This window comes from Rana temporaria, chromosome 11 (assembly GCF_905171775.1).
Source record: "Rana temporaria chromosome 11, aRanTem1.1, whole genome shotgun sequence".
Classification (NCBI taxonomy): Eukaryota; Metazoa; Chordata; class Amphibia; order Anura; family Ranidae; genus Rana; species Rana temporaria.
The window spans coordinates 143,196,008-143,340,186 of NC_053499.1; the positions used below are offsets into that span (position 1 = coordinate 143,196,008).

The 144,179-nt window shown below is 46.7% G+C and overlaps 3 protein-coding genes across 15 annotated transcripts; 2 read left to right on the top strand and 1 right to left on the bottom strand.

Moving 5' to 3' along the window:
* The first annotated feature begins 896 nt into the window (after positions 1-896).
* On the top strand, positions 897-72,025 carry MTSS2 (MTSS I-BAR domain containing 2). 5 transcript variants are annotated; one of them, XM_040329302.1, is made up of 15 exons: positions 897-1,108; positions 43,784-43,845; positions 44,596-44,669; positions 44,834-44,918; positions 45,606-45,697; positions 46,645-46,719; positions 54,636-54,647; positions 58,723-58,880; positions 60,927-61,034; positions 62,574-62,671; positions 63,160-63,358; positions 63,457-63,531; positions 65,532-65,693; positions 67,262-67,427; positions 70,831-72,025. In XM_040329302.1, exons 1-15 carry the CDS (start codon positions 1,037-1,039, stop codon positions 71,613-71,615), a joined length of 2,223 nt encoding a protein of 740 aa, XP_040185236.1. In that variant the 5' UTR covers positions 897-1,036; the 3' UTR covers positions 71,616-72,025. The 5 variants fall into 5 exon arrangements, with proteins under 5 accessions (XP_040185236.1, XP_040185239.1, XP_040185237.1 ...); XM_040329305.1 differs by having other exon boundaries at positions 63,232-63,358; XM_040329303.1 differs by having other exon boundaries at positions 54,639-54,647.
* Positions 72,026-81,935: 9,910 nt separating this feature from the next.
* LOC120917778 lies at positions 81,936-85,704 on the top strand. 6 transcript variants are annotated; one of them, XM_040329311.1, is made up of 4 exons: positions 81,936-82,008; positions 82,145-82,328; positions 82,511-82,901; positions 83,107-85,704. In XM_040329311.1, the coding sequence occupies exon 4, from the start codon at positions 84,735-84,737 to the stop codon at positions 85,626-85,628; it is 894 nt and encodes a 297-aa protein (XP_040185245.1). In that variant the 5' UTR covers positions 81,936-82,008; positions 82,145-82,328; positions 82,511-82,901; positions 83,107-84,734; the 3' UTR covers positions 85,629-85,704. The 6 variants fall into 6 exon arrangements, with proteins under 6 accessions (XP_040185245.1, XP_040185242.1, XP_040185246.1 ...); XM_040329308.1 differs by having other exon boundaries at positions 81,941-82,008; positions 82,053-82,328; XM_040329312.1 differs by having other exon boundaries at positions 81,971-81,985.
* A 15,431-nt stretch (positions 85,705-101,135) lies between these two features.
* IL34 (interleukin 34) lies at positions 101,136-137,664 on the bottom strand. Of its 4 annotated transcripts, none has more exons than XM_040329315.1 (7): positions 137,210-137,651; positions 122,644-122,750; positions 116,970-117,070; positions 116,315-116,392; positions 112,468-112,638; positions 105,701-105,923; positions 101,136-101,899 (listed from the first exon to the last, which is right to left on the bottom strand). In XM_040329315.1, exons 2-7 carry the CDS (start codon positions 122,669-122,671, stop codon positions 101,892-101,894), a joined length of 609 nt encoding a protein of 202 aa, XP_040185249.1. In that variant the 5' UTR covers positions 122,672-122,750; positions 137,210-137,651; the 3' UTR covers positions 101,136-101,891. The 4 variants fall into 4 exon arrangements, with proteins under 4 accessions (XP_040185249.1, XP_040185250.1, XP_040185248.1 ...); XM_040329316.1 differs by having other exon boundaries at positions 105,772-105,923; positions 137,210-137,639; XM_040329314.1 differs by lacking the exon at positions 101,136-101,899 and having other exon boundaries at positions 105,156-105,923; positions 137,210-137,648.
* Positions 137,665-144,179: the final 6,515 nt, after the last annotated feature.

The window sequence follows — 144,179 nt, forward strand, 5'->3', positions numbered from 1 at the left end:
GTCTACGCCGAAAACAACGGAAGCGCCCCTAGCGGCCAGCGTAAAATTGCACACGATTATACGCCGCCATATTCAAGTTACGTCGGCGGAGGAAGCCTATTTTTTCCAACGTATCTGCCTTTGAGAATTGGCGTAAAGATACGACGGCGCAGATTTGAAATTGCAGTTCAGTGCGTTTTTTTTTCTGCATCAAAAACGCATGAAAAGTAGGATATATGGGGCTAGATTCAGCAACAACATACGGTGGCGTATGCATGTGGTGTAAACTGGCAATTAAGGTTAAAAAAAAAAAAGGGGGGGGAGGATGCACTGGATTGTATCAAAAATGCATCAAAAACGCACTGGGACGCGTCAAAAACGTGCATGCAGAAAAGCATCTGGAACGCATCCGGACTGCGTTTTGATGCCGTGAACTGGCCCTAAATGACTATTCTCAGCACCCAGTAAATGACCCCCCCCCCCCCCCCCCCCCCCCCCCCCCCGGGCCTCTCAGGTGCTACATTGTCTGACAGCCGTCTGCAGGTTGGAGATGCAGCGAGACCCAGTCCTCCTGTCCCCCCCCCCCCATCACATCTCAGTCCCCCCCCCTCCCTTCTGGTCCATGTGACAGATCTGTACCTCCCCTCTCCTGTAGCCCTGTGTGCTGCACTGCAGCCTCTCCTCCTGCACAAGGCTGCTGCATCCTCCTCAGTGGGCAGCCTGCGCTCTTCTTTTTTTTCCCTCCCCATCCCTGCCTGGTCCATGCCTATCCCAGGAGCCCCCGGCCACCTGTGCGGGGATGATTGTGGGAGGCTCCCGCTGGACATGGGGCATCTGAATGCTGCAAGTGACATCCACTAGAAAAGGACTGGTTGGGGGGGGGGACAGAAGGGGTGGGGGGAGGTGGGTGACATCGATTGGCGGCGGGGGGGAGGAGGTCCCAGCAGTTGTGGATTCTCTGGAATTTGCTGTCTATTTCACGCTCTGATTTCCCATCTGGATTTGGCCCAGAGGGGCGCATGTTGGATTTCCCCCCCTTGGCTGCGGCTGGATTGTCATGATGGAGGCGGTTGACAAGGAGTGCGGCGCTCTGGGGGGTCTCTTCCAGGCCATCATCAATGATATGAAGGTAAGAGGATGGTGAAAAAGGGGGTGGAGGGTGGCAAAGACGCCTCCTTCGATCGATAAATCCAATCTGCATAGCGATGAGGAATACGCTGGGGACACGGCGCCAGCACCAGCAGGGGGGCCGATGCCCACCTCTGCCAGGAGACGCCGGTGCCATTTTCTGGGGCTTTGTCACCCAGCGCCTCGGTGATGTGTCATTTCTTTTCATTTAAAGTCCTGGGAGATTGGGGGAGGGGGCTGCCATCTTTGTGCAAGTTCTGGAGGAGGCTGGGCTCCCTACCACAGCTGTAACCCCTTCCATGCCAGGGGGGGGGGGGGTGCTGAGATCTGGGCAGATGCTCTGCAGAGCCTGGCAACACCAGAGCATCAGCCTGTAATCCTCCGCCAGTGGCCCCTAAGCACAGGGAGCTTAACCCTTTTCTTCCCCAGACAATGCTGGAAAAAAAAGGGGGGGGGAGTGTAACCCTATCATTCCCAGACAATACGGGAGAGGATATGGTAACCCTTCCATTCCCAGACAATACTGGCGAGGATATGGTAACCCTTCCATTCCCAGACAATACTGGAGAGGATATGGTAACCCTTCCATTCCCAGACAATACGGGAGAGGATATGGTAACCCTTCCATTCCCAGACAATACTGGAGAGGATATGGTAACCCTTCCATTCCCAGACAATACGGGAGAGGATATGGTAACCCTTCCATTCCCAGACAATACTGGAGAGGATATGGTAACCCTTCCATTCCCAGACAATACTGGAGAGGATATGGTAACCCTTCCATTCCCAAAGAAATGTCACCATGTAGGATGGAAAGAAAACTCCGACACGCAGCAACAAGACCCGATTAAAGATCCTTCATTAACCTCCTGATCCTTTCTACTGACCCCCCCCCCCCCGTACACTGCACTACATAATATACGTAACGTGGCAACAAAGTAACAAACAGCAATGGCCCTGCGCCAAGTGTCCTGCACGCCGGATGTACACGCCAATAGAAAATAAATAAGTGATAGAACTGAAGGGTTGGTGGGCAAGAATGGCACAAAAGGTGTGCAAAAAAAAAAAAGGCTGATTTTCCCGGAGGTGTCTGTATCATGGGACGTGATTGGTCAAAGAAGTGTAAGGTGCAGTTCAATGTTTCTAAATGTGAAAATAATGCTGTAAAAGAATGGCACTCTGGGTCAATATTGGGGTACAGTGCTGGCCAGAACTGCAGAGGAAAAAAGATTCGGGGTATTTATTTCAGGTGATTGCAAAATGGGCACACTGTGTGCCCAGGCAATGGGGAAAGTGAATATACATTTGGGGGTTCATCAATAGAGGGGTCACCAGCAGCAGCAAGGAGGTCCTGATTCTCCTATATAGATCTTTACATCACTATAGGGATCACCAGCGGGAGAAAAAGGGTCACGATTCCTCTATATAGGTCTTTATATTACTTGAGGGATCCCATAGCCTGAGGAAGGAGGTCCTGATTCTCCTATATAGATCTTTATATCACTATAGGGATCACCAGCGGGAGGAAAAGGGTCCTGATTCCTCTATATAGGTCTTTATATCACTTGAGGGATCCCATAGCCTGAGGAAGGAGGTCCTGATTCTTCTATATAGAGCTTTAACTATCAGGAGGCAGAATACCAATAGGGTAAGGCAGTCCTTATTTCTCTATATAGATCTTTATATTACTAGAGGGATCACCAGCAGGAGGAAGGAGGTCCTGATTCCTCTATATAGATCTTTATATTACTAGAGGGATCACCACCTTGAGGAAGAAGGTCCAGATTCCTCTATATAGATCTTTATATCACTTGAGGGATCACTAGCCTGAGGAAGGAGGTCCTGATTCCTCTATATAGATCTTTATATCACGTGAGGGATCATTAGCCTGAGGAAGGAGGTCCTGATTCCTCTATATAGATCTTTATATTACTTGAGGGATCACTAGCCTGAGGAAGGAGGTCCTGATTCCTCTATATAGATCTTTATATCACTTGAGAGATCACTAGCCTGAGGAAGGAGGTCCTGATTCCTCTATATAGATCGTTATATCACTTGAGGGATCCCCAGCCTGAGGAAGGAGGTCCTGATTCTCCTATATAGAGCTTTAACTATCAGGAGGCGGATTACCAGTAAGGAAAGGAGGTCCTGATTCCTCTATATAGATCTTTATATCACTAGAAGGATCACCAGCTGGAGGAAGAAGGTTCTGATTCCTCTACATAGATCTTTATATCACTAGAAGGATCACCAACAGGAGGAAGGAGCTCCTGATTCCTCTATTTAGATCTTATATCACTTGATGAATCCACAGCCTGAGGAAGTAGGTCCCGATTCCTCTGTATAAATCTTTTTTTAATTATTTTATTTTCCAAGGAGGGTACAGTTTACAACCCAAGTAGATGACATAAAACATAGGATACACAGGAACAAACTTACATATCAGCCGACCCAGGAATACACAGTACAGATGAGCATGTGAAATATAACGGTTTCAAAATTTGTTGACATCGGGTAGAACTGGTGGAACTTACAAGTAACTATAAGGGGGATCCCAGCATAAAAACATAAATGTCAAACTGTGCTTTATAATAAGATTCCTACATTATCAGGGTTGCCAGTTGGATCAGAAATGCGATATTGAGTTGGGATAAAAGTGGACGAGGATATAAACAACATTCAAAAAGTATTACCCACAATTAGACTAAATATTTAAGTAAAAAAAAAAAGGGGGGGTAGGGGGTTGGAGAAGCAGGTGTCCCTAGTGTAGGAAGGGAACAAAGTCGAGAAAAGCAAAGATATGGTAGACCGATAGGAGGCAGGTAGTACCTCTCGCCCAGGTTTGTAGGACTAAATCCAGGAGGTCAGACAGATTGCGAGACCTCCCGGAGATATGCATCAGTATAAATAAAGTGGTGCCAGGGTCTCACGAAAGATCTCCTCCCAGTTGTGTAAGGTGGCGGTGAGATCTTCCATATCTCTCAGTTCATTTATTTTAGAAAACCACAGGGCCTTGGATGGCCTGGTCTCCGATCTCCAACAGAGGGGGATGCACGCCTTAGCGGCATTCAATAACTGAATTGTAAGGGTGGGGGGGGGGGGGCCTGGTATTTCCTAAGAGGTCACAGTGAAAGATGGAGCAGACAACCTGTGGGGTTCCCTTCCAGATCAACATTTGTCAGGTGCTTGATCTTGCAGGTCACCTCCCACCAGAATGATCCGAGTCTAGAACAGTCCCAGAAGATATGCAACATCGTTCCCTCTGCATTGCCACACCGCCAACACAGACTAGGAACTTGAGGGAAGAAAAGGTGCAGAGTGGTGGGCACTCTGTACCATCGAGCCAGAATTATGTAACAGGTCTCTTGGACTCTGGTAGCTATGGAGGACTTCTGGGAAAAAATGAAGGATCTTCTCCTCCTGAGAGTCGGGGAATTGGGTATCCAGATGCTGGATCTACTGGAATTTTCACACACAGTGAACATGAGATGTTTATTGTAGTGGGTGAGGAGGATAGATGCACATAGTTGTGAGTGAGGAGCCCCAGAGGTGAGCTGTACATAGTAGTGAGTAAGGAGTCTAGAGGTGAGCTGTACATAGTAGTGAGTAAGGAGTGTAGAGGTGAGCTGTACATAGTAGTGAGTGAGGAGTGTAGAGGTGAGCTGTACATAGTAGTGAGTGAGGAGTGTAGAGGTGAGCTGTACATAGTAGTGAGTGAGTGTAGAGGTGAGCTGTACATAGTAGTGAGTGAGGAGCCCCAGAGGTGAGCTGTACATAGTAGTGAGTAAGGAGTCTAGAGGTGAGCTGTACATAGCAGTGAGTGAGGAGTGTAGAGGTGAGCTGTACATAGTAGTAAGGAGTCTAGAGGTGAGCTGTACATAGTAGTGAGTGAGGAGTGTAGAGTTGAGCTGTACATAGTAGTGAGTGAGGAGCCCCAGAGGTGACCTGTACATAGTAGTGAGTAAGGAGTGTAGAGGTGAGCTGTACATAGTAGTGAGTGAGGAGTGTAGAGGTGAGCTGTACATAGTAGTGAGTGAGGAGCCCCAGAGGTGAGCTGTACATAGTAGTGAGTAAGGAGTGTAGAGGTGAGCTGTACATAGTAGTGAGTGAGGAGCCCCAGAGGTGAGCTGTACATAGTAGTAAGAAGTGTAGAGGAAAAATGTACATAGTGGTGTGGGAGGAGTGATGTACAAAGCAATGAGTGTAAAGGAGAGATTAACATAGCAGTGATGAAAAATTTCAGAGGGGGTCGTCCCCCTCCGATGTTATTTTTACACACCCTGTAAAAAGAGCGAGTACTGTCACTGCACACTATCCTCTTTCTCTTTGCACAATGCGGTGTCTGTATAATGTCTTCATTGTGACTTCCTCAATGGAGGAACTGCATAGTGTAAATAGTTTGGGGCGCGTGTTGTGCCGTTTCACACTGGAAAATTACATTCTGAGATAAATGTGATAATGAGGGACAGGACGTTGGAGGACGATGATTGCACTACAATGAGCTCCTATCTAGAGAACAGTCCCCGTAGATGCTCTTTGGAGAGGTTTATGTAAGGACAAATTCTAAGGCCGCACTGACACAATGTTGAGCAGATGGGTCAAGTGAACCAAGAAATTTGGATCTATTCTGACAGCCAACCATACGCGAGCCAATTCTACTCTCTAACATCACTGACATCTCACTTAATGAAGCAATTTGTAAAGTGCGAAAACCAATAGCAACAGGATCTCATCTCTGCCCGAAGAAGGCTGGAATGGCACTGTTGGCAGAAGTGACCCTGTGTAGTCTGTCCACATATTCTCCATTGACCTCAACCTTGGACTCGCTTCTAGTTCTCCTTTCAGTAATGTGACAAGTGAGGCTCCCAAATGCTGCAAGGACTTTTTACTCTAAGAATAGCCAACACAAACATGTGTACCTTTAGCTGTAGAGAAGACTTGTTGTACTGGAGGCATAAAGTCAGTAATCTGGGATTTCCCCTTCTTTAGACCCATTGGTATGGTACCATTTCAATGGAGTCACTCTTCCAGCATCAAATAAGCTCCACTTCCTGGGAAGGCTGTCCCTTTAAATATGGCTACCGTGGTATGGTTGGGTTTTGGAAGAGTCTGGTGAAGAGAAGGTTTGTGCTTCATTGTAAAGCGATTACGGAAGCTAGATAACTAGACATGGTATGGAAGGTGAGGTCTGTCCATCACTGGAGATAAAGGAAACTGAAGGACTGGACATGGTATGGAAGGTGAGAAGGTCTGTCCTTCATTGGAGAGTGATGAAGCAAAGGTGGAGGACTGGACATGGTAGGAAATTAGAGAACATCTATCCTTCATTGGAGATAGAGGAAAGCTGGAGGACTGGACATGGTATGGAAGGTGAGAAGGTCCATCCTTCATTGGAGATAGTGGAAAGCTGGAGGACTGGACATGGTATGGAAGGCGAGAAGGTCCATCCTTCATTGGAAAGATAAGGAAAGCTGGGTGACTGGACATGGTATGGAAGGTGAGAAGGTCCATCCTTCAGTGGAGAGTGATGAAGCAAAGGTGGAGGACTGGACATGGTAGGAAACTAGAGAAAATCCATCGCTCATTGGAGATAGAGAAAAGGTGAAGGACTTGACATGGTAGGAGAGTAGAGAAAATCTGTCTATCATTGGAAATGGAGGAAAGCTGGACATGGTGTGGTAAATAGAGAAGGTCTGTCCTTCATTGGAAAGATAAGGAAAGCTGGAGGACTGGACATGGTATGGAAGGTGAGAAGGTCTGTCCTTCATTGGAGATAGAGGAACGCTGGATGACTGGACATGGTAAGGAAGGTATTTCCTTTATTGGAAAGATAAGGAAAGCTGAAGAACTGGACATGGTATGGAAGGTGAGAAGGTCTGTCCTTCATTGGAGATAGAGGAAGCTGGATGACTGGACATGGTAAGGAAGATGAGAAGGTATTTCCTTTATTGGAAAGATAAGGAAAGCTGAAGGACTGGACATGGTATGGAAGGTGAGAAGGTCCATCCTTCATTGGAGAGTGATGAAGCAAAGGTGGAGGACTGGACATGGTATGGAAGGTGAGAAGGTCCATCCTTCAGTGGAGAGGGATGAAGCAAAGGTGGAGGACTGGACATGGTAGGAAACTTGAGAACATCTATCCTTCAATGGAGATAGAGGAAAGGTGGAGGACTGGACATGGTAGGAGAGTAGAGAAAATCTGTCCATCATTGGAAATAGAGGAAAGCTGGCGGGCTGAACATGGTGTGGTAAATATAGAAGGTCTGTCCTTCATTGGAAAGATAAGGAAAGCTGGAGGACTGGACATGGTAGAGAAAGGAGAAAAAGTTTAGCCGGCACTTGAGGAAGTTGAGGAAGGATGGATGGTGGAGTATGGCAGTGTAGTAGAAAAGATCTGTCCTTCAGTGGGAAGAAATTAAGGAGTGGAGAGAGATTAGGGACTGGACTTGCTCGTGGAGCAAGAGAGAGACTGACCGTCCTGCACTAAAGTGAGTTGAGGACAGCAGGAAGACTGGACACAGTGGTCAAGGCAGGGGTGTATTTAGGTTTTGTGCTGCCCTAGGCCTGGTGAAACTCGCGCACCCCCTACTTTATATATGACGCACCCCTTCCTTTTTAAGACCTGTCCTGTCATTTTCATGGGATGAGGACAGAGGGACAGGGTGGGATGAGGACAGGGTGGGATGAGGACTGGGGGACAGGGTGGGATGAGCACAGGGGGACAGAGTGGGATGAGCACAGAGGGACAGGGTGGGATGAGCAAAGGGGGACAGGGTGGGATGAGCACAGGGGGACAGGGTGGGATGAGCACAGGGGGACAGGGTGGGATGAGCACAGGGGGACAGGGTGGGATGAGCACAGGGGGACAGGGTGGGATGAGCACAGGGGGACAGGGTGGGATGAGCACAGAGGGACAGGGTGGGATGAGCACAGAGGGACAGGGTGGGATGAGGACAGGGGGACAGGGTGGTCATGAGGACAGGGGGACAGGGTGGGATGAGCACAGGGGGACAGGGCTTTTTCTCTGCCCCCCGCAAAGTGCCGCCCTAGGCCTGGGCCTTGTCGGCCTAGGCCATAATACATCTCTGGGTCAAGGTGAGGGGTCAATCCTGTAGGGTTATACAGTTGAGGGAAGGATGAGCATTGGAGGCAATAAGGAAGAAAAGGGGTCTACCCTGCAAAGGTAATGGGAAACTGAGCAAAGGAAAGAAGGTCCAATAACTGCAATGGAATATATGAATTCTGGGTTATGTCTGAAAATTACTGGTGTTCTCATCAGCTGTAAATGTAAATGTCCATAGACATTCTAAACTAAAGTATTCATGGATCGTCTCCCTTATAAAGTTTAGGATTTGAATTAGTTCCAGACTGGACAAATTCCATAAGTCAGGACATTATCACACCTGAAAAGTAAAGCTGAACTCTCCTTACAGGTACCCATGTAACAGTGATAATGTACTCCATTGCCACAAGGAGCTGGTCACCTTCCAAGTCCACTACTGGCCACCTCTCTAGTACACCATTAAAACCCCTAAAAAATCAAATGCAAATTCTGAAATTTTGAACCCCTCCAGCGCACAGGTATTAAGGATTGAATTTTTGGGAGGTGAAGTCCACTGTGTATGTGCATACCATATCTGATGTGTTATTACCTGGGGGGCAGTGTCGGGTAAGAGGCAAGTGGCACTGCCTTGGTAAGAGCAGACACGGTATATTGCCTTCTGAATAACATCTATTACTTTGATGCCTATAAGAAACTTGACTGTATAAAGCAGGGGTGCCCAACCAGTGGCCCGCGGAGCCCTCTGATGTGGCCCACAACCTTCTGCTCTGGGATGGGTGGTTGGCAAGCCCAGATCATGAACAGATGGTCACAAATTACCAAAGGAACCCTCCAAAATCTTGTGAAAAGCCTTCCAAGAAGGGTGGAGGATGTTATAGCCATAAAGGGGCAACTCCATAATAAAGGCCATGGAGGGAGGGGGGGCAACTCCATATTTATGGCCATGGGATGGGGGACCAACGCCTATAATGGTTAAGGGATGGGAGGTAACTCCATGGTAATGGTCATGGAGTGTGCAGCAACTCAGTATTAATGGCCATGGTTTTGTTATGGAATGTCCAACAAGCTCATATACAGTGCCTTGAAAAAGTTTTCATACCTCTTGAAATTTTCCACATTTTGTCATGTTACAACCAAAAACATAAATGTATTTTATGTGATAGACCAACACAAAGTGTCACATCATTGTGAACTGGAATGTGAAAAGTGTGGTGTGTAGCTGAATTCAGCCCCCTTTACTCCGATGCCCCTAACTAAAATCTAGTGGAACCAATTGCCTTCAGAAGTCATCTAATTAGTAAATAGAGTCCACCTGTGTGTAATTTAATCTCAGTATAAAATACAGTTGTTCTGTGAAGCCCTCAGAGGTTTGTTAGAGAACCTTAATGAACAAACAGCATCATGAAGGCCAAGGAACACACCAGACAGGTCAGGGATAAAGTTGTCGAGAAGTTTAAAGCAGGGTTAGGTTATAAAAAAATATCCACAGCTTTGAACATCTCACAGAGCTCTGTTCAATCCATCATGCAAACATGGAAAGAGTATGGCAATAACTGCAAACCTACCAAGACATGGCCATCCACCTAAATTGACAGGCTGTATAAGAAGGTTAATCAGAGAAGCAGCCAAGAGGCCCATGGTAACTCTGGAGGAGCTGCAGAGATCCACATCTCAGGTGGGAGAATCTGTCCACAGGACAACTATTAGTCGTGATCTCTACAAATCTGCCCTTTATGGAAGAGCGGCAAGAAGAAAGCCATTGTTAAAAGAAAGCAAGAAGTCCCGTTGCAATTTACGAGAAGCCGTGTGGGGGAATAGCAAACATGTGGAAGAAGTTGCTCTGATCAGATGAGACCAAAATGTTATTTTTTTGTCCTAAAAGCAAAACACTATGTGTGACAGAAAACTAACACTGCACATCACCCTGAACACACCATCCCCACCGTGAAACATGGTGGTGGCAGCATCATGTTGTGGGGATGCTTTTCTTCAGCAGGGACAGGGAAGCCGGTCAGAGTTGATAGGAAGTTGGATGAAGCCAAATACAGGACAATCTTAGAAGATAACCTGTTAGAGTCTGCAAAAGACTTGAGACTGGGGCGAAGGTTTACCTTCCAGCAGGAAAACGACTCTAAACATACAGCCAGAGCTACAATGGAATGGTTTAGATCAAAACATATTCATGTGTTAGAATGGCCCAGACACAGTCCAGACCTAAATCACATTGAGACTCTGTGGCGAGTAGGGTTGTCCCGATACCGATACCAGTATCGGTACCGATACCGAGTATTTGCGGGAGTACTTGTACTCGAGCAAATACCCCCGATACCTAAATAGAATACTTCCCCCCCCCCCCGCCGCTGCCGCCGCATCGCATCGAAAGGCGCCACATGGGTTAAACGGCGTACGGGAACATCACAGCTTTCATTTGAATAGCTGTAGTGTTCCCACGCGTATAGACACTCCCCCTTGCTCGGGATTGGATGGGTGATCGTGATCTGTCCAATCCCGAGCAAGGGGGAGTGTCTATACGCGCGGGCAAAACAGCTATTCAAATGAATGCTGTGATTTTCTCCATGCGGCGGCGGCATTCGGCGGCAAAGGTATGGGGGAAATGGCTGGAGGGACATGGCTGCATATGTGAGGGACATGGCTAGAGGGACATGGCTGCATATGTGAGGGACATGGCTATAGGGACATGGCTGCATATGTGAGGGACATGGCTAGAGGGACATGGCTGCATATGTGAGGGACATGGCTAGAGGGACATGGCTGCATATGTGAGGGACATGGCTAGAGGGACATGGCTGCATATGTGAGGGACATGGCTAGAGGGACATGGCTGCATATGTGAGGGACATGGCTAGAGGGACATGGCTGCATATGTGGGGGACATGGCTAGAGGGACATGGCTGCATATGTGAGGGACATGGCTAGAGGGACATGGCTGCATATGTGAGGGACATGGCTAGAGGGACATGGCTGCATATGTGAGGGACATGGCTAGAGGGACATGGCTGCATATGTGGGGGACATGGCTAGAGGGACATGGCTGCATATGTGGGGGACATGGCTGGGGGGACATGGCTGCATATGTGGGGGACATGGCTGCATTTGGGGACACATTTAAAAAAAGTATCGTATTCGGTATCGGCGACTACTTGAAAAAAAGTATCGGTACTTGTACTCGGTCCTAAAAAAGGAATCGGGACAACCCTAGTGGCGAGACTTGAAAATTGCCGTTCACAGACGCTCTCCATCCAATCTGACAGAGCTTGAGATATTTTGCAAAGAAGAATGGGCAAAAATGTACCGCTCTAGATGGGCAAAGCTGGTAGAGACACCCCCAAAAAGACTTGCAGCTGGAATTGCAGAGAAAGGCGGTTCTACAAAGTATTGACTCCGGGGGGCGCCATACAAATGTACCCCCCCACACTTTTTACATAATTATTTGTAAAAACAATTAAAACCATTTATAATTTTCCTTCCACTTCACAATTATGAGCCACTTTGTGTTGCTCTATCACATAAAATCCCAATAAAATACATTTACATTTTTGGTTGTAACATGACAAAATGTGGAAAATTTCAAGGGGTATGAATACTTTTTCAAGGCACTGTAGATATAATGATCAGAGGTCCGCAGGCTTTTGGCCATATAGTGTAGTCTATAGATTGTACAATAGAATATATGTTTTTTTTTAGTTTACCACGTGCAGAGTCCACACACGATGTGGCTGGGGTGGGTGTACAGCTCAGCCACACAGACGCAGAAAGGGTTAACATGTATTGCATCAGATTAGCTGCGGCAGCGCCGGCTCAGCCACGTTCATTGACTGCTTTTCACACAAATTCTGTTTTGACAAATATCAGGATCGCTCGGTGGCAGATGGAGACTGAAAACACATTCACAGCCATGTCTGGCACATTTGGCAGCAGACATCCAAGTTGTGATACGTGGGCTCAGACATTCCTTCTCTCCAGTAAAAATATATATATAAAAAAATAAAGAAATCGATGTGTAATCCAGGAAATATGAGCAATAGGTTATGTCTGAGCTCAAAGATACAGAGATAATACACTGAGAATATTAGGCCGGTAGTGGGCGTCACCAGTCCAGTCTCTGGTACCAGTCCCATTGACCCAAATATGGTGCCTGACTAAATCTAGTTCTCACCAACTTGGTGTCCCATAGTGTTCATCAGCCTGGCGTCTCATAGTGTTCACCAACCTGGCGTCCTATATTGTTCACCAACCTTGTGTCCTGCATTGCATTCATCAACTTGGCATCCCATAGTGTTCACCAACCTTGCATCCCATAGTGTTCACCAACCTTGCATCCCATAGTGTTCACCAACCTTGCATCCCATAGTGTTCACCAACCCTGCATCCCATAGTGTTCACCAACTTGGCGTTGCATAGTGTTCACCAACCTTGCATCCCATAGTGTTCACCAACCTTGCATCCCATAGTGTTCACCAACCTTGCATCCCATAGTGTTCACCAACCTTGCATCCCATAGTGTTCACCAACCCTGCATCCCATAGTGTTCACCAACTTGGCGTTGCATAGTGTTCACCAACCTTGCATCCCATAGTGTTCACCAACCTTGCATCCCATAGTGTTCACCAACCTTGCATCCCATAGTGTTCACCAACCTTGCATCCCATAGTGTTCACCAACCTTGCATCCCATAGTGTTCACCAACCGTGCATCCCATAGTGTTCACCAACCTTGCATCCCATAGTGTTCACCAACCTTGCATCCCATAGTGTTCACCAACCTTGCATCCCATAGTGTTCACCAACCTTGCCTCCCATAGTGTTCACCAACCTTGCCTCCCATAGTGTTCACCAAACCTTGCCTCCCATAGTGTTCACCAACCTTGCATCCCATAGTGTTCACCAACTTGCATCCCATAGTGTTCACCAACCTTGCATCCCATAGTGTTCACCAACCTTGCATCCCATAGTGTTCACCAACCTTGCATCCCATAGTGTTCACCAATCTTGCATCCCATAGTGTTCACCAACCTTGCATCCCATAGTGTTCACCAAACCTTGCCTCCCATAGTGTTCACCAAACCTTGCCTCCCATAGTGTTCACCAACCTTGCATCCCATAGTGTTCACCAACTTGCATCCCATAGTGTTCACCAACCTTGCATCCCATAGTGTTCACCAACCTTGCATCCCATAGTGTTCACCAACCTTGCATCCCATCGTGTTCACCAACCTTGCCTCCCATAGTGTTCACCAACCTTGCATCCCATAGTGTTCACCAACCTTGCATCCCATAGTGTTCACCATCACCAACCTTGCCTCCCATAGTGTTCACCAACCTTGCCTCCCATAGTGTTCACCAACCTTGCATCCCATAGTGTTCACCATCCTTGCATCCCATAGTGTTCACCAACCTTGCATCCCATAGTGTTCACCAACCTTGCCTCCCATAGTGTTCACCAACCTTGCATCCCATAGTGTTCACCAACCTTGCATCCCATAGTGTTCACCAACCTTGCATCCCATAGTGTTCACCAACCTTGCCTCCCATAGTGTTCACCAACCTTGCCTCCCATAGTGTTCACCAACCTTGCATCCCATAGTGTTCACCAACCTTGCCTCCCATAGTGTTCACCAACCTTGCCTCCCATAGTGTTCACCAACCTTGCCTCCCATAGTGTTCACCAACCTTGCATCCCATAGTGTTCACCATCCTTGCATCCCATAGTGTTCACCAACCTTGCATCCCATAGTGTTCACCAACCTTGCCTCCCATAGTGTTCACCAACCTTGCATCCCATAGTGTTCCCCAACCTTGCCTCCCATAGTGTTCACCAACCTTGCCTCCCATAGTGTTCACCAACCTTGCCTCCCATAGTGTTCACCAACCTTGCATCCCATAGTGTTCACCAACCTTGCATCCCATAGTGTTCACCAACCTTGCATCCCATAGTGTTCACCAACCTTGCATCCCATAGTGTTCACCAACCTTGCATCCCATAGTGTTCACCAACCTTGCCTCCCATAGTGTTCACCAACCTTGCCTCCCATAGTGTTCACCAACCTTGCATCCCATAGTGTTCACCAACCTTGCATCCCATAGTGTTCACCAACCTTGCATCCCATAGTGTTCACCAACCTTGCCTCCCATAGTGTTCACCAACCTTGCATCCCATAGTGTTCACCAACCTTGCATCCCATAGTGTTCCACTACCTTGCATCCCATATAGTGTTCCACTACCTTGCATCCCATAGTGTTCCACTACCTTGCATCCTATAGTGTTCACAAACTTGGCGTTGTGTAGTGTTCACCAATCTGGCATCCCAAAGTGTTTACCACCCAGGCGCAATATTAAAAGAAGAGGACTTCCCACATGCTATGTTACAAGCCTGGGGCAAGACCAAAGAGCCCCGACTAAGGAGCAGGGCCGCCAGCGTCCCTACCAACCAGTGAATATCGTGACACCACCCCTTGTGACATCAATGACCCAGCATGCCCTCAGTCAATGACGTCACAAGGGGGCGGGTTCACCAGGTGACATCACTGGGTGGCCCCCGCCACTTAGTTATTAAAGAGCAGGATCTGGGGGCCGTCTGATCTGTCAGGGTTCCCCTCTCTGGTATCACGCTTTCTCTGAGTAGGATTCCAGTGTGGATCACAGTCAGTATTTATTTCTGCCTGATCTCCCAATGCCGTGACAGGCAGAGTAGGACTTTGACAGCTAAAGCCTTTGCATGCTCTCCAGATGAAACGTTCATAGATTATTCATCAAGCGGCCTGATATCAGGCAGGAATCCCAGGAGAGCTCTGCTGCCTCCAACTGCATCTCACCACATGAATAGATTTATTATCAACAGAGCCGCCACTTATCCCCAGCTTCATCTCCCGAAACGCATCGGAAAACCGGGGACAGCCTCCCGGGGACAGCATACCGGGGACAGCATACCGGGGACAGTAGTATGAAATTGGTAGGGTAGGGGGCGCTACGTGCAAATATTAAATAGTTATACCCCAATAACAAATTAATATAAATACAAAAAAGTCCATGCGTAATAAAGTGCAAATGTGCAAATAAAGTCCCAGGATATTCCAAATATAAACACTTAATATGTATAATAAACACTCCAATAAGCCAGGGTTCCAGTATTGCAGTCAAATTTGGAGGTATATAAATCGGAATGAGAGATCATAATAGTGTGATACCGTTTATTAAAAACGTTAAAAACATATAAAGCTAGCCAAATGGCTCCTTACTAGATCAGGTGCCCCGATCCCGGCACTGAGGCTGATAGCGTGGGTCAGTAATGCGAGAGGGTCTCCGTTGGAGTATGCTGCAGCGAAGCAGCGTGCGTGTCACCGCCGAAAAAAACAGCAGACCCGGAAGTTACGTTGCTGTACGTGAATGGTATACGCCTCGACGTACATTTCGTTTGGATTACGTCATCAGGAAGCCTTCCTGATGACGTAATCCAAACGAAACGTACGTCGAGGCGTATATCACTATACGCCTCGTAGATCACTATTATGATCTCTCATTCCGGTTTATATACCTCCAAATTTGACTGCAATACTGGAACCCTGGCTTATTGGATAGCGTTTCCTACACAAGCGCATTTGACTTATTTTTAATTAAAGAGTCAACTCGAGCTGATAAGGAGCCATCTTATATCTGATCACGTCGGGTGCAATGTTTACTATATGGTGAAGGTTTTTCACAAGCACAGATTTTCCTCACATCAAGCAACGTTCATTGCACATAGTCAGTGTTTATATTTGGAATTTATTGAATACAATATCCTGGGACTTTATTTGCACATTTGCACTTTATTACGCATGGACTTTTTTGTATTTATATTAATTTGTTATTAGGGTATAACTTATTTAATATTTTCACGTAGCGCCCCCTACCCTACCAATTTCATACTACTGTTCAGATACTGATTCTAGGGAGGCTGCTTCCAATTTATGACATTAATTTGTTTTTTCACATAATTGTAAACTAATTATTCACTTATTTTGATTTTGTGGTAACTTATATTATTTTCGTGGCGCGAAACTCATACCATTACCAGGGACAGCCTACCGGGGACAGCCTCCCGGGGACAGCCTACGGGGGACAGCCTCCCGGGGACAGCCTACCGGGGACAGCCTACCGGAGACAGCCTACCGGGGACAGCCTACCGGGGACAGCCTACCGGGGACAGCCTCCGGGGGACAGCCTACCGGGGACAGCCTCCCGGGGACAGCCTACCGGAGACAGCCTACCGGGGACAGCCTCCCGGGGACAGCCTCCCGGGGACAGCCTACCGGGGACAGCCTACCGGGGACAGCCTACCGGAGACAGCCTACCGGGGACAGCCTCCGGGGGACAGCCTACCGGGGACAGCCTCCCGGGGACAGCCTACCGGAGACAGCCTACCGGAGACAGCCTACCGGGGACAGCCTCCCGGGGACAGCCTCCCGGGGACAGCCTACCGGGGACAGCCTCCCGGGGACAGCCTACCGGGGACAGCCTACCGGGGACAGCCTACCGGGGACAGCCTCCCGGGGACAGCCTAGAGCACCGGACACTGAATTCACACACTCACCGCGCCAGAGTGTAAGCTCCTCCATTACAGAGACGGACGTGATTGGCTCAGTGTTCTTTGTACAGCACCACAGTATATGTCAGAGCTATATAATGTCAAATAATAGTGTGTGACTGCGGGGGGGGGGGGGGAATTAGAGTGTAAGCTCCTCTGGTGCAGAGACTGGCGTGACTGGCTCAGTGTTCTCTGTACAGCACCACAGTATATGTCAGAGCTATATAAATGTAAAATAATAGTGCACGACTGTGGCGGGGACATTAGAGTGTAAGCTCCTCTGGTTGAGAGAAGGATATGAATGGCTCAGTGTTCTCTGTACAGCACTGCAGTATATGTCAGAGCTTTATAAATGTATAATAATAATAGTGTGACGCTGTTGTGGGGGGGGGGGGCATTAGAGTGTAAGCTCCTCTGGTGCAGAGACTGATGCGAGTGGCTCAGTGTTCTCTGTACAGCACTGTGGTATAGGTCAGCGCTATATATATAGATACAAATAATAATGGATGAGTCTGTGGTGGGACATTAGAGTGTAAGCTCCTCTGGGGAGTGAATATTAATCGTTTTACTGGGCGGCTCCTTCCAATCAATACACATTAACCCTTCCCTGTCCTGTGATCATCATTATCTCTCTGTGACCTCCGCAGATCACTGACCCTTCACCCTGCTCCCTCCATGCATCGTACAGTAACCCTTTCATGTCCGCCTCACATTCACTTCACATTCACCTCTTTCCATAAACTTCCCATGCCACCTTCATTGTGCAATTCACATTCCCTCCATTCAGGATTTATTTTATATGCCCTAAAATTTCTTTATGCAGAAAACTGCACATGTCACACACTGATCTGCTGCATGTTATATACTTCACACTGCAATAACTGTGCTGTATGTTACATACTCCCATGTTGTTGTCTTCACATACTGTGCTGTGTGTTATTTACTCCACACTACTTAGCTGTATATATTGTGCTGTAAAAGAAATACACAAAAACTGCTTAACTATATATATTGTGCTGTACATGATACACTCCAGTGTGCTCAACTGTGTATATTGTGCTGTATATGATATACTTTACTCTGCTCCAATTTATGCACTATATCAGGGTTTGACAAATTTGCTTGGAATCTAGGAGCCAGCTAAAAAAGTTAGGAGCCAGAAAACGCGCCCCGTCCCGACGAGCTTGCGCGCAGAAGCGAACACATACGTGAGCAGCGCTCGCATATGTAAACGGTGTTCAAACCACACATGTGAGGTATCGCCGCGATTGGTAGAGCGAGAGCAATAATTCTAGCCCTAGACCTCCTCTGTAACTCAAAACATGCAACCTGTAGATTTTTTTAAACGTCGCCTATGGAGATTTAAAAGGGTAAAAGTTTGTCGGCATTCCACGAGCGGACGCAATTTTGAAGCGTGACATGTTGGGTATCAATTTACTCGGCGTAACATTATCTTTCATAATATTAAAAAAAAATGGGGATGTTGTCTTATTTTTTAATTTAAAAAAGTGTAATTTTTTCCCAAAAAAGTGCGCTTGTAAGACCGCTGCGCAAATACGGCGTAACAGAAAGTATTGCAACGATCGCTATTTTATTCTCTAGGGTGTTAGGATAAAAAATATATATAATGTTTGGGGGTTCTAATTAGAGGGAAGAAGATGGCAGTGAAAATAGTGAAAAATTACATTAGAGTTGCTGTTTAACTTGTAATACCAACGGCCACCACCAGATGGCGCCAGCTCACAAAAAAAAGCCAAGTTGCCAGGACCCTATTTCTAGTCGCCATGGCGACCTGGCGACCGGGATTTGTCGAGCCCTGCACTAAATATTATATACCCCCCACCGTTTAGCTGTATATATTGTGCTATATGTTGTATACCCCCCACCGCTCAGCTGTATTCACTTTACTGCACATTATATTAAATACAAACCTCACTGTGCTCAACCCAGGTACTCCCAATTGCGGCTGTGAGAGTAGTCGGCGCGGCGCTTATAGCTACTGGGTCTAACGCGTTTCACCCAAAAAGAGACTTTAATCCTTTGCTAGGATCAAGGCCTCTTTTTGGGTGAAACGCGTTAGTGCTGTTGTACCGCGTCGATTTTATACCCTAAAGTGAAGTTGAGTGCCGACTTTTATTATACTGTATATTCCACATTTCTCTGCTATATACACTGTGGTATGATAATGTCCAAATGATAAGCATTTATACTATATAATACTAATAGTACTGTGCTGTACATGATATATTCCACTCGGTTACCCTGCAGAAATGATGCTGTATGTCACATTCAGAAATCACCCACACAATATTATCCTGCAGTAATTCCCCCTATGATATGGCCTGGGGCTACAATGCAGGGCGAGGGGATATCTTTTCCAGCATGATTTGGGCCTATACTGCATGTTTGTCCAATAGGACGATAGGACAGCACAGTATGTAGAGGTACACTGAGGTGTCACTGGAGAAATGGTCACCATTTGTAGGTGTTGTCACCTGGCTCGATGATTGGGAATCCCCACATCACTAATAAGGGGCTCCTGGAAATAATGACATTATCTTTACAATCAGTACCTGGAGGGTCAAGGACTGGATGGGCATCAGACTAGAGTAGAATTCCAGGCCCTGTGTGGGGACCGGGGGGTCCGATTCATCCAACATACCAGCTGTGTGCCCAGAATACATTCTGTACAGAACAGAGCTGTGTCTGTCTTCTTCCCTTCCCTTGTCTCTTCATCTGCTGGCTGAGACACACTGCACTCCCCTTTATACACTGTGCTGTATATGATATACTCCCCTTTATACACTGTGCTGTATATTATATACTCCCCTTTATACACTGTGCTGTATATTATATACTCCCCTTTATACACTGTGCTGTATATTATATACTCCCCTTTATACACTGTGCTGTATATTATATACTCCCCTTTATACACTGTGCTGTATATTATATACTCCCCTTTATACACTGTGCTGTATATTATATACTCCCCTTTATACACTGTGCTGTATATTATATACTCCCCTTTATACACTGTGCTGTATATTATAGACTCCACTTTATACACTGTGCTGTATATTATAGACTCCCCTTTATACACTGTGCTGTATATTATATACTCCCCTTTATACACTGTGCTGTATATTATATACTCCCCTTTATACACTGTGCTGTATATTATAGACTCCCCTTTATACACTGTGCTGTATATTATAGACTCCCCTTTATACACTGTGCTGTATATTATAGACTCCCCTTTATACACTGTGCTGTATATTATATACTCCCCTTTATACACTGTGCTGTATATTATATACTCCCCTTTATACACTGTGCTGTATATTATATACTCCCCTTTATACACTGTGCTGTATATTATATACTCCCCTTTATACACTGTGCTGTATATTATATACTCCCCTTTATACACTGTGCTGTATATTATATACTCCCCTTTATACACTGTGCTGTATATTATATACTCCCCTTTATACACTGTGCTGTATATTATATACTCCCCTTTATACACTGTGCTGTATATTATATACTCCCCTTTATACACTGTGCTGTATATTATATACTCCCCTTTATACACTGTGCTGTATATTATATACTCCCCTTTATACACTGTGCTGTATATTATATACTCCCCTTTATACACTGTGCTGTATATTATATACTCCCCTTTATACACTGTGCTGTTTATTATATACTCCCAAGTGCTCCCCTTTATACACTGTGCTGTATATTATATACTTCTCACTGCTTAGCTTCATATCCTGTGACAGGCCTCGACAAATCCCGGTCGCCAGGTCGCCATGGCGACTAGAAATGGTGTCCTGGCGACTTGGTTTTTATGTGAGCTGGCGCCATCTGGTGGTGGCCGTTGGTATTACAAGTTAAACAGCAATTCTAATGTCATTTTTCACTATTTTCACTGCCATCTTCTTCCCTCTAATTAGAACCCCCAAACATTATATATATTTTTTATCCTAACACCTTAGAGAATAAAATGGTGATCGTTGCAATACTTTCTGTTACGCCGTATTTGCGCAGCGGTCTTACAAGCGCACTTTTTTTGGGAAAAAAATTACACTTTTTTTAATTAAAAAATAAGACAACAGTAAAGTTCTCCCCATTTTTTTTAATATTATGAAAGATAATGTTACGCCGAGTAAATTCATCCCCAACATGTCACGCTTCAAAATTGCGTCCGCTCGTGGAATGCCGACAAACTTTTTTACCCTTTAAAATCTCCATAGGCGACGTTTAAAAAAATCTATAGGTTGCATGTTTTGAGTTACAGAGGAGGTCTAGGGCTAGAATTATTGCTCTCGCTCTACCAATCGCGGCGATACCTCACATGTGTGGTTTGAACACCGTTTACATATGCGGGCGCTGCTCACGTATGTGTTCGCTTCTGCGCGCAAGCTCGTCGGGACGGGGCGCGTTTTCTGGCTCCTAACTTTTTTCGCTGGCTCCTAGATTCCAAGCAAATTTGTCAAACCCTGCTATAGTGTGACTGTTGAGGGAGATTAGAGTGTAAGCTCCTCTGGTGCAGAGACTGATGTGCCTGGCTCGGTGTTCTCTGTACAGCACTGTGGTATAGGTCAGAGCTATATAATGTGATTTATACACTGATGTACATAGATGAGATTACAGAGGCGGCACACAGCACTGTTATGGTGCGGTGTTGTGTTTGTGTGAAGTGCATTGTGCAGCACACAGTCACCCTGGAGATAATTAGAGATGGCTGGTATGGGTACCTGGAGATCTCTATAGAAGGTTATGGAGAAACGCCCAGCCTGGGGCCCCTGGGAACCTCAGAAAAGCCCAAGAGTATTCATCTACACAAGTCAGGAACCCTACCTGATCATACACGGGGTGATATTCATACTCCCTATTGGTAGCACATTATCATGTGACCCCGACGTCATGTGATGAGACCTGAGCACAATGTCCAAATCTGAAGGACCTGAGATCCATGGAGCCCACCTCAATTCTTATATATACTAAATCATATATTATAATAATATATTGTAGGCCTGATATTAAATTTTGATATTGCCAGGGCTTTTGTTCTCAGAGAATAGGTGCAGGAACTCCCCGCCTTCTGAGTCACCCATTGTCTCCGCCCCCAACCCACCCATGAGCACCACCCCCTACCCACCTATGAGCACCACCCCTTGGTTCCACCCCCTACCCACCTATGAGCACCACCCCTTGGTTCCACCCTCTACCCACCTATGAGCACTACCTCTTGGTTCCACCCCCTACCCACCTATGAGCACCACCCCTTGGTTCCACCCCCTAACCACCTATGAGCACCACCCCTTGGTTCCACCCCCTAACCACCTATGAGCACTACCCCTTGGTTCCACCCCCTAACCACCTATGAGCACCACCCCTTGGTTCCACCCCCTAACCACCTATGAGCACTACCTCTTGGTTCCACCCCCTAACCACCTATGAGCACCACCCCTTGGTTCCACCCCCTAACCACCTATGAGCACTACCTCTTGGTTCCACCCCCTAACCACCTATGAGCACCACCTCTTGGTTCCACCCCCTAACCACCTATGAGCACCACCCCTTGGTTCCACCCCCTACCCACCTATAAGCACCACCCCTTGGTTCCACCCCCTACCCACCTATGAGCACCACCCCTTGGTTCCACCCCCTACCCACCTATTAGCACCACCCCTTGGTTCCACCCCCTACCCACCTATTAGCACCACCCCTTGGTTCCACCCCCTACCCACCTATGAGCACCACCCCTTGGTTCCACCCCCTACCCACCTAAGAGCACCACCCCTTGGTTCCACCCCTACCCACCTATGAGCACCAAATCTTTGTTCCACCCCCTACCCACCTATGAGCACCACCCCTTGGTTCCACCCCCTACCCACCCATGAGCACCACCCCTTGGTTCCACCCCCTACCCACCTATGAGCACCACCTCTTGGTTCCACCCCCTACCAACCTCCCAGTACCACCCCTTTTACAAAATGTAAAACCAAGTATCATTTTATGGTGCTAAATGATTTGTATGGAATTTATTAATGGTAACAAGAAAAGCAGTAAAATAGATCCCATGCAGCCAGCAACAATAGATCCCCCACACAGCAATAGACGCCCTCAGCAACAATGGACGCCACCTGAGCAACAATAGATCCCCCACACAGCAATAGACGCCCCCAGCAACAATGCATGCCACCTGAGCAACAATAAATCCCCTGCAGCCAGCAACAATAGATCCCCCACACAGCAATAGACTCCCCCAGCAACAATGAACGCCACCTGAGCAACAATAAATCCCCTGCAGCCAGCAACAATAGATCCCCCACACAGCAATAGACTCCCCCAGCAACAATGAACGCCACCTGAGCAACAATAAATCCCCTGCAGCCAGCAACAATAGATCCCCCACACAGCAATAGATGACCCCAGCAACAATGGACTCCACCTGAGCAACAATAGATCCCCCACACAGCAATAGACACCCCCAGCAACAATGAATGCCACCTGAGCAACAATAGACTCCCCCCACACTTCAAAAATGAACCACCCACAACAAAATACCACACCCAGCAACATTTGTCTCCCCTCAGCAGCAGCAACAACAGATCTCCCAGCAGCCAGTATCTATAGACCCTCCAGCAACAGTTGACCTCTCCCTCAATAGTAGACCCCTACCAGCAACATAAGAACCCCCAGCAACAATAGATCCCCTGCAGCAACAATAGATTACACCCCAGCAACAATGGATCACCCACAACAAAATACTCCCCCCCCCCCAGCTGCAACAACAGTTCTCCCAGCAGCCAGTCTCCGTAGACCCTCCAGCAGCCAGCAACAATAGATCCCCCACATAGCAATAGATGACCCCAGCAAAATGGACTCCACCTGAGCAACAATAGATTACACCCCAGCAACAATAGACCCCCCACTTTTCAAAAATGAACCACCCACAACAAAATACCACACCCAGCAACATAATAACCCCCAGCAACAATAGATCCCCTGCAGCAACAATAGATTACACTCCAGCAAGAATGGATCACCCACAACAAAATACTCCCCCCAGCAGCAACAACAGTTCTCCCAGCAGCCAGTATAGACCCTCCAGCAACAGTTGACCTCTCCCTCAATAGTAGATCCCTACAAGCAACATAAGAACCCCCAGCAACAATAGATCCCCCTGCAGCAACAATAGATTACACCCAGCGACAATAGATCACCCACAACAAAATACTCCCCCCCAGCGGCAACAACAGGTCTCCCTCCAGCCAGTATCTATGGACCCTCCAGCAGCCAGTAACAATAGACCTCTTCATCAACAGTAGATCCCTACCAGAAACATAACACCCCCCAGCAACAATAGATCCCCCACTAGCAACAATAAACTCTCACACAAAAACAGATTACCATCCTCACCAGTGACAACAGATCCCACAGCAGTCAGCAACAATAGACCTCTCCATCAACAGTAGATCCCCTACCAGAAACATAAGACCCCCCAGTAACAATAGATCCTCCATCAGCAACAACACCAAAATCAGATTTCCGTCACCACCAGTGACAATAGATCCCACAGCATCCAGCATCCATAGACCCTCCAGCACACCCCTTGCTATTACATACATTCAGTGCTGGAGGTCGTTCCCCCTGGATGGTGGGGACTGACTGACGTCTGTGCCGGTTTTGGCCGGACAAATTTATAACTGTCCAAATTTCAGATCAGCTCTACTGATGACCCACCAAACCCCAAATTCAGATCTATAGTCTATGACGGGGGTTACTTCTCCGGCAGACATTTCCTCCATTAGGAGAGATTTATCAATAATAGACGAAGGTAATTAGAGAAACTTTTCTAAAAATATTCCGCGGAGGAAACGACTAAACCCCAAACCTTTATTATGTTAGAGACCAGAATTCAGGGTTACGGGGGATTTACATAGAATTATTGTTTTAATTGGAATATTTAAAGTTAGTAAAAAGGTTTAACCATTTAATAGTAAATAAAAACCTGCCAGAGGTGACAGACAGATAAATCCTGATCCCATTATGGGATTTCTTATCCGGATTTCTGGAATTCAGAAAAACAAATCATTATTACAGCCCTGTGCTTCAGTAATCTTCTATATATACTAGGGTTGTCCCGATACCACTTTTTTAGGACTGAGTACCGATACTTTTTTTCAAGTACTCGCCGATACCGAATACCGATACTTTTTTTTAAATGTGTCCCCAAATGCAGCCATGTCCCCCCCATATATGCAGCCATGTCCCCCCCATATATGCAGCCATGTCCCCCCCCCCATATCCAGCCATGTCCCCCCCATATCCAGCCATGCCCCCCCCATATCCAGCCATGCCCCCCCATATGCAGCCATGTCCCCCCCATATCCAGCCATGTCCCCCCCCCATATCCAGCCATGTCCCCCCATATGCAGCCATGTCCCCCCCCATATCCAGCCATGTCCCCCCCCCATATCCAGCCATGTCCCCCCCCATATCCAGCCATGTCCCCCCCCCATATCCAGCCATGTCCCCCCCCCATATCCAGCCATGTCCCCCCATATGCAGCCATGTCCCCCCCATATGCAGCCATGTCCCCCCCATATGCAGCCATGTCCCCCTCATATGCAGCCATGTCCCCCCCATATGCAGCCATGTCCTCCCCATATCCAGCCATGTCCTCCCCATATCCAGCCATGTCCTCCCCATATCCAGCCATGTCCCCCCCATATATGCAGCCATGTCCCCCTTACCTTACATGCTGCCGCGCGGCATCCCTGCTTGGGGGGGGGGGGGAGTATTCTATTTCGGTATCGGGGGTATTTGCGGGAGTACGAGTACTCCCGCAAATACTGGGAATCGGTCCCGATACCGATACTAGTATCGGTATCGGGACAACCCTAATATATACTATGCTGACAAAAGTATGTGAACCCCCTCCAAATGACCGAGTTCAGGTATCTCCAGTGAAGGATACTTGTAGGCAGGTGCAGTCTGCTATCTCCACTGCAGGAGGCGCTCAACTGCAACAGCACTGCTGAGGGAGAGGAAGTCAAGGAGAACTTAGTTCCTCTATGGTTTCCTGGGTCACTGGGGGCAGTTAGCCGATTGGAGGCTGGTGCCCCATGTGACTCTGGCAGCCATCTTGGGTCAGGCAGAGTCTATTTAAGTCCCTGGCTCACGGTCTTGGCATGCATTTCACTTGTGGCTAGAGTAGACAATTGTGGTCTTCCAACCTTGTTTGGGGAAAAATAGTATCTGTTCCAGCATGACTGTGCCCCTGTATACAAATCCACCTCCATAAAGACATGATGTGACCAGTGTGGTGTAGAGGAACTGGAGTGTCCTGGACAAAGCCCTGACCTCAACCTTACTGAACACCTTTAGGATGAATCTGTGAGCCAGGTCTTCTCATCCAACATCAGTACCTGACCTCACAAACTCCCACAGACACCATCCAAAATCACGTGAAAAGTCTTCCAAGAGAAGAAAGGATGTTACAGCCTCAAAGGGGTACCAGCCTTGGCCTTGGGGGAGACAATATGGTCACATTCATGGTCAATGAGTGGTGGGCAACTCTATATTAAGGGCCATAGCTTTGGGGTGGACCATCCCTATGGCAGTGCCCAGCTCCCCATAAGTATTCCCAATGACAGTACTCCGCTCCCCATAAATGTCCCCAATGACAGTGCTCAGCTCCCCATAAATGTCCCCGATGACAGTACTCAGCTCCCCATAAATGTCCCCAATGACAGTACTCAGCTCCCCATAAATGTCCCCATGACAGTACTCAGCTCCCCATAAATGTCCCCAATGACAGTACTCAGCTCCCCATAAATGTCCCCAATGACAGTACTCAGCTCCCCATAAATGTCCCTGATGACAGTACTCAGCTCCCCATAAATGTCCCCAATGACAGTACTCAGCTCCCCATAAATGTCCCCAATGACAGTACTCAGCTCCCCATAAATGTCCCCATGACAGTACTCAGCTCCCCATAAATGTCCCTGATGACAGTACTCAGCTCCCCATAAATGTTCCCAATGACAGTACTCAGCTCCCCATAAATGTCCCCTATAGCAGTACTCAGCTCCCCATAAATGTCCCCAATGACAGTACTCAGCTCCCCATAAATGTCCCCGATGACAGTACTCAGCTCCCCATAAATGTCCCCGATGAAAGTACTCAGCTCCCCATAAATGTCCCCCATGACCGTAGTCAGCCCCCCTATAAATGTCCCCCATGACAGTACTCAGCTCCCCATAAATGTCCCCCATGGCAGTGCTCAGCTCCCCATAAATATCCCTCACGACAGTACTCAGCTCCCCATAAATGTCCCCCATGGCAGTACTCAGCTCCCCATAAATGTCCCCAATGACAGTACTCAGCTCCCCATAAATGTCCCCAATGACAGTACTCAGCTCCCCATAAATGTCCCCGATGACAGTACTCAGCTCCCCATAAATGTCCCCAATGACAGTACTCAGCTCCCCATAAATGTCCCCAATGAAAGTACTCAGCTCCCCATAAATGTCCCCTATAGCAGTACTCAGCTCCCCATAAATGTCCCCAATGACAGTACTCAGCTCCCCATAAATGTCCCCAATGACAGTACTCAGCTCACCATAAATGTCCCCTATAGCAGTACTCAGCTCCCCATAAATGTCCCCAATGACAGTACTCAGCTCCCCATAAATGTCCCCGATGACAGTACTCAGCTCCCCATAAATGTCCCCAATGACAGTACTCAGCTCCCCATAAATGTCCCCAATGACAGTACTCAGCTCCCCATAAATGTCCCCAATGACAGTACTCAGCTCCCCATAAATGTCCCCCATGGCAGTACTCAGCTCCCCATAAATGTCCCCGATGACAGTACTCAGCTCCCCATAAATGTCCCCAATGACAGTACTCAGCTCCCCATAAATGTCCCCAATGACAGTACTCAGCTCCCCATAAATGTCCCCAATGACAGTACTCAGCTCCCCATAAATGTCCCCAATGACAGTACTCAGCTCCCCATAAATGTCCCCAATGACAGTACTCAGCTCCCCATAAATGTCCCCAATGACAGTACTCAGCTCCCCATAAATGTCCCCAATGACAGTACTCAGCTCCCCATAAATGTCCCCGATGACAGTACTCAGCTCCCCATAAATGTCCCCAATGACAGTACTCAGCTCCCCATAAATGTCCCCAATGAAAGTACTCAGCTCACCATAAATGTCCCCTATAGCAGTACTCAGCTCCCCATAAATGTCCCCAATGACAGTACTCAGCTCCCCATAAATGTCCCCGATGAAAGTCCTCAGCTCCCCATAAATGTCCCCGATGACAGTACTCAGCTCCCCATAAATGTCCCTAATGACAGTACTCAGCTCCCCATAAATGTCCCCAATGACAGTACTCAGCTCCCCATAAATGTCCCCAATGAAAGTACTCAGCTCCCCATAAATGTCCCCAATGACAGTACTCAGCTCCCCATAAATGTCCCCAATGAAAGTACTCAGCTCCCCATAAATGTCCCCTATAGCAGTACTCAGCTCCCCATAAATGTCCCCAATGACAGTACTCAGCTCCCCATAAATGTCCCCAATGACAGTACTCAGCTCCCCATAAATGTCCCCAATGACAGTACTCAGCTCTCCATAAATGTCCCCCATGGCAGTACTCAGCTCTCCATAAATGTCCCCAATGAAAGTACTCAGCTCCCCATAAATGTCCCCAATGACAGTACTCAGCTCCCCATAAGTATTCCCAATGACAGTACTCCGCTCCCCATAAATGTCCCCAATGACAGTGCTCAGCTCCCCATAAATGTCCCCGATGACAGTACTCAGCTCCCCATAAATGTCCCCAATGACAGTACTCAGCTCCCCATAAATGTCCCCATGACAGTACTCAGCTCCCCATAAATGTCCCCAATGACAGTACTCAGCTCCCCATAAATGTCCCCAATGACAGTACTCAGCTCCCCATAAATGTCCCTGATGACAGTACTCAGCTCCCCATAAATGTCCCCAATGACAGTACTCAGCTCCCCATAAATGTCCCCAATGACAGTACTCAGCTCCCCATAAATGTCCCCATGACAGTACTCAGCTCCCCATAAATGTCCCTGATGACAGTACTCAGCTCCCCATAAATGTTCCCAATGACAGTACTCAGCTCCCCATAAATGTCCCCTATAGCAGTACTCAGCTCCCCATAAATGTCCCCAATGACAGTACTCAGCTCCCCATAAATGTCCCCGATGACAGTACTCAGCTCCCCATAAATGTCCCCGATGAAAGTACTCAGCTCCCCATAAATGTCCCCCATGACCGTAGTCAGCCCCCCTATAAATGTCCCCCATGACAGTACTCAGCTCCCCATAAATGTCCCCCATGGCAGTGCTCAGCTCCCCATAAATATCCCTCACGACAGTACTCAGCTCCCCATAAATGTCCCCCATGGCAGTACTCAGCTCCCCATAAATGTCCCCAATGACAGTACTCAGCTCCCCATAAATGTCCCCAATGACAGTACTCAGCTCCCCATAAATGTCCCCGATGACAGTACTCAGCTCCCCATAAATGTCCCCAATGACAGTACTCAGCTCCCCATAAATGTCCCCAATGAAAGTACTCAGCTCCCCATAAATGTCCCCTATAGCAGTACTCAGCTCCCCATAAATGTCCCCAATGACAGTACTCAGCTCCCCATAAATGTCCCCAATGACAGTACTCAGCTCCCCATAAATGTCCCCTATAGCAGTACTCAGCTCCCCATAAATGTCCCCAATGACAGTACTCAGCTCCCCATAAATGTCCCCGATGACAGTACTCAGCTCCCCATAAATGTCCCCAATGACAGTACTCAGCTCCCCATAAATGTCCCCAATGACAGTACTCAGCTCCCCATAAATGTCCCCAATGACAGTACTCAGCTCCCCATAAATGTCCCCCATGGCAGTACTCAGCTCCCCATAAATGTCCCCGATGACAGTACTCAGCTCCCCATAAATGTCCCCAATGACAGTACTCAGCTCCCCATAAATGTCCCCAATGACAGTACTCAGCTCCCCATAAATGTCCCCAATGACAGTACTCAGCTCCCCATAAATGTCCCCAATGACAGTACTCAGCTCCCCATAAATGTCCCCAATGACAGTACTCAGCTCCCCATAAATGTCCCCAATGACAGTACTCAGCTCCCCATAAATGTCCCCAATGACAGTACTCAGCTCCCCATAAATGTCCCCAATGACAGTACTCAGCTCCCCATAAATGTCCCCGATGACAGTACTCAGCTCCCCATAAATGTCCCCAATGACAGTACTCAGCTCCCCATAAATGTCCCCAATGAAAGTACTCAGCTCACCATAAATGTCCCCTATAGCAGTACTCAGCTCCCCATAAATGTCCCCAATGACAGTACTCAGCTCCCCATAAATGTCCCCGATGAAAGTCCTCAGCTCCCCATAAATGTCCCCGATGACAGTACTCAGCTCCCCATAAATGTCCCTGATGACAGTACTCAGCTCCCCATAAATGTCCCCAATGACAGTACTCAGCTCCCCATAAATGTCCCCAATGAAAGTACTCAGCTCCCCATAAATGTCCCCAATGACAGTACTCAGCTCCCCATAAATGTCCCCAATGAAAGTACTCAGCTCCCCATAAATGTCCCCTATAGCAGTACTCAGCTCCCCATAAATGTCCCCAATGACAGTACTCAGCTCCCCATAAATGTCCCCAATGACAGTACTCAGCTCCCCATAAATGTCCCCAATGACAGTACTCAGCTCTCCATAAATGTCCCCCATGGCAGTACTCAGCTCTCCATAAATGTCCCCAATGAAAGTACTCAGCTCCCCATAAATGTCCCCAATGACAGTACTCAGCTCCCCATAAATGTCCCCAATGACAGTACTCAGCTCCCCATAAATGTCCCCAATGACAGTACTCAGCTCCCCATAAATGTCCCCAATGAAAGTACTCAGCTCCCCATAAATGTCCCCAATGAAAGTACTCAGCTCTCCATAAATGTCCCCAATGACAGTACTCAGCTCCCCATAAATGTCCCCAATGACAGTACTCAGCTCCCCATAAATGTCCCCAATGACAGTACTCAGCTCCCCATAAATGTCCCCAATGACAGTGCTCAGCTCCCCATAAATGTCCCCAATGACAGTACTCAGCTCACCATAAATGTCCCCTATAGCAGTACTCAGCTCCCCATAAATGTCCCCAATGACAGTACTCAGCTCCCCATAAATGTCCCCAATGACAGTACTCAGCTCCCCATAAATGTCCCCAATGACAGTACTCATCTCCCCATAAATTTCCCCAATGACAGTACTCAGCTCCCCATAAATGTCCCCAATGACCGTACTCAGCTCCCCATAAATGTCCCCTATAGCAGTACTCAGCTCCCCATAAATGTCCCCAATGACAGTACTCAGCTCCCCATAAATGTCCCCGATGAAAGTACTCAGCTTCCCATAAATGTCCCTGATGACAGTACTCAGCTCCCCATAAATGTCCCCAATGACAGTACTCAGCTCCCCATAAATGTCCCCAATGACAGTACTCAGCTCCCCATAAATGTCCCCAATGACAGTACTCAGCTCTCCATAAATGTCCCCCATGGCAGTACTCAGCTCTCCATAAATGTCCCCAATGAAAGTACTCAGCTCCCCATAAATGTCCAAAATGACAGTACTCAGCCCCCCTATAAATGTCCCCCATGACAGTACTCAGCCCCCCATAAATGTCCCCAATGACAGTGCTCAGCTCCCCATAAATGTCCCCGATGACAGTACTCAGCTCTCCATAAATGTCCCCAATGAAAGTACTCAGCTCCCCATAAATGTCCCCAATGAAAGTACTCAGCTCCCCATAAATGTCCCCCATGGCAGTACTCAGCTCCCCATAAATGTCCCCAATGACAGTACTCAGCTCCCCATAAATGTCCCCAATGACAGTACTCAGCTCCCCATAAATGTCCCCAATGACAGTACTCAGCTCCCCATAAATGTCCCCAATGACAGTACTCAGCTCCCCATAAATGTCCCCAATGACAGTACTCAGCTCCCCATAAATGTCCCCAATGACAGTACTCAGCTCCCCATAAATGTCCCCAATGACAGTACTCAGCCCCCCATAAATGTCATGAATGTTAAACAGGAGTTGGTGACCCCCCCGCACATGTAGATCCCGGGCAGCTTCCCCCATCCCCAGTCTGTAGCGGAGATGTGATGTCAGATTTATGTCCGGCGCCCTCATTATATACTCTGTGTATGATCGAAGATGATGCGTATGTATGGGGGGCGGGGGGGATAAATATTTTCTGATTAAATTAGCAGACGTGGGAGATTTACACTCACAGCTGAGCGCCATTATACAGTATTAGTGACCTTGGCCCTCTTTACATCACCATAAATGGGACGTGTGACAGCGCCACCCGTAAATCTTCATGTTACTACAGACATACAACGAAGGAGATGACTAGAAAGTAAACTGAAAGGATCCATCATGTTAATGGCCTTCCGATGACAAATATGCAGAGAATCAGATCCCATCATTGGCTCTGATGTGACAGCCAAAAACAAGACGACAAAACCAACGCCAAAGGGAATGGTTGGAGCTATGCCAGCAGTGCGTGGTACACGGCAGTCTATGCAATATATAAAAACTTGGAGCATTCATGTAGTATGGCACCAGTGCACAAAGCAAGGTCCATAAAGACATGGATGAGCGAATTTGGGGTGGAGGAACCTGACTGGCCTGCACAGAGTCCTGACCTCAACCCGATAGAACACATTTGGGATGAATTAGAGATGAGCCAGGCCTTCTCGTGCAACATCAGCGCCTGACCTCACAAATACACTTCTGGAAGAATGGTCAAACATTCCCATAGACACACTCCTAAACCTTGTGGACAGCCTTCCCAGAAGAGTAGAAGCTGTTATAGCTGCAAAGGGCGGGGCCAACTCAATATTGAACGCTACGGACTAAGACCGGGATGCCATTAAAGTTCATGTGCGTGTAAAGGCAGGCGTCCCAATACTTTTGGTAAAATACTGTAGACACACACACATTTTTTGAGCTTCAGGATACACACCCTAATGCAATAGGCTGTGCACACCTATGGCTAGAAAGCCAATCAGAGATAAGGGAGGGGGGTGGGGGTGGTGCTAGGAGCCAATCAGATGGGAAAGAGGTTTGCTAGTGCTAGAAACCAATCAGATGGAGTAGAGAGCAGAGTGAGCAAAGGGATGATATCGTTCTTCTGCTGCTTCTTCATTGTCCAGTCAGAGGCTGAGGGGAGCAGGGAGGTGACCAGGCTGTACCCAGTGGCGACTCTAGGAACAAAATATAGGGGGGTACATAAGATACCACAGTTAAAACTGGGGGGGCAATAATCATTTTCCATGGTATAACTACTTGAAGTCTATTGATGAACAGGAAAATATAGTGTATATCGTGCAGGAGTGTGTAATGGACAATATAGTAGTGCAGGGGTGTGTAATGGACAATATAGTAGTGCAGGAGTGTGTAATGGACAATATAGTAGTGCAGGAGTGTGTAATGGACAATACAGTAGTGCAGGAGTGTGTACTGGACAGTATAGTAGTGCAGGAGTGTGTAATGGACAATATAGTAGTGCAGGAGTGTGTAATGGACAATACAGTAGTGCAGGAGTGTGTAATGAACAATACAGTAGTGCAGGAGTGTGTAATGGACAATACAGTAGTGCAGGAGTGTGTAATGGACAATACAGTAGTGCAGGAGTGTGTAATGAACAATACAGTAGTGCAGGAGTGTGTAATGGACAATATAGTAGTGCGTAATGGACAATATAGTAGTGCAGGAGTGTGTAATGGACAATATAGTAGTGCGTAATGGACAATATAGTAGTGCAGGAGTGTGTAATGGACAATGTAGTAGTGCAGGAGTGTGTAATGGACAATATAGTAGTGCAGGAGTGTGTAATGGACAATATAGTAGTGCAGGAGTGTGTAATGGACAATATAGTAGTGCGTAATGGACAATATAGTAGTGCAGGAGTGTGTAATGGACAATGTAGTAGTGCAGGAGTGTGTAATGGACAATATAGTAGTGCAGGAGTGTGTAATGGACAATACAGTAGTGCAGGAGTGTGTAATGGACAATACAGTAGTGCAGGAGTGTGTAATGGACAATATAGTAGTGCAGGAGTGTGTAATGGACAATATAGTAATGCAGGAGTGTGTAATGGACATAATAGTAGTGCAGGAGTGTGTAATGGACAATATAGTAATGCAGGAGTGTGTAATGGACAATATAGTAGTACAGGAGTGTGTAATGGACATAATAGTAGTACAGGAGTGTGTAATGGACAATATAGTAGTGCAGGAGTGTGTAATGGACATAATAGTAGTACAGGAGTGTGTAATGGACAATATAGTAGTACAGGAGTGTGTAATGGACAAAATGGCGTATATAGTGCAGAAGCGAGTAATGGATAATATATAGCCAGATTCAGATAGACTGGCTTAATTTTGAGGCGGCGTAGCGTATCGCATATACGCTACACCGCCGTAAGTCAGAGAGGCAAGTGCTGTATTCACAAAGCACTTGCCTCCTAAGTTACGGCGGCGTAGCATAAATGGGCCGGCGTAAGCGCGCCTAATTCAAATGAGGAACAGGGGGGCATGTTTTATGTTAATGACTCGTGACCCGACGTGATTGACGTTTTTAACGCATACGCCGTCTGTGGACATCCCAGTGTGCATTGCTCCAAAGTACGCCGCAAGCACGTATTGGTTTCGACGTGAACGTAAATTACGTCCAGCCCTATTCGCGTACAACTTGCGCAAACGACGTAAAAAGATAGGCTTGTTCCGACGTCCATACCTTGCATGGGCTGCGCCACCTAGGGAGCAGCTTTATCTTTACGCCGGCGTATCTCTTACGTAAACGGCGTAACTAATTGCGACGGGCGCACGTACGTTCGTGAATCGGGGTATCTTGCTCATTTGCATATTCGACGCGGAAAACAACGGAAGCGCCACCTAGCGGCCAGCGTAAATATGCATACGAGGCGTAGGAGACTTACGCCGCTCGTATCTTAGCCTAATTTAAGCGTATCTGGTTTCCAGAATACGCTTAAATTTACGACGGCGTAGATTCAGAGTTACGACGGCGTATCTACTGATACGCCGCCGTAACTCTCTCTGAATCTAGCTAATAGTGTATATAGTGCAGAAGCGAGTAATGGATAATATAGTGTATATAGTTAGCAATGTGTAATGGACAATATAATGTATATAGTGCAGGAGTGTGGGAAAGAAAAATCCTTGGATATAAATGTGTGGCTGCGGGCACTCGCATGTTGGTGGGGCCATGGCTCCCTCTGGCCCCACCCTAGTGACGCCACTGACTGTACCACTTAACTGCAGCAGAGAAAAGTCAGGTTACCAGTCTGGCTGTTCCATGTGGCAGGCCTGTGTAAATCTCAGAACTGGATGAACAAAATTACAAATCTGTTTAAAGGAAATTAAACCGATACAATTTTCAAAAACGGAAAAAAACTGGCACTGGATCTCACCGGCTTATTGTCAAAATGACTGGGAGAAACTCCACAATCCCCGTACTGACAATATAATAAAAGTGATCTGCGGACACTCAGGGGGAGGGGCGCTCCACCCTCAGGGGGAAATGGAAATCGATGGGGGATGTGGCAGTATTTGGGTCAGCTCGCTGCGCGGCGGGGCCGGAGTGAAAGATGAACGCCAATCCATGCACTTAGTCTACAGAAGCATTGTACATTCTCCGTCTGATGGCACATGTGGATCACATGCGGGAATACATGTTAATTCATCATTTCATCTACTTCTTTGTAGTGCGCTAACACGCGTGTAATGTTGCAGGTCAATGTCCATTGCATTAGGCCAGCCTATTCAAAATTAATGTTAGTGCAGTATTCACAAAGCACTTGCTCCGTAAGTTGCGGCGGCGTAGCGTACATGGGGCCGGCGTAAGGGCGCATAATTCAAATGTGGAAGGGGGGGGGGGTGTTTTATGTTAATGTGTGATGACCTGACGTGATTGACGTTTTTTACGAACGGCGCATGCGCCGTCCGTGTACATATCCCAGTGTGCATTGCTTCCAAGTACGCCGCAACGACGTATTGGTTTCGACGTGAACGTAAATTACGTCCAGCCCTATTCGCGAACGGCTTACGCAAACAACGTAAAAAATTTAAAAATTGAAGCGGGAACGACGTCCATACTTAAAGCGGTAGTTCACCCCCCCCGACACGATTTTACCATCGAGACAGGCATTGTAGCGCGAGCTACAGTATGCCTGTCCCGATTTTTTTAACCCCGGACTCACCTTGTAATCGGAGATCGTATTTTTCGGCTCCCGCGGGGAATGGGCGTGCCTATGGAGAGGGAGGATGATTGACGGCCGGCCCTGGCACGTCACTCTTCCCGAAGACAGCCGGAGTAGGTCTCGGCTCTTCACGGCGCCTGCGCACAGGCTATGCGCACGCGTCGTGAAGACCAAGCCTATTTCGGCTATTTCCGGAGAAGCGTGACGCGCCAGAGCCGGCCGTCAATCATCCTCCGTCTCCATAGGCACGCCCATTCCCCGGTATCTTCGATCTACGCCTTTCCAGGATGAGTACGGGGGTAAAAAATTCGGGACAGGCATACTGTAGCTCGCGCTACAATGCCTGATTTTATGGTAAAAGAAAAAAAAATTTTTTTTTTTCGTCGATAGGGTGAACCCCCGCTTTAACATTGCGTGCGCCTCAAAGAAGCAGGAGCAACGTTACGCCGAAAAAGCCTTACGCAAACGACGTAAAAAACTACCGCCGGGCGCACGTACGTTTGTGAATCGGCGTAACTAGGTAATTTGCATACTCTACGCCAAAAACAACGGAAGCGCCCCTAGCGGCCAGCGTAAAAATGCACACAATTATACGCCGCCGCATTCAAGTTACGTCGGCGGAGGAAGCCTATTTTTTCCGACGTATCTGCCTTGGAGAATCGGCGGAAAGATACGCCGGCGCAGATTTTCTTACACGGTGTGATACATTGTTGCAGGTTTACCACAAGGTAGAAGAGTCCTTAAAAAAAATAAAAACCAGCGACGAGCAGAACCTCTGGTGGAGAAGCCACCTTTCGATCGCACAGACAGTCTTTTAAAGCGCACAGATTAGCGCTGATCCTCTCTGACAAGCAGTGGAATTAAACTGGTCATTAGTCAATTTCCCCTTTAGCTAGTTACTGGTGCGCATTAAGACAAGATGGCAGAGTAGAGAAGATGGGAGGCCGTGTGTATTGAGGCGACGCTGCTGCAGATCCGTATCCAGGACATTCTGCTTTGCACATGATAGATGACAATGGGATCTCAGGGGAAAAATTCCTTTTAGTGACACCTAACCTGCTGACCTTCACCCCACCCATACACACAAATGATAATCTCCTTCTTCTTCTTTCCAGTCACATTAATCCGAAATCTGACCCCACAAATGCAGAATGAGAAGTAATTGACACACTGGACCGGAAAATTGGGAATCTATTATAGGGGAAGAACAGATTTTTTTAACCACTTGCTTGCTGGGCACTTAACCACTTAACCCCCGAGCCTGTTTTTCAGATTCGGCATTTACAAGACTAAAACATTTTTTTTTTGCTAGAAAATTACTTAAAACCCCCAAACATTATATATATTTTTTTCTAACATCCTAGAGAATAAAATGGCGGTCATTGCAATACTTTTTGTCACACCATATTTGCACAGCGGTCTTACAAGCGCACTTTTTTTGGAAAAAAAAAATCACTTTTTTTAATTAAAAAAATAAGACAACAATAAATTTGGCCCAATTTTTTTATATATTGTGAAAGATAATGTTACGCCGAGTAAAATGATACCCAACATATCACGCTTAAAAATTGCGCCCGCTCGTGGCATGGCGTCAAACTTTTACCCTTAAAAATCTCGATAGGCGACGTTTAAAAAAATTCTATAGGTTGAATTTTTTGAGCTACAGAGTAGATCTAGGGCTAGAATTATTGCTCTCGCTCTAACGATCGCGGCGATACCTCACTTGTGTGGTTTGAACACCGTTTTCATATGCGGGCGCTACTCGCGTATGCGTTCGCTTCTGCGCGCAAGCTCGTCGGGACGGGGCGCTTTAAAAAAAAATGTTTGTTATAAAATGTTGCAAACAGGTAATTTTTGTCCTTCATTGATGTAAGCTGATGGGGCTGCACTGATGGGCACTGATAAGGCGGCACTGGGAGGTGACACTGAGACGTGCCACTGAAGGGCAATGATAGGTAGGCACTGAGAAGTGTCACTAATAGTTGGCACTAATGGGTGGCAGTGATGGGCACTGATGGGTGACACTGATAGGCAGCTCTCCTAGATGGCACTGATTGGCATTGATAGGTGGCACTCGTGGGCATTGATAGGTGGCACTCGTGGGCATTGATAGGTGGCACTGATTGGCACTGGTGGGCACTGGCAGGCAGTACCTGTGAGCACAGATGAGGCTGATTTGCCTCCTTCCTCTTCAGGACCGATGTCCCTTGCACAAAAGCCGCTGATCTACTTTTTTTTTCTCTTCACGCTGTGAGCGTAAGGAGAAAAAAAAACGATTACCGAGCTTTTGTTTACATCACGTGATCAGCTGTCATTGGCTGACAGCTGATCACGTGGTAAGGGGCCGAGTCTTAGTGACTGTGATCACAGCGTGCGCCCTGCAAAGGGACGCACGGGGAGCGTGTGAAAGGGAAGGACGTCTATTGACGGCCTCCCAGCAAAGCAGGTCCGCGCTGAGGCCGTCATTCGACTATAGCGCGGATCTGAAGGGGGTTAAAGACGAGAGGGGGAGACTGGAAGCAAATATGAATGCGCAAACAGGGAAATTCCAAGGTTGCAGATAACAATAAATAACACATTTCTGGTCTGAAATTTTTAGACTGAACTTATCAAATGAACTGTCCACATGTGTGAAAGGGGCCTTTGAGATGTAAGGCCCCCATACACACTATTAGATTTTCTGCAGATTTTTTGTCTTCAAATTTATCAAAACCATATAATAGGAGGTCAAACCTTAAGAGTTTCCATTTGTATGCAGACAGGCCCTTGCACCACGTTGTTTTGGTAAATCTGAAGACAAAAATCTGCAGAAAATCTAATAGTGTGTGTGGCGCTTTACTCCACTGATAGGAAATAATGCTGGCAATCTTCTCTGGCTTATTTATGTACATTGCAGATTCTTACCTTTTTCCTGATCTGATCGCCGTTTCATCATGTCCTGTTCTCTGCCATTCCACTTCATTAACCACCTGGTGAAATCTCCGGACCTTGCTGTGGGATCCCTTTAGCTGTGGTTAACCCTTCATGGGGATTCTTACCAAATAAACTAATAGGTAGATTCAGGTAGATAGGACTAAAGTTACGGCGGCGTAGCTTAGCGTGTTTAGGCTACGCCGCCGTAAGTTAGCTCGGCAAGTACATGATTCTCAATGTACTTGCCTGCTAATATACGGCCGCGTAGCCTAAAGCGGGCGGGCGTAAGGGCGCCAAATTCAAATGTCTTGGAGGGGGGCGTGTTGTATGGTAATGAGGCTTGACCTCACGTTTTTTACGTTTTTTTTGTAACTGCGAATGCGCCAGGCGCCTACATTTCTCAGGGTGCATTGCGGCTAAGTACGCCGCACGGGCCTATTGATTTCGACGTGGACGTAAACGACGTAAATCCCGATTCGCGGACGACTTACGCAAACAATGTAAAAAATTTGAATCTCGCGGCGGGAACGGCGGCCATACTTTAACATTGTTATTCCACCTAATAGGTGGAATAACTTTAGGCCTGCTAATGCCTTACGGAAACGGCGTAAAACTACTGCGGCGGCCGGGCGTACGTTCGTGAATCGGCGTATCTACTCATTTACATATTCTACGCCGACCGCAATGGAAGCGCCACCTAGCGGCCATCCGAAAAATTGCAACCTAAGATAGGACGGCGCAAGCTTCTGAGTTAGGTCGACTTATTTACTGATAAGTCGGCCTAACTCTTACTGAATCTACCTAAAAAATTCTTTAGCCCGGGTTCACACTGGGCTGCGGGAATGAAGCCGTGTGAGTTCAGTTTCTGCACAGATGTCAATGTAAATCGCGTGCCGAAATCGCAAAAAGTAGTATAGAAGTAGTACAGAAACTACTTTTTGAAATCGGTGCAGCACCGCAGATTCGGCGTTGCACCAATTAGGACGTCAAATCGCACCAGTGTGAACCAGGGCTCACATTGAGAAGAAAAAAATGATATATATATATATATATATATATATATATATATATATATATACAGTGGCAGCTGGTGCTCAATATTTTAGGGGGGGGGGCGGCAATCCAAACACCCCGCGGGAGACGGAAGGGAAGGCGGCGGTCTGAAGCCGCCTTACCTTAGGAGGCAGGTGACAAGTCCTGGCTTTTGACCTTTTCCTTCGATTTCCCTTCTAAATGTTTTTTTTTTCTTTGTCTGAATTTCTCACTTCCTGTTCCTCCTCAGTAAGCTGGCAGACTATCCATGGCTCGGATGATGGGGGCAAGCTTACTGAGGAGAAACAGGAAGTGAGAAATTCAGACAAAGAAAAAAAACATTTAGAAGGGAAATGGAAGGAAAAGGTAAGTGAACCAACAATGCACTAGCTTAAAGGAACCTATTTAGAAAATAAAAAAACAAACATTTCCAACCCCTTTAACGTTGTCCCTCTTAATAATCTCAAACAGTTAAGAGATATAGTGTTGTCACCCTAAACAGGAAGGACCTGAACTAGGACCTCCATGACAAGATCACCAGGGATTAGTTTAATGAAAGCCACCAATACAAATGCTCAAAATAAATGTAAAAGTATAGGAACGGGAAGTGTATTATGAGTATAAGATATATAGTATATAAAGTAGAAGAACGGGAAGTGTATTATGAGTATAAGATATAAAGAATACAAAGTAGAAGAATGGGAAGTGTATTATGAATATAAGATATAAAGGATACAAAGTAGAAGAACGGGAAGTGTATTATGAGTATAAGATATAAAGGATACAAAGTAGAAGAACGGGAGTGTATTATGAGTATAAGATATAAAGGATACAAAGTAGAAGAACGGGGAGTGTATTATGAGTATAAGATATAAAGGATACAAAGTAGAAGAATGGGAAGTGTATTATGAGTATAAGATATAAAGGATACAAAGTAGAAGAACGGGAAGTGTATTATGAGTATAAGATATAAAGGATACAAAGTAGAAGAACGGGAGTGTATTATGAGTATAAGATATAAAGGATACAAAGTAGAAGAACGGGAAGTGTATTATGAGTATAAGATATAAAGGATACAAAGTAGAAGAACGGGAAGTGTATTATGAGTATAAGATATAAAGGATACAAAGTAGAAGAATGGGAAGTGTATTATGAGTATAAGATATAAAGGATACAAAGTAGAAGAATGGGAAGTGTATTATGAGTATAAGATATAAAGGATACAAAGTAGAAGAACGGGAAGTGTATTATGAGTATAAGATATATATAGCTAGATTCAGGTAGCTTTACGCCAGCGTATCAGTAGATACGCCGACGTAACTCTGAATCTACGCCGTCCTAAATTTAAGCGTATTCTGGAAACCAGATACGCTTAAATTTGGCTAAGATACGAGCAGCGTAAGTGTCCTACGCCGTCGTATCTTAGGGTGCAATATTTACGCTGGCCGCTAGGTGGCGCTTCCGTTGAGTTCAGCGTAGAATATGCAAATGACTAGATACGCCGATTCAGAAACGTACGTACGCCCGGCGCATTTTTTTTACGTCGTTTATGTACGGCAAATAGCTGGCCTAGTCAATGTTAAGTATGGCCGTCGTTCCCGCGTCAAAATTTGAAATTTTTACGTTGTTTGCGTAAGTCGTCCATGAATGGGGCTGGACGTAATTTACCTTCACGTCAAAACCAATACGTCCTTGCGCCGTACTTTGGAGCGATGCACACTGGGATATGTACACGGACGGCGCATGCGCCGTTCGTAAAAAACTTCAATCACGTCGGGTCACCAATAATTTACATTAAACACGCCCCCCTCATCCTCTAGGGGTGTAACGGATCGTCACCGATCCGTGATCCGAACGGGCCACCCCGTTCGGATCGGCACACCCCGCGATCCGCGGAGCGCTCCGGAGCCTAGGCCTAGGAAAGTCCCCGGCTTCGGCCTAGCTCCGGAGCGATCTTGCTCCACCCAGTCTGCTTGCCAGAGCCCAGCGTGACACGCCTCCCCGCCTCCCCGGGGAGGCGTGTCACGCTGTGCACTGGGCTCTGGCAAGCCGACATGGAGAGGGAATAGTAGCAGAGAAGCACTAGTGTGAGAGGAGGAGGGGGGGGGGGGTGGATTAAAGAGGAAGCAGGTGAGGCTGTTTGGGATTTGTTAAAAGTACAATCTTGATGTTTTTACAGCTATATATAATTATATATATATATATATATATATATATATATATATATATTTATATATAGCTGTAAAAACATCAAGATTGTACTTTTAACAAGTCCCAAACAGCCTCACCTGCTTCCTCTTTAATCCACCCGTGAAATGTATGTGTGTGTGTATGTGTGTGTGTATGTGTGTGTGTATGTGTGTGTGTATGTGTGTGTGTGTGTATGTGTGTGTGTATATATATATATATATATATATATATATATATATATATATATATATATATATATTACACACACACACATTTTTTTTTTTTTGCGCTGATCCGAAAATGATCCGATCCGTGACTCCTGATCCGAGGATCGATCCGATCCGTGAGTTTTTTGATCCGTTACACCCCTATCATCTTCATTTGAATTAGGCGCGCTTACGCCGGCCCCATTTACGCTACGCCGCCATAACTTAGGAGGCAAGTGCTTTGTGAATACAGCACTTGCCTCTCTGATTTACGGCGGCGTAGCGTAAATACAATACGCTACGCCGCCTCAAAGAATGCGCCCGGCTACCTGAATCTAGCTAATAGTATATAAAGTAGAAGAACGGGAGTGTATTATGAGTATAAGATATAAAGGATACAAAGTAGAAGAACGGGAGTGTATTATGAGTATAAGATATATAGTATATAAAGTAGAAGAACGGGAAGTGTATTATGAGTATAAGATATATAGTATATAAAGTAGAAGAACGGGAAGTGTATTATGAGTATAAGATATAAGAGATACAAAGTAGAAGAACGGGAGTGTATTATGAGTATAAGATATAAAGGATACAAAGTAGAAGAACGGGAGTGTATTATGAGTATAAGATATAAAGGCTACAAAGTAGAAGAACGGGAGTGTATTATGAGTATAAGATATAAAGGATACAAAGTAGAAGAACGGGAAGTGTATTATGAGTATAAGATATAAAGGATACAAAGTAGAAGAACGGAAGTGTATTATGAGTATAAGATATAAAGGATACAAAGTAGAAGAACGGAAGTGTATTATGAGTATAAGATATAAAGGATACAAAGTAGAAGAACGGGAGTGTATTATGAGTATAAGATATATAGTATACAAAGTAGAAGAACGGGGAGTGTATTATGAGTATAAGATATATAGTATATAAAGTAGAAGAACGGGGAGTGTATTATGAGTATAAGATATAAAGGATACAAAGTAGAAGAACGGGAAGTGTATTATGAGTATAAGATATAAAAGATACAAAGTAGAAGAACGGGAAGTGTATTATGAGTATAAGATAAAAAAGATACAAAGTAGAAGAACGGGAAGTGTATTATGAGTATAAGATATAAAGGATACAAAGTAGAAGAACGGGGAGTGTATTATGAGTATAAGATAAAAAAGATACAAAGTAGAGGAATGAGAGGTGTGATGTGTCAATATGGTACAACGCTTCTTTGCTCTGTATATGGAGGATATTTATCATTGTGTTATATTAACCCCTTATCTCTGTGTTTCTGTCTCTTTGCAGACCTCCTACCCCATCTGGGAGGATTTCAGCTCCAAAGCCACCAAACTGCACTCCCAGCTCAGGTGAGTCCCTTATCTCATTATACTGTCCCACCCTTCCCAGAAGAGTTGAAGCTGTTATAGCTGCAAGGGGTGGGCCAAATCAATATTGAACCCTACAGACTAAGACTGGGATGCCTTAATGTTCATGTGCGTCAAAAGGCAGGCGTCCCAATACTTTTGTCAATAGTGTGTGTATATATATATATATATATATTAGTACTGTGCAGTTTTAAAAAATGTGAGAATGCTTTCAAAAATAGAAGTGTTAAAGCAGATGTCCGCTGAAAAAAAGAAAATTAAAAGTCAGCAGCTACAAATACTGCAGCTGCTGACTTTTAATATCGGCCCTCTGACCCTCTGTGTATTATTGGGGTATACTCCAAACTCTAGCCATATGTGTGTTACAGGGGTATGTCCCATACTCCAACCATCTGTGTGTTTTTGGGATAGGCCTCATACTTTGACCCTGTGTGTTTTTGGAGTACGCCCCCTACTCCAACCCTCTGTGTGATTTTTGGGGTACCCCACATGCTTTGGCCCTCTGTATGTTTTTGTGGTATGCCCCTTACTCCAATCATCTGTGTGATTTTTGGGGTACCCCACATGCTTTGGCCCTCTGTATGTTTTTGGGGTATGCCCCAAACTATGACCCTCTGTGTGTTTTTGGGATACGCCCCATACTCTGATCCTTTGTAGGTTTTTGGGGACTCTCTGCATGCTTCCCCTTTATATCTTGCAGTTCTATTACTAACACATTCTCTACCCCCACAGGACCACAGTGCTGGCTGCTGTTGCCTTCCTCGATGCCTTTCAGAAAGTGGCAGACATGGCGACCAATACTCGCGGTAAGGAAATATCTCCTTTGAATCGGTGACACAGAGAGTGGTCTCTTTTATCGAAGTCCATCGTATGCAGATATGGATAGATGCAGACAGAATAACCAGGCTAAATTAGATTAGGAGTTCAGTACCCATTTAGACTTCAAACCAATTTTCTGATTCTTTCACAGGGGCGACACGTGACATCGGATCCGCACTGACCCGAATGTGTATGAGACATCGAAGCATCGAGAGCAAACTTAGACATTTCACCAAGTGAGGATCTTAGATATATTCTGTGAACCACATCTGCCCTGCCTGACAGGAGACCCCCATATTCGGGTCAGAGACTTCCCTCATAACTGGGCCAGAGCCCCCCTTAACCTAACCAGAGTCCCCCCATAAGTGGGCTGGAGGTCCTCCATATCCTGACCAAAGATCCCCCCCCATGACCTGACCAGACTCCCCCCATAAGCGGGCTGGAGGTCCTCCATATCCTGAACAAAGACCCCCCCTCCCCCAAAAAAAACCTGTACCTGGAGTTCCCCCTGTAAACCTGGCCAACCACAATGGCAGCTCAAGAGCCACAGGGTCCCGTGATGGCTAGATTGCTGCTCTGTGACCAATTCTAATGTCCTATTATTCTAAAACTGACCCCATCCAACATCTAACCCTGGGGTATTACCTGAATTTCTATAACTGACTGCACCCCCCTCCTGGGTATTCTATGACCACATCCTAATCTTGAGTATTCTAAAACTGACCACACCCCACATCTTGAGTATTTTACAATTGATGGCTACCCCATCCTGGGAATTGTATAACTGACCACACCCCCTTTCTGGGAATTCTATACCTGACCACAACCCCCCCCCCACCTGGGTATTATATAACTGACCACACCCCCATCATGGATATTATAGAGCTGACCACACCTCTCCCTCTGTTTGATCTCTCTTGTAGCGCTCTCATGGAGAGTCTAATAACTCCTCTCCAGGAAAGGATCGAGGACTGGAAGAAAACCGCAAACACACTGGACAAGGAGCACGCCAGAGGTGAGCCAACTGCACAATTACCACTCCGTCAGGGACCACATTACTCTATTTGGCATGGGGCTCCCATGGTCAGAGACCACATTTTTATATTGAGGACAGAGATCCTAGGGTGAAGGACTACATTGTGGTGTTCAGGACAAAGCTCCAAAGGTCAGGGACCACATTACTCTATTCAGGGCAGTTTGAAGGAATTTGGGGGCCCCAAGCATAGAAAAAGATTTGTGACATTTTCAAGTTGAGAAGCGGGGTTGACGAAAACGTTACTTCATTTGTTAGGATATGTTGTTGCAATCTCTAGCCTGGGCAGCTCTCCTCTCGGATACCGCTATACCCCTGCACAAGACACTCTACCTCTATCCTCCACAGAGCCTCAGTCCGGCCGGGAACAGGAAACTGAATCTCCTGCCACGCGGTTATGGTACCCGGCCGACCGGACTGCAGGAGGAAGCAGCGGTGCGGCAAGAGCCCGCCCTGCTGGGGCCCCAGGCCAGCTTGGGGGCCCCAAGCAGTTGTTTGGTTTGCCTGTCGTGTTCCGACGGGCCTGACTCTATTTGGCATGGGGCTTCAATGGTCAGAAACCACATTTCTGTATTGGGGACGGAGCTCCCAAGGTCAGGGACTGCATTGTGGTTTTCAGGACTGAGCTCCAAAGTTCAGGGACCACATTACTCTATTTGGCATGAAGCTCCCATGGTCAGAGACCACATTTCTTTATTCAGGACAGAGCTCCCATGGTCAGTGACCAAATTTCTTTATTCAGGACTGAGCTCCCATAGTCAAGGACCAAATTGCTGTATTCAGCATGGAGCTCCCATAGTCAAGGACCACACTATCTGGAAACCCCAATCACATCTACACTGTCATACACGGCACAATCCACATCACCAGTGTCTCCCCTTCTCGCCCCATTTATGCCTCTTCTTCTCACCCCGTTCATGTCTCTGCAGAATACAAGCGAGCTCGTCATGAGATCAAAAAGAAATCTTCTGATACACTGAAGCTGCAGAAAAAGGCACGAAAAGGTAATAAATCTAAAAGACCCCCCCCCCCCTTCTTTCTATGTATCCCCCCCTTCTCCATGTATTCTGTATAAACAGGCTAATATCTGTTGAGAATTTCAGAACACCACAATGTAAATGTGAGCTATTGAAGCCGCTACATGTCCAGAGACAGACAGTGCTATAAAGAGAGTGTTAGATATTACAAGAAAATGCTATATACACAATACACTGGAGCCAGTACTGGAATGGAGGACAATGGAGGACAATGCAATACACAGAGTGCAAGGTATTACTGTTAGTTATGTGATAAGATGAGGCACTGAGGTCTTGAGGAATGTAGAATTCAGCTTTACTTGCATAGAAGAACAGCATACATGTGTGAGAACAGCATTACAGGAGAGAGCAGAGATAGAAAGAAATCCTACCAGTGCAGAATATACACGCATATAGGCCCGGATTCACAAAGCACTTGCGCCGACGTATCTCCAGATACGCCGCGTAAGTGCAAATATGCGCCGTCGTATCTGTGCGCCGGACCCACAAACTAAGATATGCTTAAAAAAACTCCTACCAGTGCAGAATATACAAGCATATAGGCCCGGATTCACAAAGCACTTGCGCCGACGTATCTCCAGATACGCCGCGTAAGTGCAAATTTGCGCCGTCGTATCTGTGCGCCGGACCTACAAACTAAGATACGCCTAAAAACAGGCTTCATCCCGCCGACGTAACTTGCCTACGCCGTCGTAGAGTGGGCGCATATCTACGCTGGACGCATGTTGCGCTCCCATTGATTTTCTATTCAAATATGCAAATGAGGGAAATACAGCGATTCACGAACGTACATGCGTCCGACGCAGGCTACGCAAAATGCACGTAAGTTGTACATCTGGCGTAAAGTTATGCCCCATAAAGGAGGTGTAACTCAACAGCATCCATGCAAAGGGCTGCACCAGGGAACCCAAGCCTGCGTAATTTACATTGGACATGTGTGACTGGGCGTAGATTACGTTCAGGGCCTACGCAGTGATCCGGCGTATCTTAGGCAGTTGTTTTGCGACGTGGTTGTGAGCATGCGTACGGGGATGCGTCCACGTCCCGGCACATGCGCAGTTCGTTATACGTATCAGTCTGGCCCATCATTTGCATGGGGTAACGGCTCATTTGCATGACTCACGCCCACTTCCACCTACACCGGCTTACGCCTTAGAAACCCAGCGCAGTTTTGGGAGCACTGGCTTTGTGAATTCCATGCTTGCCTCTCTGTGCTGCGTCAGCGTAGCGTATATTATTTGCGTTACGGCGGCATAAATGTGCGCCGCTGTCTGTGAATCTGGGCCATACTGTATAAACTCACGGATGCTAATATATTACTACGGTGATATCTATAGTTTGGAGTGCATAGTACATGCTTTTGCAATTCCAACACCCCTCTCAACAGCATGTGCTTCGCTATATGAGGCTCTTCTGTAGAAGACTCCGATGTTCCTTTAACAATGGTTTGTTGAGTACATCCGCAGTCATCTCTTCTGACGCTCTTGAGTGTCCCTAAACAGATGATATTTCACGTTAATGTGATTCCTTCTAGGATTAACCCTTTTTGACTGTGTCAGCTTTATACATCCCTTGTTGTGTTTGAGAATGGAAATGGGTTTTGACATGTCTACACTCATGTCCATTAAAAGTTGGCGAATCCATATTGCTTCCTGACATGAGCATACACATGGTCGGAATTTCCGTTCAAAAGCTCACATCGGACTTTTGCTGTCGGAATTTCCGATCGTGTGTACGGGGCAAGTAGAGATCTTTCCTAATGTCTCCGTATGGGAAAGTGGTTTTGAAGTCTAGTTCCTTCACTCTCAATGTTAAGAAGGGTTCTGATGGTGAAGCGTTTTACGTCAGGAACGAATGTTTCATCGTAATCTGATTCAAATTTATGAGTATCCCTTGGCAATTAATCTGCCCATATATGTGTGGATATTCCCTTCAGCTTTGAGCTTCACTTTAAAAATTCACTTGCTTCCTATAGTTTTAGAGGAAGTTTCTTGAGTGTCCAGGTTTTGTTTTCCCGATGCAATCTTATTTCTTCTTATACTGCCTTTCTTTATTTATTGGCTTCACTTTTTGGCATTTTTTTTTCTATGTCTTCTCAGGATGTTGATTCAAGCATGTTTAGTGTCTTAGCAGCATATGACAGCATGCAGGGTGGTATCCCCTTTGTCGCCCAAGTGGATCTTCTAATTTCAGGCTTTTTAGTAGAATATAATGGGGAACTTAACTTATCTTTTAAAAGTTCCACCTCTTGTTCTGACTCCTGCATGACACAGCCTCCCCATACCCTCCTAGGCCACGACAGACACCTCAGAACTCCATATTCGACCCAACTGCCCTGCTGGCCTGGCTCCTCCAGATTTAAGGGCTGGCTTAGCCACCCTGCCAGAACATTCTGCCTTGGGATTGGCCAAGTTTTCATAAGTATGCAGATCATTCCTCTTCGCCTCCACCCACTAGCTTCTCAAAGTTTCTCCAAACTTCCAGATCCAGGGGGAGGTACCTTAGGCCTGAATCTGTTCGTCATCCAGCCTGACCTGCAGTAAACCCTGATCTAATCTGATCCAAATTTATGAGTATACCTTGGCAATTAATCTGCCCATATATTTGTGGATATTCCCTTCAGCTTTGAGCTTCACTTTAAAAATTCACTTGCTTTCTTTAGTTTTAGAGGAAGTTTCTTGAGTGTCCAGGTTTTTTTTCCCCGATGCAATCTTATTTCTTCTTATACTGCCTTTCTTTATTTATTGGCTTTACTTTTTGGCATTTTTTTTTCTATGCCTTCTCAGGATATTGATTCAAGCATGTTATGTGTCTTAGCAGCATATGACAGCTTGCGGGGTGGTATCCCCTTTGTCGCCCAAGTGGATCTTCTAATTTCAGGCTGTTCAGTAGAATATAATGGGGAACTTAACTTATCTAATAAAAGTTCCACCTCTTGTTCTGACTCCTGCGTGACAGAGCCTCCCCATACCCTCCTAGGCCACCGACAGACTCCTCAGCACTGCACATTCCACCCAACTGCCCTGCTGGCCTGGCTCCTTCAGATTTAAGGGCTGACTTAGCCAACCTGCCAGAGCATTCTGCCTTGGGATTGGCCAAGTTTTTGTAAGTATGCAGATCATTCCTCTTCACCTCGCCCACTAACTTCTAGAAGTTTTTTCAAACTTCCAGATCCAGGGGGAGGTACCATAGGCCTGCATCTGTGAGTCATCCTGCCTGACCTGCAGTAAACCCTGACCCAATTTCAGACTCACAAACTAACCATGAGTCTTACATAAATTTGCCTGTAGTAATCCAGTAGCACACTAAAGGGTGCTACATGAGTGACCCGTTCATAGCCAAAGGAACCCACGCATACTTGGCACCCAACAAGTTAATGGGGGACATATGGAGGGGGTGTTATCCACCTATTGTAACACACACCCTACCCTTACAGGTCTTTGGAGGTAGAGTACGTGTGGCTTTTGCTTCCATACATACTTGCATTTCATGAGCATTTTGCAGGGCAGCATTGTCATATCTTCTGATAAACCTCTCTTTGTTAATTCCTTTTATGGCTTCTCTGTTTCAGTGCTTCAATCTCCTGTGCCATAGGTGAATGCATTTATTGTGGGAATTCTGAGTGGCAGTCTTGGCTAGCTCATCTGCGGTGATGAGTCTGTACAGGTGTTCATCCAATTTTCCTTTTCTGAGGATTCGCTTGTTATTTGGACATGTGCATTCATCACCTTGGAAGTGAGACCATTGTTAGCATGGCTTCATTCTAGGTCTGGGACATACAGTACATTTTTCACAAGGATACTTTGCTTGTCCCCTGATGGTGTGATGCAGTTCAAGAAACTTTGATCATTACCTTCTGCAGTAATACTTTTCCCATTTGCTAGGAAGACTTTGTCTTTTGCACTAAAATCTATTTCTGTAAAGAAGGTCTCATCGCTGGCCATGTGAATTATTACATCTGAGTCTATACTCTAACTGCATGATATAATACTCTGAGTCGTAAAAGTGTCACTCCAGTAGCAGTAAAGGTGCCACTCCATGATGTGCCTGCAGTTTCGTGACTGCTTTTGCTCTTTTTCTTTTGGATGACTCTCACTGGTCCACTTTCCAGACTGAACGGTCCTTTTTCAGGTGACCAGTCTTTTTACAGCAAAACAAGCTCAGCTTTCTTTGCTTTGTCCTCTTGTGTACCTTAAGGCCTCGTACACACGATATGTTAACCAGAGGACAACAGTCTGATGGACCGTTTTCATCGGTCAAAACCGATCGTGTGTGGGCCCCATAGGTTATTTAACCATCGGTTAAAAAAAAGCCAACTTGCTTTAAATTTAACCCATGGATTCCTAACCGATAGGTCAAAACCGATCGTTAGTAGGCACGTCCATCGGTTAAAAATCCACGCATGCTCAGAATCAAGTCGACGCATGCTTGGAAGCATTGAACTTTGAACGTTTTTTTCAGCACGTCGTTGTGGTTTATGTCACCGCATTCTGACACGATCGTTTTTTTAACCGATGGTGTGTAGGCGCGACAGACCATCAGTCAGCTTCATCGGTTAACTGATCGTGTGTACGAGGCTTAATAGGTTTCTCTGTCTCTTCATTGTGCATATTTTCCTTCTGTTATATTCATGAATTCATTTTCCTTTGGTGTATTCTATTGTTTATTCTTGATCCGTTCTGGCCTCTAAAGCATTAAGGCATTATGTCCCTCTGGGAGGCTGCATAGCAGTAGCGCCACCACATGGCTATCTTTAATTTGCTCTCTAATTGCACATATACTATATTACTAATATTATTGGGATGTCTGTTTACACGCACATGAACTTTAATGGCATCCTTAGTCCGAAGGGTTTAATATTGAGTTGGCCCACCCTTTGCAGCTATAACAGTATCAACCCTTCTGGGAAGGCCGTCCACAAGGTTTAGGAGTGTCTATGGGAATGTTTGAAAAGTAGCGAATTTGTGAGATCAGGCACTGATGTTGGGCGAGAAGGCCTGGCTCACAGTCTGCACTCTAATTCACCCCAAAGGTGTTCTATCAAAACTCTGTGAAGGCCAGTCAAGTTCCTCCACCCCAAACTCACTCATCCATGTCTTTACGGACCTTGCTCTGTGCAATTGTTTAAATCATTTGGTGCAGAGGGGATTATGGTTTGGGGTTGTTTTTCAGGGGTTGGGCTTAGCCCCTTAGTTCCAATGAAGGGAACTCCTAAGGCGTCAGCATACTAATACATTTTGGACAATTTCATGCTCCCAACTTTGTAGGAACAGTTTGGGGATGACCCCTTCCTGTTCCAACATGACTGCACACCAGGGCACAAAGCAAGGTCCACAAAGACATGGATGAGTGAGCTTGGGGTAGAGGAACTTGACTGGCCTGCACAGAGTCCTGACCTCAACCCGATAGAACACCTTTGGGATGAATTAGAACGGAGACTGTGAGCCAGGTCTTCTCATCCAACATCAGTGCCTGACCTCACAAATGCGCTTCTGGAAGAATGGTCAAACGTTCCCATAGACACGCTGCTAAACCTTGTGTTATAGCTGCAAAGGGTGGGGCCAACTCAATATCGAACCCTACGGACTAAGACTGGGATGTCATTAAAGTTCATGTGCATGTAAAGACAATATAGTGTAGCTGTTGTACAAAAGTTTCTAGCATGGTATTCACTTGTTCACACATTTTTCTAGCCTTACTTACTGTATATAGCTTGTGTAGCAGATATAGTTTACTGTTTAGGTTTGAACATTAGTGCAGTTTTTGTAATGCTGTCTACATACCTTTTGGCTTTATTTTCTTTTGTGTATATGAGCTGAACATCTTCCACTATCAGGCTTATAATTGCTTTTGTTTGTATGTTCTTCCTGTCCCATTCCTCCATTGATCCATTATTGGGTCTGTCTGTATTCAGTACTTGCCACAGCTTGTCTTTGTTTAGCAGCATCTTCGGCTTGAATTTCCACAGCCGGTGGCTGGTATTGTTGAGCTTTGCCATTTTTTCAGCAGCTTGTAGTGTTCTGTTTAGTGCCTGGGACCATAACCCGTTGGTTATGTGATAAGATGAGGTACTGAGATCCAGGGGAATGTAGAGTTGTAGAGTGTAGAGTTCAGAATTACTTGTGTTAGGAGAACAGCATATGTGAGAACAGCATTACAGAAGAGAGCAGAAAAAATAACTTCCTTCCTGTGCAGAATATACAAGCAATATACAGTATAAACACCCAGTATATCACTACAGCGCCATCTACAGTTTAGAGTGCATAGTGCATTCTATTGCACCTCCAACAATTACAACAATACTATGGAAGGAGACAGTACCGGAGGATCTCTCCATACATTGTTATAATGTATAATATGAATCTAATGAAAGATCCCTCCATACATTGTTATAATAAAGGATCCCTCCTTACATTGTTATAATAAAGGATCCCTCCCTATATTGTTATAATGTATAAACTAAATCTAATGAAGGATCCCTCCATACATTGTTCTAATGACAGATCCCTGTACACACATTGGGGTAGATTCAGAGAGCAATTACGCCTGCGTATCCATAAATACGCCGTGTAATTGCTAAGTAGCGCCGGCGTATCTACTTTCTGTATTCAAAAAGCTAGATACGCCGACTTTAGCCTAAGATACGACTGGCATAAGTCTCTTACGCTGTCGTATCTTAGGGTGCATTCTGACGCTGGCTGCTAGGTGGCGCTCCCATAGATGTCAGCGTAGAGTATGCAAATTACATACTTACGCCGATTTACGAACGAACGTGCGCCCGGCGGTAGTTTTTTACGTCGTTTGCGTACGTCGTTTTCGTCGTAAGGCTGCTCCTGCTATTAGGAGGCGCAGCCAATGTTAAGTATGGACGTCGTTCCCGCGTCGCGATTTGAAAATTTTACGTTGTTTGCGTAAGTCGTCCGTGAATGGCGCTGGACGCCATTTACATTATTCACATCACTCACATATACATTATTCACGTCGATACCAATGACGTCCTTTTTTTTTTCCGACGTCAATTACCGCAATGCACGTCGGGAAATTTTAGGGACGGCGCATGCGCAGTACGTTCGGTGCGGGAACGCGCCTAATTTAAATGATCCACGCCCCCTACGGGATCATTTGAATTACGCGCGCTTACGCCGGCCCCTTTTACGCTACGCCGCCGCAACTTTACAGGCAAGTGCTTTGTGAATCAAGCACTTGCCCGTAAAACTTGCGGAAGTGTAACGTAAATGTCATTCTTACCCCACCGCAGTTTTGCGCGCCACTACCTGAATCCACCCCATTGTGACCTGTTTTGCATTAAAGAATACATTACTCCAACATTCCACATTCCTGATATGTTCCTGCTGTACTATGTACTTGTATGGAAAATTATCCTGTCCTCTTTGTATTGCTTATTTGTTTGAAATATCTGATGCTCCTGCCATTACCTCTGCTTTCGTATATGTTTAAAAAAACTGACCACAATAGGCATGAGAGCACAGTTTTGGTCAGTTTTCTGGCTGTATTGAGAACGCAGCCTGCTCCCCTCCAATGATCAGACTTGTGCTGACACCCCCCCCCAACAACCATTCTTTGGGAAGACCAGTGTTCTGCTGTTTCTTCTCCCTTAGCTCTCTGAGCTCCTTATGCAGCTGAGTACAGAGGGTAAGTGATCACTTAGGTAAAAGGGTATTTATAATGTTTTTTTTTATATGTATACACAAATATTTTGTCTTTCATTTCTATTTTAAACTGTGTTCACAGATACTTTAGCTGTTTCCTGCTATGACCAGCTTTGGGAGGTCTGGGAATAATGTCGCTCTCCTCTTTGATATTTCTCTCCTTTTTCTTGCATGGCTTCTCCTTCTCCTCCTACGACTTCTTCAATCTACTAGTAGAAGTTCTCGGTAAGTGGTGGGGGAGGGGGTTGCTCTGTCTGTCCTAATATACACTTATTATTTGTATTCTCTGATATTAATTCAGCATGTTAAATGATCTCTAAAGACAAAAACACAATTTTTCTATATTGCAGCCAATGCCAATCAATAGATGCGGTGTCTGCATTTGTTTTCTATTTTCGGGCTGAGAACATTTTCAGCAAGTACAGTGGAACCTTGGATTACGAGAATAATCCGTTCCGGGAGAATGCTCGCAATCCAAAGCACTCGCATATCAAAGCGAGTTTCCCCATAGAAGTCAATGGAAACGAAAATAATTTGTTCTGCGTTGACTTCTATGGCATGCAATACCGTGGCCAGAGGTGGGGGCGTCGGAAATACTCAGTGGGCCAGATTCTCGTATCCTGGCGTAAAACTATGCAGGCGTAACGTATCTCGTTTATGCTACGCGGCCGCAAGTTTTACGGGCAAGTGCTTGATTCACAAAGCACTTGCCTGTAAAGTTGCGGCGGCGTAGCGTAAATCCCCCGGCACAAGCCCGCCTAATTCAAATGATCCAGGTAGGGGGCGTGGATCATTTAAATTGGGCGCGTTCCCGCCCCGATCGTACTGCGCATGCGCCGTCCCTAAAATTTCCCGATGTGCATTGCGCTAAATGACGTCGCAAGGACGTCATTGGTTTCGACGTTAACGTAAATGGCGTCCAGCGCCATTCACGGACGACTTACGCAAACGACGTACATTTTTTAATTTCGACGCGGGAACGACGGCCATACTTAACATTGGTTGCCCCTCATATAGCAGGGGCAACTTTACGCGTCGCAAATCTAACGTAAACGTTGTATCTTCACTGCGTCGACCGCGCGTACATTCGGGAATTCGCGTATTTTGCTAATTTGCATACTCGACGGGGAAAACGACGGAGGCGACACCTAGCGGCGAAAAAAAAAATTGCATTTAAGATCCGACAGCGTAAGAGACTTACGCCTGTCGGATCTAATGGTTATCTATGCATAGATACGACGGCCCAGATTAGGACTTACGACGGCGCACATGGCACTGCGCCGTCGTAAGCCCTTTGAGGCCCCGTACACACGATAGAATCCATCCGCAGATAAATCCCAGCAAATGGGTTTCAGCGGATAGATCCTATGGTGTGTACACGCCAGCGGATCTTTTTCTGCGGATAAATCTCCCCTGGAATGGATTCCAGCAGATCGAATATTTGCTGACATGCAGAACAAATCCATCTGCTGGAGTCCATCCCAACGGATTGATCCGCTGGTCTGTACAGACTCACCGGATCCATCCGTCCGAAGGGATCCCCCGCATGCGTCGTAATGATTCGACGCATGCGTGGAATTCCTTATATGACAGCGTCGCCGCGTCATAATCGCGGCGACGGCGCGACACGTCATCGCCAGAGGATTTCGGCGCGGATTTCAATGCGATGGTGAGTACACTCCATCGCATTAAAATCTGCTGAAATCCTCGAGAGGATTTATCCGCGGAAACGGTCCGCTGGACCGTATCCGCGGATAAATCCTCCCGTGTGTATGGGGCCTGAGAATCTGGGCCACAATTTTTCTATATTGCAGCCAATGCCAATCAATAGATGTGGTGTCTGCATTTTTTTTCTTTTTTTGGGCTGAGAACATTTTCAGCAAGTACAGTGAAACCTTGGATTACAAGCATATTCCGTTCCAGGAGAATGCTCGCAATCCAAAGCACTCGCATATCAAAGCGAGTTTCTCTATAGAAGTCAATGGAAACAAAAATAATTTGTTCCACGTTGACTTCTATGGCATGCAATACCGCATGTGGCCAGAGGTGGGGGCGTCGGGAATACTCAGAAAGGTTCGGGGACAGCTCGACTGAACTCGGAAAACCTTGTAAAGGCTCGGGAAAAGAGTATTTCCAAAGGGCTCCGAACGGCTCCGATTGGCTCCGTTCGGCTCTGCTTGGCTCCGGCGCCCCCCCGCACCTCTGGCCAAATGTGGTATTGCACACCGCTGTGGCTTGAATCCTGCTCGTTTTACGAGACAACACACGCAAACCGAGTCAGGATTTAAAAAAAAAAAATCTTGTATTGCGAAACGCTTCCTCGCAATCCCAGGTTTCATTATACAAAAAATTCACCTATTGATCTCGCCAGAACTTCGGTGTGTTCATGTCACTTCCTTTTAAGCTGACCTGAAATCTCACATAATGTTATCAGCTTTCCCAGCTATTCTCTGTAAACTACAAAATAACATGGATGAAGAGGGGGGGATGGGGTTTGTAGTCCAAACCTGGAGAGCAGCTTTGGATGACAACACGGCTCCTCAGAGAGCGCTGTCACCTAAGGACAGGGAGTGTGTTACTGGCAGGATCACCTGGTGAAAATAAAGGAAAAATAAAAATGAATGCAGCGGTCACATCTAAGGACAGGGATGCTGTGATACATTTTTGTTTTTGGGTTTAGATACACTTTAACGTTCTTTTTTCCTTCTATTACCTAATATTGCCGTCTTCTGGCACACACTGAGAAATCCTCTGCTCCTCCTTCTAGAGGCATTTCAATCAGACAAAGATCAATGTGTGGTAACTAGATGTGCGCTTTGTTTTGTTGCGAATTGAAATTCAGACAAATTAACAAATTTAAACTAATCTGAAATAAAACAGCATTTCATAGGGCACAGTAGTGGCAATTGATGGGCACACTGGCAACATTTGATGGGGCACAGTAGTGGCAATTGATGGGCACACTGGCATAATTTGATGGGGCACAGTAGCGGCAATTGATAAGCACACTGGCAACATTTGATGGGGCACAGTAGCGGCAATTGATGGGCACACTGGCAACATTTGATGGGGCACAATAGCGGCAATTGATAGGCACACTGGCAACATTTGATGGGCACAGTAGTGGCAATTGATGGGCACACTGGCAACATTTGATGGGGCACAGTAGCAGCAATTGATGGGCACACTGGTAACATTTGATGGGGCACAGTAGGGGCAATTGATGGGCACACTGGCAACATTTGATGGGGCACAGTAGCGGCAATTGATGGGCACACTGGCAACATTTGATGGGGCACAATGGCAACATTTGATGGGCACAGTGTCAGCAATTGATAGGCACACTGGCAGCAATTGATGGGCACACTGGCAGAAATTGATGGGCACACTGGTAGCAATTGATGGGTACAGTAGCTGCATTTGATGGCACAGTGGTGGCAATTTATGGGTACAGTGGCAGCATTTTATGGGAACAGTAGTTGCGTTTGATGGGGCATAGTAGCGAAAATTGATGGGCACACTGGCAACATTTGATCGAGCACAGTAGCAGCAATTGATGGGGCACACTGGCAACATTTGATGGGGCACACTGGCAACATTTGATAGTCACACTGACAGCAATTTATGGGCACAGTAGCCGCAATTGATGGGCACACTGGTAGCAATTGATGGGCATACTGGCAGCAATTGATGGGTACAATAGCTGCGTTTGATGGCACAGTGGTGGCAATTTATGGGTACAGTGGTTGCGTTTGATGGGCACAGTAGCTGTATTTGATGGGCACAGTGGCTGCAATTTTTTTTTTGTTTGTTTGCGCCCCCCACCCCCAAAAAAAAAATTGAGCACCAGCCGCCACTGCATCGGAGACAGAAAAAACAGTCCACAGTCTACTTCATGGTCCAGCTCAGCCTTCATTTTCCTCAAATGAATTCACATCTATGACTCCGTACCGTCCACTGCCGATGGAATGATGATTTCCTTTCTCTTCCATTAAGGGAAACAGGATGTCATTACCTGTCAGGTTATACTGCCGCCTAAAGGAAGATTGGTAGATGGCACTCTAACCCAACAGTTATTGGCTTCCAGTGTCCCTCAATGGACGCTAAGGAAAATATTTTTACAGTGAGAACAAAAATCCTATTTTATTGACTATACCCACCCCTGAGGAATTAAATCTGGCCTCTGATTGGTTGTCCTTGGCCTGGGTATAATTCAGTGCCATAGATCGGCACACATAACTCAGACCCCCCACTGTGGCCCTTGATGTGACAACAATTGTTTTTTTTTTTTGGCACACAGGGAAGGGTGATTTACAGCCCCAGCTGGACCACGCTCTACAGGACGTGAACGACATGTACCTGCTGCTGGAGGAGACGGAGAAGCAGGCCGTGCGCAGGGCGCTTATCGAGGAGCGCGGGCGCTTCTGTACGTTCGTCGCGCTCTTACAGCCTGTGGTGGTGAGTACCTAACATCACACATGACTGAAATCAACATCTGTCCAAGGCCTGTCAACAAAGCCATGTGCACTTGGTGTTACTTTATTAGGTATGCCTACTGGTAAAACAGCCAATGGGACAGGTGCAACTCAATGCATTAAACATGGAAACATAATCAAGGGGTTCAGTTACTGTTCAACCAAATGGTACAATGTGGGAGATGCATGTATCAAATGGGGTCTAAGCCAATAACATTCGAGAAGGATCATTTCACAAACTGAAAAATCATTTCACCCGTTTTATTGGTCCATAAAGACATGGTCAACCCAGAGGTGTAACTAGAACCTTCAGGGCCCCAATGCAAAAATCCATGACCCCCCCTCCTCCCTCCCATTGATCCTGGGGTTCTTTCCTCCTATTCTGGGGCCCGCCTCTTTATTACGGTCCCGCAGTGGACCCCCTTTCTACCATCTTGGGTAGAGTTGCCACCTTTTCTTTAAGCCAAAACCAAACACTTTAGCGGCGCCTTCCTATTATAGGCCATGGGGAAGAGAAGCAACTGTATATTAATGACCATGGGAGAGGGGCAACTCTATATTAATAGCCATGGTGAAGGGGGAGAGGGGCAACTCCATATTTATGGCCGTGGTGAAGGGGGAGAGAAGCAACTCCATATTTATGGCCGTGGTGAAGGGGGAGAGAAGCAACTCCATATTTATGGCCATGGTGAAGGGGGAGAGAAGCAACTCCATATTTATGGCCGTGGTGAAGGGGGAGAGGGGCAACTCCATATTTATGGCCGTGGTGAAAGGGAGAGAGAGGCAACTCCATATTAATGGCCATGGTGAAGGGGGAGAGAGGCAACTCCATATTAATGGCCATGGTGAAGGGAGAGAGAGGCAACTCCATATTTATGGCCGTGGTGAAAGGGGAGAGGGGCAACTCCATATTAATGGACATGGTGAAGGGAGAGAGAGGCAACTCCATATTTATGGCCATGGTGAAGAAGAAGAGAGGCAACTCCATATTTATGGTCGTGGTGAAGGGGGAGAGAGGCAACTCCATATTAATGGCCGTGGTGAAGGGGGAGAGAGGCAACTCCATATTTATGGCCGTGGTGAAGGGGGAGAGAGGCAACTCCATATTTATGGCCATGGTGAAGGGAGAGAGAGGCAACTCCATATTTATGGCTGTGGTGAAGGGAGAGAGAGGCAACTCCATATTTATGGCTGTGGTGAAGGGAGAGCGAGGCAACTCCATATTTATGGCTGTGGTGAAGGGAGAGCGAGGCAACTCCATATTTATGGCCGTGGTGAAGGGGGAGAGAGGCAACTCCATATTTATAGCCATGGTGAAGGGGGATAGAGGCAACTCCATATTTATGGCCATGGTGGAGGGAGAGAGAGGCAACTCCATATTTATGGCCATGGTGAAGGGAGAGAGAGGCAACTCCATATTTATGGCCGTGGTGAAGGGAGAGAGAGGCAACTCCATATTTATGGCCATGGTGAAGGGAGAGAGAGGCAACTCCATATTTATGGCCATGGTAAAGGGGGAGAGAGGCAACTCCATATTAATGGCCATGGTGAAGGGAGAGCGAGGCAACTCCATATTAATGGCCATGGTGAAAAGGGAGAGAGACACATGCATGTGTGTGTGTGTCTACATATATATGACCCCGGCACATTGATTTCCCTGCCGATACAGTGAAAGAGAAGAGCATAAACACTTCTCTTATGGCAGAGCCAGTAAAAAGGAGATCTTTCCCATGTTCCTGCTGCTACACAGAGCGATAATACTAATGTGCATGGGGTGATTAGGGTGTGCCTGGGCACACCCGGCACACCCTGTGCGCACATCTATGGTATATATTGAACGATCCCTGTTCAGCTCTGTAGTTATTGCAATCATGTAACACAGAGAGTACTTTGAGCACCAAATGAGACTCAAGCAACATTACAGGCAGCTGAGAGCCACATGGACATTGTGAGCCCCCTGATGGGGACAATATGTCCTGTTCCTCCACCCAGCTGTGCTCACATCAAACACAATGTTCTCTTGTTTCAGACAGGGGAAATCCATCTTCTGGGAGAGGTGACTCACCTGCAGGCAATCATTGATGATCTGATGGTGCTGAGCGATGAGCCACATAAACTTCCTGCTGCCAGTGAACAGGTGAGATGAGAACAGTATGACATCATCGAGAGTACACATTAGATTGTAAGCTCCTTTGGTGCCGAGATTGATTTGACTGGCTCAGTGTTTTCAGTACAGCACTGCTGTATATGTCAGAGCTATTTAAATGTATAATAATAATAGTGTGTGACTGTGCAATGATATTGGTATGTAAGCTCCACTGAGGCTCATATTACTGGCCCAGTATTCTCTGTGCAGCGCTACAGAATGTGTTAGAGCTATATTAATGTATAATAGCACAAGACCATGACAGTAAGATCCTGTGGAGAGAGCAATACAATGATAACAACTAATAAGGTTCCTTTCCTTTGAAAGGTTCCTTTCATATATGACCCCAGCCCATTGATCTCCCTGCTGGTGTCCTGTCAATATGGGTCCCCTGTCGGATAATGCCTAGGCTGGACTGCGCATGGAGCCGCTGAAAATCTCAGAGGATGAACAGCTGTTCTGTTCCTGTACACGGCGCATGCGCAATCAACACGCCGCTCGCGCCCGATGCTCGGGGGAGGGTTATTCATTGCATACAAGGGGCGGATGCTTTTCTCAAAGGGGCGGATGTATTCTTGAGCAGTGTTCTTTTGGCGATTGGTTTTCTCAATAAACTACACGTCTTTGCGCCCTTCAGTTGTGTAAACATGCCAGGGCCGGCCCTACCATGGGACCCGATGGTACCATTGTACCAGGCAGCACTTTCAGGGGGGCAGCAAATTTCCTGCTTGCACGCCATCCCATTCCACCAGCTCCACTCTCCACTCCACTGTGGGGCTAATTGCCGCCCGACCGCTCCTCCCGTTCCGCTCTCCGCTCCACTGTGGGGTTAATTGCATGAATAGAGCCATAACAGGTCCTTTTTATACTCCTATATACATGTATAGACCCATGATAGGTCCACTTTAGTTATCATGATATAAAATAATGGATGTGGGGGCATTTTGGTGGGCGCAAATTTTTTTTCGGGGTGGCAGCATTTCATTCTTGGTACCAGGCAGCACAATGTCTTGGGCCAGCACTGAAACACGCCCCTCAAAGAAACGTAGTTTATTGAGAAAACCAATCCCCAAAAGAACACTGCTCAAGAATACATCCGCCCCTTTGAGAAAAGCATCCGCCCCTTGTTCTATTCCGTCCCTTGTTGTATGCAATGAATAACCAGCCCCAAGCATCGAGATCGAGCGGCGCGTTGATTGCGCATGCGCCGTGTACAGATACAGAACAGCTGTTCATCCTCTGAGATTTTCGGCGGCTCCGTTTGTGCAGTCCAGCCCTGGCATTATCCGACGGGGGACCCATACCGACAGAACACCGGCACAGTGAAAGAGAAGAGCATAAACACTTCTCTTATGGCAGAGGGAGATATTTCCCATGTTCCTGCTGCTACACAGATCGATATCACTAATGTGCATGGGGTGATTAGGGTGTGCCTGGGCACATCCGGCACACCCTGTGCGCACACCTATTGTTCCTTTATTCTTCCTGATTTAATAATGAGATATAATGTTAATGTTTGTTGTCTTGTAGGTCATTAAAGATCTGAAGGGATCAGACTACTCTTGGTCCTATCAGACACCTCCGTCTTCTCCCAGCAGCTCGGGATCTCGCAAGTCTAGCATGTGCAGGTAAGTGTACCTGAGCACCTGTAGTATGCTCCCCTCCCCCACCATCCAACCATATATTGAAGCCAGAACCAGGCTAATCCACCAGTTGCCTGCAGGCACTACCAGGGATGCCGGGGGTTTGCAATGGCTTTGATATCGCCACCATAGCTGGAGAGCAGCAAATTCTCCTGCCTGCCCCTCCTCATTAAGACGCACTGTTAACTAGGGCAGCGCCTCTCAACCGTGCTATGGCAGGGCCCCTGATAAACATTCCTACGGTCAATTGATTCTGCGTGGGTGGGTTTGTAAAACAGTTCCTTCGTTTTAAATTTTGGTATGACTGAGAAATGCCCATGGAAAAGGTTCAGACAGGGAGCTTATATTATAAAGGATTTGGAGTTTGGCGCAGACCCGTTGGGTTGGTACACGGTTGAAAAGCACTGACTTAGACCCCCTGTATCCAGTACTCACCTCTCTTACCTCACCAATGCTCTGACCATTTATCACAGTACAAAAACTACCCCCTCCTGGCAAGCTGCCTCGCACCCCCACTCACCGGGTTCCACGTGTCGATATCGCAGCCTCCCACAGACCGTCGGAGGTGGCCAGCGCTTGGTCAGTGCGACCTCCCAGGATTCGGGATGTAGTTTCCATGAGACCGCTTACTCCAAGCCACCATCGCCTATGCCATCGGATATTACGAGTCAGGTAGGTACCTGGGAGTGCTGTGTGTGTGTCTTGTGCTATTCTGTAAATACTAAGCGGCCACTAAAATCTCTCTTTAACGTGTCTCTTGCGCTCATCAGAAGTCATCAAGCTCGGCGTCTTCAGAGGCCTCAGAGACTTGTCAGTCTGTCAGTGAGTGCAGCTCACCTACTTCGGTAAGTGTCTCTTTGTTATTGTTCTGAAGGGGGTTTTGGGGGGCAAATCCTATATACACAATCCTATACTCACAGTCAGAGGTGTATTTAGGTTTTGTGCTGCCCTAGGCCTGACTAAACTCATGCGCCCCCTAATTTAAATATGACCCACCTCTTCCTTTTTAAGACACGCCCTATCATCTGTAAACCACACCCCTTCCACTTTAGGCCCCACCTTTTCCTGTTAGAGCTCCGCCTCTTTCTCTCTGTACATTAGCACACTCACGCACCATTCACTCCATACTTACATCAATCAATCCAGTTGCAGTTGGCTCCACCATGTGTATGTATGAACACGAGTTAGGGACTTTAGATTGTAAGCTCCTTGAGGGCAGGGACTGATGTGACCTCTGTACCCTCCCCGCACCTCTGTACCCTCCTCATACCTCTGTACCCTTCTCGCACCTCTGTACCCTCCTCATACCTCTGTACCCTCCCCGTACCTCTGTACCCTCCCCGCACCCCTGTACCCTCCCCGCACCTCTGTACCCTCCCCGTACCTCTGTACCCTTCCCGCACCTCTGTACCCTCCTCATACCTCTGTACCCTCCCCGTACCTCTGTACCCTCCCCGCACCCCTGTACCCTCCCCGCACCTCTGTACCCTCCCCGTACCTCTGTACCCTCCTCATACCTCTGTACCCTCCCCGCACCTCTGTACCCTCCTCATACCTCTGTACCCTCCCCGCACCTCTGTACCCTCCCCATACCTCTGTACCCTCCCCGCACCTCGTGCGGAGGGCGGCTTTGGTGCCCGTGCCGCCCCCCGCAAAGTGCCGCCCTAGGCCTAGATACATCCCTGCTCACAGTTGATCCAGAGGAAGGCGAAAAACCCCAATAAAGCATGATCCAGCAGGGGTAAAATTCCTTCCTGGTTTCCTGAGACACAATCGGATTTTCCCTGGATCAACTTTACCTATAAATATTAGTAACTATCCAGTTATATTATGTACATTTAGGAAAGAATCCAGGCCATTTTTAACCACTTCACATCCAGCATAATGTCAAATGACGTCCACAAGGTGGCTCTGCCATCCCGGGTGGACGTCATATGATGTCCTTGGGCCTCCCGGCATCCCACGGGTGCCTATGCGTGTGCCCGCGATTGGCAGTTACAGAGCCAGGGACGTGGATCTCAGTGTGTAAATACAGAGATCCACGTCCTGTCAGGGAGAGAAGACCGACCATGGTGTGTCCCTTGTACATAGGGACACTGATCGGTCACCTCCCCCAGTCAGTCACCTCCCCCCACAGTTAGAATCACTACCTAGGGAACACATTTAACCCCTTGATCGCCCCCTAGTGTTAACTCCTTCCCTGCCAGTCACATTTATACAGTAATCAGTGCATATTTATAGCACTGTTCGCTGTATAAATGTGAATGGTCCCAAAATAGTGTCAAAAGTGTCCGAACTGTCTGCCGCAATATCGCAGTCCTGACAAAAATTGCAGATAACTGCCATTACTAGTAGAAAAAAAAATCATAAATCTATCCCCTATTTTGTAGGCGCTCATAGGCGTGCGCAGGGGGTGTGCCTGGGCACACCCTAATCACCCTGTACGGTGCAGATTCCTCCTACTGATATTTTACCAAAGCCCTCCAATGGGGCTCCTAAAAAATATATAAATAAAAATAAAAACCTAAAATAATAAAAATAAAAAACGGTTGACACCGTTCACTGCCCTACTGACATAGCCACTGTTGTTCGCCGCCCCCCCCAGCCCATAAAAAATACTACTGACACCATCTATATTTTTATACATTTGGGGTGCACACCCTAATGCAATAAGCTGCGCACACCTATGTAGGCGCTATAACTTTTGTGCAAACCAATCACTATACGCTTATTGTGATTTTTTTTTTTTACCAAAAAGATGTGACTTTAATTGCACTATAATAATTACCCTTGGGAGGCATTGTACCAGAATCATCCAATCACCAATTATTGATCTCTGTTACAGGATTGGTCTCGCTCTGGCCAATATGAAACTCCCCCGGCCAGTTCAATGCAGCGCAGGAAGGATCGCGTAGAACACCTCCGAGAAGCAGAGCTTGGTCCCGGATATCAGAGTATGGAGGATCCTTACCGCCCTCGGATGTCCCCCGCTGTCATTGCTGCTAAGGTAGGTTTATTATTGTGATTTATGACCAGAGCTGGAGGCACCAGATATAGACCCAGAGGGACTAATCAGCTTCAAGGGATCATAACATGGTCTGTCCTGATAGGAATGGAAGGCTACATTTATGGAGATGTCTGGGACAGTGCTCCAAAATAAATCAATCTAAAAATAAATACACAATGTATCAAATTAATCTCAATAAAAAATCCAAACCCCCAAAATAAATACTTTATCACAATAACATCAATAAATCAATCAATCTAAAAATACATACACGGTGTATCAAATGATATCAATAAATAAATAAATCTACAAAATACAATTATTTTACTAAAACTGGAGTGCAAAATCTGGTGCAGCTATGCATGGTAGCCAATCAGCTTCTAACTTCAGCTTTGGCAAAAAAAAAAAAAACTGGAAGCTGATTGGTTTCTATGCAGAGCTGCACCAGATTTTGCACTTTTTATTTTTACTAAGTCAACCCCAATGCAATAAAATAATACCAATAACTAAGTCAATATCCCGATAAATACACAATGCATTAAAATAATACCAATAACCAAGTCAATGTCCCAAAATAAATACACAGGCCCGGATTCAGAAAGCACTTACGTCGACGTATCTACTGATACGCCGTGTAATTGCACGGATGCGCCGTCGTATCTATGCGCCTGAGTCTCAATGCAAGATACGCCTGAAATCTGGCTTCTTCCGACCGATGTAAGTCTCCTACGCCGTTGGAGCCTGGGAGCATATTTACGCTGGCCGCAAGGGGTGCTTCCATTGATTTACATGTCCAATATGCAAATGACCGAGATACGCCGATTCACAAACGTACTTGCGCCCGTCACATGAGTATACACCGTTTACGTAAGGGGTACGTCCGGCGTAAAGTTAAAACACCTATAGGGAGGCGCAACCCATGCAAAGGTATGGACGACGGAACAGCCGTCGGATTTTACGTCGTTTAAGTAGGACTACGTGAATAGGGCTGGGTGTAGGTTACGTTCACGTCGTAGGCATTGAGCCGTCGTATCTTAGGGCGTAAATTCGACGTGATTCTGAGCATGCGCGCGCATGCGCCGTTAGTTCGGCCCCTCATTTGCATGGGGTCAAGCTTCATTTAAATGTATCACGCCCACTACCTTCCTACTTTGAATTAGGCGGGCTTACGCCGGTCAATTTACGTTACGCTGGCGCAACGTAGGGAGCGAGTGCTTTGTGAATACTGCTCTTGCCTTTCAGAGTTACGTTGGCGTAGCGCATATGAGATGCGCTACGCCGGGCACAAAGATGCGCCGATCTACGTGAATCCGGGCCACAGTGTATCAAAATAATAGCAGTAATATCAAATACACTAGATACATCAGAGATCACCAATACTAATCACCATTTACACTGTATGCAGGCAATATTTAGTGCGGTCAGCCCATAAAAATAACTTTGCCCTCTTTTTACTGCCAATGACTGGCACAAGCCAATGGTTTCTTAGTAATTTTATAGAGCTACATTAGATTTAGATGTTCAGAGAGTGTGAAATTGAACGGTTTCCTTTTGTCTCGGTGTGGCAGCATGGAGAGGAGGTGTCCCCGGCCGCCAGTGACCTGGCCATGGTACTGACCCGTGGACTGAGCCTGGAGCACCAGAAAAGCAGTCGTGATTCTCTGCAATACTCTAGTGGCTACAGCACCCAAACCACGACCCCATCCTGCTCCGAGGACACAATTCCATCACAAGGTAAAAACTTTGGGTGTTCCCCACACCATTCTATCATAAATTCTGCTGATACTTCATACCCCACCAATAAAACACCAGCAAAACACCATGGCAGGCACAAATATGAACATGTATATGTTTAAAGTGATTATAGCGTAAATGCATGTGTATGTGGATGGTCCAACATCTGGCAGGCCAGTATCATGGCATGAAAGCAATAGAACCTCCTGCCAAGTCAGTAAATATATCCCTTGTAGTACAGCAACATCAATTGTTAAAGTTCAAAAGAGTACAGCACAACTGTAAATCTTCCAAGAGCAAACTATCCATCAAAACTCTGTGACCATACATGAGGGAGACTAGTTAGGGAATCCACCAAGAGGGAGAATAGTGAGAGAGGTCACTAAGAGGGAAACCATTGAGAAAGACTATTAAATCAGCCAATAAAGGAGACTTGTTGGAAAGGCCATAATGAGGGAGAAAAGTGGGGGAGGTCACCAAGAGGGAGGAGAGTGATGGAGGTGACCAAGAGGGAGATGAGTGAAGGAGGCCACCAAAAGAGAAACGAAATAAGAAGGCCACCAAGAGGGAGACGAGTGAGGGAGGCCACCAAGAGGGAGACTAGTGAGGGAGGCCACCAAGAGGGAGACTAGTAAGGGAGGCCACCAAGAGGGAGACTAGTGAGGGAGGCCACCAAGAGGGAGACTAGTGAGGGAGGCCACCAAGAGGGAGACTAGTGAGGGAGGCCACCAAGAGGGAGACTAGTAGCAAAGGCTACCAAGAGGGAGACTAGTAGCGAAGGCCACCAAGAGAGAGACTAATAGGGAGACCACCAAGAGGGAATCCACCAAGAGGGAGAATAGTGAGAGAGGTCACTAAGAGGGAGACCAATGATTAAGACTATTAAATCAGCCAATAAAAGAGACTTGTGGGAAAGACCATAAACATAAATAGGGAGAAAAGTGGGGGAGGCCACCAAGAGGGAAACTAGTTGGGAAGACCATCAAGAGGAAGGCGAGTAATGGAGGTGACCAAGATGGAGATGAGTGAGGGAGGCCACCAAAAGAGAGACAAAATAGGAAGGCCACTAAGAGGGTGACCACCAAGAGGGAGGCTAGTAAAGGAAGGCCACCAAGAGGGAAACTAGTAGGGAAGACCATCAAGAGGAAGGCGAGTGATGGAGGTGACCAAGACGGGGATGAGTGAGGGAGGCCACCAAGAGAGAGACAAAATAGGAAGGCCACTAAGAGGGTGACCACCAAGAGGGAGGCTAGTAAAGGAAGGCCACCAAGAGGGAAACTAGTAGGGAAGACCATCAAGAGGAAGGCGAGTGATGGAGGTGACCAAGACGGGGATGAGTGAGGGAGGCCACCAAGAGAGAGACGAAATAGGAAGGCCACTAAGAGGGTGACCACCAAGAGGGAGACTAGTAAAGGAAGGCCACCAAGAGGGAGACTAGTAGGGAAAACCACAAATAGGAAGGCGAGTGATAGAGGTGGCCAAAAGGGAGATGAGTAAGGGAGGCCACCAACAGGGAAACAAGTAAGGGAGGCCACCAAGAGGAAAACTGGTGAGGGGGGACTTCAAGAGGCAGACTAGCGAGGGAGGCCACTAAGAGGGAGACTAGTAAGGAAAGCCACCAAGAAGAAGGTGAGTGATGGAGGCGACCAAGAGGGAGAAATGTTAGGGAGGACACCAAGAGCAAGACGAGTGATGAAAGCGACCAAGATGGAGATAAACAAGGGAGGCCACAGAGAGAGAGACAAGTAGGGGAGTCATTAAAGGAGACTGGTAAAAAAAAAAGCCACCAAGAGAAAGAACAGTGAGGGAGCCATGATAAAAAAAAGACTAGTGAGTCATAGGGCTGTGCTGTACAGATTGGTGTGAAGAAACTTGAGTGTCTGGCATAAAGCCCTGACCTCAACCCTACTCAACACCTTCTCATAAATGAGTACAAATTCCCACAGACACACTCCCCAGAGGAGTGGTGGATGTTAAGCTCTATATTAACTACTTGCCGACCGCCCACCGTCGTTATACGTCCTCACTTTAGAGATGAATATCTCGGTAACGGCAGCAGCTGCTGCCACAATCGAGATATTCATCTCTTCTGTGGGCGGCCGTGTTAACGATAATGGCGGTCTCCGTGGCGGATTCACCGCGAGATCGCCGTTATCGGTGGCGGGAGAGGGGCCCCCCCCCTCCCGCCGCTCGCCCGCGCCCTCCGCCGCTTACCGTAGCCGTCGGTAGCGGCGGAGGAGATCGCGACCATCCGGCTGGTGAGCGGGGACGAGACTGAAGGAAAAATCTCCTTCGCCCGTCCCCATAGCTCCGCTGGGCGGAAGTGACGTCAAAACGTCAGTCCCGCCCAGCGTCTTAAAGAAACATTTTTTTTTTTGTCATTTGAAAAAATTACATTTCCAATTTTTTTTTTTTTTTTTTGCATTTAAGCCCAAATATGAGATCTGAGGTCTTTTTGACCCCAGATCTCATAATTAAGAGGACCTGTCATGCTTTTTTCTATTACAAGGGATGTTTACATTCCTTGTAATAGGAATAAAAGTGATAATTTTTTTTTTTTTTTTTTTTTCAGTGTTAAAAATTCTAAAATAAATAAAAATAAATGCGAAAAGCAAAAAAAAATTTTTTTAAAGCGCCCTGTCCCGACGAGCTCGTGCGTAGAAGCGAACGTATACGCGAGTAGCGCCGACATATGAAAACAGTATTCAAACCACACAAGTGAGGTATCGCCGCGATCGTTAGAGCGAGAGCATTAATTTTAGCCTTAGGCCTACTCTGTAACTCAAAAAATGCAACTTGTAGAATTTTTTAAACGTCGCCTATCAAGATTTTTAAGGGTAAAAGTTTGACGCCATGCCACGAGCGGGCGCAATTTTTAAGCGTGACATGTTGGGTATCATTTTACTCGGCGTAACATTATCTTTCACAATATATAAAAAAATTGGGCCAAATTTATTGTTGTCTTATTTTTTCATTTAAAAAAGTGAATTTTTTCCAAAAAAAGTGCGCTTGTAAGACCGCTGCGCAAATACGGTGTGACAAAAAATATTGCAATGACTTCCATTTTATTCTCTAGGGTGTTAGAAAAAAATATATATAATGTTTGGGGGTTTTAAGTAATTTTCTAGCAAAAAAAAATGGTTTTGTCTCGTAAACACCGACTCTGAAAAACAGGCCCGGGGCTAAAGTGGTTAATGGCCATGGTTTTGGAATGGTATGTCCAATGAGTTCATACAGATGTGATGGTCTTCAAATGTTTGGTCATATAGTGTATTTATAAGGAGAATCGAGCATTCATATCAGAAGATATAATGTGAGTATTTCTTATCTTGGTATCTGCTCAATGTGATCTGTAATTATGTTCGATAATGTATACTTAGATGAAATCCTCTTGTTTTCACAGGTTCTGACTACGACTGTTACTCTGTGAATGGCGATGCAGATGGTGACGGCTCTGCTGACTTTGACCGATCCTCCACTGTTCCACGGAGCAGCAGTTTGGCTCAGAATTACCGCCGTATGCTCCAAACCAAGCGTCCGGCTTCTACAGCAGGCCTACCTATTGCAATGCCTCCTGCTGGCTCTGCTCCACCACCACCACAAGCTGGCTCTACCCCTGGTGTGGCAACAATACGCCGCACTCCATCAACCAAGCCCACTGTAAGACGCACTTTATCCAATGCTGGACCCATTCCATGTCGCCCTCCGATTGTGCCAGTAAGAACCCCCACAGTGCCAGACTCTCCAGGAGGAGGGCTGGGAGGACGTTCCCGTGTGGGGAGTGAAGAGTGTGTTTTCTATCTAGGAGGGGAAGACGGGAGCCCCCTTGACTATGCCAAGGCATCCCCAAAACGTCTCAGTCTCCCAAACGCAGCCTGGGGAGGAGCAGGAGAGATGTCTGTCTATGGCGGTGGAGGAGCGGATGAAGAAGACATGGGAGGAGGCCTTCTGGCAGCTAATCGACACAGCCTGGTTGAGAAGATTGGGGAGCTCGTGGCAGGGGCTCACGCTCTAGGGGATGGCCAGTTTCCCTTTCCATCAGCCCCTGACAGGAGTCAGATTCCCGCCCCCGCAGGTGGCGGGGGCGGATCAGAACCACCGGCTGGCGATATGCTGGCATCAATACGCAGAGGGGTACGGTTACGCCGGACCCAGACAAATGACCGTTCCGCTCCCCGTATCTTGTGATTGTGAGTTGGAAGGTTGCTAGGATCAAGGATTGGTGCTCCAGATGGGGAGGGGAGTGACATATACTGTGATGCAGGAAAATTGCAAACCTAGAAACCAAGGGGTAAACATGCAGCTGTATCCACAACCACAAGGGTTACATTTGGTTCCAGACCAACATGTCCGAACCATTCCATGCTAGTCGCATGCAGACCAAAACCAAACACACCATGTATTTTCCATTTGTGAGAACAGCATTGCTGGAGTGATCGAGTAGATGGTGTGTATGGTCCCCCCCCCCCCCATGGAATATTACTGCTTAACATACAATTCTACGAACATCATCTGATTGGACCGAAGAATACCCCTGAGGTTCACAAGTCAGGAAACTGTCACCTACACCGCCGGATAACCACAACCAACACACAAACCGAGACAGAGAGATAACCACAACTTTGAAGGAACCTAGCATGGCTTCTGTATTGTCTGTTGACGAACGAACAACCCCCCCCCTATTCCCCCAAAAAATCCCAAAATATAGTGGGCCAGAAATAGTCAAATAATTACCAGCCGGTATCCAGGAGGACTTACCGCCAATAGTACAATTTGTTCTGCTCTTATTATATCCAACTCAAGATTTAGGGTGCTAAACTAAATATGAATTTTAGTTATTTGTAACATTCTGTGGCATTATTTTCTTGTATGCTGAATTGTTTCAACGTGATCGTTACTCGTTGTCGGCCATATTGCAAAGAGAAATGGATGATCCATGAATTATTTCAGAACAAGTAACATTCCGGAAACTGTGCCGATTCTCTCTGTGGTCCGGCTTGTGTGAGAGAGGGCAGATGGTGACACACTGATCACAATGGTGGCCTGAGCACTACTACTACTACTACTACTCCTGCCATCCACAGAACTTGGGACCCCCTAATTCCATGCCTATATCACGTGAAGCCAATGCTCAATTTGTGCCAAACAGAAGATGTTTCAGACGCTAAGCAGCTGCCAGGTTAATGCAGCTTGATCAATACACGGATCAGGGCCGATCCTAGGGTCACAGGCGCAGAAATATTTCCACATGGGCGTCGTCGTTTTACTAACTCCTCCCCTTTACAAATGTTTCTATGGCAATGACTCAACCACGGAGATGCACCCCCACAAAGTCTTCATTACCCTGGGATTCTTACAATAATCAAAATACCGGAAGAGAAGCAGAGAACTTTCTTAGGACCTGGAGGGGGGCCTCTGTGATGGACACAGAGAGGGCTTCTGTTAGATGTTCGGCGCCCCCACCTCTGCAGGCGCCTGGGTGCAATGCACCCCGTGCACCCTGCCTAGGATCGGCCCTGACACGGATTGTGACAATGACCAACCCGTCGTGGCCAGAATAAAATACGAATAAAGGTTGCGACTGCTGTACAAGCACACTGAGGCAAGGACAGCAGCTCTGGGGACATTGTGTTGGACTGTGTTGGACTAATGGAAACTTGCCTCTGGTCCTTTAATCATTGGAGCTTCACAAGAAAGCCTCAAGGAGATGAATTGTTCTGACACATGCCTTTAATGATCACAGAGGCCTCTATGACAACGTCCTTCAAATCAAGCCTTGTGTTATCTCAGTCCCGACTCTCCTGCCCTCTCCCTGTTCTATGCCAGGCAATAGGCAGCATGCACTTCGACCACTGAACTCACTGCCACCAGCCACTGATCACTGCATGCCACCCAATCTGCTGACATCTCATCCAGTAATACTGCAATAAGGCACATCAGTCACACTGATAGCCTATAGGAAATAGCACTTAGGAAAAAAAAAATATATTTTAGAACTATTAATTTAATGCAAAAAGTGACTCACTGTAGATATTCTAAGCATACCCGTTGCTCTAAGACTAGATCTTATTGTGTAAGGCGCAATCCTTCACAAGGGACCCCCCAATCCAACCCCTGGGCACTGCCGTTCCTATAAAATAACACAAGGTGGCAGTAGAAGGTCAACATTAGGTTGGTAGATTAGTGGTTGACCCCAACCTGGGGAGGGGGGGGGGTCCCCCTTATTGCTCTGACATGTTTCAGGCATTGTTCATGACTGTAAAAATAAGAACAAAAGACAGCCCATGAAACATCTTTTCAGGTTACTTTTCAGCCGCCTGGAGATGTTTTTTTTTTGGATGGGTTATTTAAGGAAAATGATGTATGAAGAAGGATCCCTACAGATGGAGGGTGACCTCACAGACTTAAGATGTAAAAATTAACTATAGAGTGATTTTTGTTTTTCTCCCACATAGGAATTGAAAAGAATAACTATATCTCCCTATAGTTTGTAGAGGGGGGCAGAAGTGGAGATTTAGCAGTGAGCGGATAGAAGATATTTTTACCCAGCTACTGGCTGAGCCAATGGCAGATAAAAGAAGAATATGTATTGCTCGCAAGGAGACTTGTGACGTATGTAGCTATCTAACACCACCTGCTGGTTGGGTGGAGAATTGCAATGAGCTCTCTCCATTGCAACATTGTAGCAGAAATTTAAATAATTCTTGTTAACTTTAGACTTTGTTCATATGTTTCCTGTAATGCTAAATAGATGAACTTATTTACAGCACAGAGAAGCACTTTCCAGGAGATAGGGGCTTGTTTATGCTTGCGGTGGATCACTTTTCAGAGGATGTTTCACAGGCGGCTGGGAAACAATATGTCGCCTGCTCATCCGCTTAGTTTAACCCTGTAAAGCCTGCACCACTGTGTTGCAACCCCAATGCATTGCACATGGTTGCAGGACAGTTGATACGCAACCCCATATACTTAAATGTTCAGCAGCAATACTGCCAGCCAGGTGCAACAGGAAAGCAGGGGCGGACTGACCATTCAGGCTCTCGGGCACTGCCGAGGGCCCCATGCCACTAGGGGGGCCCATCAGGGTTGCCAGCTTCAGTAAAACCAGGGACAGTATGTAAAAATCTTTTTTTTTTTTACATATGTCCCTGAAATGTCCCTTACCGACATCCCATTGGTCTTAAAACCCCAAGATTTTAGTTGCCCCACCTCTCCAGTACCTTCTCAGTGTGTGTATGTATACTGTGTGTCTGTATGTGTATTCTGTGTGTATGTATACTGTGTGTGTATATTATGTGTCTATACTGTGTATGTATACTGTATGTGTGTGTGTGTGTATACAGTGCTGTGTGGCCCCATAATCTATTTCCTGGGGGCCCCATAATCTCTTATTGCCTGGGGGCCTCATAATCTCCTATTGCCTGGGGGCCCCATAATCTCCTATTGCCCGGGGGCCCCATAATCTCTTATTGCCTGGGGGCCTCATAATCTCTTATTGCCTGGGGGCCTCATAATCTCCTATTGCCTGAGGGCCCCATAGTCTCTTATTGCCTGGGGGCCTCATAATCTCCTATCGCCCGGGGGCCCCATAATCTCCTATTGCCCGAGGGCCCCATGAGTTGTCAGTCCGCCCCTGCAGGAAAGATCATTTTACTGCTGCCGCAAAAAGCATCGTGACTGCAGCAAGTGGCAAACCCCTTAGGCCCCATTCACACCTCCGCGACAAGTAACGCCGTGTACGCGGCGTATTTTGCCGCGAATAGTGTAACTTTTTTTTTTTTTTTTTTTTTTACAAAACCTTCCCATTGCTTTGTATGGCCGAACGCCAATGCCGGCGTCGGGCGTTTTGTCGCGGAGGTGTGAATGGGGCCTAACAGTCGCTGTGTTATATTAAGGGATTGATCAGGGGGTGCTAAAATGTGGCCCAACTGGCTGTTTTTTTACCGCCCCCTCAACCGCAAATGTAAACTAAGCCTAGGAGACCTAGGGACCAAAGTGATGCGCTGCAAGATTACTGCATTACCAGTATGAAATGTTTCAAAAAATGTGACCTATTAAAGCCCAAGTCCAGAAAATACACAAAATCTACCCTTGTAGCCACCATCCTCACTTTCCTTTTAAGGTGCTCCTGGCCATGGTCGCACTCCTGCATCCTCCATGCATAGTCCAGGGTTAATAGCCCTGTGTTGTATGTGATGGCGCCAAGGGACCCGCCACAGCTTAGCGCATCGGAGGGAGGCGGAGAGTACAAGAGCCAACCAGGGTGACTGATTTCACCATAGGTGTGCACAGCTTATTGTATTAGGGTGTGCACCCCAAAGCTCAAACACACATGCATGTGTCTGTGTCTACATGTATATTGATCTCCCTGCCGACACAGTGAAAGAGAAGTGCGTATGCCAGAGCTGGTAAGAGGGATAGCTTTGCCACCTCCCCGCCTACACAGAGAGTGATAATGCTAATGCGCACACTGGGCCGGATTCAGAAAGAGATACGACGGCGTATCTCCTGATACGCCGTCGTATCTCCTGATACGCCGTCGTATCTCTGAGTTCGGCCGGTCGTATCTATGCGACTGATTCAGAGAATCAGGTTACGCATAGATATCCCTAAGATCCGCCAGGTGTAAGTGTCTTACCGTTGGATCTTAGGCTGCAATTTCAGGCTGGCCGCTAGGTGGCGCTTCCGTATGTTTTACACGATTCAGAAACGAATGACCGCCCGGCGCTTTTTTTTTACGTCGTTTGCGTTTGGCTTTTTCCGGCGTATAGTTACCCCTGCTATATGAGGGGTAGCTAATGTTAAGTATGGCCGTCGTTTCGCGCTTATTTTGAAATTTTACGTCGTTTACGTAAGTCGTTCGTGAATACGGCTGGACGTAATTTACGTTCACGCCGAAAGCAATGACGTCCTTGCGACGTCATTTAGAGCAATGCACACTGGGATATTTTACAGACGGCGCATGCGCCGTTCACATGAAACGTAAAAAATGCGGGGTCAAAACAAATTTGAATAAAACACGCCCCCTACATCCCCATTTGAATTACGCGGCCTTACGCCGCAACACATACGTTAGGCCGCCGTAACTAAGGGCGCAAGTTCTTTCTGAATAAAGAACTCGCGCCCAAAGTTAGAGCGGCGTAACGTATAAGAGATACGTTACGCCGGCCGGTAAGGTACGCCATTGTATCTGAATCCGGCCCAAGGTGATTAGGGTGTGCCCAGGCACACCCTGTGCACCCGCCTATGGATATCACCCGTTCAGGTCTCCCCAGATCCAACAAGCATTTTAAGTCTTGCAGGTTGAGGAAGAAACTCACAGTAAGGATAGATTTTTGTCTAACTTCTGGACTTGGGCTTTAAGGATAAAGGTCTTAAAGCTGGCCACACATGTAGCAATTTTCAGCCAGTTTTTCAAGCAACCATAAATGGCAAATCGTGAATCAAACTAAGCACCTCCCACCTACATGGCGATCGACCACCTGAATTAAAAGGTTAAACTTAATTGGGCTTGAAGCCGGAAAACTCTACAGCAATTTTGTCAAAAGCAATCAGATTTTTCCACGATAGGCAATTCGATCCCATTTCCTTTGGATTGGTCAAAGCCACATTTTTCTGCCTTTTGATTGGTTTGTGATTTTAAAAAAAAAAAGCGTTCCATCAAGTTGCTGCATGTATGGGCCCTATGATGGTCCCGCTGGCTTTTATTTTGATATGAGCAAAGTTTGGCAGCCTCTCCTAATCTGGAAAAAACAATCGCTGGTTTGTGTGAATGGACCAATCCGATCGTCTGTTTCACTTACAATATGACTTTCTTATATAGAACAAGTATGATTTTATAAATTCGCTACACAATCCACAATTCTCAAAGCTTTCACACAAGGAGAAGACCTTTATTTGAACCATGTGACTTGCATTTTCAAATCTTATTGGACTCTGAAAATAACTGTCATTAAATAAGGATTCTTAGCCTGGTGTGTAAGCTTTAGAAATTGAGACTAAACTATCTCTAAATAATAATAATAATAAAAAAAGCAGCAAAAGATTTTTAATCTTATGTGTAGAAATAGATATATGGCTTTTTCTGGGCAGAGTGCAGAATCCCTTGAATGCGTTGCGGATCGAAGCACGCCAGAGTGACATGATGGTCCAGAAATGCATGGAAGTAGCTTTGTATGTGGGGGAGGGTATAAGGGAGGATGAAGTATGTGAGTTATGGTGACACAGGGACCTATGGATGATCTTTCATATATGATGTGCCAAAAAACGACAGAATGTCCTATTATTGTGTGATCCAGCCAGTGAAGTGTCATAGTCACATAACATTCAGTGGCATCCATTATATTGTATGTTCAGGGCTGTGCCAAAGCCCAAAGGGGTAAACAGAATAGGTTGTGGTGCAAAAAGACTAGACTGCTAAGGTCCTTCAAATCACATGGGGGTGGGAAGGTGGGTGCACATTGGCCTTTTTACCATAGGTTCTAAAGAATCTTGTCTTGACACTGAGTATGTTCATGGACAATATTGTGAACACGCTATAGGTGGGGGTGGCATACAATTCTACCATAGCTGGCATTAATTTGGGGGGCATGGGGTGCCACACATCCGTATTCTGGAAACCCACCCCCTTCACTCTCTGTACTAAGTAAAAGCTGCCTCACCTCTCTGGAAAGTATCTAAACGGCAGAAAACCTCCTCCGCACATTGACACTACCAACACAATGTCATGGAAATACACATGCACAGGAAATGCAACTCCTGAACCCATCCAGCTTTCAGAGCACAAATAACTGTGTGTGTGTGTGTGTGTGTGTACAGGTATTCATCACTGGAGCCTCCATTCCAAGCAGAAATGTATGAGATCATGTACATGAGGTGGCCATGACACTACTGCCCATGTGCAATGTATCCCCCTAACACAGTGAGCACTATGACTTATGTTAGGCACTGTGTATGCAAACTTGTGTTCCCTTCTGAATTGCTTTTCCCTCCAAACAATAGAGTTGGAAAATCAGCTTGATGCCACTGAGAAGGAGGTCAGGAGCAACTTAGAAAGAGGTCAGGAGCAGCTGAGAAGAAGGTCAGATGCAGCTTTGAAGGAGGTTAAGAGTAGCTGAGAAGAGGTCAGAAGCTGCTGAGAAGGAGGTTGGGAGCAGCTGGAAAGAAGGTCGGTAGCAGCTCAGGAATAGGTTGGGAGCAGCTGAAAAGGCAGGTGGTCAGGAGCATCTTAAAAGTAGGTCGAAAGCAGTTTCGAGGGTGCTCAGTAGGAGCTGAGTCAGGAGCAGCTAAGAAGAGGTCCTGAGCAGCTCAGAAGGAGGTGAGGAACAGCTTAGAAGTGATCAGGAGCAGCTAAAAAAAGGTCAGAAACAACTGAGAAGGAAGTCAGGAGCAGCTCAGAAAGTCAGAAGTATCTGAGAAGGGAGTCAGGAGCGGCTCAGAAAGTCAGAAGTATCTGAGAAGGAAGTCAGGAGCTGCTCAGAAAGTCAGAAGTATCTGAGAAGGAAGTCAGGAGCGGCTCAGAAAGTCAGAAGTATCTGAGAAGGAAGTCAGGAGCGGCTCAGAAAGTCAGAAGTATCTGAGAAGGAAGTCAGGAGTGGCTCAGAAAGTCAGAAGTATCTGAGAAGGAAGTCAGGAGCGGCTCAGAAAGTCAGAAGTATCTGAGAAGGAAGTCAGGAGCGGCTCAGAAAGTCAGAAGTATCTGAGAAGGAAGTCAGGAGCAGCTCAAAAAGTCAGAAGTGTCTGAGAAGGAAGTCAGGAGCAGCTCAGAAAGTCAGAAGTATCTGAGAAGGAAGTCAGGAGCGGCTCAGAAAGTCAGAAGTATCTGAGAAGGAAGTCAGGAGCGGCTCAGAAAGTCAGAAGTATCTGAGAAGGAAGTCAGGAGCGGCTCAGAAAGTCAGAAGTATCTGAGAAGGAAGTCAGGAGCGGCTCAGAAAGTCAGAAGTATCTGAGAAGGAAGTCAGGAGCAGCTCAGAAAGTCAGAAGTATCTGAGAAGGAAGTCAGAAGCAGCTCAGAAAGTCAGAAGTATCTGAGAAGGAAGTCAGGAGCGGCTCAGAGAGTCAGAAGTATCTGAGAAGGAAGTCAGGAGCTGCTCAGAAAGTCAGAAGTATCTGAGAAGGAAGTCAGGAGCAGCTCAGAAGGTCAGGAGCAAATCAGAGGGTCAGAAGCAGCTTAAAAATAAGTCAAAAGCAGCTGAGGAGGTAAGAAGTTGCTTGGATGCATCTCCATGCCAGCTGAATACACCTAAAAGCTGTTGCATTTGCCCATATACAGTCCTTACTTTTACCATATTTTTCGGTCCCCTTTATTAGTATCAGTGCACATTTTATGTGGTTTTGTTCCTGCATGAGATATATGTGAAAAACCTAACAGGTCAGACAGAGACCATGACTTAGCTGAAGGACCTTATGCCTTCTACACACTAGCGGAATTTCCGATGGAAAAAGTCAGGCGGGAGCTTTTCATCCGACATTTCGTCCATGTGTCTGCCCCATTGGGTATGCCCCATGGGATATTCCGACGGCATTAGACAGAGAACATGTTCTTAATTTTTCCGTTGGAAAAAAATTTGAGCGGAAATTCCGATCGTCTGTATGCTTTTCTGACGGAATAAAGACCACCAATGCTCGGAAACAATTTGACGCATTGAACTTCATTTTCTGGGCTCGTCGTAGCGTTTTACGTTACCACATTTTTGACGGCTGGAATTTAGCGTGACCGTGTGTATGCAAGACAGCTTCGGCGTTTAGTCCAACGGAAAAAACGGTCGTGTGTACAAGGCATTAGAATGTTGCAGTGTACGCTCCATCGAAAACCGTATTTGTTAGTAAACTCGCCATATATATACTGCGGCCGGTCTACACACATTAGAAAACTCCATCAGGATGGGATTTGGCGATTCATGTTTAATGTGCCAGCATACTCACATAAGCTTCAGTTAATCAAACCCACCGTGCGAGGGAGGAGGACGTTTTGAGGGAGAAGGCCAAGTTTCCAAGGTGATGATGAGGCCTCTTTTACAAAGCAGAGAAAAGAAGGAGCCATACAAACAGAGTAGCTCTAATTTTATTCACCGGAGAAGGGGGGCTGTCCCATGATAAAATACCACATGGGCCCCACAGGGCCCGAGGTCTGCCCTGCACCAAACAAAGCAAAAAGTGTGAAAGATCCTATTATGTGATGAGGAGCTCATGGTTCTTGAAGTGCGAAGGTTCAGAATGAGGAGCAGGTGCATCCCGTGTCTTGATCATCACATGTACTATCAACACCTCTGTGATGGCAATGGCAATCTCCTGATGCAATTCACTTTTTGCTTTGCGCTGCTTGTTTTATCAGTGAGGTGTTTTAACCTTCCAGAGAGCTAAAGAGAGAAGCTATAGATGATAATTATGCTGGGTACACACGATCGGAAATTCCGACAAGAAAATCGTGTTTTTTTCCGAGGGAATCTTGGCTCAGGCCTCGTACACACGACCGAGGAACTCGACGGGCGAAACACATCGTTTTGCTCATCGAGTTCCTTCTCGACAAGCCAATTTTCTCCATTCCCGTCAAGGAAATAGAGAACATGCTCTCTTTTTGGCTCGACGAGTTCCTCTACAGTTTCCTCGTCGAAAAATGTACACACGACCGGTTTCCTCGGCAAAAAAAAAAACAAAAACAGCAAGTTTCTTGCTAGTTTTTGCCGAGAAACTCGGTCGTGTGTACGAGGCCTCAAACTTGTGTTGCATACACACGGTCACACAAATCTTGTTCGAAATTTCCGACCGTCAAGAACATGTGATGTACAACACGCACGACGAGCCGAGACCAATGAAGTTCAATAGGCAGTTCGGCTCTTCTTGCGCGCCGGAATTGCATACAGACGTCCGGTATTTCTGATAAGAACTTTTTCCATCGGAAAAATAGAGAACCTGCACTCAATCTTTTGTTGGCGGAAATTCCGACAGCAAAAGTCCGATGGAGCGTACACTTGGTCGGAATTTCTGACCAAAAGCTCACATTGGACTTTTCTGGTCGGAATTTCCGATCGTGTATACGCGGCATTAAATATAAATCTGCACCTTGCTGAAAATACACAACAAGATGATGACGCTGTATTTGAACACATACAAGCCAAGAGAAAGTGGAGGCCATCTTTATTTGGATGCAAGTGAGTGAAGGTCAGGAAAGTTTCAAAGTTGTGGGTAGTGCAAGTGATCTAGAGACATTTAGGTGATTAATGATTGTATGGCTGTTCCGGTAATGTTCTACCAGTCTTGGCCATGGAGATCCTTAATTCTTCCTGGGTCATGAAGAGTCATAGTTCACACCACACACAGGCCACCAGGTATATGGCTATATCTGTGAAGGTTCTCATCTAGTAGTAGTCAATCATATTCATCTGAACTTGTTTTGTAATATTAAAGTTGTTTCACCTCTCGGTCAGCATGCCAGGGATGTTCCACACACTCAAGAGAACTAAAGAAGACTAACCACTATTAGCCAAGTTTTTGGCAAATTAAATACCTAATGAAAAATGTTTTAAGCTGCATCAACTGGCTTAAATAAAATGTATGAGGTCATCATAGGACTGTGTGTGAGGTCATCATAGGACTGTGTATGAGGTCATCATAAGACTTTATGAGGTCATCATAGGACTGTGTATGAGGTCATCATAAGACTGTGTATGAGGTCATCATAGGACTGTGTATGAGGTCATCATAGGACTGTGTATGAGGTCATCATAGGACTGTGTGTGAGGTCATCATAGGACTGTGTATGAGGTCATCATAAGACTGTGTATGAGGTCATCATAGGACTGTGTGTGAGGTCATCATAGGACTGTGTATGAGGTCATCATAAGACTGTGTATGAGGTCATCATAGGACTGTGTGTGAGGTCATCATAGGACTGTGTATGAGGTCATCATAAGACTTTATGAGGTCATCATAGGACTGTGTATGAGGTCATCATAAGACTGTGTATGAGGTCATCATAGGACTGTGTATGAGGTCATCATAGGACTGTGTATGAGGTCATCATAGGACTGTGTATGAGGTCATCATAGGACTGTGTATGAGGTCATCATAGGACTGTGTATGAGGTCATCATAAGACTGTGTGTGAGGTCATCATAGGACTGTGTGTGAGGTCATCATAGGACTGTGTGTGAGATCATCATAGGACTGTGTATGAGGTCATCATAGGACTGTGTGTGAGATCATCATAGGACTGTGTATGAGGTCATCATAGGACTGTGTGTGAGGTCATCATAGGACTGTGTATGAGGTCATCATAGGACTGTGTATGAGGTCATCATAGGACTGTGTGTGAGGTCATCATAGGACTGTGTATGAGGTCATCATAAGACTGTGTATGAGGTCATCATAGGACTGTGTGTGAGGTCATCATAGGACTGTGTATGAGGTCATCATAAGACTGTGTATGAGGTCATCATAGGACTGTGTGTGAGGTCATCATAGGACTGTGTATGAGGTCATCATAAGACTTTATGAGGTCATCATAGGACTGTGTATGAGGTCATCATAAGACTGTGTATGAGGTCATCATAGGACTGTGTATGAGGTCATCATAGGACTGTGTATGAGGTCATCATAGGACTGTGTATGAGGTCATCATAGGACTGTGTATGAGGTCATCATAGGACTGTGTATGAGGTCATCATAAGACTGTGTATGAGGTCATCATAGGACTGTGTGTGAGGTCATCATAGGACTGTGTGTGAGATCATCATAGGACTGTGTATGAGGTCATCATAGGACTGTGTGTGAGATCATCATAGGACTGTGTATGAGGTCATCATAGGACTGTGTGTGAGGTCACCATATGACTGTGTGTGTGTGTGTGTGTGTGTGTGTGTGTGTGTGAACATCATAAGTCTGTGTATGAGGTCATCTTGTGTAAGGCTGGCACCTAGGTTTTGAGGTTTTCTCAAATAGAGTTGGCTCCTAAAAAATCATGCCGGTTCCTGAACTGGGCAGACTATTTCCTGGATTCCATATTAATGTGTCCACCCCTGGTGTAAGATCTTCATAGGACTATGTAATAGGCCATCATAGGACTGTGTGTGGGGTCATCATTGAACTATCTAAGAGTTCGTCATAGGGCTATATGTGAGGTCATCTTAAGACTATGTATGAGGTCATCACAGGACTGTGTGTGTGGGGTCATCATAGAACTATCCAAGAGTTTGTCATAGGGCTGTGTGCAAGGTCATCTTAGGACTATGTATGAAGTCATCGCAGGACTGTGCATGAGGTCATCATGGGGCTATGTATGAGGTCATCATAGGATGTGAATGAAGTTATCATATGACTATGTATGAAGTTTTCGCAGGACTGTGCGTGAGGTCATCATATGACTATGTATAGGGGTCTTTGTAGGACTATGCACATTGTCATCATAGGATTGTGTATAAGTGTTGTCATAGAACTATGTATGAGGTCATCACAGGACTGTGTATGAAGTCATCATAGAACTATGTATGAGGTTGTCTCAGGACTGTGTGTGAGGTCATCATTGGACTATGTATGAAGTCTTTGTAGGACTATGAGGTCATTATAGGACTATGTTATGAGGTCATCACAGGACTGTGCATGGAGTCATACTGGGACTATGTATGAGGTCATCATAGGATGTGTATGAAGTTATCATAGGACAATGTATGAGGTCATCACAGGACTGTGCATGAGGTCACCATGGGACTATATATGAGGTCATTATAGGATTGTATAGGAAGTTGTCATAGAACTATGTATGAGGTCATCACAGGACTGTGTGTGAGGTCATCATAGGACTATGTATGAAGAACACTTCCATCATTAGTTACATAACCTAGAATTTTAGTACACATGCCTAACAGTAGTTTGTACAGATCAGGCCATATACACAAGTGACCAAGTTTGTGATGCCCACTGTGATAGCCTTATATTTTGGGGGTCTGATCAGTTTAAAAACAAACCTCTTGTTATACTTAAGAAGACCTTATTTAGATCCCAGGGCTAATAAAAAAAAATCAGTCTCTATGAAGGTGGGATATAATCTGTTTACAGTATTAATAGCAAAGGAATCTTGATGGCTTGTAGGGGACCCAGGGAAGCTTCAAGTATCAAGGAATTAAAGTTAGATAAGAAATAACCAAATTGTTGGCCAATGGTCTGGTAGGCCAGTTGGGAGGATTGAACCCTGATGACCTGGAAGTTTGGGAGATTGGTCCTCTGATGATGAGGAAAATTGGAAGATAAAGATTCAAGTGACCAGTAAGATTGGGAGATTAGGACTCAATTGACCAGAAAGATTGGGACTTTGATGGCCTGGAAGATTTGGAGATTAGGACTCTGGTGGCCTGCAAGATGGGAGAATAGGATGTTGGTGACCGGGAAGATTGGGCATTGTGTGACCAAGGAAGATTGGGCGTTGTGTGACCAGGAAGATTGGGCGTTGTGTGACCAGGAAGATTGGGCGTTGTGTGACCAGGAAAATTGGGCGTTGTGTGATCAGGAAGATTGGGCTTATGTGACCAGGAAGATTGGGCGTTATGTGACCAGGAAGATTGGGCGTTATGTTACCAGGAAGATTGGGCGTTGTGTGACCAAGGAAGATTGGGCGTTGTGTGACCAGGAAGATTGGGCGTTGTGTGACCAGGAAGATTGGGCGTTGTGTGACCAGGAAAATTGGGCGTTGTGTGATCAGGAAGATTGGGCTTATGTGACCAGGAAGATTGGGCGTTATGTGACCAGGAAGATTGGGCGTTATGTTACCAGGAAGATTGGGCGTTGTGTGACCAGGAAGATTAGGCGTTGTGTGACCAGGAAGATTGGGCGTTGTGTGACCAGGAAGATTGGGCGTTATGTGACCAGAAAGATTGGGCGTTATGTGATTAGGAAGATTGGGCGTTGTGTGACCAGGAAGATTGGGCGTTATGTGACCAGGAAGATTGGGCGTTGTGTGACCAGGAAGATTGGGCGTTGTGTGACCAGGAAGATTGGGCGTTGTGTGACCAGGAAGATTGGGCGTTATGTGACCAGGAAGATTGGGCGTTGTGTGACCAGGAAGCTCAGTACACTTGTGGTGTGTTTGGAGAGTCTGGAGATCCTAGCGCATGGCAGCAATTCTGAGTGTTGGGTTTGGTTACAGTCTGTGTTAGAAGGCGGTGCACTGATGGAGGAACCAATGATGGCTCCTGTAAGGTTCAGTGTATGACAGGGATAAGCAATTAGTGGACCTCCAGCTGTTGTAAAACTACAACTCCCATCATGCCTCTGCCTCTGGGTGTCAGGCTTGTGGCTGTCAGAGTCTTGCTATGCCTCATGGGACTTGTAGTTCTGGAGGTCCGCTAATTGCATATCCCTGGTGTATGATTTCAGATCTGGACATATACAGGGCTCCAAGAATTCATTGACAGTTTTCCGACCCCAAATCACTCCGAAACGAATACAGTCCTGAGAAAACGATTTGCTGTAAAAGTGGCAGGTTAAGAAAGTTAGAATTGTCTATTTTTATTTATGAAGGCTTTAAAGCTGAACTCCAGCCAAATGCAACATACAGTAATATTTAAATCTATTAATGTAATCATTTAAATTATTATTACATTTGATTTACTTAGAACAAGTTTATAATTCAAGCGTGTATACTTAAAATACTTATTTTGCTATTTTCCCGGAGTTCAGCTTTAACTGATTTTGTAAGGGTGATATCAGGTCATGCTTCTCACACAGGATAAGCCCATCCCCTTCTCCATCCCTGGTCATGACTTCCATGACATGGCTGTGACAGTGTGTGACATCACAGTGATGTCCGGAGTCAAGGCTGACCCCTGGCACTGCAATGGCAGGATAGAGGCACTCCACACTTGAGTGGGCCTGAAATACGAGACTTCTAAATAAACTTTCATTGCTGAGAATATAAGCAATGGGGCATCTACCTCTCTGTGCACCATATTAAAAAAACTGAACACCACTATTCACCACAATCTAATGACATGACCGTGCGTCTCTTTCTGAGGTCTTACTTGTCTATGTATTGTCAATGGCAGTTTTAATATGGAAATCATCAGTCACAGATTGAGCAGCCTTCATTGAGTAAGTATATGACCTTTACGACGTTCCTGGTGGGAGTGTAATTTCAACCAATGTTGCCGCCCATGATTCACAAGTCCCGCCCTGGCGGAGCGCTGTATGACTAAATGCTAGATTTAACAGGACCTCCGCCCTCCCCATGGGAGTGTCACTGTTTCACTAGCAGAGAATAACACTGGCTTTAAAGGGGAAATCTTTGACCAGTTTGGGAACCACGTAAAGCGTTAAAACCAATAATACCAGTAGATAAGCTATGTTAACCAGTTTTACCAAGAGCTATGCATTATACAAGAGCGGGATGGAGTACCCCCCTTGGTGATAGGTAGGATACCAAGGAAAGGCTAATGCAAGCACAATACACTCCCCTCGCCCTGTCCTCTCTCCGCCTCTCTCTTTTCTTATCTGGCATTGTGTGGGAAGGCTAGGAATCCCGTTTCCTTTCTATTAGCTCCCTCTGTGTGTGTCTAGTACACAAAGCACTGTTGTCGTTGTACAGAGAAGCCCTATTTACACTGGATATGTGTGTCTACGTTTGTGTGTGTAACTTTCACATGCCTATATCTCTAACCTATCTGGCTAGATGCCGCCGTTTGCTTACTTTCCATGTTTTTTGCCTCATTTTTGTATGATGTAAGGGGGGCTCCCGCCTCCGCCACCAACTGACGTCTCACTGTGTCTTTCAGATGTGCAAATGTTTTTTCTGCTCTTGCCGTTTACTGTTTTTTCTACTTTTTTTTAAGTTATTTTTGAGTTACGTTCTCTTCCTCACTCATGCCTTTTTTCTTTTACTTTTTTTATTAATTTAAAAGCCAAATGATTCTTTTTTATAGTCATCCCTATTTTTCACTCACAATCACGCTGATTGGTAACTCCGCACTGTGAAGATCCAGTATTAATAAAACTTGTACTGTAATAAGCCGTCTCTGTGATTTTTGTGGTGGGGGGGTATGGGAGAACCTTAGAGGAGATGTAGACGTATTTAGGAAGGGTCAACGTCCACAACAAATTTAATCATTTGGGCTCTCGAGAGATTTTTGCCACAATGTTGTACTGACCTAGGGGCGGATCCAGAGTCTAATCTCAGTAGGGGCACTGTCAAAATTTCTGCAGGCAATTTGTAGGGGCAATGGCTGGTGTTAGCGCATCAATCATCACGGCACCATGGGTAATATGGTGTCAGGATGATTGAAGCGCATTATTTCAATTATTACTGTGTGGGAGCAGCCAGGTGGAGGGGAGGACAGGGTGGATGCAGCCATGTGGAGGGGAGGACAGGGTGGATGCAGCCGGGTGGAGGGGAGGACAGGGTGGATTCAGCCAGATGGAGGGGAGGACAGGGTGGATGCAGCCGGGTGGAGGGGAGGACAGGGTGGATGTAGCCAGGTGGAGGGGAGGACAGGGGGTTGCAGCCAGGTGGAGGGGAGGAAAGGGTGGCTGCAGCCAGGTGGAGGGGAGAACAGGGTGGATGCAGCCAGGTGGAGGGGAGGACAGGGTGGATGCAGCCGGGTGGAGGGGAGGACAGGGTGGATTCAGCCAGATGGAGGGGAGGACAGGGTGGATGCAGCCGGGTGGAGGGGAGGACAGGGTGGATGCAGCCGGGTGGAGGGGAGGACAGGGTGGATTCAGCCAGATGGAGGGGAGGACAGGGTGGATGCAGCCGGGTGGAGGGGAGGACAGGGTGGATGCAGCCAGGTGGAGGGAGGAAAGGGTGGATTCAGCCAGATGGAGGGGAGGACAGGGTGGATGCAGCCGGGTGGAGGGGAGGACAGGGTGGATGCAGCCAGGTGGAGGGAGGAAAGGGTGGATGCAGCCAGGTGGAGGGGAGGACAGGGGGTTGCAGCCAGGTAGAGGGGAGGAAAGGGTGGCTGCAGCCAGGTGGAGGGGAGAACAGGGTGGTTGCAGCCAGGTGGAGGGGAGGACAGGGGGGTTGCAGCCAGGTGGAGGGGAGGACAGGGGGGTTGCAGCCGGGTGGAGGGGAGGACAGGGTGGATGCAGCCAGGTGGAGGGAGGAAAGGGTGGATGCAGCCAGGTGGAGGGAGGAAAGGGTGGATGCAGCCAGGTGGAGGGGAGGATAGGGGGTTGCAGCCAGGTGGAGGGGAGGAAAGGGTGGCTGCAGCCAGGTGGAGGGGAGAACAGGGTGGTTGCAGCCAGGTGGAGGGGAGGACAGGGGGGGTTGCATCCAGGTGGAGGGGAGGACAGGGGGGTTGCAGGCTGACCTAATAAAGTGATCCTCAGCAGTGCTGAGATGTCCTCCCAGTTCTCCACGGCTGGCGCTTCCATCTTGATCAGGTCTTCTTCCAGGTTCGAAGTCTTTGGCCGCCTTGATTGGATGGGCCAGGATGCACATGGAAACTATTTACTTTGTCTTGGTACAGAATTATGGCGAGGTTGTACACAGAGCATAGCATATACATAAGAGTTACTTCATCCCGCCGCAGAATTGTGACAAAAGTGTAGAAAGAGCTGCTCATGCACATGGTAATTACGTTGTTCTGGTACAGAACCATGCCAAGACTGTACACTGAGCTAAACATGTAATGACACATGTATGTTTATACCTGCTGCTCCATAGAGAAGAATGGAGGTTCCGATTGGGTCCGCCTTTCAGTTTTTCAGTCCTGATCAGAACGTCTGTGTGAAATGGAATTTAAAGCGGAGTTCCACCCAAAAATGGAACTTCCTCTTTTCAGAAGCCTCCCCCCCCTCCGGTGTCACATTTGGCCCCTTTCAGGGGGAGGGGGGAGCAGATACCTATCTAATGCAGTTGCTCTAGAGCAGGGGTCTCCAAACTGCGGCCCGAGGGCCAGATGTGGCCCTTTGCTAGCCTTTATCCAGCCCTTGGGGCACAATTCCTCCCACTGATATGAGGCACTATTTCTCCCACTGACACCAACAATGGGGCACTATATCTTCCACCGGTACCAATAATGGGATACTATTCCTCCTACTAATAGGGGGAATACTCCTCCTCCTGTTGACCACCAACCCTGAAGCCACATTTATTCTCACTGATGCTGGACCCGTGACATTTTCTGCCCCTGCTGGCCACAATTTGGCCCTCCTAAAGTCTGAATAACATTAAAGTGGCCCTTTATTTGAAAAGTTTTGAGACCCCTGCTCTAGAGCTTAGTAAATGAGCAAGAGCCCTGCTGACTTCCATCATCCAATGTGAAGCTTTACCTCATTTACTAAACTCTGGAGCAACTGCAGAGAAACAGTCTATTTGCCTTTAGTAAATCAACCCCATAGCAGGGGTGGCCCATCCATTAAGGGCGCACGGGCGCCGCCCTCCCTCCCCATCTGCACCTTTTAGGACACCGGTGCATAGATTCCAATGCGGGCGGGGGGCTGTTTTTTAAAGCACTGATTAGAGCTCTAATAGGCTTCAATATAGGGTGGGATCGGGTCACAGAGAGTGCACTCTGATCCCACCAGGTGAGGACTGGCAGCCTTAGGCCTGGGGGGCAAGTACAGTCAAGTGGCCCATTGAACCGCCGAATCAGCTCACCATCCATGGCCCACCTGGTTTTTCAATGCAGCCTCGCCAGTGCCCATCAATGCAGCCTGATCACTGGGGAAGGTTACATGGGTTGTATGGGGGGGAGATGGAGGGTCAGTTAGGGGTGTAAGGGTCTCTCACCTCAGTGATCTCAGCTCAGCAGGTCCTTGCACGCCACGTCTTGACTCCCAGGCACGCCCTGCCTCTGCCTGCTTCCAAGAATCCGGTCCCAGGCAGTTGTGGTTTCCTCTGCGCTGCTCTGTTTTCCACCCACTTGAGCACGGAATGCAACAGCTAGTGGTCGGTCGCCATGGCCGTGCCCCCGGCCCAACTTCCTAGACCAGAATAAAAAAGAAAATGGTAGTGGGCAGTGGCTGCCGGACATTTTGGACATAAATTGAGGTGGCCTGGGAGGCAATTGCCACCCTACCCCCTGGCCCAGCCCTCCCGTGGATCCCACCCAGGTGGCATTCGCTGTTGTAACACAGATCCTCCTCCTGGCCAATCAGGAAGCCGGTTTTGACACCAGTCACCCGATTGGCTGAAAGGACAGGCAATCCTCTTGGATGCCTAGGAACAGGATGGGAGGAGCCGCTACGCCACGCTGCCTGCCACCTGCCACCGCCAATGGGGTAAGTGCCGGAGGGGTGCTGCTCAGGGGGTGATTGTTTTCTGCCCCCCTCAAAATAAAATCACCAGCCGCCACTGCCCCATAGTCTCTTCTGCTATAAATATGCAACCTTTCAATGTTTTTTTTTTTTTAGTTTATTCAGCTACAACAGCAACTCTGTATCCGGGTTTCCAAAGAAAGCCAACAGAGATTTGCAGCTGCTACAATGTTGCTCATGGCTTCAAAATCTATTACATTGTTGTTTTTATGGTTTAGACACTTTCATTAAATCCTAAACTCCGAGAAGAAACAAATATCAATGGGTCAAAAAAACAATCTGGGATCACATAGCCTCTCCTTGTTATTTATAAACATAGGAAGTATAAACCACACACGTTTTATAACTTACCATCTGTTCATAATAACATTGATGTCACTGTAAAATAAACTCCAAACTTCGTAACACTAAACAAAGAAACCTCGTACATACCCGCTGTAATAGATCATACACAGACACAAGCAAGAAAGTTTTCTGAACAGATTTTATATGACAACACACCTCACACTATAAATCCCCCTTTACTTTAAAAAAATTAAATTACGACCCATTTTAAATGTATAATTCCTAAAAATATGGTTTTCTTTCTTGTAGCGGGTAAATGAGAACCATTGCATTATTAATATAATTTGTACTTACCTTTTCAGACAGCAGGTAGAGTTATGGGCAAATGCTCTTGCACTTTTCAAAGGGCACAGGCTATTTGCCTTTAGTAAATCAAACCCATAGACTCCTTTTCACATCTATATCTTTCTATATCTTTCCTTTTGCTGATAGTTATTTACAGACCTCAAAAGCCCAAGCTGAGGTATACACTCAGGAATGAATTGTTTATCAGTGATTCTACCTTTATCAGAGAGAGTCCCAGGAATTAGGAAATGATCACTCCTGTGTTGTCTTTTGCTCTGAGAATCCCACTGCAGGTGTCTTACCTGTTGCACATCCGTGCCCCCCATCCAAGGCTCTTCTGGCTCCCCACACCGCTTCAAGCTTCTTTCTTAGCCAGTCAGGAGCCAGAGACCATACAGGACACTTACAGGAGATAGAGGAAAGATAAGCAGACCCATCATCTGACCTTATAACAGCTTTTGAAGTCCAATAAGTCATGTGTAAGATGAATACAGATATTTATTACCTTTTAAAGAGATTCTGGTACTCCCTATTTACATTGCTTACATCATCCTTCACCCTAGGCTGGAACCATGGGCGTCCGCTTCATAGGGCAAGGGGGGTCGTTTGCCCCCCCCCCTGGAATCGCCAGGGAGAGTCAGGAGCAGGGCCGAACTGGGCCTGGGGCCGATTTAAGCGGTGACTGCAGCGCTACCCTCCCCTCTAGTTGTCCCTTATTTAGAGTGCCTGTCCCTCTTCTGGAATCAAATCCATTTGTCCCTCATTCGAAAAGGTTCCTCTTTTAGACCTGAAATAAATATACTGTCAATATAGTTGTTTCAGTCAAGGGAAAGGGGTGCTGTGTAATGTAAAGGGGGCAGTGATGCAGGGTGCTGTGTAATGTAAAGGGGGGCAGTGATGCAGGGTGCTGTGTAATGTAAAGGGGGCCAGAGCTGTGGGTGCTGTGTAATGTAAAGGGGGCCAGAGCTGTGGGGTGCTGTGTAATGTAAAGGGGTCCAGAGGTGCAGTTGTGGAGAGTACACAGTAGTGACAAAGAGATATTGAAAGATTCAGGGTGCACAGTGGGGTGTTTTTACATTTTAACGTGGGGGGGGGGGCGCTTTTAGCTAGCGGTCAAAGAAAGGGTAAAATGCGACTCTGTATCACCGCTGCCGAAGCGCCCCCCTCTGAAAAAATTTCAGCGGATGCCCATGGCTGGAACCATTTTTTTTTTTGGGTGTCTTCAGTTATATCTTGGACTAAGGTGCTGGTCCAGGGATGGCACACTATATAAAGACTTTGGCTGCCTCTCACTCTGTGACCAGCTACTGTAAAAATCCATCACATTCTCACAAGGTCATCCTGCTGCCTTTCACCCTGTGACCAGCCAGTGTAAGAATCCATCACAGTCTCACACAGTTCGTTTTTCTCCACTACCTCTCACTTATCAGCTCCTATATTTATATCCACGAGGCCATGAGTGGAGCCCTATGGATGGATGTTAATGGACCATCAGGAACCAATCAGACATCCTGCTGATGTACGCAGGAGGGAGCCCATGCAGGAGATGGCGGTGAGGGGAGAATGGACCTCTAGATGGTGGTTGTACATGATATGAATGTATAATGGTTCTATGTGTGACATTATGGGGGAGATTACTGAAACTACAGAGTGCAAAATCTGGTGCAGCTGTGTACAGAAACCAATCAGTTTCCAGGTTTTATTGTCAAAACTTTATTGAACAAGCTGGTTGGCTACCATCAGGGCCGTTTGAAGGAATATGGGGGCCCCAAGCAAAATGGGGGCCCCCAAGCACCCCCCCGCATGCAAAGCCTACGTTAACGCTACACTAATTTTTTTTCTATTCTTACCTCCCGTTCTTCCCTGTAGGCTGCCGCTGTAGCGTGGCCGAGTTCCTCTTCCCCAGTTCCCTATCAGATAGTGCCGGGTACCATGCGTGGTACAGGAGATTCAGTTTCCTGTCTTCCCGGCCGGACTGAAAGGAAGTGAGCACTCAGTGTGCACTTCCTGTCAGTCCGGCCGGGAACAGGAAACGGAATCTCCTGTACCACGCGCGGTACCCGGTCAGACTGACAGGACTCCAGGTGGAAGGAAGAGGAGCTTGACCACGCTACAGCCTGGGAAGGGGAAGTTGGGGGCCCCAGGCCAGCTCGGGCCCCAAGCAATTGTTTGTTTTGCCTGTCCTGTAGCGACGGGCCTGGCTACCATGCAGAGCTGCACCAGATACTGAGTGCACCAGGTCTAGTAAATCAACCCCATAATGTCCTTTCCACCCTTGTTGGGGATTCCTGGGAGGACAGCCACCCTTGGATCTCTGATGCATCTGGAATCCACCGAATCTCAGCTATATTAAAACCAAAAACATCTTTACTTTGTACACTGTGTACTACAGACTTCACCCAGACCGCTGAACTCTGTACACTGAGCTGTACAATGATCCCACCAGGAATAATCCCTGGAATGTGGAATTTCCTCTATTTCAACCAACTCCGCTTGTATGCTAGTTAAATCCAATAAAAGAGAGCCGTGCGGTGCCCAGAATTCGTCCTACTGTCCAACATCTGTTCACCAACTGGCATTGCCTGGGATCCTTCCCACCGACTGGCATTGCCTGGGATCCTTCCCACTGACTGGCATTGACTGTATGGGATTCCTTTAATTTACCAGCATTGCTCAAGATTCCTGTCACTGATTGGCAGCGCCAGGGAATCCTCTGACTGGTAGTGCCCAGAATTCCTTTCACTGACTGACAGTGCCCAGTATTCCTCTAACTCAGGGGTCTCCAAACTTTCTAAACAAGGGCCAGTTTATTGTCCTTTAGATTTTAGGGGGGCCAGATGGTGGCCAGCAGGAGTGGAAATGTTTCTTCTGCATTCCGCATCTGATTTTCTGTTCCCCCCATGCTCACCTGGTCCTCCCTGCTCATCTGTACCCTCATGCTCCTCTGGTCCCCCCCATGCTTTTGTATTCCCTCCCTGCTGCTCTGGCCCCCCCATGCTTTGCTGGTCCCCCCTATGCTCCTCTATTCCCCCCCCCATGCTACTCTGGTCCCCCATGCCCCTCTATTTCCCCCCCATGCTGTGCTGGTCCCTCATGTGCTGCTCTGGTCCCCCATGCGCCTCTATTCCCCCCCATGATGCTCTGGTTCCCCATGCGCCTCTATCCCCCCATTATGCTCTGGTCCTCCATGTGCCTCTATCCCCCCCATGAAGCTCTGGTCCCCCATGCTTCTTTATCCCACCCCCATGATGCTCTGCTCCCCCATGCGCCTCTCCCCCCCCCATGATGCTCTGGTCCCCCATGCGCCTCTGTGGTCCCCCATGCACCATTATTCCCCCCGTGATGCTATGGTCCCCCATGCGCCTCTATCACCCCCAATGATGCTCTGGTCCCCCGCAGCGCTTACCTACTCTCCCTGGCTAGTTAACTTCAGCGTGACTGAATACAGACACGTTCCTCGAGAGTCGCACATTAAGCTCATCCTACGATCCGGAAGGACGGCGGCCACACACAGCTGTGACATAAGCTTCCTCGGGCACTCGTTCTCCTGGTCTTTCCTTCCCCCGCTCTCCATATAGATTCTCCACGGCAGCAGACAGGTTGGAGAGCGGGGGAAGGAAAGACCAGGAGAACGAGTGCCGAGGAAGCTTATGTCACAGCTGTGCGTGGCCGCCGTCCTTTCGGAACGTATGATGAGCTTCTCAGTGCCAGGGAGAGGAGGTGAGCACCACGGGAAGGGAGAGGAGGTGAGCGCTGCGGGAAGGGAGAGGAGGTGAGCGCTGCGGGGAGGGAGAGGAGGTGAGCGCTGCGGGAAGGGAGAGGAGGTGAGCGCTGCGGGAAGGGAGAGGAGGTGAGCGCTGCGGGGAGGGAGAGAAGTTGAGCGCTGCGGGAAGGGAGAGGAGGTGAGCGCCGTGGAAAGGGAGAGGAGGTGAGCGCTGCGGGAAGGGAGAGGAGGTGAGCGCTGCGGGGAGGGAGAGGAGGTGAGCGCTGCGGGAAGGGAGAGGAGGCGAGCGCTGCGGGGAGGGAGAGGAGGTGAGCGCTGCAGGGAGGGAGAGACAGAGGAGCGGAGGGGAGCGGCGGTCCGCTGTTACTGAAGCCGCACCACAGAGCCATCGGCCCTGGCTCTCCATATAGCTTCTCCACGGCAGCAGACAGGTTGGAGAGTGGGGGAAGGAAAGACCAGGAGAACGAGTGCCGAGGAAGCTTATGTCACAGCTGTGTGTGGCCGCCGTCCTTTCGGAACGTATGATGAGCTTCTCAGTGCCAGGGAGAGGAGGTGAGCGCCGCGGGAAGGGAGAGGAGCTGAGCGCTGCGGGAAGGGAGAGGAGGTGAGCACTGCGGGGAGGGAGAGGAGGTGAGCGCTGCGTGGAGGGAGAGGAGGTGAGCGCTGCGGGGAGGGAGAGGAGGTGAGCACTGCGGAGGGAGGGAGAGGAGGTGAGCGCTGCGGGGAGGGAGAGGAGGTGAGCGCTGCGGGAAGGGAGAGGAGGTGAGCGCTGCGGGGAGGGAGAGGAGGTGAGCGCTGCGGGAAGGGAGAGGAGGTGAGCGCTGCGGGGAGGGAGAGGAGGTGAGCGCTGCGGGAAGGGAGAGGAGGTGAGCGCTGCGGGAAGGGAGAGGAGGTGAGCGCTGCGGGGAGGGAGAGGAGGTGAGCGCTGCGGGGAGGGAGAGGAGGTGAGCGCTGCGGGGAGGGAGAGGAGGTGAGCGCTGCGGGGAGGGAGAGACAGAGGAGCGGAGGGGGGGCGGCGGTCCGCTGTTACTGAAGCCGCACCACAGAGCCATCGGCCCACCGGGAATCTCCTGGTAGTCCCGATGGCCAGTCCATCCCTGGGTGTGAATGGGCATGAATGAAAATGAATACAATACATACTGCAGATGACAAAAGAACAAAGACCAGCCAGGAGACTGGAGAGACGCAGCAGTGGATTATCAAAACTTTATTCTGTTATAAAATGTTGTCACACACAAATAATAATAATTGTAACATACAAAAATACATCCCCAAAGTCTGATACATACTCTATAAATATATATTTATGAGACTTTATGTTACATTCATTGATTTACAAAAGTTCTCGGGAACGTCTGCTGCTGGAGCGACTCTCACGGTAGACAATGAATCCTACGCTGGTGATGTGACCCTGAAACATGGCAGAACACCAGGAAATCACTGGTGAGCGCAGATACTGCACACAAAGCCTGATTAGAGGGATCTGTCATTGGCTGGCTGCCTCTGTCCATTACTAAGTACCTGCTGATTCCATAGTGGTGATTGTGTAGTAGCATCTCATTCAATGTCCTCCTGGAAGTAGCAGTGCACACAGGGACAGGGCAGAAGCAGCCTTCATCCCAGCCATTGTGACAGGTCCCCTATAATTCATACAGTGCTTGGCACTTTACCTGCATATCTTCACTTCCACCTACATGCCTCCAACTTTCACCTGCATTTCTCCAATATGAGAGTTACGAGGTCAAAAAGAATACCTTTCCGATTTGTTTTATATTAAAAAAAAAAGCTTTTAAAAAACATTCACAGGTCGTTATATAAAAATGTCAGTAGTCTTCTGGACTGGACAGTGACCTGGTTGGGTCATGGACGGCTCATTGGTCACATGGCCAATCTTTGGCATGTCCACTCCAGTCTAGATAACACCTTTTTACTGCTAACGCAGAGATTCTGGGGTTGATTTACTAAAGGCAAATAGACTGTGCACTTTGCACTCTGCAAGTGGAGTTGCTCCTGGACTCTGTAAATAAGGAAAGCTTCAATTGAAAAAGAATACCCAATTACATGCAAGGAAAATAATAAGGACTGAATTCCTGGGGTGAGTTCACTACATGCAGGGCTGTCTTAATGAGGGGGCACTGCCCAGGGGCCCCAGCGACATGGGGGGCCCCTGTTTTTTCCCCCAAAAGCAGCTGGTCCTTGAGCCCACGCTGCCCTGAAATTGGGGGCCCCATGATGGCACTGAGAGTGATAGATACACAGGGGAGGCCATCTGCCTCCTACCTACTTGATGTCTGTTTATCTGCACTGTCATCATTGTAGGGGCCCCAGAGCATTACTTTGCCCAGGGGCCCATGATGCCATTAAGACCGCCCTGACTACATGGGTGATATTAAGCAGACCCGTCGCTACAGGACAGGCAAAACAAACAATTGCTTGGGGCTCCGAGCTGGCCTGGGGCCCCCAAATTCCCCTTCCCAGGATGTAGCGTGGCCAAGCTCCTCTTCCTTCCACCTGGAGTCCTATCAGTCTGGCCGGGTACCGCGCGTGGTACAGGAGATTCAGTTTCCTGTTCCCGGCCGGACTGACAGGAAGTGCACACTGAGTGCTCACCTCCTTTCAGTCTGGCCGGGAAGACAGGAAACTGAATCTCCTGTACCACACGGTACCCGGCCCGGGCACTATCTGATAGGGGACTGGGGAAGAGGCAGGGGGAAGAGGAGCTCGGCCACGCTACAGCGGCAGCCTATAGGGAAGATAGGGGAGGTAAGAATAGAAAAAAAAATTGTGTATCGTTAACGTAGGCTTTGCATGCGGGGGGGGGGGTGCTTGGGGGCCCCCATTTTGCTTGGGGCCCCCAAATTCCTTCAAACGGCCCTGATATTAAGTAGCCTGATCACTATAACTGCAGCTAATTCATTTCTAATAATATCTCTGAAGATTACCATAGAGTAGACCCTGGTCATTGAAGATCTAGTAGTAGAAGTCACATTCAACTGGACTTGTCCTGTAGGTTGAAGACGCTTGAATCAACTTCTGATTAGTTCTGATTAGTGCCAGGAATACACCCCAACATCTCTATCTGCACAGGTAGCACCAACGTCTTCTTTTATTCACTATGAAATGTGTCAAGGCAGATGTCGATTGCCCAGAGCAGGACGGGAGGAGTGAAGGTTGTGGAAAATTCTGTTTTCTTTACAACATCCCATCCTTGGTGTCAGGAAGTCTGCATAGGTGTTGATGTCCATGAACAGGATGGGAGGTGTGAAGGTTGTTGAACTCCCTTGTTTTAGATACATAATCCCATCCTCTGTGCCAAGAAGATGCCCCAGTATCTATAACCAATACTGGTAACACAGACACCTGTATTCAATAACCATGGAATGTGCCCGGGCAGATGGTAATTGTCCAAGACCAGGATGGGAGGTGTGAAAGATGGGAGACCACCCTGTTCTAGTTGTACTTCATCCCATATTTGTTTGGCATTCAGGGGCGTTCGACAACTTTCATACCTTCTATCCTGTTCTTGGACAATCAACATCTGCCTTGACACATTCCATGGTGGTTGGATGAAGATGTCGGGGCTACCTGTGTGGATATAAATGTTGGGATATCTTCCTGACACTCATTAGAACTAGTGTTAATTTTGGCAGCAAATTTCGATTTAGTTTTAGTTTTAGGACTAAAACGCCATTTTAGTTTTCTGCAATTGTTTTAGTTTTAGTCGTATTGAGTCGACTAAATCTCAAGTATATTGTAGTTCGACTAAAATGTCCTACGTTTTAGTCTACTAAAATCTCCAGTACATTTTAGTCGGCTAAAACTAATTTTAGTCGTCCAAAATCTAATGGGTGTAATTAAATTGTAATGCATTAGTTAACATTTCTCTACAATTTCCAAATTCATTATATACTGCTGGAGTGAAGAATCGATTATGTTATTATTTATGGCATTGAGGTATGAGCATGCACTACAGATCAGAGTTCATTTTGAAGTAAAATTTCATTTTAGTTTTAGTCTTTTGACTAACATGGCATTTCAGTTTTAGTCCCTGTAACGGTATGGCCCGTGATACCCAGAGACTTTTGAAGGATGCGGGGTACTCCTGTGTCAGCTTCACCAATGACTCTTGTGTCTAGGGTCATCCTATGTCCAATAGGGGCATAGGATGACTGAGAAATATCTTGGATTACATGAGATGGGACAGTAATGATAATTCATGTATTGCAGGATATCTTGAAATATTACAAGTGGTTTATTCTGACCCCAACAGGTCAATAGGACAGTGTTCATTCAATGTGGAACATAGACCGTTGAGGTGCTAATTAAGTCTACCTGGCTGTAATGATAAAAGCTTGCTGTGATTGCATTCTATTGTCTATTGTGCTAATTAAGTTTGCCTCTCATTGTGTGAAGTTCTATTGATGATAATATGTGTTGTGACTTAACACACTCTAAAGGTCAGACGTCTGACTCATGTTCACTAAAGGGATGTGGATTATGTAGCAGGTGGGAATAGCTTATCGCAGAGTCAGAAAGTCTGTCTAAGATGTGGATTGAGGGGGACTCGTTAAGCACCCATTGTGTGATGTTGTGAGTGGAGTGTGTCATTGTCCCTGTGATTACTGCAGCATGCTTTTTAGTTGCTAACTGTATAAAAAGCCTGAAGTTTACCATTAAAGTGTCATTCGTTTGGAACCAGAAAACAGAGCTTGTGTCTTGTTATTCTGGGAAATCCAATGGATCGTGTCTGCTGGATTGTTGGAGTGTCGGATAAGCTGTCATGGGTTGGTGGAATGGAATATCGTAAACGGCGTTAACCCCTGACCGTTACAGTCACATTTTAGTCTTTTGATTAAAATAGCATTTTAGTTTTAGTCGTATTTTAGTCATCTCAATTGTTTAGGTTTTAGTCGTATTTTAGTTGACCAAAAATAGTATTCATTTAGTTAACTGAAATGTTTAAGTCGTTTTAGTCGACAAAATTAACACTCATTAGAACTGAAGAAGTGTGCAGAAGCTAAAACATCTTCAACATTAGAGAATAAGTCTAGCTGAAAGTGACCAAGTACTACTAGATATAATTTCTAATACTAGTGATGGATTGATAGGATCATGGAACGAATAGCTCCCTATAGTGAAAACCACACAACTTGTAGCAGTGATTAATCTGAATATACAACACTCCAATTGTGTCAATACTACATGTATCTTGTGTAATCAATACATAGGCGTATTGCATTAGGGTGTGCCCCCCAGCGCTCAATCACACATACTATATACCGTATATATACTGTATAGGGCTGTAGGGCAATGGGCAGTGTTGGAAGAGCAGTGGGTGGCGTCAGTAGAGGAGAGATTGGTGTCAGTAGCTTTTTTTTTACAATTTTATTATTTAATTTTTTTTTTTTTTTACAGTATTCTTTATTATTTTTTACAATTTAGGAGCCCCGGTGGGGGGCTTTGGTGAAATATTAGGGATCTAAACAGACCCCTAATGTCTCACTTTGGAAAAAGAGAAAGGTAATTAGGACAGAGATTGACAAGTCCCTTTCTCTGCAGGCAAGCAGCAGGGGGAATCTGCTTAGCACAGGGTGATTAGGGTGTGCCCAGGCACACCAGGCATACCCCGTGCACACGCCTATGAATCAATAACAATTATGAATATTCATAGGAGAAGCTAGCAACATGAGTGAGCTACTACTAGAGATCACCCATGTATCTACAACCAGATCTGATATCTTAGGCCCCCTCTGATAGGATCATTCCTCTGATAGGACCCCCCTAATAGGACCATTTCCCCACTGCCCCCCCCCCAATGTGTCTTCTATGGGTTTCTTTTTGTTCCCCCTGCCTATATCTGATACAAATGAATTCTGTAAATGACATTGTTTCTTCCATGATCGTATTTACTCATCTCACCCCTTTTCCTGCTTGCTGTCCTTTGCTTTGTGTATGGCCAAGGAGCTCCCTTATTTGAAGGCACTGGAAAATAACATCTGGCATATTGTGAAATCCATTCTCGGGCTGCTCTGCTCTTACATTTGTTCTGCACTAATCTTGGCACATTGACATAAAAAGACTCTATTGGTGTTTTGAATGTTGTCTGTTCTCTATTAAAATATGCAAATGGAAATCTTGTGGTTAGACAGGAGTGAAATCCAATGGGAGATCTTTCTGATGTTCAATGGAAGGTCTCGGCTCTTCTTTACGGCATGTGTCAGTAAATTGGGTGTTTAGGGAGACAGATGTTTAACATGAATCAGACAAAGATTTACATATAGATCCCATGAACCCATCCGTACATTCCTATAATGGACGGAATTGTTTAATGACACTTATTGCAAAGCAGAGGATGGTGCGTTGTTAGTTGCGTGCAAGACTAGGACCTTCTTTGTGTTGGCTGGACAAGCAATTGGACCTTGGCTAAACGTCATGCAATTCTGGTCATGCAATTCTGGCCATGCAATCCTTTTAATACAACTCTTGATCATGCAAAATTGGTCATATAATCCTGGTCACGCAATCCCAGACATGTAATGCTGGTCATGCAGTCCTGTTCATGCATCCCTGGTCATGCCATCTTGGTCATGCAGTCCTGTTCATGCAGTCCTGATCATGTAATCCTGATCATGTAATCCTGATCATGTAATCCTGATCACGCAATCCTGATCATGCAATCCTGGAAATGTAATCTTGGTCATGCAGTCCTGGTCAAGCAATCCTGGTGACGCAATCCTGGTCACGCAATCCTTGGGATGCAACTCTTGATCATGCTATATCGGTCATTCAATCCCGGTTATACAATTCTGGCCATGCAATCCTGGTTATGCAGTCCTGGTCATGCAGTGGTGGGAGCTCACAGAGCCATTATGATGCTGTCATGCAAGTGAAAGACACAAAGAAAGATGTGAGGGACATGTACCTGCACCATATGAACACATACAGCATGTAGTCAATACTTAGAGACAAACAGATGTAAAGCTTAAAGCAGGCTAACCTGGAAACATAGGTGTAGCAAAGGGGTGCCCAAACTTTTGAAGAGTGAGGGCCTCTTAAGCTACTTGGTAACCGGTTGCGGGCCACAATGAGCGGTTGGATGAAAGGTCACGGCTACTCTATAGGCCAGGGATATGCAATTAGCGGACCTCCAGCTGTTGCAGAACTACAATTCCCATGAGGCATAGAAGGACTCTGACACCCAACAAGCATGACACCCAGAGGCATGATGGGACTTGTAGTTTTGCAACAGCTGGAGGTCCGCTAATTGCATATCCCTGCTATAGGCCCTCCGATACGCCCGGATGGAAGGGGACAAATCCCCTTCTGTTTTTTTTTTTTTTAGTGGATCGAATTGGAGGTAGGTGGGCGTAAACGGAATAAAGTCTGTTTACATCTGCCGCTATGTAGGGTCTGATTGGTTCAGGCCAATGGCGTGAAAAGGGCTTAATGCCCTATACACACACGATCAGAATTTCCGTCGGAATAAACTCAGACGGATTTTTCTGACGGAATTCAGTTCAAGCTGTCTTGCATACACACTGTCACACCAAATTCCAACAGTCCAAAACGCGGTGACGTACTACACTACGACGAGCCGAGAAAAATGAAGTTCAATGCTTCCAAGCATGCGTCGACTTGATTCTGAGCATGCATGTTTTTTTCTCCATCGGAGTTCCACACAGAGGATTGGAATTTGCGATAAAAAATTTTTTAGTCGGAAAAAAAGAGAACCTGTTCTCTTTCTAAGTCCGTCGGAATTCCCGATGGAAAAAATCAGATGGGGCAAACACGGTCGGAATATCCAACAAAAAAATTCCGTCTGACTTTTTTCATCGGAAATTCCGATCGCGTGTACAAGGCATAAGACTGCTTTCACATTGATGCTCTGCGGTTTACCCACACTGTGGCTGCGATCCCAGAGCAGGAGGTCACGGGCCACGTCAGAGGGCTCCGTGGGCCACATGGGGCCCCCGGGCCACTGGTTGGGCACCCCTGGTGTAGCCAGTCACATGACCAGTAAATGCTTTAGAACTCGGCCTTGTGATCTCTATAGAAGAGGCCTATTGTTCCTATAACTGAGACCATGGAGGTCAAAGGGTATGGATATGGCCATGTGACTGACTACTGTGAGATCCCAGATCAGGCTAGTCAGTATTTCAGGGGTTCACTACCTCCTTTTTTTCTGTACATTTTGGTGGTAATTTACATTCATTGAATCTGGTGTAATATGGATATTTCAACAAATTTTATAATAGGCCCCATAGAGCTCCACACTTCATGGAACATCATCTGTACTCGTATTATCTGTACCCTAGAACATCATCTGTACTCGTATTATCTGTACCCTAGAACATCATCTGTACTCGTATTATCTGTACCCTAGAACATCATCCGTACTCGTATTATATGTACCCTAGAACATCACCTGTACTCGTATTATCTGTACCCTAGAACATCACCTGTACTCGTATTATCTGTAACCTAGAACATCATCTGTACTCGTATTATCTGTACCCTAGAACATCACCTATACTCGTATTATCTGTACCCTAGAACATCATCTGTACTCGTATTATCTGTACCCTAGAACATCACCTATACTCGTATTATCTGTACCCTAGAACATCACCTATACTCGTATTATCTGTACCCTAGAACATCACCTATACTCGTATTATCTGTACCCTAGAACATCATCCATGTTATCGGCATCACCAACTTTGCCAAAATGATTTCCACCTAGACCTGAGTAAATGACCTAACTCTGAGATTTCTACTGAAATTAGAGAATTTTTGTCTTTCTGGGAAGAATTATCCTACATAACGTCCTGGTGGAGTTGTGATTTTTTAACAAGGACATCAACTGAAAATGAAAAGTCTCTGAGTTTTGGACGCAGGTCCATGGACAAAAAAGGGACTCAAGGATCATCTCTGGTTTGGTCCTTGTTGTAAAGAAACAAGTTTAAAGCAGAGCTCCAGAAAATCCTCTAAATACATCAATAAAATACAGAAGAATAAAGATTTGCAGTCCTGTAAAGATTCACCCCCGGCCCTCTTTTACCAACCAGCAAAGCCAACTCCCTGTCTCCCCTTCTTATCAGTGCTGGTAAAGTAATACAGCTTGGTCATGGACCTTCCCAGGCCTTTTACTGTATGGTACGGGAGCATCAGAATACTGATGAGGTCATTCCCTTTCTCTCTCCTCCTATCAACAATCCCTGTGTATGACTGACAGCACTGTACAATGCCAAAGAGTATGGTTGGTTCCTTTGCTCCCACACAAGGATCCGCCAGCACAGGGACCAATTAGCACAAGCGAAATTTGAACCGGGACCTACCAACAAAGGGAACATTCAACACAGGGATCAACAAGTACAGTTGTCCACCAGCATAGGGATTAACCCTCAAAGAATCACACCAGCACAGGAACCAACCAGCAGTGGGAGAAACTGAACAGAAACCAACCAGCATAGCATCAACCAGAAAAGGATCACACCACCACCGGAAGCCAAGGACCAACTGAACCAGGACCATCCAACAAAAGGACCTTTCAGCACAGGGATTAACAAACACAGGTGCCAACAAGCAAGGGCCTACCAGCATAGGGATCAAACAGCACAGGGACCTAACAGCACAGGAACCCATCAGCAAAGGGGCTCATTAGCACAGGAACACACTAGCATATGAACCTTCCAACACAGGTAACAACCAGCATTGGGGCCCACCAGTACAGGGAGCACCTGAAGAGAAACCAGCCAGCACAGGGAGCAACCAGAACAGGGGGCAAACCAGCATAGGGATCAACAAGCAAGGGATCACACCAGCACAGGAACACTCTAGCACAAGGATTGACTGAATCAGGACCAACCAACAAGGGGACCTTTCAGCACAGGGAACAACCAGCATTGGGGCCCACCAGTACAGGGAGCACCTGAAGAGAAACCAGCCAGCACAGGGAGCATCCCGAACAGGGGCCCAGCAGCATAGGGATCAACCAGTAAAGGATCACACCAGCACAGGAACACTCTAGCACAAGGATCGACTGAATCAGGACCAACCAACAAAGGAACCTTTCAGCACAGGGAACAACCAGCAAAGGGGTCCACCATGAGGTACTATACCAGCATCAGATTTTGTATTGAGATTCGGGGAACTTTTACTTCAGTTATAAGAACCCTAAGATTTTAACTACAGTGTTCAGGTAATAAAATAAATACTATATGGCGTCTATCCTCCATCCATCCATCATCTATTCATCCATCGATCCAGTTCACCCATAAGAAAATCAATGTCCCAAATATGAGTCTTAACAAAGCTCTGGCATTTTCTTTACAATCAGACACAATATAAAATATGAAGAATATTATTATAGTAAGGTGCTTTCCCTGCGTCCTCTTATAAATTAAAATGCCCCCCCCGGGGGGCTGATTGAGTCCATATGAGGTCCATTCATACATCTCTTCCTGTTACATATAACAGTTGTGGCTTTGGCTTTGTACAATGTGGTGCAGCCCCATCCTCATGCTGGGGACATAATGGGGACATTGTGGTCAGTGGTCACACGGCCTTTCCTGCTAAAATCCTCCGCCGGGGGAAAGCGGCATTTTTTCAGCTTTGACTCATTCCTGAATTCCCCTGATTTGCAGCAGCACAAGACTCCAGCTATTAACTCTTACAAGGTGTTCTTTGATGACTAAAAAGTTCTGGAAGAGTTTCAGGAGGGCAAAGTGTGTCCTCCGCATCTGACCTGGGGTTACACAGCGCACATTCCTCCTCGTACAGGGCGTACAGGACTTTGTAGCAGTTGTCCAGCAGAGCCTTCGGGGTCACCGCTTTCACCTCATCTTTTGATTGGTGCAGCCGTTCCAGAATTTCCAGGACCTGGTTGCTCTCCACCTGCTGCAAGAACAGACACAAGGGGGGTTATTTACAAAAGGAAAATCCACTTTATACTACAAGTGCAAAGTACCGTATATACTCGAGTATAAGCCGACCCGAGTATAAGCCGAGGCACCTAATTTTACCACAAAAAAATGGGAAAACTTATTGACTCGGGTATAAGCCCAGGGTGAGAATGCAGCAGCTACTGTAAGCGGAAAAGAGGGTCAACAATGCCCATTTGCATGCCTCACTGTGCCCATTTGCATGCTTCACTGTGCCCATTGCAACCTCACTGTGCCCATTACCTCACTGTGCCCATACTCACTGTGCCCATATCCTCACTGTGCCCATCCTCACTGTGCCCATTACCTCACTGTGCCCATTACCTCACTGTGCCCATTACCTCACTGTGTCCATCCTCACTGTGCCCATTACAACCTCACTTTGCCCATTGCAGCGTACCTGACATTTTTGACAGGCTGCGCTGCAGGCGTCCATTTTTTAAAACTCGCAGCTTCCATCCCGTTCCGTGATAGGCGGTTGACACTGTGTTCAGTGTTCCGCCTATCACGGACATTCTTTCATCCTCGGACTCAGTTTCCCAGCAGACAGTGGGCCAGATTCAGATAGGTCAGCGGATCTTTAGATCCGCGTAACCTATCTGATTTACGTTACGCCGCCGCAAGTTTTTGAGGCAAGTGCTTTATTCAGAAAGCACTTGCCTCTAAAGTTGCGGCGGCGTATCGTAAATCCCCCGGCGGAATTCAAATTCCGCGGCTAGGGGGCGGGTAAAATTTAAATCAGGCGCGTCCCCGCGCCGAACGAACTGCGCATGCGCATGTCGCTAGGACGTCATTGGTTTCGACGTGAACGTAATTTACGTCCATCCGTATTCGCGAACGACTTACGCAAACGACGTAAAAAATTCAAAATTCGACCCGGGAACGACGGCCATACTTAACATAGGATACGCCGCATATAGCAGGGGTAACTATACGCCGGAAAAAGCCAAACGCAAACGACGTAAAAAAAATGCACCGGGCGGTCGTTTCTGAATCGGTGTAACTCCTCATTTGCATATTCCTCGCGGATACAAACGGAAGCGGCCAGCGTGAGTTTGCAGCCTAAGATCCGACAGTGTAAGTCACTTACACCTGTCGGATCTTAGGGAGATCTATGCGGAACCTGATTCTATGAATCAGGCGCATAGATCCGACCGACGTTCTTTCATCTTCGGACAAGAGAAGGTCCATGATAGGCGGAACACTGAACACAGTGTCTGCTGGGAAATTGAGTCCGAGAATGAAAGAACTGTGAAATATGAAAGAACACAGTGTCAAACGCCTATCATGGAACGGGACGGGACCAGGGGGAAGCTGCGAGTTTTAAAAAATGGACGCCCAAGGTACACTGACTCGAGTATAAGCTGAGAGGGTTTTTTTCAGCCCTAAAAAAAGAGCTCAAAAACTCGGCTTATACTCGAGTATAAACGGTACAAATTGCACTGAAAGTGCACGTGGAAGTGCAGTCGCTGTAAATCTGAGGGGTAGATCTGAAATGAGGGGAAGCTCTGCTGATTTTATCATCCAATCATGGGCAAGCTAAAATGCTGTTTTTTATTTTCCTTGCATGTCCCCCTCGGAGCTACAGCGACTGCACTTCCAAGTGCACTTTCAAGTGCACTTTTCACTTGAATTCCAGACTGGACTATGCAAATGCCCTTTACCTCGGGCTCCCCAAGTACCAAATCGCTCGTCTTCAAGTCGTACAGAATACGGCCGCTAGACTGGTGACTGGGAAAAAATCTTGGGAATCAATCTCACCTTCACTGAGATCCCTTCACTGGCTGCCAGTGAAAGACAGAATTGCATTCAAAGCACTCTGCCTGACACATAAGTGCATCCAAGGGAAGGCTCCTAGATATCTATGCGACAAGATCAAACCGCACAATTGCAACCGCATTCTGCGATCCACCGACCAAAATCTGGTCAAGGTTCCTAAAACCAAATACAAGTCCAAAGGAGAAAGAAGGTTTGCTTTCCAGGGCCCCAGGCTTTGGAATGCTTTACCAACCAGCATTCGGTTGGAGCAAAACCACCTGTCTTTCAGAAGGCAGATCAAAACCCTGCTTTTCTGAAGGCATGAGACACAAACAACCAGCGCCCAGAGGCGATTCAGTTCGCATGTGCCGCGCTATATAAATTTTTCATTCATTCATTCATTCAAAGTGGATTTGCCTTTCGTAAATAACCCCCCATTGCACAGGCAAATAGACTGTGCACTCTGCAAGTGCAGTTGCTCCAGAGCTTAATAAATTAGGTAAAGCTTCACTTTGCAAAGAATACCCAATCACATGCAAAGAAAAAAAAAAATGCCTATTTGCTTGCATATAATTAGATGATGAGAGCGAATCGGTCGGCGCTGCCTGGAAAGCATAGAGATGACTGGTCACCAGTCATCTCTATGACCGTCGGAGGCCCGGGCGCAACGTTATGACGTCACGCCCGGTACCCGGAAGTAAACAAAGCCGCAATCGAGGCTGTCGGCATGTGATCGGTGATTTATTTTTCACCGATTTCATGCTTGTAAGCCTGGAGGAGAGATGTGGGGTCTTATTGACCCCACATCTCTCCATAAGGAGGACCTGTCACACTGATTCCTATTACAAGGGATGTTTACCTAAAAGTGATAAAAAAATAAAAATAAAAAAAAGTGTAAAAATAAAAAAATTAAGTAAAATAAAAATAAAATATATATATTTTTTTTCAAAGCGCCCCTGTAGCCCCGTTATCTCACTCGCAGAAGCGAACACGCATGCAAGTCCCGCCCACATATGTAAACGCCGTTCAAACCCCACATGTGAGGTATCGTCGCGTGCGTTAGAGCGTGTGCAACAAATCTAGCACTAGGCCTCCTCTGTAACTCGAAAATAGTAACCTGTAAAAAATGTTAAAGCGTCACCTATGGAGATTTTTAAGTACCGAAGTTTGGCGCCATTCCATGAGTGTGCACAATTTTAAAGCGTGACATGTTAGGTATCTATTTACTCGGCGTAACATCATCTTTCACATTATAAAAAAAATTGGGCTAACTTTACTGTTTTGTTATTTTTTAAATAATTCATGAAACCGTTTTTTCCCCCAAAAAAGGCGTTTGAAAAATTATTGCGCAAATACTGTGTGAGAAAAAAAAGTTGCAATGACCGCCATTTTATTCCCTAGGGTGTCTGCTATATATATATATATATATATATATATATATATATATATATATATATATATATATATAAAATGTTTGGGTTTTCTGATAAATTTTCTAGCAAAAAAATTGTGATTTTTACATGAAGGAGAGAAGTGCCAAAATAGGCCGGTGGACAAGTGGTTAATTCCCAACGTCCTGAGACATCTAACGTTCCAAAATGTTTCCGCAGCAGCTGCTGGGATTGCACTATCATGCACCACATCCGGCTAGTCAGCCCGGACTCTCTGCACTGTCTAGGTGGGTTGGCTCCACCCGATGGCGGTCATCGGGGATATGACACATCTGTCTGTTATGGGGATCACCCGGAATGTTACATTTTTTTCTGCATTGTGGGAGTTCAGCATGTATCAGAGATAGAAGGATTATTGGGTGAACACTGAACAGCTTTAATCATGGAGCATCAATGGGTCCTTATGAGATTTAACTCCTTGCTAACCACCACTGAATCCAATGTATTAAAGCAGCGGTGTCAAACTCAATTTCATCGTGGGCCGCATCAGCATTATGATTGTCCTCAAAAGGGCCGGTTGTATCTGTAAGATTAGATGTCCAGCGCATCCTGTCCCCTTACATTAGATGTCAAGAACCACCCCACCATCAGAAGTGGAGTCCCCCACTCTCCCTTGAATCACAGTGCTGTGTGTGTAAACACACAGCTCCCGGTCCTGTCAGGGGGAGAAATGCCTGACCGTCTGTTAATACAATGTATGAACAGCGATCAGTCATTTCCCCTAGTCAGTCCACCCCCCCTACAGTTAGAACACGCCCAGGGAACATACTTAACCCCTTCCCCGCCCCCTAGTGTTAACCCCTTCCCTGCCAGTGGCATTTTTATAGTAATCAATGCATTTTTATAGCACTGATCGCTATAAAAATGCCAATGGTCCCAAAAATGTGTCAATTGTCCGAAGTGTCCGCCATAATGTCGCAGTACCGATAAAAATCGCTGATCGCCGCCATTACTAGTAAAAAAAAAATATTAACAAAAATGCCATAAAAATACCCCCTATTTTTTAAACGCTATAACTTTTGCGCAAACCAATCAATAAATGCTTATTGTGATTTTTTTTTACGAAAAATAAGTAGAAGAATACGTTTCGGCCTAAACTGAGGAAAAAAATTGTTTTTTATATATTTTTGGGGGATATTTATTATAGCAAAAAGTAAAAAATATTAATTTTTTTCCAAATTATCGCTCTATTTTTGTTTATAGCGCAAAAACTAAAAACCGCAGAGGTGATCAAATACCACCAAAATAAATCTCTATTTGTGGGGAAAAAAAGGACGCCAATTTTGTTTGGGACCCACGTCGCACGACCGCGCAATTGTCAGTTAAAGTGACGCAGTGCCGAATCGCAAAAAGTGTTCTGGTCTTTGACCAGCAATATGGTCCGGGGCTTAAGTGGTTAAAGTATAACTAACTTTTTTTTTTCATTTTGGATAGAGCAGAGAGGTATGCTTGTCAGTTTGTATTGCTGTTTGTTCTCCTGTTAAGGAGATTCGCCCTCTCTATTTGCCGTGCTTACCATTATAATTCAATGTGAAAGGAAAAGAAAATCCCAAATTTTGGGTTGTTCCCAGAAAAGTAATGGAGGGGAAATCTTCCAATGGAGACACTAGTTCTGGTAATCTGGGGGTCCCCAAGGAATTCCCTTTATTTGCAGGGATTTCCTCTCACTTCCTGTTTGGCTATGGGACAGGAAGTGAAGGGATATCTCCGCAATGGGACACAGATGACAAAAAAAATAAAAAATTTACAGGGGTTATAATCTGCCCTTACTCTATCCAAAAGGAAAAAAAAATAAAAAAGTTTTGTGAATAGTTCTACTTTAACCACATCAATACCAGGCACTTTTTTGGTTAAAAAAATAATCCATTACCGGTAAGTTTATAATAATTGGTTCATGTAATCACGGACATTTGTGTGCAAACGATCATGTACAGATGTGTGCAGGTGATCACGGACATATGTGTTCAAATGATCATTGGGACATGTGATTTTACTGTTACATATGTGGGGGCAGGTGTGGTGACATGTGTCAAATCGCACCGATGTGAACGGGGGCTTCAACAGATCACTAGAGTTGACCATTTCAGCTGACAATTAGAACTGATCACTACAGGTGACCAATGCATTTTTTCATGTTTTTTGCAGAAACGCAGGACATTATTCTTAACATGGGTTCCTATGGAATACATTCACAGCGATGCATTTTTGCAAAGGGTCTGGGACTTTTTTAATGCAAAACTGTGCTTTTTTTGCTTTTTTGGTTTATTAGACTTCAATGGAGAAGCCGCAGAAAAGTATGTAGTGCATTTTTCCTGCGATGTTGCCACAATTTGTGTTTTTTCATCCGCCCAACAAATTTGCCCCAAAAAAATAATAAAATGCAAAACCGTAGTAAAATCGCGGTAAGAAAAACGCAAAAAGCTCAGCAAAAAGCACTGCAGAAATGCTCAAAAGCAAACTGCATAGGCGTGAATGGAGCCTTAGAGCTAACTACTAGAGCAGACCATCGGAGCTGACCATTCTTATATTTCAAGTACATAGGGCCAGATTCAGAGTGATCGGCGTATCTTTAGAGCGGCGTAGAACATCTGATATGCGCTACGCCGACGTAACATAGAGAGGCTCGTACTGTATTCACAAATCACTTGCTCCCTTTCTTGCGCCGGCGTAACGTAAAATGGCCGGCGTAAGCCCGCCTAATTCAAAGTAGCAAGGCAGTGGGCGTGTAGTATTATAATGAAGCGCGACCCCATGTGAATGCATGGCCGAACGAACGGCGCATGCACGCGCATGCTCAGAATCAAATACTCCCTAAGATACGTCGGCTCAATGCGTACGACGTGAACGTAACTTACGCCCATTCACGTACGACTTACGTAAACAACGTAAAATCCGACGGCAGTTCCGACGTCCATACCCTAAACGACTTAGACCAGCTTTTTGGCGGTTTAACTTTACGCCGGAAAAACGCCTTACGTAAACGACGTAGATTACATCGACGGGCGCAAGTACATTCGTGAATTGGCATATCTTGCGCATTTACATATTCAACGCGTAAATCAACGGAAGCGCCCCTAGCGGCCAGCGTAAATATGCACCCAAGATACGATGGCGTAGGAGACTTACGTCTGTTGTATCTTGGCAAAATTCAGGCGTAACTCATTTAAAGAATCGGCGCATTGATACGACGGCGCTCATTTTGACTTACGACGGCATATCTGTAGATACGTCGGCGTAAGTCTCTGTGAATCCGGGCCATAGTTTTTGGTTGAAGCCAGATATTCACATTACCTGCTCCTCGTTTGTGTCACGCAGCAAGGCTTCAAATATATTCTGCAGTTCGGTGATGTATGGGCGAGTCGGGTGTCGCAGCGGCAGTGCCCTCTGTATTGTCTGCAGGATATTCTCATTGACGATCCCCCATAGATAGCGCAGTTCCTTCACTGTGATCCCTTTATTGATCTGCAGAAAACAGAAATCTCTAGTTAATGCTTAGAAGAACAAATCCAGACACCATCTGACTGTATCTACAGCCAAAACCTTTCCTTGTAGATTGTCCACATGTAAAAAGAAAGAAAACGAATGTCCATCAATAAAGCATGTGGATTAACGGTGAAGAAAATAAACGTGCAGCCACGTAGATCATCATGGGGAAATTTCTTTCTGACTAAATGAAAATAGATGGAGAACGCTTACCAGACCCAGTGGATCTACCTGTCAGCGACAGCAGATCATGTAGGCTTTGGAAATCCCAGAGAGAATCGGCTCAACTTGACTGGAAACTCTGCGTGGTTGGAACCTCGAACTTGGCTGTTGGGACCCGGCAGTCCTCGGCAGAAGACTCTGGATGGATGGTTTCCTGGATCGGTAGAACAGACTAGAGCTGCACGATTCTGGTCAAAATGAGAATCACGATTCTCTCACGATTCTCAAAAACTGAATGCCAGGAACGAATAAATAAATAAACCTGTGATTTATCTGAAAATATAAAAAACAGACCAGTGATATGTCTATAATGTTAAAGACCATATAACTCCTATGAAAAAAGCTGAATCAAACTTTGATTCTGCTTTTTTCATAGGAGTTATATGGTCTTTAAAATTATAGACATAGCACTGGTCTCTTTTTTATACATCAGATGCAGTACCGCCAGGAACCATTGGGTGGCGCATGGATACACACAGTTGTACAGAACTGTGAGAAAAAATAATACATCAGAAGCAGTACCGCCGGTAACCACTGGGTGGCGCATGGATACACACTACAGTTGTACAGAACTGTGAGAGAAGCCCAGGCATCCATCCAGCGGCACAGGCTGCTGACGTTGGTTCCGATATCGGCGCCATTTGCGTTCCACGCTGGTTACGTGGAACCGGCGGTGACACAGAAGAATCGCGGGTCATCCCGCGGGGAGATCGCGGGAGGGGAGAATCGAGATCGCGATTCTCTCCGCGATTAATCGTGCAGCTCTACAACAGACCAGAGCTCACAGGGTGTTCACCCTGTTTCCAACGAGTTGCTGGGATGATTTGGGATGGGAAGGATCCCCGAAGGGGTTGGAAGGCCCAATGGAACCACTCCAAAAACTTTGATCTAGAAGAATACAGAGAGCTCTCTCCACCATGCTTTCCTTTCAGAGGCCTCTGAAAGGAAAGCATGGTGGAGAGAGCTCTCTGTATTCTTCTGTAGCCTTCCAACCTCTTCGGGGATCCTTCCCATCCCAAATCATCTCAACAACTCGTTGGAAACAGGGTGGACACCCTGTGAGCTCTGGTCTGTTCTACCGATCCAGGACACCATCCATCCAGGGTCTTCTGCCGAGAACTGCCGGGTCCCAACAGCCAAGTTCGAGGTTCCAACTATGCAGAGTTTCCAGTCAAGTTGAGCGGATTCTCTCTGGGATTTCCCATGCCTACATGATCTGCTTTTCATTTAGTCTGAAGAAATTTCCCCATGATGATCTACGTGGTTGCACGTTTATTTTCTTCGCCGTTAATCCACATGTTTTATTGATGGATATTAATTTTTCTTTCTTTTTACATGTGGACTCATTAGCTCATTCACTTTACTTATATTTTTTTGGTTGCTTTGTATATATAGTATCACTGTTTCACATTCAGTGACCCCATACGTACTCAAGTGAGATACTATTGTCTCTCCTCATTCACCAGCACTACATTTTATATTTATCACCTTTATAATCTTTGTCACATTGTTGTGTAGCAGCTCTCTTTCTTGGTTTTCCTTTAGATAAGTGCAATATTTTTTCTTTTTAAACAGATTGGAGAAGAGCAGGGAGAATTGGAAAAGAGCACAATGGAGCAGGGCGGACCAGAGAAAAGCAGGTGGAGGAACGCAGAGTAGAAGAGGGCAGAGTGGAGAGGAGCAGGGTAGAGAAGAGGAGTGCAGAGCAGGGTGGACAAGAGCAGAGAAAAGAAAAGCAGGGTAGAGAAGAGGAGTGCAGAGCAGGGTGGAGAAGAGGAGTGCAGAGCAGGGTAGAGAAGAGGAGTGCAGAGCAGGGTGGAGAAGAGCAAGTGCAGAGCAGGGTGGAGAAGAGGAGTGCAGAGCATGGTGAAGAAGAGGAGAGCAGGGCAGAGAAGAGGAGTGCAGAGCAGGGTGGACAAGAGCAGAGAAAAGAAAAGCAGGGTGGAGAAGAGGAGTGCAGAGCAGGGTGGACAAGAGCAGAAAAAAGAAAAGCATGGTAGAAAAGAGGAGTGCAGAGCAGGGTGGAGAAGAGGAGTGCAGAGCAGGGTGGAGAAGAGGAGTGCAGAGCAGGGTGGAGAAGAGGAGTGTAGAGCAGGGTGGAGAAGAGGAGTGCAGAGCAGGGTAGAGAAGAGGAGTGCAGAGCAGGGTGGAGAAGAGGAGTGCAGAGCAGGGTGGAGAAGAGGAGTGCAGAGCAGGGTGGAGAAGAGGAGTGCAGAACAGGGTGGAGAAGAGCAAGTGCAGACCAGGGTGGAGAAGGGGAGTGCAGAGCAGGGTGGAGAAGAGGAGTGCAGAGCAGGGTGGAGAAGAGGAGTGCAGAGCAGGATGGAGAAGAGCAAGTGCAGAGCAGGGTGGAGAAGAGGAGTGCAGAGCAGGGTGGAGAAGAGGAGTGCAGACCAGGGTGGAGAAGGGGAGTGCAGACCAGGGTGGAGAAGAGCAAGTGCAGAGCAGGGTGGAGAAGAGGAGTGAAGAGCAGGGTGGAGAAGAGGAGTGCAGAACAGGGTGGAGAAGAGCAAGTGCACAGCAGGGTGGAGAAGAGAATTGCAGAGCAGGGTGGAGAAGAGGGGTGGAGAAGAGGACTGCAGAGCAGGATGGAGAAGAGCAAGTGCAGAGCAGGGTGGAGAAGAGGAGTGCAGAGCAGGGTGGAGAAGAGGAGTGCAGAACAGGGTGGAGAAGAGCAAGTGCAGACCAGGGTGGAGAAGAGCAAGTGCAGACCAGGGTGGAGAAGGGGAGTGCAGACCAGGGTGGAGAAGAGGAGTGCAGAGCAGGGTGGAGAAGAGGAGTGCAAAGCAGGGTGGAGAAGAGGAGTGCAGAGCAGGGTGGAGAAGAGCAAGTGCACAGTAGGGTGGAGAAGAGGAGTGCCGAGCAGGGTGGAGAAGAGGAGTGCAGAGCAGGGTGGAGAAAAGGAGTGCAGAGCAGGGTGGGGAAGAGATGTGCAGAGCAGGGTAGAGAAGAGGAGTGCAGAGCAGGGTGGAGAAGAGGAGTGCAGAGCAGGGTGGAGAAAAGGAGTGCAGAGCAGGGTGGAGAAGAGCAAGTGCAGAGCAGGGTGGAGAAGAGGAGTGCAGAGCAGGGTGGAGAAGAGGAGTGCAGAGCAGGGTGGAGAAGAGGAGTGCAGAACAGGGTGGAGAAGAGCAAGTGCAGAGCAGGGTGGAGAAGAGGAGTGCAGAGCAGGTTGGAGAAGAGGAGTGCAGAGCAGAGTGGAGAAAAGCAAGTGCAAAACACAGTAGAGCAGAGTGAATTGTAGAAGAGCAGGGAGGAGCAGAGAAGGATGGAGAAGGGTTGAGAAGGGAAGAGTCAGGTGGGATGGAGAAGAGCAGGGCAATGAGAAGCATGGTGGAAAAAAGCAGGGCAGAGTGGAACAGAGCAAGGTCAGCATTGCACATAATGACAATAAAGGTTCTGCAGCATGCACAGTACATATCCAGGCTCAGCATACCAATGTGGTGATGTTCTGACATCGGAGAACCTCTTCATACTTTACATAAAGCTTGTAGTCGATAGGAAAATATTCCCGCTGCCAGGGAGAAAACATTCTGTTAGTTACATCTTCTGATGCCTCCTTCCAGCAGGATAATGCACCATGTCACAAAGCCCCAATCATCTCATCACTTGACAATGAGGTCACTGTACTCCAATAGCCTCCACACTCACCAGATGTGGTGGAACGGGAGATTCGCATTATGGATGTGCAGCCGACAAACCTGTGATGCTATCATGTCACTATGGAGCAAAATCTCTGAGGAATGTTTCCAACACCTTGTAGAATCTATGCCACGAAGAATGAAGGCAAAAGGGGGTCCAACCCGGGACTAGCAAGGTGTACCTAATAAAGTGGCCGGTGGGTGTAACTCTTTCCATTGGGGGAAATATCAGGCCTCAGCCCCTGAATTATATATCAGCTCATCCCAGAGATTGAGTTGCGGTATTGTCCCTCCAGCACATCCGACTCATGGATGAGGAGTCAGAGTCTCTCCATAGATGGAACAGTTTATAACATTTGTCTGTAAATATTACTGTAATATAAAATCTCATTGGGCCGCTCAGCGTCTGGACAGATGGGGGTTAGTCTGCGATCATGGGATGATACTTACCATGTATGTGACTCGGTTATCATAGAGTAACTTTCCGTGTAAAGTCTGTATGATCTGACAGTCATTGAGAATGACGGCGGCTCTGCCCAAGGCCAGAACACCTACAAAACACAACCCAACCAAAAGATAATCACCACTATGGTCAATAATTGTTCTTCAGTAACTCATAACTGTGTCCTATGGATTATTACTAAAACATCTTCATTTATTGAACATAAATATATTTATAAGGACTGGATACATTGTGGACTTGTGCAGCTGGAGGAGTATCCCCTTTAAAGTGAGCCTGTCATACAACTAAAAACTGCACAGTGACATCAGAGCTACAAATCGGGGTCTCTGTGTATCTTCAGGTATGTCCCACCTGTGCCAAACAAGCATGACTCTGCAACCAGAGCGTCCAACCTCTCCACTGCCACACCGAATGCCATTCCACCAGCCAATAAAGAGGCGCCATGTTGGCCAGAGGAATGATAGAGAGCGCTAATGCTCAGTTTGTAAGAGGGACACATAGCCCTGAATCTCAGAGTGCTATCCAAATCCATGACAGGTTTGGTCGTTCATAAAGGGCATGGATGGATGGAAGATGGATGGATGGAAGATGGATGGATGGATGACACATGGATGGATGGAAGATGGATGGACGGATGATACATGGATGGATGTCACATGGATGGATGGAAGATGAATGGATGGATGGAAGATGGATGGATGGATGATACATGGATGGATGAAAGATGGATGGATGGAAGGTGGATTGATAAATGGATGATAAATAAATGAGTGGATGATAGATAGGCAAATAGATGGGTGGGTAGATAAACTGTTTCTACATACAGTAGATAGATGGATGAATAGAAAGGTGGATGGAGAATGATGATAAATGGATGGATGGATAGATGGTCCATGGATGGATGATAAATGAATGGGTAATAAATGGGTAGATATATAGATTGTTGATACATAGATAGGTGGATGGAGAACGATAAGGGATAGATGAATGGATGGATGATAGATGGGATAATGGGCTATTAGATTGTAAGCTCTTCTGAGCAGGGCCCTCTTAATCCTCTTGTACTTTAATTGTATTATAACTGTATTGTCTCCCTTTTATTTTGTAAAGCTATTGTAAAGCGCTGTGTAAACTGTTGGTGCTATATAAATCCTGTATAATAATAATAATAATAATAATAATGGTTGGGGAGTGGATGGATTGTTGAAAAATGTATAGACGGATGAATAGATGGAAGGATGATAAATGGATTGGGGATGCATGTATTGATGGATGAATGAATGAGCGGATGGATGGATGATAGATGGGCAGATGGATGGGTATATATATATAGATTGTTGATACATAGATAGGTAGATGGAGAATGATAATGGATAGATGAATGGATAGATGATGGATGAATGAATGAATGGATGGATGATGGATGAATGAATAGATAATGGATGAATGAATGGATGGATAGATGATGAATGGATAGATAGATGATAGATGAATGAATGGATGAATGAATGGATGGATGGATAGATGATGGATGGGTAGATATATAGATTGTTGATACATAGATAGGTAGATGGAGAATGATAATGGATAGATAGATGAATGGATAGATGATGGATGAATGAATGGATGGATGGATAGATGATGGATGAATGAATGGATAGATAGATGATAGATAAATGAATAGATGATGGATGAATGAATGGATGGATGGATATATGATGGATGGATGGATAGATTATGGATAACTGAATGGATGGATAGATAGAGGATGGATGGATGGATGGATGATGGATGAATGAATGGATAGATAGATGATAGATGAATGAATAGATGATGGATGAATGAATGGATGGATGGATAGATGATGGATGGATGGATAGATTATGGATAAATGAATGGATGGATGGATAGATGATGGATGGATAGATTATGGATAAATGAATGGATGGATGGATAGATGATGGATGGATGGATGGATGGATGGATGGATAGATTATGGATAAATGAATGGATGGATGGATAGATGATGGATGGATGAATGAATGGATGGATAGATAGATGATGGATGAATGGATGGATAGATAATAGGTGGGCTAATTGATAGGGGAGCGGATGGGTTATTGAAAAATGGATAGATGGAAGGATGATAAATGGATTGGGGATGCATGTATTGATGGATAAATGAATAAGCGAATGGATGGATGGAAGATAGATGGGCAGATGGATGGGTGGGTCAATGGATGGTTGGCAATTGGATTGACAGATAAATAAATGAATTGATAGATGGATAGCTGGGTGGATGTAGACGGATGGATGGTGAATATGGATGGAGTAAGAAAGTGGGGATGGGATGGATGGGTGAATGGATGGATGATACATAATACAGTAAAACCCTGGTTTGCGCACATAATTTATTCCAGAAACATGCTTGTAATCCAAAGCACTTGTATATCAAAGCATTTTTTTTTACAGAGTATAAAAGAGAAGAGAGGCACCTCTAAGGCCTCGTACACACGGCCGAGGAACTCGACGTGCCAAACACGTCGAGTTCCTCGGCCAGTTCAGCCCTGAAGCCGCCGAGGACCTCGGCGGGAGGAGAGCTCCCATAGAACAACGAGGAAATAGAGAACATGTTCTCTATTTCCTCGCCGAGGTCCTCGTCGGCTTCCTCGGCCGAAAGTGTACACACGGCCAGTTTCCTTGGCAGAATTCAGCCAGAAACTCGGTCGGAAGCTGAATTCTGCCGAGGAAACTGGTCGTGTGTACGGGGCCTAAGTGTAGCAATAAGTTTCTAAATGTTGTACCTTCATTAAATGTAACCGTATTGCTACACTTAGAGGCTCCTCTCTTCTCTTTTATACTCAGTTGTGACGTGACGCTACTCTTATATCAAGACATCGCTTGTATATCAAGGCAAAATGTATTAAAACATTTTGCTTGTCTTGCAAAACGCTCTCAAACCAAGTTACTCTCAAACAAAGGTTGTTGCGGGCGCACGCGCCCGCCGCGATCTCCATGAGCACGCCCATGGGTCCCGCGGACTCGATCGCCGCGGGCATACTTGTGATCATCTCACAGAGACATAGAACGGGGAGATGTTAGTGTAAACACAACATCTCCCCGTTCTGCCTAGTGACACTGTCACTGATCGTGTTCCCTGTCATCGGGGACACGATCAGTGACGTGTCACAGCAAGCGACGCCCCCTACAGTAAGAATCACGCCTTAGCACTGGTGTGCGCAGCCCATTGCATTAGGGTGTGCACCACAAAGCTAAAACACATATTCCTGTGTATGCGTATATATACTGATGGTGTCATTAGAGCAGTGGATGGTGTCAGTAGGGTAGAAATTGGTGTCAGTAGGATAGTGGATGTTGTCAGTAGTATTTATTTTTATTATTTTATTTTGTATTCTTTTTTACAATTTTATTTGTTTCATTTTTTTTTTTTAAATAGGGGGAATGTGTGGCACATGGGGTGAGTAGGGAGTGCCCAGGCACACCTGGCACACTCTGGCCCAGATTCACGTAGGAGATACGACGGCGTATCTCCAGATACGCCGTTGTATCTCTGAGTGTGAGGCGTCGTATCTTGGCGCCTGATTCAAAGAATCAGATACGCCAGAATTTCTCTAAGATACGACCAGCGTAAGTCTCCTACGCCGTCGTATCTTAACTGCATATTTACGCTGGCCGCTAGGGGCGTGTACGCTGATTTACTCCTAGAATATGTAAATCAGCTAGATACGCCTATTCACGAACGTACGCCTGGCAGTCGCAGTACAGATACGCCGTTTACGTTAGGCTTTTTCCGGCGTAAAGTTACCCCTGCTATATGAGGCGCAGCCAATGTTAAGTATGGACGTCGGGCCAGCGTCGAATTTTCCGACGATTACGCTGTTTGCGTAAGTCGGTCGCGAATAGGGCTGTGCGTCATTTATGTTCACGTCGAAAGCATTGGCTTTTTGCGCGTTAATTTGGAGCGTGCGCACTGGGATACTTTCACGGACGGCGCATGCACCGTTCGTAAAAAGCGTCATTTACGTGGGGTCACAATAAATTAACATAAAACACGCCCACATGTTCCATATTTGAATTAGGCGGGCTTACGCCGGCCTATTTACGCCACGCCGCCGCAACTTTGCTTTGTGAATACTGCACTTGCCTGTCAAAGTTGCGGAGGCGTAACGTAAATAGGATACGTTACACCCGCTCACAAATACACGCTCCCTACGTGAATCTGGGCCTCTGTGCGCACGCCTATGCGCCTTAGGGAGTACTTAACCCCTACAGCGCCACCTAGTGGTTAACCCCTTCACTGCCAGTGTCATTTTCACAGTAATCAGTGCATTTTTATAGCACTAATCTGTAAAAATTACAATGGTCCCAAAAATGTGTCAAAAGTGTCCGATGTGTCCACCATAATGTCGCAGTCACGATAAAAATCAGATCGCCGCTATTACTAGTAAAAATAATTTTTTTTTAATAAAAATGCTATAAAACTATCCCCTATTTTGTAGACACCTTGGGCCAGATTCACAAAGAGATACGACGGTGTATCTACAGATACACCATCGTATCTCTGACGTAAACTGGTCCTATCTATGCGCCTGATTCATAGAATCAGATACGCATAGATAGGGCTAAGATCTGACAGGTGTAACTGTGTTACACTGTCGGATCTTTTTTTCAATTTAAAAATGGCGCCGGGGGCGTTCCTGCTGATTTACCTTGAATAATATGTAAATCAGCGAGATACGCAAATTCACGAACGTACGCGGACCCGACGCAGTCTTCTTACGACGTTTCCGTAGCAGCGTACCCGTCGTATACTTACCCCTGCTTTTATCAGGCGCAGCCAATGTTAAGTATAGCAGGCGTTCCCGCGTCGAATTTGAATTTTTTAACGTCGTCTGCGTAAGTCGTTCTAGAATACGGATGGACGTCGTTTACGTAAGCGTCGAAACCACTGACGTCCTAGCGACGTCAGTGGGAGCAATGCACGCCGGGAAATTCCCCGGACGGCGCATGCGCATTTAAATCGGCGCAGGAACGCGCCTGATTTAAATAGTACACTCCCCCTAGCCGCGGAATTTGAATTCCGCCGCCGCAAGTTTGGAGGTAAGTGTTTTGTGAATTAGCCACTTGCCTCTCAAACTTGCGGGAGCGGATCTTAAATCACGTAGATCGAGCGGATCTATAGATCCGCTGATCTACGTGAATCTGGCCCTATAACTTTTGTGCAAACCGATCAATAAACGCTGTGATTTTTTTTTTTTACCAAAAATATGTAGAAGAATACGTATCGGCCTAAACTGAGGAAAAAAACTTTTTTTATATATTTTTGGGGATATTTATTACAGCAAAAAGTAAAAAAATATAGAATTTTTTTCAAAATTGTCGCTCTATTTTTGTTTATAGCGCAAAATATAAAAACCGCAGAGGTGATCAAATACCACCAAAAGAAAGCTCTATTTGTGGGGGGAAAAAGGACGTCAATTTTGTTTGGGAGCCCTGTCGCACGACCGCGCAATTGTCAGTTAAAGCGACGCAGCGCCGAATCGCAAAAAGTGGCCCGGTCCTTTAGCAACAAAATGGTTCGGGGATAAAGTGGTTAAGTCAGATGATGGCTCCTGGCACTTTGGTACATGTTGTACTTACACAGAAGGAATAGAAGTCGTGTCTCCATGGCAGTACCAGTCTTGTGTTTGCGGGACCACCGAGGAGCTGCAACAAAGGACCAATTTGTGGAGTTGATTTTCTTCTCTCTGAAATAAGCATAAAAAAGTTGAAACCGTGCTACCCTGGAACTCTCTATTTCCTATAGAGTTAGATTGACAGGAAAACTAAAGTGAGAATAAATGAATATATACATGAAGTAAGGCACTGTATACAGATAAAATGTAACCAGGGCAATAGCAGACATGGAAATGATTTGGGAAAGTGACTCGGTTCGGAGGGTAAGTCATTAGCAGTGTGAAAAGTCAGACCATCTGATTCCATGGAGACCCTCCCGGCAATTACTGTGACTCAGATATCATCACCCAGCTTCTTGTGACAAAGGCTGACCCCAGGATGAGGGCACACGGCCGGGACACAACACCCGTCACCAGCACCCGCCCCCCCGTCTGCACAACCCCCCTGATGACTCCTCATGTACTGACAACACCTGTCCTCCCTGCCGGGGGAACTTTACACATCAATTCCCCCAAATCTATCCAACAAATGTTTTTCCCAAAATATGTTCTATTTTTCGAACAGCTGAATTGAATAATATTCCTCCTCCGCAAACATTATCGGTGGTGCCAAGGTCTGCCTGATGTGTCTTCATGGCACAGAGAGAGGCGAGTGCATATCCCCCTCACCCGCCATAAGCCCAATGCCAGAGATCAATGCCCCTTTCAGAATACCGCGATTTTACGGCCGCGATTTTACGGCCACATCTCATCCAATAGAGCACCTTTGGGATGTGGTGGAGCAGGAGATTGGCATCATGGCTGTGAAGCCGACAAATCTGCAGCAACTGTGTGATGCCATCGTGTCACTATGGAACAAAGGGCCAGATTCACAAAAGAGATACGACGGCGTATCTCTGTGATCCGTCCGTCGTAACTATGCGTCTGATTCATAGAATCAGTTACGCATAGATAGCCCTAAGATCCGACAGGTGTAATTGACTTACACCGTCAGATCTTAGGCTGCAATTCTAGGCCGGCCGCTAGGTGGCGATTCCATTGCGGTCGGCGTAGAATATGCAAATGACTAGTTACGCCGATTCACGAACGTCCGCTTTGCCCGTCGCTCTAAATTTACGTAGTTTCCGTAGAGATACGCGGCGTAAAACTAAGTGTGCCCTCTAGATGGCCTAGCCAATGTTAAGTATGGCCGTCGTTCCCGCGTTGAAATGTTAAATTTCACGTCGTTTGCGTAAGTCGTCCGTGAATGGCGCTGGACGCCATTTACGTTAACGTCGAAACCAATGACGTCCTTGCGACGTCATTTAGCGCAATGCACGTCGGGAAATGTTAGGGACGGAGCATGCGCAGTACGTTTCGGCGCGGGAACGCGCCTAATTTAAATGGTGCCCGCCCCATTTGAATTAGGCGGGCTTGCGCCGAGCGGATTTACGCTACACCGCCGCAAGTTTACAGGTAAGTGCTTTGTGAATCAGGCACTTACGCTGTAAAGAAAAAGGAAATGTTGCGCTGTAAACCTGCGGTGGTGTAACGTAAATGGGATACGTTACGCCGCCGCAGCGTAACAGATTTCTACGTGAATCTGCCCCAAAATCTCTAAGGAATGTTTCCAACGCCTTGTTGAACCTAAGCCATTAACCCCTTCAATAACGGGCTTTTATACCCACCTCCATACCGGGCCTGTTCTGGCACTTCTCTCCTACATGTACAAATCATCATTCTTTTGCTAGAAAATTACTCAGAACCCCCCAAACATTATGGGCCAGATCCACGAAGCAGTTACGCTGGCGTATCTATTGATACGCCGCGTAACTTCTAGGATGCCCCGTCGTATCTTTGTTTTGTATCCACAAAACAAGATACGCCTGAAGCTGGGCTAGATCCGACTGGTGTACGTCTTAGTACGCCGTCGGATCTAAGGTGCATATTTATGCTGGCCGCTAGGTGGCGCTTCCGTCGATTTCCGCGTCGAGTATGCAAATTAGCTAGATACGCCAATCCACAAACGTACGTCCGGCCGGCGCATTTTTTTACGTCGTTTCCGTAAGGCTTTTTTTCGGCGTAGCGTTACCCCTGGGTCTATGAGGCGTACACAATGTTAAGTATGGACGTCGGGCCAGCGTCAAATTTTCCGTCGTTTACATTGTTTGCGTAAAACGTTCGCGAATAGGGCTTTGCGTAGAATTACATTCACGTTGAAAGCATTGACTTGTTGCGGGTTAATTTGGAGCATGCGCACTGGGATACCCCCATGGACTGCGCATCAAAAAAAAAACTTCATTTACGTGAGGTCAAGACGTATTAACATAAAACACGCCCACAACTTAGTGATTTGAATTGCGCGCCCTTACGCCGACACATTTACACTACGCCGCCGTAACATACGGCGCAAATTCTTTGTGGATACGGGAAATACGCTGTAAGTTACGGCGGCGTAGTGTATCTGAGATATACACTACGCCGGACTTAAAAAAGCGCCACGCTACGTGGATCTGGCCCTATATGTTTTTTAGCAGACACCTTAGGGAATAAAATGGCGATCATTGCAACTTTTTTATCTTGCATGGTATTTGCGCAATAATTTTTCAAACGCCTTTTTTTGGGAAAACAAATGGTTTCATGAATTAAAAAAATAACAAAACAGTAAAGTTAGCCCAATTTTTTACAACCCCTTTAAGAATTAAGGCAGTTCCCAAGGAAAAAGGGGGTCCAACCCGGTACTAGCAAGGTGTACCTAATAAAGTGGCCGGTACGTGTATTATATAATTGAACAGCCTCAGTAAATGTCTGTCTTCTGTCTTCTAATCCTCTGTACGCAGCTGGAGGGGGATCTGTTTGGTTGAACTGCTCTTCTATCACTTTGATATATAGGAGGTCTCAGGTTCATCTTGTATTGGAATGTTACCATCATGTAAGGTGTAGTGGGGTCACCGACCTCTCTGACTATCATGGAAAAATCATTAGAAATGTTCCCGGATCTCCTTTTTATCTGTATCAATTGAAAACAGTTGTACAAGGCCGCACATGCATTAAAATTCAAATGGATAAAACAAGAAATACACTATTGGCCAGATTCAGAGAGAGTTACGCCGCCGTATCAGTAGATACGCCGACGTAACTCTGAATCTGCGCCGTCGTAAGTTTAAGTGTATTCTCAAACTGAGATACACTTAAACCTAGCTAAGATACGACAGCCTGCGCCGTCGTATCTTAGGGTGCAATATTTAGGCTGGCCGCTAGGTGGCGCTTCCGTTGAGTTCGGCGTAGAATATGTAAATGACTAGATACGCCTATTCACGAACGTACGTGCGCCCGTCGCAGTAAAGATACGTCGTTTACGTAAGGCGTTTTCAGGCGTAAAGTTATTCCATCAAATAGCTGGACTAGTCAATATTAAGTATGGCCGTCGTTCCCGCGTCGAAATTTGAAAATTTTACGTTGTTTGCGTAAGTCGTCCGTGAATGGGGCTGGACGGAATTTACGTTCACGTCGAAACCAATACGTCCTTGCGGCGTACTTTGGAGCAATGCACACTGGGATATGTACACGGACGGCGCATGCGCCGTTCGTAAAAAACGTGTCAATCACGTCGGGTCACCCCCCCATTAACATAAAACACGCCCCCTCATCCTAATTTGAATTAGGCGCACTTGCGCCGGCTCCATTTACGCTACGCCGCGAGTTTGGGGCGAAGGAACTTGACCTCAACCCAATAGAACACCTTTGGGATGAATTAGGGCGGAGACTTGAGCCAAACCTTCTTGTCCCCATCAGTTCCTGACCTCACAAATGCGCTTCTGAAAGAATGGTCAAAATTCCCATAGACACCCCCCTAAACCTTGTGGATGGCCTCCCCAGAACAGTTGAAGCTTTTATACCTGCAAAGGGTGGGGCAGCACAATATTGAACCCTATGGACTAAGTCTGGGATGCCATTAAAGTTCCTGTGTGTGTAAAGGCAGGCGTCCCAATACTTTTGGTAATATAGTGTACAGGGTATACATCTGGTCAATTTTTAATCCACTCAGCACAATGCAATCTACAAAAGACCGGACTGAAAACAATCATACCGGAAGGATTGGATTGACGTGTGTGTGGAGGTCTCGTTATAACGATAGAATTGAATAATGGTTTTATACTGGAAGTTTGTGAAGATTCACATTTCTGTATTCCTTTTACAGCGGGAACTGAATGGTGAAAACTGATCACGAGGCAGACGAGAAAAACAATACATTGTATTGTTAATTAAATTCATAAAAAGAGGCCTCGCGCCAGCTAGGAACAATGGGCCAGATTCTCAAAGGGCTTACGACGGCGCAACGCAATGTACACCGTCGTAAGTCCTAATCTGGGCCGTCGTATCTATGCGACTAATTCCTAGAATCAGTTACGCATAGATATCCATTAGATCTGACAGGTGTAAGGCTCTTACGCTGTCGGATCTTAAATGCAATTTTTTTTTTTTGCCGCTAGGTGTCGCCTCCGTCGTTTTCCCCGTTGAGTATGCAAATTAGCTAAATACGCGAATTCCCGAACGTACGCGCGGTCGACGCAGTGAAGTTACGACGTTTACGTTAGATTTGCGATGCGTAAAGTTGCCCCTGCTATATGAGGGGCAACCAATGTTAAGTATGGCCGTCGTTCCCGCGTCAAAATTTTAAAATGGACGTGAAAATAAATGGACGTGAAAATAAATGGGGCTGGACGCCATTTACGTTCACGTCGAAACCAATGACGTCCTTGCGACGTCATTTGGAGCAATGCACCCTGGGATATTTTCCAGGCGGCGCATGCGCAGTCCGTTTGGCACGGGAACGCGCCTAATTTAAATACTCCACGCCCCCTACCCGGCTAATTTGAATGTGGCGGGCTTGCGCCGGGTGATTTACGCTACGCCGCCGCAACTTTACAGGCAAGTTCTTTGTGAATAAAGCACTTGCCTGTACAACTTGCGGCGGCGTAACGTAAATCAAATACGTTACGCCCGCACAGTTTTACGCCCATATACGAGAATCTGGGCCAATATACATAAATTGTGAGCGAAAGGAGCAAGCCTCAAGGGTTAATGTAAGAACGTTTGTTAACATCTGAAACTTCATAAAAACAATAACAAAGGTAACAGAAAAAGCATTCAATATATTGGATATAATGAGCATTGATACAGTACAGTATATACAGTATATATATATATATATATATATATATATATAGAGAGAGATATTTTTATATATATATATATATATATATATATATATATATATATATATATATATATATATATATATATATATATATATATATATATATTATATATATATTCAAAGAGTTGACAGAACCTGCGACTACCATAGTTGATGCACTCCAAAAAAATGGAGGTTGCAGTATACATACAATTTATGTAAATGACCATCAGACAAAAATATTTACAGTTTGGCCAGAGTTTTGAGCAACGAACCCTTCATCAGGCCGAGAAAGTCCTAGCCTGACGAAGAGCTTGTGCCCGAAACTAGCCAATCTAAAACGTTATCTTCTGATGGACATTTAAATAAACTTTATGTATGCTGCAACCCCCCCCCCCCCCTCAGTTTTTACATTCTATTAGAGATATTTTTACATACAGTATACTGTATATTATGTGTTCCTTTTTGTATATGTGCACCTGGCTTCGCTTTTGCATGCCCCTCCATGTGTACAGGGGAATTCAGAACAACACCACTGCCTGCAAAAGTGAAGTGTATGGAGATTGTGTACAGGCAACATAGGTATTTCTGTGTGATGAAACCTCCATCAATCATCAGGTGTGGCTGGCGGGTTTAATGGTCTGTCTGCATACTTGTAATATATACATTGCAAGTATGCAGACAGACCAATAAACTATAGGCAGCAATATAGGCATTGCTGCCTATTGCAATATTCCTATAAGCAGCAATGGCTGAGAACATATGACTTGTATATACTTGAGTCACATGTTCTCAGCCATTGCTACCTATAGGAAGGTGGATAAGAAGTCTCATTTTATAAGAAACTAGAAAAACTGTCAGTCCTAGAGAAGGGTGAGGAAATTAGAAACCATCCCGAAGAAATGTTTTATATACAGAAAAATCAACAAGAATAAGAGCCGGTTCACACTGGGGCGCCGCCTGACGAGTCTCGTCCCATTCTATGCAATAGAATCGTTCTAATAGGAGCGACGCAAGTCGCTCCTACTTAGAAAAAGGTTCTTGTACGACTTTGGGGGCGGCTCGGGGGGATTTGCATTGACTCCTATACAGAAGTCATTTTGCTAATCGCCTCTGAAGTCGTCTTCAGGACGACTTGCAGAGTCGCCCCCGAAGTCGTGCCGCCGCAGTGTGAACCGGCTCTTAGAAGCTATGTGTACAGATTTGTGGTAAAGCTTGAGATTAAAGAGTACCATAATCAGGAGGAGGGTGTGGAAGGTAAAGCAGGGGGCAGTATTGTACAGGAGAGGATTGTAGAGGGTATGACAGAAGGGAGGGTGTACAGGAGAGGAGTATGGAGGGTATGTCAGTGGGCAGTATGTACAGGAGAGGAGTGTGGAGGGTATGACAGGGGGCAGTATGTACAGGAGAGGAGTATGGAGGGTATGACAGAGGGCAGTATGTACAGGAGAGGAGTATGGAGGGTATGACAGAGGGCAGTATGTACAGGAGAGGAGTGCGGAGGGTATGACAGAGGGCAGTATCTACAGGAGAGGAGTATGGAGGGTATGACAGAGGGCAGTATGTACAGGAGAGGAGTGTGGAGGGTATGACAGAGGGCAGTATGTACAGGAGAGGAGTGTGGAGGGTATGACAGAGGGCAGTATGTACAGGAGAGGAGTGTGGAGGGTATGACAGAGGGCAGTATGTACAGGAGAGGAGTGTGGAGGGTATGACAGAGGGCAGTATGTACAGGAGAGGAGTGTGGAGGGTATGACAGAGGGCAGTATGTACAGGAGAGGAGTGTGGAGGGTATGACAGAGGGCAGTATGTACAGGAGAGGAGTGTGGAGGGTATGACAGAGGGCAGTATGTACAGGAGAGGAGTGTGGAGGGTATGACAGAGGGCAGTATGTACAGGAGTGGAGTATGGAGGGTATGACAGGTGGCAGTATGTAGAGGAGAGAAGTATGGAGGTTATGAGAGAGGGCAAGATGTACAGGAGAGGAGTATGAAGGGAATGACAGAGGGCAGTATGTACAGGAGAGGAGTATGGAGGGTATGACAGAGGGCAGTATGTACAGGAGAGGAGTATGGAGGGTATGACAGAGGGCAGTATGTACAGGAGATAAGTATGGAGGGTATGACAGAGGGCAGTATGTACAGGAGAGGAGTATGGAGGGAATGACAGAGGGCACTATGTACAGGAGAGAAGTATGGAGGGTATGACAGAGAGCAGTATGTACAGGAGAGGAGTATGGAGGGTATGACAGAGGGCAGTATGTACAGGAGAGAAGTATGGAGGGTATGACAGAGGGCAGTATGTACAGAAGAAGAGTGTGGAGGGTATGACAGGGGCAGTATGTACAGGAGAGGAGTGCGGAGGGTATGACAGAGGGCAGTATGTACAGGAGAGGAGTATGGAGGGTATGTCAGTGGGCAGTATGTACAGGAGAGGAGTGCGGAGGGTATGACAGGGGGCAGTATGTACAGCAGAGGAGTGTGGAGGGTATGACAGAGGGCAGTATGTACAGGAGAGGAGTGTGGAGGGTATGACAGAGGGCAGTATGTACATGAGAGGAGTATGGAGGGTATGACAGAGGGCAGTATGTACAGGAGAGGAGTATGAAGGGTATGACAGAGGGCAGTATGTACAGGAGAGGAGTATGAAGGGTATGACAGAGGGCAGTATGTACAGGAGAGGAGTATGGAGGGTATGACAGGGGGCAGAATGTGCAGGACTGGAGTATGGAGGGTATGACAGAGGGCAGTATGTACAGGAGAGGAGTGTGGAGGGTATGACAGAGGGCAGTATGTATAGGAGAGGAGTGTGGAGGGTATGACAGAGGGCAGTATGTACAGGAGAGAAGTATGGAGGGTATGACTATGTACAGTATGTACAGGAGAGGAGTGTGGAGGGTATGATGAGGGCAGTATGTACAGGAGAGAAGTATGGAGGGTATGATAGGGGGCAGAATGTACAGGACTGCAGTATGGAGGGTATGACAGAGGGCAGTATGTACAGGAGAGGAGTCTGGAGGGTATGACAGAGGGCAGTGTGTACAGGAGAGGAGTATGGAGGGTATGACAGAGGGCAGTATGTACAGGAGAGGAGTGTGGAGGATATTACAGGGGGCAGTATGTACAGGAGAGGAGTATGGGGGGTATGACAGAGGGCAGTATGTACAGGAGAGGAGTATGGAGGGTATGACAGAGGGCAGTATGTACAGGAGAGGAGTGTGGAGGGTATGACAGAGGGCAGTATGTACAGGAGAGGAGTGTGGAGGATATTACAGGGGGCAGTATGTACAGGAGAGGAGTATGGAGGGTATGTCACAGGGTTTTAGGCTTTATGGGATAAACACTAAAACCGTTCTTATGTTATATAATTTGTTCACCAAGCTGGAGTTCTCTTTAAGATGCATATTCACGTTGGGATCTGGGCCTGTCCCACATGGAATCAGCACACAGCACGCAAGGCTAATGTTGTGCAATGCTGTGGTGGGGCAGGGTAAGTGATAAAGATTGGGACTTTCCCTTTCCAAAGAAACCGCGTAAATATCTTCACAGATTGTTTAGACTCCCCACAGAGGGGGACTGGGGACTGAACTCGCACGGTGGCTTCCTCCCACTTTTGCTCCTCTTCAGATCTCACTGCAGAATGAATGACCATTTAAAAGTGAACGATCGTTAAAATAATATACAGTTAATGCAACCCAGAGTCACCCATCCTCTTCCAATCTTAGTTCATACTTCCTAGCTGAGATCTGGGACAGCTGCGCTCTGCATCCTTTTTGCTCCCCGGAGAACAATCTCAAGGGCCCGGATTCAAAGAGAATTGCGCTTTTTTTGCGGAGGCGCAGGGCAACGATTCACGGAGCAGTAGCTCCGTAAATTGCGAGGGCGCGCCGGCAAAATTGCCCGGCGCTAGAGCACGCAATTTAAATGATCCCGTAGGGGGCGGGAATCATTTAAATTAGGCGCGCTCCCGCGCCGAGCGTAGAGCGCATGCTCCGTCTGGAAACTTTCCCAACGTGCATTGCGGCAAATGACGATCTGTGTCCCTTGTTCATAGGGACATAGATCGGTCACCCCCCCCAGTCACCCCCCATCCACCTACAGTTAGAACACTATATAGGAAACATATTTAACCCCTGCATATTTATAGCACTAATAGCAGTATAAATGTGAATGGCGCCAAAAATGTGTCAAAAGTGTCCGATGTGTCCGCCATAACGTCGCAGTCCTAATAAAAATCGCAGATCGCCGCCATTACTAGTAAAAAAAAAAAAAATAATAATTCTGTCCCCTATTTTGTAGGCGCTATAACGTTTGCTCAAACCAGTCGCTTATTGCGATTTTTTTTTTTTACCAAAAATATGTAGAAGAATACGTATAGGCCTAAACTGAGGAAAAAAAAATAGTTTTTTTTTTTTAAATTGGGATATGTATTATAGCAACAAGTAAAAAATATTGTATTTTTTTCAAAATTGTCGCTCTTTTTTGTTTATAGTGCAAAAAATAAAAACCGCACAGGCGATCAAATACCACCAAAAGAAAGCTCTATTTGTGGGGAAACAAGGACGTCAATTTTGTTTGGGAGCCACGTCGCACGACCGCGCAATTGTTAGTTAAAGCGACGTAGTGCCGGAAGCTGAAATTTCACCTGGGCAGGAGGGGGGTATATGTGCCCAGTAAGCAAGTGGTTAATATCGTCTTCTGGCACTATTGAGTCTGGCAGAGAGGGGTTGGGGGATATACGGACTTCACTGATCTTATGTCCCCGGGGAGATCCGAGAGCCGGAAAACGTCTAACGGCGACTTTAATCCATTGTTGTCTCTCTTATTGGAATTTTGGCACTTTGTCTTCTCCCCGCTGTATTCTTCTAATTGGATTTATCCGGAAGCAGCCAACAGATTCTGGTGAAAGGAAATCAGAGACTTTGGCAGAGCCGGTGTTATGATAGGGAAAGACAATGAATGGGCTGGTCCACTCCGATCTGAGAATTCTGGCCCAGATTCACAAAGGAGATACGCCGTTGTATCTCTGAGTTGTGCCGTCGTATCTCTGAGTCTGAGCCGTCGTATCTCTGAGTTGTGCCGTCGTATCTATGCGCCTGATTCATAGAATCAGTTACGCATAGATTTCTATTAGATCCGACCGGCGTAAGTCTCTTACGCCGTCGGATCTTAACTGCATATTTACGCTGGCCGCTAGGGGCGTGTACGCTGATTTACGCCTAGAAATATGTAAATCAGCTAGATACACAAATTCACAAACGTACGCCCGGCCGACGCAGTACAGATACGCCGTTTACGTTAGGCTTTTCCGGCGTAAAGTTACCCCTGCTATATGGTGGCGTACATGCGGCGTACCAATGTTAAATATGGCCGTCGTTCCCGCGTCGAAATTTGAAAATTTTACGTCGTTTGCGTAAGTCGTCCGTGAATGGGGCTGGACGTCATTTACCTTCACGTCGTAACCAATGACGTCCTTGCGGCGTACTTTGGAGCAATGCACACTGGGATATTCCACAGACGGCGCATACGCCGTTCGTGAAAAACGTCAATCACGTCGGGTCACATAACATATACATAAAACACGCCCCCCCTGTTCCACATTTGAATTAGGCGGGTTTACGCCGGCCGATTTACGCTACGCCGCCGCAACTTACGGAGCAATGGCTTTGAGAATACAGCACCTGCCCGTCTAAGTTGCGGAGGCGTAGCGTAAATAGGATACGCTACGCCGGAACAAAAATACGCCGATCTACGAGAATCTGGCCCTCTGGATGCTGAGGAGTTAACCCCCCGACTTTTTTTTTAGAACTCCCACGGACTTTACTTGTGAGACCGGTGTGCTGACAACTTCTGTTGTCGGAAAAATTGAGAACCAGCTCTCAAACATTTGTTGTCAGAAATTCCGACAGCAAATGTCCGATGGAGCCTACACACATCGAACATTTGTTGTCGGAAATTCCGATCGTGTGTTAGAGTCTGCAAAAGACTTGAGACTGGGGGGGGAGGTTCACCTTCCAGCAGGACAACGACCCTAAACATACAGCCAGAGCTACAATGGAATGGTTTAGATCAAAGCATATTCATGTGTTAGAATGGCCCAGTCAAAGTCCAGACCTGAATCACATTGAGAATCTGTGGCAAGACTTGAAAATTGCTGTTCACAGACGCTCTACCTTCCAATCTGACAGAAATATAATTTTCCTTCCACTTCACAATTATGTGCCACTTTGTGTTGGTCCATCACATAAAATACATTTACATTTTTGCTTGTAACATGACAAAATGTGGAATATTTCAAGGGGTATGAATACTTTTTCAAGGCACTGTAGAAGAATTAACATAGAGCTATCTATTTACAAGGGACTCACCATAGGCCTAGCCGGGGTCCGGAGGCAGGAAGAGTGACAATCATAGAAGAATTAAAAATTACTTATTTTCTGAGGCTCATGGAATGGACTCACTGCCTCTTGAATTCTACATCCTTTATCCATTATATCTGAGTTCTATAACTTCTTACTATGTAACAAATACCCGCCGACATTGTGTCAGTGCTACTCAAGTACCCATAAGGTTCATTCTCCTATACCCTACATCAGGGGTCCACAATATCCGGGCGCCAGGTCGCAATTGCGACAAGAAATTGTGACCTGGCGCCCGCCGGTAATTGCGGCCGCGTCTTTGCGGCCTTGTAGGCTGCAAAGCCGCGGCCTCAATTACCGGCCGCGGAGGGCCCGCCGCAATCGCGCGGTGGGGGCGCACGGAGGCACAGGATCCCGTGACGGACGGTAATTGAGGCCGCGGCTTTGCGGCCTTGTGAAGTCCCAAGCTCTTCCTTCTGTGAGCTGGCGCCATCTGGTGGTGGCCGTTGGCATTACAAGTTAAACAGCAATTCTAATATGTAATTTTTCACTATTTTCACTGCCATCTCCTTCCCTCTAATTAGAACCCCCAAACATTATATATTGTTTTTATTCTAACACCCTAGAGAATAAAATGCCGATCGTTGCAATACTTTCTGTCACGCCGTATTTTCCCAGCGTTCTTACAAGCGCACTTTTTTGGTTTAACTGAGGCTGGCAACCCTGATGGGGCCCCCTAGTGGCATGGGGCCCTCGGGCAGTGCCCGAATGGTCAGTCCGCCCCTGACTCCAGTATAGGGGAGGATAGTGAGTAGTAATGGATGGGTGGACATCTCCCCTCTACACAGAGAACATGCTGGGACCCTCCGCTCTGGGTTTAACACTTTCCAAGCACTTCACAAATGACAGGTACACTTCACCAATGCCGGCTATATGATACGGGCGATTGTGATGCTATGAACACTTCCCTGTGTGCGCAGCTGGCTTAAGACACTGTGTGTAATGGGGGAACCCCTATAATGGAAGACATGCTATATGCAGAATATATAGGGGGCACTTCAATCCCTTTTGGGGGGGGGGGCATTGCAGCCTACTATACACTTCACTATGTAGAGAGGGACCTCAGACATTGACCCCAGAGGGCTCCTATGTGTTTAGTGACAGGGCACCCCTACCTTGGAAGCATATATACGGGGGGCATCACTTATTTGGGGGGGGGGCATTACAACCTACTTAAATGTGTGTAATGGGTGGGCACTCATACCATGGAAGAAATTATATATGTAGAATCTATAGGAGGGTATCACTTATTTTGGGGGGCATTGCAACCTACTGAAATCTACACTATGCACAGAGGGGCCTCCGACACTGACCCCAGAGGGTGACTATGTGTGTAATAGGTGGCACTACTACCATGGGTTAAATTATATATGTAGGATATATAGGGGGGACACCAATTATTTTGGGGGGCATTGCACCTACTGAAATGTTCACTGTGCACAGAGGGGCCTCAGACACTGACCCCAGAGGGTGACTATGTGTGTAATGGGTGGGCACCCCTACCATGGAAGAAATTATATATGTAGAATATATAGGGGGGTATCTTATTTTGGGGGGCATTGCAACGTACTAAAATTTTTACTGTGCACAGAGGGGCCTCAGACACTCACCCCTGAATGTGACTATGTGTGTAATGAGTGGGCACCACTACCATGGGGCAAATGATGTATGCAGGATATATAGGGGGGCTTCACTTATTTCGGGGGGCATTGCTACCTAATGAAATATTCAGTATGCACAGAGGGACCTCAGGCACTAACCCCAGAATGTGTGTAATGGGTGGGCACCACTACCATGGGTTAAATGCAGTGGCGCATCTAGGGTATGGCAACCATGGCAAGTGCCATGGGCGCCATGGGGAGAGGGGCGGCAAAAAGCCACCCCCCGCACTAAAAAACCCCCACCTGTCCTCCTGCGGCCACCTCCCGCACTAATGTAATTCCCGGCGTCACGGCCGGCCTGCTGAAGCGCGGCACTGGCACAGCAATTGCTAATATTGCTACTTGGCCTGGGGAGGGGAGTGACAGGCACCCCCATGACGGTCGATGACTGGCCATTGATGGCACAGTGGCTGCTTTTGATGGGCACAGTGGCTGCAATTGATTTTTTTTGTTCAGTTTGTTTGCGCCCCCTCAAAAATATTTGGTTGAATGATATATGTAGCATATATACGGGGGACACCAATTATTTTGGGGGGCATTGCAACCTACTGAAATGTTCACTGTGCACAGAGGGGCCTCGGACACTGACCCCAGAGGGTGACTATGTGTGTAATGGGTGGGCAACACTACCATGGGGCAAATGATGTATGCAGGATATATAGGGGGGCTTCACTTATTTTTGGGGGCATTGAAACCTACTGAAATCTTCACTGTGCACAGAGGGGCCTTGGACACTGACCCCAGAGGGTGACTATGTGTGTAATGGGTGGGCAACACTACCATGGGGCAAATGATGTATGCAGGATATATAGGGGGGCTTCACTTATTTTTGGGGGCATTGCAACCTACTGAAATGTTCACTGTGCACAGAGGGGCCTCGGACACTGACCCCAGAGGGTGACTATGTGTGTAATAGGTGGGCACCCCTACTATGGAAGAAATGATATATGAAGAATATATAGGGGGTATCACTTACTGTATTTTGGGGGGTATTGCAACCCACTGAAATCTACACTATACACAGACGGGCATCAGGCACTGACCCCAGAATGTATGTAATGAGTGGGCAACACTACCATGGGGCAAATGATGTATGAAGGATATATAGGGGACACCTCAACAACTTTGAGGGGGCTTTGCAGCCGACTGATCCCGGCTCTGCACAGTCACTATTCACACCAGAACCAAAAGAGGCAGCGGGCACCCTGGCACTCAGTGACATTCCTCTATATACAGAGGGGCACACAGAGGGGCACAAAAATTGGGGACTCACCGTCATTTGCTCCACAATCCGCTCTCATCTATCCAGCCATCCCCTTCATCCCTGGAGCCTGATCTCCATGCAGATGGTGTGCAGACCGCCCGCAAAAAGTATGCTGTGTACGCCGCCTCTGTCTGGATCTTTGTGGCTGCCTGGAGGGTGAGATTTGGGGTCAAGGCAGAGGGAGGAGCTGGGAGACAGAAGAAGAGAAGAGTAGTCAGAGAGAGCTGAGGACATCCCTCCCTTCTGGGCAGCAGCCAGGAGCACATGGACAGATCACTTTCATTATTGAAACACTCAGCGCAGAGTCATCGCAGCGAAAGGAGTGAGACATTCCTCCGCAACCAAGTGTGTCGCTGTCCTAGACCGTGACTATGTACTGACAGAGAACTCTACCAGCCAGCGGCGTCTGCTGTGCACTGCGTCCATGCCATAGAAAATGAGTACCATCTGGAGAGAGTGTTGCAATAAACGCACATGTCTGCGCCGTACGCTGTGCCAGTGCTATAGAACATTGTAATAAACGCAGAGGTCTCCACCGCACGCTGTGCCACTTCTATAGAGCATTGTAATAAACGCAGAGGTCTCCGCCGCACGCTGTGCCAGTGCTATAGAACACTGTAATAAACGCAGAGGTCTCCGCCACACGCTGTGCCAGTGCTATAGAGCATTGTAATAAACGCAGAGGTCTCCGCCGTACGCTGTGTCCCGCTGCTATAGAGCATTGTAATAAACGCAAAGGTCTCCGCCGTACGCTGTGCCGCTGCTTTAGAGCATTGTAATAAACGCAGAGGTCTCCGCCGCACGCTGTGCCAGTGCTATAGAACATTGTAATAAACGCAAAGGTCTCCGCCATACGCTGTGCCAGTGCTATAGAGCATTGTAATAAATGCAGAGGTCGCCGCCGTACGCTGTGCCGCTGCTATAGAGCATTGTAATAACGCAGAGGTCTCCGCCGTACGCTGTGCCAGTGCTATAGAGCATTGTAATAAACGCAGAGGTCTCCGCCGCACGCTGTGCCAGTGCTATAGAACATTGTAATAAACGCAAAGGTCTCCGCCGTACGCTGTGCCAGTGCTATAGAACATTGTAATAAACGCAAAGGTCTCCGCCGTACGCTGTGCCAGTGCTATAGAGCATTGTAATAAACGCAGAGGTCTCCGCCGCACGCTGTGCCAGTGCTATAGAGCATTGTAATAAACGCAGAGGTCACCGCCGTACGCTGTGCCAGTGCTATAGAGCATTGTAATAAACGCAGAGGTCTCCGCCGTACGCTGTGCCAGTGCTATAGAACATTGTAATAAACGCAGAGGTCTCCGCCGTACGCTGTGCCACTTCTATAGAGCATTGTAATAAACGCAGAGGTCTCCGCCGTACGCTGTGCCAGTGCTATAGAACATTGTAATAAACGCAAAGGTCTCCGCCGTACGCTGTGCCAGTGCTATAGAACACTGTAATAAACGCAGAGGTCTCCGCCGTACGCTGTGCCAGTGCTATAGAGCATTTTAATAAACGCAGAGGTCTCCGCCGTACGCTGTGCCACTGCTATAGAGCATTGTAATAAACGCAGAGGTCGCCGCCGTACGCTGTGCCAGTGCTATAGAGCATTGTAATAAACGCAGAGGTCTCCGCCGTACGATGTGCCAGTGCTATAGAGCATTTTAATAAACGCAGAGGTCGCCGCCGTACGCTGTGCCAGTGCTATAGAGCATTGTATAAAACGCAGAGGTCTCCGCCGTACGCTGTGCCAGTGCTATAGAGCATTGTAATAAACGCAGGGGTCTCTGCCGTACGCTGTGCCAGTGCTATAGAGGATTGTAATAAACGCAGAGGTCTCTGCCGTACGCTGTGCCAGTGCTATAGAGCATTGTAATGAACGCAGAGGTCTCCGCCGTACGCTGTGCCAGTGCTATAGAGCATTGTAATAAACGGAGAGGTCTCCGCCGTACGCTGTGCCAGTGCTATAGAGCATTGTAATAAACGCAGAGGTCTCCGCCGTACGATGTGCCAGTGCTATAGAGCATTGTAATAAACGCAGAGGTCTCCGCCGTACGCTGTGCCAGTGCTATAGAGCATTGTAATAAACGCAGAGGTCTCCGCCGTACGCTGTGCCAGTGCTATAGAGCATTGTAATAAACGCAGAGGTCTCCGCCGTACGCTGTGCCAGTGCTATAGAGCATTGTAATAAACGCAGAGGTCTCCGCCGTACGCTGTGCCAGTGCTATAGAGCATTGTAATAAACGCAGAGGTCACCGCCGTACGCTGTGCCAGTGCTATAGAGGATTGTAATAAACGCAGAGTTCTCCACCGTACGCTGTGCCAGTGCTATAGAACATTGTAATAAACGCAGAGGTCTCCACCGTACGCTGTGCCAGTGCTATAGAGCATTGTAATAAACGCAGAGGTCACCGCCGTACGCTGTGCCAGTGCTATAGAGCATTGTAATAAACGCAGCGTTCTCCGCCGTACGCTGTGCCACTTCTATAGAGCATTGTAATAAACGCAAAGGTCTCCGCCGTACACTGTGCCAGTGCTATAGAGGATTGTAATAAACGCAGAGTTCTCCGCCGTACGCTGTGCCAGTGCTATAGAACATTGTAATAAACGGAGACTTCTCCGCCGTACGCTGTGCCACTTCTATAGAGCATTGTAATAAACGCAAAGGTCTCCGCCGTACGCTGTGCCAGTGCTATAGAGCATTGTAATAAACGCAGAGGTCTCCGCCGCACGCTGTGCCAGTGCTATAGAGCATTGTAATAAACGCAGAGGTCACCGCCGTACGCTGTGCCAGTGCTATAGAGCATTGTAATAAACGCAGAGGTCTCCGCCGTACGCTGTGCCAGTGCTATAGAACATTGTAATAAACGCAGAGGTCTCCGCCGTACGCTGTGCCACTTCTATAGAGCATTGTAATAAACGCAGAGGTCTCCGCCGTACGCTGTGCCAGTGCTATAGAACATTGTAATAAACGCAAAGGTCTCCGCCGTACGCTGTGCCAGTGCTATAGAACACTGTAATAAACGCAGAGGTCTCCGCCGTACGCTGTGCCAGTGCTATAGAGCATTTTAATAAACGCAGAGGTCTCCGCCGTACGCTGTGCCACTGCTATAGAGCATTGTAATAAACGCAGAGGTCGCCGCCGTACGCTGTGCCAGTGCTATAGAGCATTGTAATAAACGCAGAGGTCTCCGCCGTACGATGTGCCAGTGCTATAGAGCATTTTAATAAACGCAGAGGTCGCCGCCGTACGCTGTGCCAGTGCTATAGAGCATTGTAATAAACGCAGAGGTCTCCGCCGTACGCTGTGCCAGTGCTATAGAGCATTGTAATAAACGCAGGGGTCTCTGCCGTACGCTGTGCCAGTGCTATAGAGGATTGTAATAAACGCAGAGGTCTCTGCCGTACGCTGTGCCAGTGCTATAGAGCATTGTAATGAACGCAGAGGTCTCCGCCGTACGCTGTGCCAGTGCTATAGAGCATTGTAATAAACGGAGAGGTCTCCGCCGTACGCTGTGCCAGTGCTATAGAGCATTGTAATAAACGCAGAGGTCTCCGCCGTACGATGTGCCAGTGCTATAGAGCATTGTAATAAACGCAGAGGTCTCCGCCGTACGATGTGCAAGTGCTATAGAGCATTGTAATAAACGCAGGGGTCTCCGCCGTACGCTGTGCCAGTGCTATAGAGCATTGTAATAAACGCAGAGTTCTCCACCGTACGCTGTGCCAGTGCTATAGAACATTGTAATAAACGGAGAGGTCTCCGCCATACGCTGTGCCAGTGCTATAGAGCATTGTAATAAAGGCAGAGGTCTCCGCCGTACGCTGTGCCAGTGCTATAGAGCATTGTAATAAACGCAGAGGTCTCCGCCGTACGCTGTGCCAGTGCTATAGAGCATTGTAATAAACGCAGAGGTCTCCGCCGTACGCTGTGCCAGTGCTATAGAGCATTGTAATAAACGCAGAGGTCTCCGCCGTACGCTGTGCCAGTGCTATAGAGCATTGTAATAAACGCAGAGGTCACCGCCGTACGCTGTGCCAGTGCTATAGAGGATTGTAATAAACGCAGAGTTCTCCACCGTACGCTGTGCCAGTGCTATAGAACATTGTAATAAACGCAGAGGTATCCGCCGTACGCTGTGCCAGTGCTATAGAGCATTGTAATAAACGCAGAGGTCACCGCCGTACGCTGTGCCAGTGCTATAGAGCATTGTAATAAACGCAGCGTTCTCCGCCGTACGCTGTGCCACTTCTATAGAGCATTGTAATAAACGCAAAGGTCTCCGCCGTACACTGTGCCAGTGCTATAGAGGATTGTAATAAACGCAGAGTTCTCCGCCGTACGCTGTGCCAGTGCTATAGAACATTGTAATAAACGGAGAGGTCTCCGCCATACGCTGTGCCAGTGCTATAGAGCATTTTAATAAACGCAGAGGTCTCCGCCGTACGCTGTGCCAGTGCTATAGAGCATTGTAATAAACGCAGACTTCTCCGCCGTACGCTGTGCCACTTCTATAGAGCATTGTAATAAACGCAGAGGTCTCCGCCGTACGCTGTGCCAGTGCTATAGAGCATTGTAATAAACGCAAAGGTCTCCGCCGTACGCTGTGCCAGTGCTATAGAACATTGTAATAAACGCAGAGGTCTCCGCCGTACGCTGTGCCAGTGCTATAGAGCATTGTAATAAACGCAGGGGTCTCCGCCGTACGCTGTGCCAGTGCTATAGAGCATTGTAATAAACGGAGAGGTCTCCGTCGTACGCTGTGCCAGTGCTATAGCGCATTGTAATAAACGCAGAGGTCTCCGCCGTACGCTGTGCCAGTGCTATAGAGCATTGTAATAAACGCAGAGGTCTCCGCCGTACGCTGTGCCAGTGCTATAAAGCATTGTAATAAACGCAGAGGTCTCCGCCGTACGCTGTGCCAGTGCTATAGAGCATTGTAATAAACGCAGAGGTCTCCGCCGTACACTGTGCCAGTGCTATAGAGCATTGTAATAAACGCAGAGGTCTCCGCCGTACGCTGTGCCAGTGCTATAGAGGATTGTAATAAACGCAGAGGTCTCCGCCGTACGCTGTGCCAGTGCTATAGAGCATTGTAATAAACGCAGAGGTCGCCGCCGTACGCTGTGCCAGTGCTATAGAGGATTGTAATAAACGCAGAGTTCTCCGCCGTACGCTGTGCCAGTGCTATAGAACATTGTAATAAACAAAGAGGTCTCCGCCATATGCTGTGCCAGTGCTATAGAGCATTGTAATAAACGCAGAGGTCTCCGCCGTACGCTGTGCCAGTGCTATAGAACATTGTAATAAACGCAGAGGTCTCCGCCGTACGCTGTGCCAGTGCTATAGAGCATTGTAATAAACGCAGGGGTCTCCGCCGTACGCTGTGCCAGTGCTATAGAGCATTGTAATAAACACAGAGGTCTCCGCCGTATGCTGTGTCACTTCTATAGAGCATTGTAATAAACGCAGAGGTCTCCGCCGTACACTGTGCCAGTGCTATAGAGCATTGTAATAAACGCAGAGGTCTCCGCCGTACGCTGTGCCAGTGCTATAGAGGATTGTAATAAACGCAGAGGTCTCCGCCGTACGCTGTGCCAGTGCTATAGAACATTGTAATAACTGCAGAGGTCACCGCCGTACGCTGTGCCAGTGCTATAGAGCATTGTAATAAACGCAGAGGTCTCCGCCGTACGCTGTGCCAGTGCTATAGAACATTGTAATAAACGCAGAGGTCACCGCTGTACGCTGTGCCAGTGCTATAGAGCATTGTAATAAACGCAGAGGTCTCCGCCGTACGCTGTGCCAGTGCTATAGAGCATTGTAATAAACGCAGAGGTCTCCGCCGTACGCTGTGCCAGTGCTATAGAGCATTGTAATAAACGCAGAGGTCTCCGCCGTACGCTGTGCCAGTGCTATAGAGCATTGCAATAAACGCAGAGGTCTCCGCTGTACCCTGTGCCAGTGCTATAGAGCATTGTAATAAACGCAGAGGTCTCCGCCATACGCTGTGCCAGTGCTATAGCGCATTGTAATAAACGCAGAGGTCTCCGCCGTACGCTGTGCCAGTGCTATAGAGCATTGTAATAAACGCAGAGGTCTCCGCCGTACGCTGTGCCAGTGCTATAAAGCATTGTAATAAACGCAGAGGTCTCCGCCGTACGCTGTGCCAGTGCTATAGAGCATTGTAATAAACGCAGAGGTCTCCGCCGTACACTGTGCCAGTGCTATAGAGCATTGTAATAAACGCAGAGGTCTCCGCCGTACGCTGTGCCAGTGCTATAGAGGATTGTAATAAACGCAGAGGTCTCCGCCGTACGCTGTGCCAGTGCTATAGAGCATTGTAATAAACGCAGAGGTCGCCGCCGTACGCTGTGCCAGTGCTATAGAGGATTGTAATAAACGCAGAGTTCTCCGCCGTACGCTGTGCCAGTGCTATAGAACATTGTAATAAACAAAGAGGTCTCCGCCATATGCTGTGCCAGTGCTATAGAGCATTGTAATAAACGCAGAGGTCTCCGCCGTACGCTGTGCCAGTGCTATAGAACATTGTAATAAACGCAGAGGTCTCCGCCGTACGCTGTGCCAGTGCTATAGAGCATTGTAATAAACGCAGAGGTCTCCGCCGTACGCTGTGCCAGTGCTATAGAGCATTGTAATAAACACAGAGGTCTCCGCCGTATGCTGTGTCACTTCTATAGAGCATTGTAATAAACGCAGAGGTCTCCGCCGTACACTGTGCCAGTGCTATAGAGCATTGTAATAAACGCAGAGGTCTCCGCCGTACGCTGTGCCAGTGCTATAGAGGATTGTAATAAACGCAGAGGTCTCCGCCGTACGCTGTGCCAGTGCTATAGAACATTGTAATAACTGCAGAGGTCACCGCCGTACGCTGTGCCAGTGCTATAGAGCATTGTAATAAACGCAGAGGTCTCCGCCGTACGCTGTGCCAGTGCTATAGAACATTGTAATAAACGCAGAGGT

Coding starts and splice junctions, on each gene's coding strand:
- MTSS2 (XM_040329302.1), top strand. CDS start 1,037: ATGATGGAGGCGGTTGACAAGGAGTGCGGCGCTCTGGGGGGTCTCTTC. Junction 61,035..62,573: donor TTCCTGCTGCCAGTGAACAG/GTGAGATGAGAA, acceptor GTTGTCTTGTAG/GTCATTAAAGATCTGAAGGG. Junction 65,694..67,261: donor CCGCTGTCATTGCTGCTAAG/GTAGGTTTATTA, acceptor TCGGTGTGGCAG/CATGGAGAGGAGGTGTCCCC.
- LOC120917778 (XM_040329311.1), top strand. CDS start 84,735: ATGGCCTGGAAGATTTGGAGATTAGGACTCTGGTGGCCTGCAAGATGG.
- IL34 (XM_040329314.1), bottom strand. CDS start 122,671: ATGGAGACACGACTTCTATTCCTTCTGT. Junction 117,071..122,643: donor ACGACTTCTATTCCTTCTGT/GTAAGTACAACA, acceptor TGTGTTTTGTAG/GTGTTCTGGCCTTGGGCAGA. Junction 105,924..112,467: donor GTGACACAAACGAGGAGCAG/GTAATGTGAATA, acceptor CTGTTCTTGCAG/CAGGTGGAGAGCAACCAGGT.